This window comes from Heteronotia binoei, chromosome 21, assembly GCF_032191835.1.
Source record: "Heteronotia binoei isolate CCM8104 ecotype False Entrance Well chromosome 21, APGP_CSIRO_Hbin_v1, whole genome shotgun sequence".
NCBI lineage: Eukaryota > Metazoa > Chordata > Lepidosauria > Squamata > Gekkonidae > Heteronotia > Heteronotia binoei.
Genome location: NC_083243.1, coordinates 86,631,219 through 86,775,397, shown reverse-complemented (window position 1 = coordinate 86,775,397; position 144,179 = coordinate 86,631,219). Strand labels below are relative to the sequence as shown.

At 46.8% G+C, this 144,179-nt stretch overlaps 1 protein-coding gene across 1 annotated transcript; it reads left to right on the top strand.

Moving 5' to 3' along the window:
* Positions 1-67,555: 67,555 nt before the first annotated feature.
* TTC9 (tetratricopeptide repeat domain 9) lies at positions 67,556-142,682 on the top strand. The gene is made up of 3 exons (XM_060262840.1): positions 67,556-67,926; positions 105,062-105,244; positions 141,564-142,682. The coding sequence occupies exons 1-3, from the start codon at positions 67,557-67,559 to the stop codon at positions 141,641-141,643; spliced, it is 633 nt and encodes a 210-aa protein (XP_060118823.1). The 5' UTR covers position 67,556; the 3' UTR covers positions 141,644-142,682.
* The last annotated feature ends 1,497 nt before the right edge of the window (positions 142,683-144,179 follow it).

Here is a 144,179-nt window from a genome sequence, read left to right as displayed (position 1 = left end):
CAGGGACTTAGGCTGAAAGCTGGGGAACAGGCTTGCAGCTATTGGCTGGAACATTGCCCTAGCAATGAAAAAGTAACAACATGAGGTTTGCTTAGCAGTAAAACAGGATTGGAGTCTTAGCTGAGGAGTCTTTGAGTTAGGTCTTCAGAGAAGGAGTCTGAAGGGAAGACTGTGGGCTTAGGCCGGTCACTTGGAAAGGCAACTGGACAAGGGGGCTGAGAGCAGCCAGAGAGGCTGGGCTCCTTGTGGGAGACAGAGCTAGGTAGTCTCTGTCTGAAAGAGAGAGTTTTCAGGCAGTTTGAAACTCTCTAAGGGAGATCTGCCAGCACATCAGGCAGTCTCCTGCGTACAAACTAAGATCACCAGAAGACACACTAAAGTGGGAACTGGATTCTGGTGGTCAGCAGGGTTACCCAAGACTCAGACCACAAAACTAGTTAGGGCTGAGACGCACGAGGTGCGAGTCCTGGGAGCTAGTGTGAGAGGGTCTGTGAGGGAGACTATACTGACACGAGTCAGGAGTTCTGTGTGTGTGTGTGGAAGGAGTGATTGTCAGTTTGTTGTTGTTATAATTTTAAGTAGTCAAAGCCAGGGCTAAACAACTGAGCTGTATAGCATTCTGAGTGCCCAGAAGGCAAGGCCTGCCTGAAGAAGCTAGTAGGATTCTGAAGCCTGCCTGTTTGTTATTTTAAAAGATCTTCTATCAGTGATATAATTTTTTTATATTTTACCTCAGCCTGACAAGTCTCTGTATTTAGTATTTGATAATTCTGCCATCCATCTGCTGCCAATGGATTCTTTGTTATTGATTAGTTATAATCAATATTATTTTTGATCCCTCTCCCTTGCCTTTTGTTATCTAATAAATATTTTTGTGGTTTTTGAATTTTAAAATGGTCTGGTGCCTATCATTTTGGGATCTGACAGGATTTCTGTGAGTGTGACCAGGGAGAGATTTAAAGTGGTCATCCTCCCAAGTAGGCTCTGACCGGCTCCCTCACACATGGCAATATGGATAAAATAATACAGAGCAACTTAAGTTTCAAAACCAGACAATAGTGAAATAAGATACAGACTACCAGGGACAAATTGTTTAGCAAACAGTAGAGAAATATTGTTATGGGTTTAATTTGTTTAACTTTTCTTGACTGATTTGGTGTAGTCAACCTAATGTCTTACATGAGCTTTTCTGATGCTTCCATGCATTGCTTTCAATTCACATGACCCTCAGTTGCCAATATTTTACTGGCTTTCTTATGTCCCTTTAACTACAATACATTTGTAGATATTAGCAAGTAATAATGTTATCTTGATGCTATGAAAGACTTTATTTGCTGATCTCTGTGTATTAAGTTGCAATTGAAGGCACAGAAGCAGTCGAGAGCACTTTTTTTTTCTTAAGCAGCAATTCTGACTAGCCTATCCGCAGAAACTGATGAGGATCTCTCTCATCCTTTCTCCCTTCCCTCATCCCATCATAGAATCTTAATGAACACAGGAGGTTAAAAAGTGAAGAGGCAACTGATGAAAACGTGAGGCTACAAATGTGATTCTAAACAATGGTGTTTACCACAAGGGGACAGGCTTGTGCAGTTTCCCTGCTGCTGCTGCTGCAATTGCTGATGCAGCACAACAGCATCATGACTTCTACATGATCATTTTCTACATGAGTATTCTTGCCCCAATCCCCCATCAGTAGTCATTCCCACACCTGCACCTCCAGGGCTTTTCCAGGATTTTTTTTTAATGGCAAGTGAATAATGTATTGTTAGAACCATGTGTATCAAGTTCTCTGAATTCCCAATTATCTGCTTTCATTGCAGGCTTCTATGGCAGCACATCCCTGCTGAGTTCCCTCCCCAAACTCTCCCCTTCCTAGGGTTGCCAAGTCCAATTCAAGAAATATCTGGGGGCTTTGAGGGTGGGGCCATGAGCAAGGTTGGAACAAGTACAATTGAACTCCAAAGGAAGTTCTGGCCATCACATTGAAAGGGACTGCACACCTTTTCAGTGCCTTCCCTCCATTAGAAATAATGAAGGATAGGGGCACCTTTTGGGGGCTCATAGAATTGGCCCCCCTGGTCCAATCCTTTTGAAACTTGGAGGGTGTTTTGAGGAAAGACATTAGATGCTATGCTGCAAATTTGGTGCCTCTACCTCAAAGAACACCCGCCCCCAGACACCTGTGGATCAGTTTCCCATTATTCCCTATGGGAATCGTTCTCCATAGAGAATAATAGAGTGCCCAGTAGACATTTCCCTCCCCACCCCCTGCTTTCTAAAACTTTCTAAAGCGGGCAGAGGGCCTCCAAACCGGGGAATCCCCTGCCCCCACCTGGGGATTGGCAGCCCTCCCCCCCTCTCTCTCTCTCTCATACACTTACTGGGTCTGGTTACTTGCTCTGAAAATGAAAGCAGAACAAACGGAAGCTGCTGCTGATCCTTCCCTGTTTCCCCTTATGAGAGAAAGCTGCTATGGATTGTGCCAATAAATAAAGTTATCTTCAGAAACTGATGAAGAGATGCGGCTAACATTTAATCAACTATTAAAAATACAGGGAGGAAAGGTGGAACTAAAATCGGCTGAAGAATTACAGTATAAATATAATTGGTTTCAACTGCAACAAATTAAGAGTTTGGTGGAACAGGACATTAAAAATAAAGGTATAAGACAGGAGCAAACAAAATTGGAAAGAATGCTGTTGGGCGAAAATGAAAAGTTGATTTCAAGAATTTATAAATTATTATTGAAATGGTCTACAGAAGATGAAATAGTTAAATCTCAAATGATAAAATGGGCAATCAATTTTAACAAAGAAATACGAATGGAATCATGGGAATATTTATGGAAGAACTCTATGAAGATATTGACATGCTACACCATTAAAGAAAATTGCTTTAAAATGCTATATAGATGGTATATGACACCAAAGAAATTGGCAAAAATGAATAATCAGGTGTCAGATGTTGGAAATGCAATTAAACATGAAGGATCTTTCTATCATATGTGGTGGACTTGTGAAAAGGCAAAGACAATTTTGGCAAATGATTCAGAAAGAAATGTCAAAAATTTTAGGTTATGACATTAAGAGGTCTCCAGACCTTTTTCTGTTGGGATTACAAATGGAAAGTTTTCCGAAACAAGATAGAATGATTGTGTGGAATCTGCTTTCAGCTGCAAGGACATTATATGCGCAGTGTGCAACACTGCGCATATTGGGAAAGAGCTTAAGTAAACTGTAAGCAATGAAGTAATATATTCTCTGTAGTCGCAAAGGAAGATCTTGGAATTTGTATGGGCTGGGAAGAAACCAATTATTAAAATGAAAGTTTTAATAGATGCTAAAGAAAGAGGAGGATTCCAATTACCAGATTTAAGCTTATATCATGAAGCAGTTTGTTTAGTGTGGATAAAAAGATTGGGTGATGCTGTTGAATAAAAAACTTTTAATGTTGGAAGGTCATGGAAATAAATTTGGCTGGCACGCTTATATGTATATGGGAAGAAAAAGATTGATAGTTTTTTTCTCACCATTATATAATTTGTTGAATACCTGGATGAAATATAAGAAATATGATGATGAAAGAAAACCATTATGGATAGTGCCAGCAGAAGTGATAAAAATAACAGCTGAGACAGGTGAGGAAAAATGGCTGTCATACTCTCTCTCTCTCTCTCAGCTTGGCTTCGCAAACGAAGATTTAAGAAGGGTGCAATAGTCCACGTCTGCTGCAGGCTCGCTGGTGGCTGACAAGACCAATGCGGGACAGGCAGGTCCGGCTACAGTGGCTGCAGGGAAAAGTCTGATTTAGGGTTGGTGTTGTAGCAGTGCGATTCTTCCTCAATCTCCTTTTGTCCTCAAGACCAGCTATGCGTGCGTTCTCAAAAGAAGAGACAGCCTGGTGGATGGTGTGCCTCCATGCTTTGCGATCTGAGGCTAGGTCAGACCACTGGTGATGGTTGATGCAACAGGTGCCAAGGGATTTCTTCAAGGAGTCCTTGTACCTCTTCTTTGGTGCCCCTCTATTTCGATGGCCGGTGGAGAGTTCGCCATACAGGGCAATCTTGGGAAGGCGGTGGTTTTCCATCCTAGAAATATGCCCTGCCCAGCGAAGCTGCGTCTTCAACAGCAGTGCCTCGATGCTGGTAACCTCCGCCCGCTTGAGAACTTCAGTGTTGGTCACAAAGTCACTCCAGTGGATGTTGAGGATGGTGCGAAGGCAGCGCTGATGAAAGCGCTCAAGGAGTCGCAGGTGATGACGGTATAAAACCCACGATTCGGAGCCGTAGATGAGGGTTGTCATCACAACCGCTTTGTAAACATTGATCTTTGTGCCTTTTTTCAGATGCTTGTTGCTCCACACTCTTTTGTGCAGTCGGCCAAATGCACAGTTTGCCTTTGCCAGCCTGTTGTCAATCTCCTTGCCGATCTTAGCATCTGAGGAGATGATGCACCCCAGGTAGCTGAACTGCTGGACTGTCTTCAGAACTGATTCACCCACAGTGATGCAGGGAGGGTGATAATCTTCCTGGGGTGCAGGCTGGTGGAGAACTTCTGTCTTCTTCAGACTAACTTCTAGGCCGAATAGCTTGGCAGCCTCTGCAAAGCAGGACGTCATATGCTGCAGAGCTGATACCGAGTGGGAGACGAGTGCAGCATCATCAGCAAACAGTAGCTCTCGGAGGAGTTTTTCCATTGTCTTGGAGTGGGCCTTTAGTCGCCTCAGGTTGAACAGGCTGCCATCGGTGCGATAGCGGATGTAGACACCATCGTCATCATCTAGATCTACTGCGGCTCTTTGAAGCATCATGCTAAAGAAGATCGTAAAGAGAGTTGGCGCGAGAACACAGCCTTGCTTTACACCTGTGCCTATTGGGAAGGGCTCCGAGAGGTCGTTGCAGTGTCTGACTTGGCCTCGCTGGTCTTCGTGCAGCTGGATAATCATGCTGAGGAACCTTGGGGGACATCCTAAACATTCCAAGATTAGCCACAGGCCTTTCCTGCTAATGGTATCGAAAGCTTTGGTAAGGTCGACAAAAGTCACATACAGAGCCTTGTTCTGTTCCCTGCATTTCTCTTGGAGCTGCCTGAGAACAAATACCATGTCGGTGGTGCTCCTGTTAGCTCTGAAGCCGCACTGGCTCTCTGGGAGGAGTTCTTCTGCAATGGTGGGCACCAGTCTGTTCAGGAGTATTCTGGCAAGGATTTTGCCTGCGATGGAGAGCAGGGTTATCCCCCGGTAGTTGGAGCAGTCTGACTTTTCCCCTTTGTTCTTGTATAGGGTGATGATGATTGCATCGCGAAAGTCCTGTGGTAATTTGCCTTGTTCCCAGCAGGTGACAAGTACTTTGTGAAGTGAGCTATGTAGTACTGTGCCCCCATGCTTCCAGATCTCTGGTGGAATTCCATCAACTCCTGCTGCCTTGCCACTTTTCAGTTGCTTGATGGCTTTAACAGTCTCTTCTAGAGTGGGGATCTCATCCAACTCTGTTTTCACTGGTTGAAGTGGGGTGAGGTGGATTGCTGAATCTTGAACTACGTGGTTGGCACTGAAGAGAACCTGAAAATACTCCGACCACCGGTTCAATATGGATGCCTTGTCTGTGAGGAGCACTTGGCCGTCTGCACTACGCAAGGGACTCTGAGTCTGATATGATGGACCATATACTGCCTTCAGGGCTTCGTAGAACCCTCTTAAATCACCAGTGTCTGCACACAGCTGGGTTCTCTCAGCAAGCTTGGTCCACCACTCGTTCTGAATGTCTCGAAGCTTGCGCTGGAGGTTGCTACATAAAGCGCGAAAGGTTGCTTTTTTCCCAGGACAGGAGGGCTGAGCAAGATGTGCTTGGTAGGCAGATCTCTTTTTCACCAGTAAATCTTGGATCTCTTGATTGTTCTCATCAAACCAGTCCTTGTTCTTCCTTGTGGAGAACCCGAGGACTTCTTCAGAGATCTGCTGGACGGTAGTTTTTAGGTGTTCCCAGAGTGCTTCTGGAGAAGGGTCTGTGGGGCAACTGGGGTCCTCAATTCTTGACTGGGGTTTTGCCTGGAAGGCAGCTTTAACTTCGGCTGACTGGAGACTGCCAACCTGAAACTTCCTCCGAGGGATACCTCCTCTCCTGGGTGTGAGTTTAAAGTGAAGACGGAGATTGCAGCGTACAAGACGATGATCCGTATGACATTCTGCACTGGGCATTACTCGGCTGTGTAAGACATCTCGAAGGTCTCTCTGGCGCACCAGAATGTAGTCGATAAGGTGCCAGTGCTTGGACCGTGGGTGCATCCAGGTTGTCTTCAGACTGTTCTTCTGCTGGAAGATAGTGTTGGTGATGGTGAGCTGGTGCTCCATGCAGAATTCTAGCAGGAGGCGCCCGTTGTCATTGCAGTTGCCAATGCCGTGTTTGCCAAGTACTCCTTTCCAGGCTTCCGAGTCTTTACCTACTCTGGCATTGAAGTCACCAAGGATGATCACCTTGTCCTCTGTAGGGGTCTTCCGTACGAGGTTGTGTAGATCAGCATAGAACTTGTTCTTTTCTGCAGGATCTGCTTGAAGGGTTGGGGCATACACACTGAAGAGTGTTGCATTCTGCTTGTTTTGAAGTGGGAGGCGCATGGACATGATGCGATCTGAGTGACCTGTTGGCAGGTTTTCGAGTTTGGAGGCAATGGAGTTCCTGACCATGAAGCCAACGCCAGAAAGGCGGCTCTCAGCCTTTGACTTACCTGACCAGTAGAGGGTATAGCCAGCACCATGTTCTTGAAGACTACCTTCCTCAGGGAAATGGACCTCACTGAGAGCTGCTATGTCGATATTCAACCTGAGAAGTTCGTGGGCAACTAGAGCAGAGCGTCGTTCAGGGCGACCACTGTCTACTGTGTCAAGCATGGTTCTGATGTTCCAACACGCAAGCTTTAGTCTTTGCACACTTTGTGAGGCAGGTGCATGCCTTTTCTTTGTTGTTATTTTTTGACCGCAAGTAAGGATGCCCGTTGACCGTGGCTAGCCAACTGGGGTGGAGGAGACGAGCTTTGTTTAGGCCACCTTTTCTAGGCCCCTCTCCATGTGGAGTAAGCAGTACTGTCCTTAGATAAGGCTGCTTGGTCGTTCAGGGTGCTGCCGAAAAATGCTTTCGTCTCCGGGTTAGCATCAGGCGACCAATACCCTGAACCGCCTACATGCAGGATCGGGACTGCGGCTTCCAGTGGCACCTTCCACCTGCCGTTTCGCCCCTTGCCCATCGCTGCAAGACTTGATGCGTTGTGGGTTGTGTATGTGGATATGCCCTTCAGGCCTGCGCAGAGGAATTTTTTAGGTGAAGCCCAGTGTGCGCGGTACTGGCTCCACCCTTTCACCTGGGGGTCATCTGCCATGGCCCAGTAAGCCGGGACGCCGGCAGCGAGTCCTCCAGGTGGTAGGTGTTACATTAACAAGCTCTATCTGCCTGGGTTTAATGTTAGAGTTTTCCTTCTCGTAGGCTGGCGAGGTTGGTGGGCCCAGCCTGCCCATCTGGTTATACCGCCGGACAATTCGGTCGCACCATGACGTAGCAAACTCTGTGAAAAACAGGGGGGACCATCGAGAAGGTGTTGCTACGGATGCAGTAATGCAGGAGAGGCCATTGCAGTGACCATCTGCCAGGCATAGCCAGACAGTGACCACGCGGCGTTCACTACACCGGGAGAGGAGAGGCTATGTATTGCACATACACTTTCCCTGGGGGGGTAGGATACCCAGAGGGAGCCCACCCCCACCCCCGGCTGTCATACAATCAACTATTAAAAATACAAAGCGGCAAAATAGAATTGAAAACTGCTGTGGAGTTGAATAACAAATACGATTGGTTTCAAATGCAACAAATAAAGAGTTTGGTGGAAAATGATATTAAAACTGAGGGAATAAGATGAGAGCAAACAGAAATGGAAAAAGTTCTGCTTGGAGATAATGAAAAATTAATTTCAAAAACTTATAAGTTAATTTTAAAATGGTCTACAGAAGATGAAGTAGTGAAATCTCAAATGATTAAATGGGCAATAAATGTAAATAAAGAAATACAGATGGATACATGGGAGTATTTATGGAAGAACTCTATGAAACTTTCAACATGTCAGAGTATTAAAGAGAACTGTTTTAAAATGATGTATAGATGGTATATGACTCCTAAAAAATTGGCAAAGATGAATAACAAGATGCCAGACAGATGCTGGAAATGTAAAAAACATGAAGGTTCTTTCTACCATATGTGGTGGACTTGTGAAAGAGCGAAAAAGTATTGGCAGATGATCCAACAAGAAATTTCTAGGATCTTGGGATATGAATTCAAGAAAGATGCAGAGACTTTTCTGTTGGGATTACAAATGGAAAAATTTCCAAAAGAAGATAGAACTATAATTTGGTACTTGCTTTCAGCTGCTAGGACACTATATGTGCAGTTATGGAAGCAAGAAAAAATACCAGAAAAATGGGATTGGATTGTAAAAGTTATGACATGGAGTGAGATGGACAAATTAACAAGAACTTTAAGAGACTATGATTTAGAAAATTTTAAAAGGGAGTGGAAAAAAATTAGAAGTTATGTAGAAGTGTGTTTTGTGAGCTACAGCTATTAAAGTTGTGAGCTACTGCATAAATTATTGTGCTCTGGGGCTATTTTTTCTGAGCTAAGGCAAAAATGTGTGAGTTGGAGGCTAAAAATCTATGAGCTAGCTCATGCTAACTCAGCTTAGAGGGAACACTGGTACTGAAGCATCTTCTTTTCTGCAGTTCTTTCCTTTCCTTTGGGGAGGGGCCATGGCCCAGTAGATGAGTATTGGGGGGGGGGGAAGGTAAAGGAGATTCTGCTTCAGGGTCATCAGAAAACAGTGCGGGGGGGGGAGGGAAATGTTCCCCTATGCTTTTCTATATTGCCTTTTACTGTCAAATTTGTGACCATTAGTTTGTCCTATGCACATGATATGTATATTTGCAGATCTTAAAGTGACTATTCTAAAAGTGAATTTCAAAAACAGGATGCAGCAAGAGACCTCTGAGATACCACTAGAACCACTGGCCAACTCCCATCTTTTTCTGGGTTTGGCCCAGTCCATGGGCATTGTTGGGGGGTGCTCCCTAAATTTATGGGGAGGGAGCTTTTCCATAAATTCATAGGTAGTGATAATGGAGGCCCTTCCCTGTGATGTCACTGGCTCCTCCCTATGATGTCACTGGATCAAATGTCTCTGGCTGGGCCCCAACCCCCCCCCCCCCCCCGGGAAATTGAAAAGTCTACGCCCCTGTCTCTTGCTTCCTTCTGCATAACAGCTTGCTTTGCCAGGCTTACTCAATTGCACAGGAGCTACAGAACAAAACCTCTATTTTCTCAATTGGCTGAGGCTCCTCCCATAGGAAGGAAGGAAGGAGGAAGAGCTTGCTTTGCCAGGTTCTCTCAATTGCACTACTGAGACAAGCCTCTCTTCCTTCTATTGGCTGAGGCTCCTTCTTCACCAGTCCTCTTGGGAAGGAAGGAAAGAGCCAGATCTTCCTTTACCCAGTTCCCTGGATCCCACGGGAGAAATATAAAGAAAGCATCTTTAAGATCAATGATTGCTAACATTTTAAGCATGTTTTAAGTTTTTAAAAATATATATATTTGTGTTCTTTATAAAGTTTATATCTCTGCTACCTAATCTTAAATAGGTACACCCATGGCCCAGTCCAACATGGCTCAGCCCAACCTGACATGGTCCAGCCCAACAAGATCTCATTTAAGTCAGATCCAGCCCTCATAACAAATGAGTTCGACACCCCTGGTCTAGTCAGATGCGTCAGGGCTGTTTATTTATTTACACCAACCTTTATTCTTTTTTCTATATTCACTGTGCACCAAACATTTCATTACCCACTTTCTTTTAAGCACTCATAATAACCTATTGTTATTGTTAAACTGCCTGGTTCCTCACATCTCTTCAGTCACGGTTAAAAGGTTTTGCTAAAAAGGAAGATACAGGGGTGGTTCCCTCTAAGCTGCAGAGTCTTGTGAGCAAAAATTCTACTTTGTGAGCTACTGCCATTAAAGTCATGAGCTCCTGCATAAATTAGTTTGCTCTGGGGCCATCCTTCCTGAGCTAAGACAAAAATGTGTGAGCTGGAAGCTAAAAATCTGTGAGCTAGCTCCCGCTAACTCAGCTTAGATGAAACACTGGTGGTTGGGTGCTCTGGGCCCTCCCATACAGACCCTTACCAGAGTGGTGGCAGCCAGTAGAAGGCCCTTCCTGGTCCCCTGTAGTGTGACACACGTTTACTGAAAATGGGGTGGGGGAGGGGTTACAATGCTCTACAGTTGCTGCCTGACAAGTGACAATTCCAGTACCTGTAATGTGTCAAATGAATCAAGGCTTTGTCTGTAAAAGAGGATGCCCTCTGTTGTCTTCTCCTCTTAACACAGAAGCTGCTGGATTGGCTCTGTTCCATGCTGAGAGAGAAGGGCAGGTCTGCAGATGTGCATAATTTCCCCAGAAATATTGCAACACATCCTGAATAAAAATTTACTGCTGTGTCTGGCATGAACCCACTCCATGCTGTGGCATGATATTTCACAGCTCTCTGGAGGTATGTGGAACTGCAAAATGAAAACAGAGGCACTGGAGCTGGTGTCTGCTGTGAAATTTTAACCAAGTCACTGTGGCTTGAAAGTAGAGAATGCCTCTGTGTTTGAATGCTCTCAGTGTTTGGCACTCAACTTTAGTTTATCTGGGAGAGAGACACTTCATAGTGGAGCTGAGAACAAACAGAAGCTGACATGGTTCCTGCTAAAGAATTTTGGGAATACTGGATATAGTTGTCACGATATGAAAGGCCCCAGGGAGGCCTGAGGTGGACAATCCAGATGGCACACCCTCTTGCTAATTAACACAGGGTATGAAGCAAAGGAAGCTGGAGAAGAGTATTTGAGGGGTGTATTCCTCAGAGGATTGTGCTGCATGGGTTAAATTTGTCTTCTGTTGACTTTAATAGTGCTGAAAACCTGCTGCTTCACACCACAGTATCTCATGCTAAGTTCACCTCTGTGAAATGCCAAGGAAGCTAGCAGTTGCCTAGGAATGCTGTGGTTCCGACCACACCATGACCAAGAAGAGGGAGAGGGGTCTGTATAGGTTGCTATAAGCGTCTCTGTAGAAACAGCATGATAGCACCTGTACTGTATAAAGTCTGTTCACTCACCATCTTGGGTTTCTTTTGGGCTGGAAAGATATGATTCATTCCACCTGCCTCATCTGAGACCAGCTACATTCACCGCTGTAGAATAGAATTCTAATGCAGGAAATGAACTTCAGGAGCATTTTTTCACTACTGAAAAACTACTGAAGCCCTTTCTGCCCCTATGCTGCTGTCTCAAGTTGAATCAGGGCCCTATGCACTTGTCAAACATGTTCCCTGACTCCTGCCATCTGACTAAGTCAGGTTGGAGGAATACAGACCCTAGAATTCTAGAATTTAAAAGTTGGAAGGGATGAAAAGGCCATCCAGTCGAATCGCCTGCACTATGCAGGATGACCTAAAGCAGGGGTCCCTAGCACCCGGATTGCGGGCTGGTACTGGTGTGCGGCCTGTTAGCAATGGGGCCATGCAGGGCTGGCCCTAGGGCGCATAGTGGCCCAAGCAGCTTTGCTGCCCTGCTGTTCCCCTCCATGGCACCACGCCACCCCCCCACCCCCCACGGAGCCTCCTCCTCCCTCCGTTCTTCACAATTTTAAGGTCCAGGAAGGGACGGTGAAATAATAATAATAATAACGTTTTATTTATATCCGCTGAGGCAGGCTCAGGGCAGCTAACAACATATCAATACAATAAATTATACAATAGGTATTAAAAACAGCATTTAACCTTAAAACATTCCAGTTTAAAATTAAACATTAAATATTTAATTTCTGGTGCTATTCCATCAGTAGATATGTTGGTGGATCTCACTTAAGGCGAATCCATCAATCGTTCAGTCAGGCAAACGCCATCCTAAAAAGGATGGTCTTGCAGGCCCTGCGGAACTGTTCGAGGCTCCGCAGGGCCCGCACTTCTTCCAGGAGCTGGTTCCATAGATGTGGGGCTGCAATAGAGAAGGCTCGTATACGGGTGTTCTGTACTTTTGCCTCCTTCGGCCCAGGGATAGTCAGTTGGTTCTTCCCCGCTGACCTCAGTGCTCTCTGGGGTTCATATGGGGAAAGACGGTCCCTCAGGTAGGCAGGTCCTCGACCATATAGGGCTTTAAAGGTAATAACCAGCACTTTGTAATGAACCCGGCATGTGACCAGCAGCCAGTGCAGTCCGCGCAGCCCCGGCCGTATGAGCTCCCACTTTGGGAGCCCTAATAGTAGCCTAGCTGCCGCGTTCTGCACCAGCTGCAGCTTCCGGGTTCGGCACAGAGGCAGCCCCATGTAGAGGGCATTACAGTAATCCAGTCTTGAGGTGACCGTTGCATGAATCACTGTTGCTAGGTCCCGACACTCTAGGAAGGGAGCCAACTGCCTTGCCCGCCTCAGATGAAAGAATGCCGACTTGGCAGTGGCTGCTATCTGGGCCTCCGTTGATAGTGAAGGCTCCAGTAGAACTCCCAAGCTCCTGACCCGGTGCGCCGCTTTCAGCGGCACTCTGTAAAAAACCGGGAGAGGAATTTCCTTCCCCAGAGCGTCGCGACCCACGCAAAGGACCTCTGTCTTCGTTGGATTCAGCTTCAGCCCACTCAGCCTGAGCCAACTTGCCCACAATGCCAGGTCCAAATTCCCTGGGACGCAGTCAGGCCGGCCATCCATTAGCAGATAGAGCTGGGTGTCATTTGCATATTGATGACACCCAAGCTCATACCTCTGGGCAATCTGGGCAAGGGGGTGCATGTAGATGTTAAATAACATCGGAGAGAGAACTGCTCCCTGCGGCACCCCACAATCTAGAGTGCGCCTCTGGGATAGCTCACTCCCGGTTGCCACCCTTTGTCCCCGTCCCTTGAGGAAGGAGAAAAGCCATTGTAAGGCTGACCCCCTAACCCCTACATTGGCAAGGCAGTGGGTCAGTAACTGATGGTCGACCATATCAAATGCAGCCGACAGGTCTAACAGCATCAGCACCGCCATGCCATCTCGATCCAGATGCCGCTGGAGGTCATCTACCAACGCGACCAGCACTGTCTCCGTCCCATGACCTGGGCGAAAGCTGGACTGGCAAGGGTCAAGGATGGAAGCGTCATCCAGTACCACATTCCCAGGCTCTTTAAAGGCCAACCCCCCGCCACTGATCAGGTGATCGGTGGGAAAAAACACGCCAAAGGCTGGGCTCCTATGCCACTCTGGTACGCTCACAATCAGTACTAGGGGCAGCAGCAGCGAGCGACCCGCTGAAAAAGTGGCACCGCCCTTGACTGCTCCCCACTTCCTTCCCATGCCCAGGAAGAAAGTGGGGAGGAGGCAAGGGCGGTGCCGCTTTTTCAGCAGGCCACTCTCTGCTGCTGCCCCAGCACTGATTGAGAGAGCGCCAGAGGGGCATAGGAGCCCAGCCTTCGGCATGGTTTTTCCCGCCAATCAGCAAGGGCGGGGTCAGCCTTTAAAGAGCCTGGGAACACAGCACTTCACTGCCTCTTCCCAGGCCTCAAAATTGTGAAGAACAGAGGGAGGAAGAGGCCTTGGAGGCGGGGGGGGGGCGAATTCGGTGCCCCCACCCTGCTGGCCCTGGGGCTGCAGAGTGAGGCAGATACCTTCACCTAGTCCTCATTTAAAGAACCCCATGGGGGGCAGGGATGGGGTGGGAGCAGCTTGGGGCAGCAAAAACCCTAGCATCCCCACTGGTCCATGGAAAAATTGTCTTCCACAAAACCGGTCCCTGGTGCCAAAAAGGTTGGGGGCCACTGACCTAAAGTGTACCTGACAAATAAATGTCCCATATCTGCTTAAATGCCTCTAAAGAGGGAGAATTCAGAACACTCCTGGGCAACTGATTCCACCATTTGACTACCCTTATTGTTAAAAAGGTTTTCCTAATATCCCACTGTAATTGAAACCCATTTTTCTCCCACCTGTTATTTGAACCCATTATTACAAGTCCTATTCTGTACTATCAACTGAAATAGGGGCCCATCTTCCTCTAAATGACTACCCTTCAAATATTTAAAAAGAGTTAACATCCCCCACCACCACCTCCTCTTCTTCAGGCTGAACATTCCCAGTTCCTGCAGCCTTTCTTTGGAAAGCTTAGTCTCTAAACCCCTCATCATCCTTGCCACTTTACTCTGCACCTGTTATATAGTTTCATGTCCTTCCTGTAAAAAGGCCTCCAGAACTAGGCATAGTACTCCAAATGGGGTCAGAACACTGCAGTATGTAGTGGTACTATCACATCTCATGTCCTAGACACTATGCATCTGTTAAAATTCTGCCTCACAGACATGGCCTATTGTCCAAATCCAGCAAGTCTTATAGCACTGGGATGGAATGAAGGGGGGGTTGAATTTGCTTTCTTTGCTGTTGCATCACACTGGCTATTCATACTCAATTTGCAGTCCACCCAGTGGTGTAGGGAGGGGGGGGCGGGTCGCCCCAGGTCTGGAGGGTCTGGGGGGCCCCTTGGCAATGCCAAGGGGCCCCTCAGAAGCCAGCTGCCTGGCGTCCCCGCTGCCGCCACTCACGTTGCTACCGAGATGATCTGTGACTCCTCTCTCCCTGTGAACCGATCGAAACATTAGTCCCCTGCGCACACACACACACACAAACCGTATGCTCGTATTCTCCCTTTCCCTCTCCCAACCCGGTAGTGAAGGAAACCTCCCGGAGGTGTGACTTTAAACCAAACAGATCGCGCTTCTAGCCCTCCTTCCCCCCCCCTTGCCCGCTTCATTAGAAGCCTATTACATGGCTGAGCTTTAGCAGGGGCAACCGAGTGGGGGGCAGGGCACGCCGCCCAGTAGGAAGGGTCAGGCTACCCTTCCCACCGGCTCTTTGAATCTCTTTGATTCATGCCTACCCGGCAGTGACAGGGTCAATTCCCCCTTCACCCCGGACGGGAAAAATGGGGGAAGAGGGAAGCCAAAGAGAGGCTGGAATGGAGTTAGAGGGAAGGGAGGGTCAGCTTTCCCTAGTCACATCAAATGTTCTGGACGGAAGGAAGTCCTGGCCATTGCAAAAAAGGAAGATTGTTTCCCTTTCAAAAAGAACCCAGTACTAGGTCCATTTTTCCCACCTAAGCCAAAGAGTTTTCCCTACTAGAAAAGACTGCACCATTTTGGTCTTTTCAGTTTAGATGTGTGCGTGTGAATGAGAGAGTGAGTGATAGAGAGAGTGAGAGAGACAGATAGATAGATAATGGGACATTGTGTAATGCACTGGAGTGCCACGTTCATGCTGGCGATCATAGGCGAGGAGAGGAGCTGGGCGCCGCCGCCACCTAGCGCCGGAGGCAGCCGGGGCCGAGGCGGGCGGCTGCCGGGGCCATGCTGCGCCGCTCCAACAGGGGGGCTCTCTCCGCCCGCCTGCGAGCCCAAGGGCCTCCCTGCCCTGCGCGCCACGAGGAGGTGCCGCCAGTTGCTAGGGCGAGCTGGTCCTTGCCTCCGGCGAGGCAGCCCGGGGAGCGCGCTGCTGCGCTCCACGCGGCACGCAAGGGGCCTGCGCTGCTGCCGGCCGCCGAGGTCATAGAGTGGGAGCCGGGGCGGGGGTGGCCGTGGCGCTGGTGCCTTCCGACCGCGGAGCTGGTCTCTCTGGCCCCGCCGGCGCAGCCAGCCGGTAGATCTGCCATTGCGCAAGTCTGCCGGGATTTTGGTCTGGAACCTTCATCGTTGCAGGTGTTTAAAACATATATATGATATGTTGGCTCTTTCGCACACATTGCGTGGCTCTTAAAGCCCCCCCCCCATCGGCCAGCTCGTAGAACACATTTAAAGTTGAAGTTGCTTTCTTTCCACCTCCACCTCCATCACTTCCTGTTTCCAGCAGGGCTCCCTCCCAAGTGGTGGCCATCCTGCGGAAGTGACATCACCGGAAGTGACATCATATCCTGTTTCTGGCGGCGTGCACACACATAGGGGGGCCCACATAAATCTTGGGCCCCAGGCCCCCAAAGCCCTAGCTACGCCCCTGAGTCCACCAAAACCCCAAGATCCCGTTAATACATGCTACTACCTAGAACCCCATTGAATACATATGTATAACCTAGGCTTTTTTTGTAGAAAAAGCCCAGCAGAAACTCATTTGCATTTTAGGCCACACACCCCTGATGCCAAACCAGCCAAAACTGCATTCCTGTGCGTTCCTGTTCTAAAAAAAAAAAAAAAAAAGCCCTGTGTATAGCATTTTTACTACCCGGATGCAAAACCTTAGATTTGTTTCTATTAAACCATACATTGTTCACATCTGTCCAATTTTCAAATGTATTCAAATTAAAATTAATCTCTGTCTTCCAGAGTGTTTGCTACCCCACCCAATCTGATGTCATCTGCAAATTCAATGAGTGTTCCCTTCCACCCTCATCTAAATCATTAATAAATATATTAAAAAGCACTGGGCCCAAACCTGAGTCTTGTGGCATCCCACTAAATTCTACCATCCAATCAGACAAGGAGCTATTAACCACCATTCTTTGAGTGCCATTATCCAACCAATTCCTTATCCACCTAACCATCCTAAAATCTAATTTACAGCCCTCCAGCTTGCTGATGGAAAAAAAAAAACATCACAGGGAACCTTATAAAATACCTTACTAAAATCCAAATATACACTATCCATAGCAACCCCACAATATATCAAACATGTCACCTGATCAAAAAAGGAAATGAGATTACTCTGACAGGACCTATTAGGAACAAATCCATGCAGACTACTACTTATCACCAAGTTACCTTATACATATTTACAAATCAGCCCTTTTAAAATGCACTCCAAGGTTTTCTCTGGGACAGAGGTTAAACTAACCAGCCTATAGCTCCTCAGATTTTCCTTCCTCCTCTTTTTAGAAATTGGGACAACATTCACCTTTTCATCTGGTACATCACCCATCCTCCAAGATGCCTTGAAGATGATGGATAATGGCTCTGCCAACTCTCTAGCTAGTTCTTTGAGCATTCTCTCTCGGCTTGGCTTCGCGAACGAAGATTTAAGAAGGGTGCAATAGTCCACGTTTGCTGCAGGCTCGCTGGTGGCTGACAAGACCAATGTGGGACAGGCAGGTCCGGCCACAGCGGCTGCAGGGAAAAGTCTGATTTAGGGTTGGTCCTGTAGCAGTGCGATTCTTCCTCAATCTCCTTTTGTCCTCAAGACCAGCTATGCGTGCGTTCTCAAAGGAAGAGACAGCCTGGTGGATGGTGTGCCTCCATGCTTTGCGATCTGAGGCTAGGTCAGACCACTGGTGATGGTTGATGTGACAGGTGCTAAGGGATTTCTTCAAGGAGTCCTTGTACCTCTTCTTTGGTGCCCCTCTATTTCGATGGCTGGTGGAGAGTTCGCCATACAGGGCAATCTTGGGAAGGCGGTGGTTTTCCATCCTAGAAATATGCCCTGCCCAGCGCAGCTGCGTCTTCAACAGCAGTGCCTCGATGCTGGTAACCTCTGCCCGCTTGAGGACTTCAGTGTTGGTCACAAAGTCACTCCAGTGGATGTTGAGGATGGTGCGAAGGCAGCGCTGATGAAAGCGCTCAAGGAGTCGCAGGTGATGACGGTATAAAACCCACGATTCGGAGCCATAGATGAGGGTTGTCATCACAACCGCTTTGTAAACATTGATCTTTGTGCCTTTTTTCAGATGCTTGTTGCTCCACACTCTTTTGTGCAGTCGGCCAAATGCACGGTTTGCCTTTGCCAGCCTGTTGTCAATCTCCTTGTCGATCTTGGCATCTGAGGAGATGATGCACCCCAGGTAGCTGAACTGCTGGACTGTCTTCAGAACTGATTCACCCACAGTGATGCAGGGAGGGTGATAATCTTCCTGGGGTGCAGGCTGGTGGAGAACTTCTGTCTTCTTCAGACTAACTTCTAGGCCGAATAGCTTGGCAGCCTCTGCAAAGCAGGACGTCATATGCTGCAGAGCTGATACCGAGTGGGAGACGAGTGCAGCATCATCAGCAAACAGTAGCTCTCGGATGAGTTTTTCCATTGTCTTGGAGTGTGCCTTTAGTCGCCTCAGGTTGAACAGGCTGCCATCGGTGCGATAGCGGATGTAGACACCATCGTCCTCATCTAGATCTACTGCGGCTCTTTGAAGCATCATGCTAAAGAAGATCGTAAAGAGAGTTGGCGCGAGAACGCAGCCTTGCTTTACACCTGTGCCTATTGGGAAGGGCTCCGAGAGGTCGTTGCAGTGTCTGACTTGGCCTCGCTGGTCTTCGTGTAGCTGGATGATCATGCTGAGGAACCTTGGGGGACATCCTAAACGTTCCAAGATTTGCCACAGGCCTTTCCTGCTAACGGTATCGAAAGCTTTGGTAAGGTCGACAAAAGTCACATACAGAGCCTTGTTCTGTTCCCTGCATTTCTCTTGGAGCTGCCTGAGAACAAATACCATGTCGGTGGTGCTCCTGTTAGCTCTGAAGCCGCACTGGCTCTCTGGGAGGAGTTCTTCTGCAATGGTGGGCACCAGTCTGTTCAGGAGTATTCTGGCAAGGATTTTGCCTGCGATGGAGAGCAGGGTTATCCCCCGGTAGTTGGAGCAGTCTGACTTTTCCCCTTTGTTCTTGTATAGGGTGATGATGATTGCATCGCGAAAGTCCTGTGGTAATTTGCCTTGTTCCCAGCAGGTGACAAGTACTTTATGAAGTGAGCTATGTAGTACTGTGCCCCCATGCTTCCAGATCTCTTTGAGCATTATCGGATGGACATCAACGTTACAAACATGTAGTTTCATTCTGACAGATAATGACTAGCACAGGGTATTTCCTGAGCAGTTCGGTACAATTTTGGAGTGCTACACAGTGCCTCTGGAACAACCTGGCTCTTGAAAACACTAGGATGAAAACGTAAAAACCGACTGTAAATCTCGGCTGTGAGAGTATTTCAGGCTGGTAGCTACGAGGAGGCCTTTGAGAGCACAGCCCTCCCCCCCCGACTGCTAGGCGGGGCCCCCTGACTTGGGGCCCCTAACTAGCCCCCGGAGCCTCGGCTGCATTCTTCTGCATTCCCCCACCATTAAAATTTCACAGGAGTGGTGGCAGGAAGAGCCCCCACCCTTCCTGTGCTATTTAAAGGGCCCGCCCGTCAGCTGGTCGGTGGGGCCTTTAAATTGCACATAGAGGAGGCTGGGGACTGCTTCTGCCACCGCTCCAGGGATCGACCAGGGAAAAAGTGAGAGAAGCCAACCACAAGGGGTGTCAGGGCTCTCCCGTTGCCACTCTGCCCCCTCCATTGCTGTGCAGGAGCTGAGCAGGACAGTTGCCCCTGCTGGAGATCAGTTGTAAAAGGTGAAGATCTCCAGGCCCCTGCTCCCTCCCAGCAGTGACTTCCTGACCTCGCCGCTGCTCTGCCCTGCTTGTGGTGGCCCCAACCAAGTCCTCCAGCTTCCCGGTTTGGGAAAGCCAGCACCCTCCCCCGTCCGAGGTGCTGGGAAGGATGAGTGGAGTGGGCCCAACTGCAGAGCGGGGGTACTGGTGGAAGGCAGGAGGAGGAGGAAAAGTCCCTCTCTCTCTGCCTGCCTGCAGAAGGGCCCGGGCATCCCAGGGGTTTCCACTGTGACTGACGCTGGCCGAAAGGGCACCTGCAGGGAGAAGCCGTTCTGGCCCTCAAGCAGGGCGGCGGGGGTGGGGAGGAGATGGCTCCATTGCAGGTTTTCTCTGCCAGACAGCCTGACTTGTAGCTCCCGCATGCCTGCCTGCCTGTCTTCACTGGGTTGCTGCTTCTTTTCCTCCCCAGCACCGCTGTGAAACTCCAGCCAGCAGCAAGGCAGCACCATCAATAGGGGAGCCCAGCCCAATAAAATGCTCCACGCTCCTCTCCTCCTGTGCCCCCACCCCTACAGCGCACACCAGAGGAAGAACACAGCCCAGAGCGGGGGGGGGGGGGAGTGCCTGTTGAAAGATTCCCGCGCAGGGCTCATGGGAGTGAAGGTAGTCTTGGGTGCACCCGGAGGCCCTTTCCCTTCCCAGCTCCCCTGTTCAGGAAGGGAAACAGCATATTGGGCGCGAATGGCTGTTACTAGCCGGGCAGCAATTGAAGGGAAAGATGGTGGATAAATAAATGACACACCTCCAATGGCCCGAGAACGCTAGTTGCCAGAGGGGGACGAGGCCACTTTCACAGTGGGAGAAAAGAGCCATGCAACACCGTTTTCCTCCCTGCCTCGAACACAGAATAAAACCGCTGGCCATGCCAGCGCTCTGTTTCTGAGCATCGAGGATCTGGATCGAGGCGGTGCGGCAATACTGATGTTATTAGATTTGTCGGCTGCATTTGATACAGTCGACCATCGGTTGCTGATCCACCGCCTCGCTGACATAGGGGTTGAGGGGCTGGCCTTACAATGGCTTTCCTCCTTCCTCATGGGTCGGGGACAGAGGGTGGCGATTGGGGGTGAGCGATCCCAGAGGCGCTCACTAGACTGTGGGGTGCCCCAGGGAGCAGTTCTCTCCCCGATGTTATTCAACATCTATATGCGCCCCCTCGCCCAGATTGCCCGGAGATTTGGGCTGGGTTGCCATCAATATGCAGATGACACCCAGCTCTATCTACTAATGGACGGCTGGCCCGCCTCCGCCCCGGGGAACCTGGACCGGGCTTTGCAGGCTGTTGGAACGTGGCTTAGACTGAGTGGGCTGAAGTTAAATCCAGCGAAGACAGAGGTTCTCCATGTGGGTCGTGGCACTCTGGGGAAGGAAATATCTCTCCCGGCCTTTGACAGGGCGCCGCTGAAGACGGCGCAGCGGGTAAAGAGCCTGGGCGTCCTACTGGAGCCTTCATTATCAATGGAGGCCCAGATAACAGCCACTGCCAAATCAGCATTCTTCCACCTGAGGCGGGCGAGGCAGTTGGCTCCTTTCCTAGAGCGTCAGGACCTAGCAATGGTGATCCACGCGACGGTCACCTCAAGACTGGACTACTGTAACGCTCTCTACATGGGGCTGCCTCTGTACCGGACCCGGGAGCTGCAGCTAGTGCAGAACGCGGCGGCCAGGCTGTTACTTGGTCTCCCAAGATGGGAGCATATACGGCCGGGGCTGCGCGGACTGCACTGGCTGCCAATTGTATACCGGATCCAGTACAAAGTGCTGGTCATAACCTTTAAAGCCCTATATGGCCAAGGACCGACCTACCTGAGGGACCGTCTCTCCCCATATGAGCCCCAGAGAGCACTGAGGTCAGTGGGGAAAAGCAGACTGAATATCCCTGGGCCAAAAGAAGTCAAACTTCAAAGCACCCGCACTCGGGCCTTTTCCGTTGCGGCCCCACAACTCTGGAACAAACTCCCAGAGGAGGTGCGGGCCCTGCGGAACTTAGATCAGTTCCGCAGGGCCTGCAAGACCGCCCTCTTCAAACAGGCGTTCACCAATAACTGATGTAATGTTTACCGCCAGATTAATAACGGTTACCGCCAGTGCTGATTTAGGAATGTTTTAATTATTGATTGATTTTAATGTGAATTTAATGTTTTTAATACTGTACTGTTTACTTGAAATGTTGTTAGCCGCCCTGAGCCTGCTTCGGCGGGGGAGGGCGGGATATAAATAAAATTTTACATTACATTACATTACAGCATTCCTTCACCCAACATTCCATTAATGAACGTGGTCCCTCCTCCTTCTTCTGCTCCCCTCCCTTCTCTGTCTCAGGGGGGCACACAAAAGCTTCCCTCCCTGCCTTTCCTCCCGTCCCCCCTTCTTTCTCTCCTTCCTTCCTTTCTGCCCCACACCCCTTCGCCGGGCATGATGCTTCTCTCCCTTCCCCTCTTCCTGGTTGTGTGTGCCTTTAAATCTCACTACTGTATTGGCCTGGCAAGCAGACAGAAAGGAGGGAAAATGTTCAGTTGGAGTAAAATTCCACCCCTCTTGAACATAAGAACATAAGAGAAGCCATGTTAGATCAGGCCAATGGCCCATCCAGTCCAACATTCTGTGTCACACAGCGGCCAAATATATATATATATATATATACATATATATATATATACACACACATACACACTGTGGCTAATAGCCACTGATGGACCTCTGCTCCATATTTTTATCTAACCCCCTCTTGAAGGTGGCCATGCTTGTGGCCGCCACCACCTCCTGTGGCAGTGAATTCCACATGTTAATCACCCTTTGGGTGAAGAAGTACTTCCTTTTATCCGTTTTAACCTGTCTGCTCAGCAATTTCATCGAATGCCCACGAGTTCTCGTATTGTGAGAAAGGGAGAAAAGTACTTCTTTCTCTACTTTCTCCATCCCATGCATTATCTTGTAAACCTCTATCATGTCACCCCTCAGTCGACGTTTCTCCAAGCTAAAGAGCCCTAAGCGTTTCAACCTTTGTTCATAGGGAAGGTGTTCCAGCCCTTTAATCATTCTAGTTGCCCTTTTCTGAACTTTCTCCAATGCTATAATATCCTTTTTGAGGTGCGGCGACCAGAACTGCACACAGTACTCCAAATGAGACCGCACCATCGATTTATACAGGGGCATTATGATACTGGCTGATTTGTTTTCAATTCCCTTCCTAATAATTCCCAGCATGGCGTTGGCCTTTTTTATTGCAAACGCACACTGCCTTGACATTTTCAGTGAATTATCTACCACGACCCCAAGATCTCTCTCTTGGTCAGTCTCTGCCAGTTCACTCCCCATCAACTTGTATTTGTAGCTGGGATTCTTGGCCCCAATGTGCATTACTTTGCACTTGGCCACATTGAACCGCATCTGCCACGTTGACGCCCACTCACCCAGCCTCAACAGATCCCTTTGGAGTTCCTCACAATCCTCTCTGGTTCTCACCACCCTGAACAATTTAGTGTCATCCGCAAATTTGGCCACTTCACTGCTCACTCCCAACTCTAAATCATTTATGAACAAGTTAAAGAGCATGGGACCCAGTACCGAGCCCTGCGGCACCCCACTGCTTACCGTCCTCCACTGCGAAGACTGCCCATTTATACTCACTCTCTGCTTCCTATTACTCAGCCAGTTTTTGATCCACAAGAGGACCTGTCCTTTTACTCCATGACTCTCAAGCTTTCTAAGGAGCCTTTGATGAGGAACTTTATCAAAAGCTTTCTGGAAGTCAAGGTAAACAACATGGCTGATCTCTTGGCTGATCTCTGTTTTCCGGAGAAGTTGGTGTAAATAATTCCTGTGAGTAAATTGCCCCAGTGAGATCCACAAATGTGTGGGCTTGCAAACTCTTTATTTTGGCTGTGCTGTGTGTGTGTGTGTGTGTGTGTGAGAGAGAGAGAGAGAGAGCGACCTTGGGGCAACTGTGCGGAGGGGAGAGACTGTAGGGCAGTGATCTGGCAGCTTTCCACCTTGGCGGTGGAGGGACAGAAGGCCATGGGGGTTGAGGCCACTATGTGCCCCCTGAAAAAAATCAGGGCCCCCCAATTCTTCAAATCCTGGCTACGGGGCTGGAGTATTTCCTATTCACTCATATGTGCACATATGTTTTAATTATATCCAGTAACTTCCAAACACATATTTCTTGGTTATCTATAAAGAAATGTTTTGGTCATGGTGTCAGATTTTTTTTTTTAGTCTGTCACAAAAATTAAGCTGTCTAAGCTTACAGTGTCCAAATATCAAAATAAACAATATGCTGAAAAGATACCAAAGGCAAAAAGCTTGGTGCTGTACCAGAAAATAATGAGGACACATTTGGAACACACTCCAGGAGCTGGTACACAGAATGAGAGAATATGTTCATATTTCTCATGTATGCAGCCGAAAGGTATGTCTCTGTACTCCCAAATGAGACGCAGTTTTAAGCAAGGCAGGTGCCCTTCTCAGCGGTGCTCATATAGATAGAAGGTTACCCTTATAAAGACTGAGCGGTCCTTGTTTGTGATATTCTTTTCTAGTAGGAGACATTCTTTTAAATCAAAGGATGTCTGGCAGCCTCCTGCTATTGAACCTTTGAGTTTGCATAGAGGCCATTGAAAAGCTTTTGCCATTTAAAAGTAAATATATCTCTCTCCCTTTGTGGTTTTCCAGCAAAGCAACCATGTTCTGCAGAGTGTGTAAAGAGAATTTTGTTTATTACTTGTTTTTATCCACATAAGAACAATATGGGCTTTTGTAAATACCAGGAGGGGTCATGTGATGTGAGAGTGACATTTCATCTTCCCCTGCATTATATAGAAGGTGGCAGTGGGATGCCAGCCTGCAGCTTTACCATATGCAAAGCTGATAACAATCCAGTTTGAGAGGCCCCTAGGATGCCAGTGGGTGCTTTCCAATCTTCTGTACATACAAAGCCAGTTGCTTAGCATTTGCAGCTTGAATATTTGGGATGAGAATGCCTGTGTGTGAAATTCTTTGGGGTTACAGAATAAAGAAGAGCAATGCCTTCCAAGTAAATAGCTCACCTACTCATATGCAAAGAGCCTAATTTCGTATAATTAAAACTCCACAGTGACACTCTCCTTTGCATACCAATTTAAAGTGTCATCTTTATGAGCACAGCGTAAGAGTTTTGCATCTGGTGAAAAGGAACATTTTTCTAGGAATGCACCAAGGACTGAAGAAAGGGATATGGAAGGATATTATTTATTGATATGAATTTTTCATTTTCTCATTGAAGTTGTATGAAGGAAGTAATAATGCTTACTATCTATATTGCACTGAAGGTATTGTATGTTTCTCAGTGACTTGTGCAACAATTATAGATATTGTGAATTTCACAGTAAAGGTCTTTGGGATTTGAACATAGCTTGTTTGATTAAGTCTCAAGCCAATCAAGGGTGTTTGTTTAGCTCACAGCAAATATCTTGAACAGGTGCCAGATAGTTTGGAATTACCCTGTTCTTCAGAAGCTGATTCTCACCTAAAGCCCTCCCCACACACACCCATACTTGGACTGAGTTATTCTTTCGGGGGGTGGGTTGTGTGTGTGTGGATCACCTGGGACTGAGCTCCAACTTCACTGAGCCACAGGTTTGCTGAGGTTTCTTTTTGGGTGGGGAGGGGGAGATCAATAGCTGAATACTAGCTGATCAAAGTTCAGATTCGAGACAGCTTTTGATTTCCTCCCCCACCCCATTTTCTTGTGTTCCAGGAAGAAAGGGGGAGGAGTGAACAGGCTTCTTCTCTCCTCCTCCCCTGCTGAACTTTTTACTGTATCTCTGCCAGGCTGGGAAGTAGCAAGATCTTCTTCGTCGTCTCTGTACTTCACACTCATGGGATAGAGAGCCTGCGCCGATCCCCGAATCGGTACCTAAAAAGCCTGGGATTTTTCCACACTCGGCACCAACGGGCATGTGCAGGCGTCCCAATGCGCATGCTCGCCGGCGCCAGCATGAGGATCCCGCCAATTCCTTTCTGACTGCTGTGCTGAGAGGATCTCAGTTCGTGTCCCCAGTCGGTAAAGTAGATTGCTTTTTGCCTGTTGTATATAGCCCATTTGTTATTTTCTTAGTGTAGTTAGTTAGTTGTTAGATAGTGTTGTTTAAAAAAAAAAAGTTTGTTGGACTTGCCCTTCGGAGCTCGGTTTCCCCCCCGTGTTTTTCCCCTCAGAGACTTTCCTGGGTGGGGTTTTTTCCTGGGCTTCTATGGAAAGACGTTGGGGTTTTTTTTAAGAGGTGCCGCTCCTGTGGGAAGAAGATTGCGCCCCCCTGACGGCCATTCCCTCTGTCTCCTCTGTCTGGGCGAGGGACATCGCGTCGATTCTTGCACTCACTGTCGGAGTTTCTCCAAGCAAACTCGTAAGAATCGAGCGGCGAGCCTTTCGGTGGCTTTGGTCGAGTCGGCACTTTGTCCTCAAAAGATGGCATTGGGCCCATCGGTACCGATGGGTGAGGCCGCGGCCCCGACGGTCACATCGGCTGAGACTTCACCGATCAGGACTGAGATGCCGGTCGAGCGCGGGCGTTCCACGAAACGGCCTTCTGAAGGGTCAGTGGACACCCCAGCTAAGAAGTGTCGGGATGACTCGGGGAACCAATCATTTGCGCCGAAGAAGGTGAAATCGAAGGAGAAGCGGACGATCCCGCACCCCTTTGTCTTCGCATGAAGCTTCAATATCGACAGCTCCATTGAGGAAGATCTTGGCATCCTCATGTTGTAGCCCTTCAGTGTCGAGAGGCAGTGCTTCACAGCTGCGCCTATCGGCATCGAAGCAAGAGATCGACCCGACTCAGCGCTCCCACTCTTCAGGGTCCAGGCGTCGCAGTGAGAGCGACTCAGTCTTGGAGGTGGAGGTGTTGGCGCCGATGGAGCCTTCGGCACCGATGGATCAGGCGAGAGGCTGGAGAGAGCTGGAACCGACTACAGTAGCTCGTCGCTTCCCACTGCTTCCACCATGGGAGCAGCGCCAATGGCCTCCTTACGCTTATCCCTACCCACCATACCAATGGTACCCTCCTCACGAGTTCGCAGACTGGGACCAGCAGTCCGAGGCATCCCATATGTCCAGGCTGTCTCAACACTCTAGACGGCGTCCTTCGGCATCAATCTCTGTCCTGCCTGACAGATGCGGCGTGGTGGTGGAGGAAGTCCAACCTCGGTTGTCAGTGTTGATCCGGTCGCCCATCAGAGAGTCAACTCCGGTGCTCTCAGAACATTCTCTATGCAGAGAGTCATCGTCGGACTCCGAGGTTGGTACCGACGATCCGAACCGGGCTTTGGAACCTTCACCAGTGTCTCATACGGCTTCCCATCTCACCATCGGAGGATCTGAAGTCGTACGGGGACCTGGTGAAGAGGATGGCACTCTCCCTGTCCCTTCCAGTGACACAGCCGCAACCCGTTGTAGACGATAACGTGTTTGACATCATGCAACGAGATACGTCTACAGCAGTTGCCCTGCCGGTGACGAAGGTCATCCTACAGGCGGTGAAGGAGCCCTGGGCGAAGCCTGCTTCTACACCCGTGTCATCAAGAAGGTTGGACCATATGTACCGTGTCCAAGAGTCCGGGGCTGAGTTCTTCTTTACACACGCAAAGCCAAATTCGGTGGTTGTTTCCTCCTCGTCGAAGGCCCGCAAGATGCACTCCTCTCCACCAGACAAGGAGGGAAAGAAGCTGGATAACGTCGGGAGGAAGTTCTACTCTGCTGGGGCGCTGGGAGTAAAGGTATCTAAATATGCCGCGTGCATGGCTAGGTACCAATAGTCAGTGTGGGAACAACTTACCCCCCTCCTGTCTTCCCTGAGTGAGGAGAAGAGGTCGGCTGCAAAGAAGTTGCAGAAGGAAGGCTTTGCTGTAGCCAAACAACAACTGGCTGCAGCAAAGCACATGGTCGACGTCTCAGCAAGGACCATCACTTCTGCCATCTGCCTCCGCCACCACTCCTGGCTCAGATCCACAGCTCTCCAGCAGGGCCTTTGTTGAAGATCTGCCCTTCGAGGGCGAAGGCCTGTTCAGCTCTACCACCAACAATGCGCTCCAGGAAATGGATAAAAGTATAAAAACTTCCAGGAACCTGGGCGTACCGGCATCTTCCAGAGCTGCAAGTCAGAAACAGTGGCACAAGCCTTGGGCAAAGAAGCCGTACCAAAAGTTCTCCCCGGAACAGCAGTGGAGACCTCGCTCTGCTCAACCTGAGAGTAGGTCCCCATACAGGGGGAACAACAGAAACCGTTGTGCTTCAGCACAGACCACCGGCAAGTCCAAGGGCACTCGCCCTCAAAAGCAGGGCCTTTGACTTTCTGGCAGCACGCGTCACCGTCCCCTCTTCCCCTTTGTCTATCCGCCTCCGCCCATTCCTGTCAGCCTGGGAGTCCATCACTACGAACAGGTGGGCGCTTTCCATCGTAGCGGAAGGCTACAAAATAGATTTTGCTCAGATTCCGAACCAATCTGTGGAAATTACCACTCCCCCTTCCCCACCTTTGCTGGTGGAGGTGAGCAACCTCTTACAGAAACAAGCCATAGAGAGGATTCCGATGGAATCGGAACGGGAGGCTTCTACTCTCGTTACTTTCTGGTTCCCAAGTGGGACGGGGGTCTAAGACCAATCATGGATCATCGGAATCTGAACAAATTTATTTTGTACCAGAAGTTCAGAATGTCCACTCTGCAAACAATTCTGCCCCTCATCAACCAAGGGGATTGGATGGCAACGCTGGACCTCAAGGATGCATACTTCCATGTCAGCATCCATCCTGCTTTCAGACATTTCCTTCAGTTTGCAGTAGGTTCTCAGCACTTCCAGTTCAAGGCTCTTCCGTTCAGTCTGTCCACTGCACCTCGGGTGATGAGCGTTGTGGCTGCCCATCTCCGGCTTCAAGGGATAGCCATCTTTCCATACATCGACGACTGGCTCCTTGTGGCGGAGTCGAAAGAGAGTTTGTCATCCCACATTGCCATCACTCTTCATCTTCTCGACACCCAGGTCAATTTGGAGAAATCGCACCTTACTCCATCACGGACAGTTCAGTTCATAGGGGCTTTGCTGGATACGAACCTTCATCGTGCATTTCTGCCTCAGCAGAGAGCGATGGACATTATCAACCTTGTCAAACTTCTGCAGAGTCGAAAGTGGGGCACAGCGCAGCAGCTGCAGTGGTTGCTGGGGCTGATGGCGGCAACTACAAGCATGCTGCTCTTTGCAAAGCTGAGGATAAGAGGCCTACAGCTTTGGTTTCTTCATCAGTTTCGCCCGTTAAGGGACTCACCTTGGAAGAGGTTTATAATTCCACCTGTGACACTTCAAACAATGGTGGAAGTCAAAGGACAAGATTTGTCAGGGAGCTCCCTTCCATCTACCTGCACCAACTGTGACTATCACAACAGATGCGTCTTTATGGGGTTGGGGGGCCCACATGGACGATCTGTGTGTGTGTGTGTGTGGGGGGGGTCCTTGGCCTTTGAAATTGACTCACTGCCACATAAATTACTTGGAACTGCTGGCAGTTCACTTTGCTCTTTGGTCTTTCCACCCCATGGTGGCGGGGAAGATTGTTGCTCTGCTAACAGACAATACCACTGCCCTGTGTTACATCAACAGACAGGGAGGGACAGTCTCTTGATGGTTTTGTGCGCTAACGCTGGATCTGTGGTCGGAGTGCCTGGACCATGACATCTTTGTGAAGGCAGCGCATCTCCCAGGGGTCCTCAACTTGCAAGCAGACTCCCTCAGCAGGGGTGTGGCTTCTCCGCACGCGTGGGAGTTACAGTGGCGCTTCCTTCAACCCGTGTTTCAGCTCTGGGGGTATCCTCAGGTGGATGTCTTTGCCACAGCCAAAAACCGGAAGTGTCCTCTGTTTTGCTCCAGAGGGGGCTCAGATCCAGAGTCGTTGGGAAACGGTCTGCTGTTCCCATGGGAAGGTCGGTTCCTTTATCTGTTCCCACCTCTGCCACTACTGACAAGGGTGGTCAACAAGATTGCAAGAGAGAGACCATGCTGTATCCTGATGACTCCCTGGTGGCCTCGCCAGAACTTGTTCCCAATCCTGCTCCAACTGGCGAGGGGGGTCTTCTACCAGTTTCCGGCGGAACCAGACCTTCTGTCAGCTCAGGACGGTCATGTACTCCATCACAACGTGCCCCACCTGAAGCTGACAGCGTGGTTCATCGACCCTGTGGGTTCTCTAGCAGAGTCCAACATGTTTTCTTAAACAGCAGGAAACTTTCTACCCGCACTTCCTATGATAGGAAGCGGTGGAGGTTTCTGCAGTTCTTAGTTGATCTCTCAGTTTCACCTCAAAGGGTGGGATTGTTGGCAATTTTTGAGGTTTTGTTATCTCTGGTGGATGCTGGCCTTTTTTTTTCTTCCATCAAGGTTTATTTGGCAGCAATTTCTGCATTCCATGAACCAGTTGAGGGGCACTCTGTTTTTGCACACCCTCATTCTAAGAGGTTTTTGAAGGGTTTGCTTAGGCTTCATCCTCCATCGAGATCACCCCCACAGTTGTGGGATTTGACTTTAGTGTTGGACAGGCTGACTCGACGTCCTTTTGAGCCGATGGCCACATGTTCGTTACAGCTTCTATCTTGGAAGACTGCTTTTTTGGTAGCCATCACATCAGCACGCCGTGCAGGGGAGCTCACGGCTATAGTTTTTCAGGAGGCTGGAGTGTCGTTAGCTCCTGATATTTCTTTTCTCCCCAAGGTGGTTTCTCAGTTCCACCTCAACTTAGAAGTTTGGTTGCCCACTTTTCATCCTACACCTTCCTCGGATGAGGAACGTAGGTTGCATGCTCTAGATGTGAAGCGTGCTTTATTGTTTTATTTAAGTCGCTCCAAGAGTTTTCGTAAGGACCAGTAGCTTTTTGTTTCTTATGCTGCTCTTAAGTTAGGTTCCAGGATCTCGTCTCAGCGGCTTTTGAAATGGCTCATTGAGACTATTAAACTGTGTTATTTGTTGGCAAAGAAGCCGTTACCTGGGCCTATTCGCGGACACTCTACAAGAGCGATGGCGACGTCACTGGCGTTCATGAAAGGCATTTCCCTGACGGATGTTTGCAAGGCTGCCACCTGGTCCTCTCCGCATGCCTTTATGAAGCACTACGCGCTGGATGTGCATGCTCAGCAGAGGACTCGTTTGGGAGCAGCGGTGCTGCAAGCTGTTTCTTCCGGTTGACCGTCTTCCCGCCTCCAGGTATGTCTTGCTTGCTAATCTCCCATGAGTGTGAAGCACAGAGACCACGAAGAAGATAGACAGGTTGCTTACCTGTAACTGAAGATCTTTGAGTGGTCATCTGTGCATTCATGCTACCCGTCCTCCTTCCCCACTGCTGACAGTCTCCCTCTAGTAGGGGCTTCCAACGGTCAGGAAGGAACTGGCGGGATCCTCGTACTGGCGCCGGCGAGCATGCGCATTGGGACGCCTGCGCATGCCCATTGGTGCCAAGCGCGAAAAAATCCTGGGCTTTTTAGGTACCGATTTGGGGATTGGCGCAGGCGCTCTATCCCATAAGTGTGAATGCACAGATGACCACTTGAAGATCTACAGTTACAGTTAAGCAACCTGTCTATGCTTGGCATGTAGAGATGATCTCAGAAGCAGTGGCTTCTGTTCTTCCCCTCAAGCTTTTCCTTGTAACAAACACCTCTCTGTCCCCATTTCACCACTTCCAGAAATATACTATTCACATTTGCGTTATGTCCAAAGACGGAGCCAAGTCATGTCAAATGCTTTTCGTATCCTAAAGTATAAAAAGTTTTGGATAGGAAGTAAGCTTTGGAAATGAGCCAAAGTAACATGACATGCAGAATAGCTTCTGCCTAACACTGACGGTTTGCCTTTCTGCTTGCTCAAAAGAAGACCACTCCCCTTCCATTTCTTTTATATGTTTCACTTTAGGCGCTGCCAGTTTCTTAAAGCAGTGGTTTTAAAAGCCAGCAATTTGCTGATTGACATTTTCTCTGTAGGCCATAAATCAGGGAACTTTTTAGCAAGGAAAGATAGCATCTTCTGTCTGCAATCTGGTATATTTAACCTACAGGAGATCAGGGATCTAAGTAGGAGTCACACATGTGACTGGATATTACACTATTGTCATCATCTGCCTCCCAGTGTTCCCTGTGTGTGATGTGTGGATCAAAGCCTGCAGCTCAGTGTATTCAAGGTGGAACTCCACATGGTGGTGGCAGACTTGTATCTTCAAACTGAAAAGCTGTAGGTGAGAAGGACTGCCCCCCCCCCCCCGCAACTCCCCTACAGATCATCCCCCACACCCAGCTAAGGTCACTTTCTATCTCGGAGGCTGTTGGAAGAAAAGCAGTTTCAGAGTCTAAAGGAAGCAAGTAGATTCAGCAGTCTCATACCTTGCCATGCAGTCCTTGTTTAGAAATCACACTCACATACCTGACACATCCCATTACTTTATTGCTTTTCAGTGGTGGCACATGTACAGTTCCTTGACTGATGAGATAACTTACTATGAACTTACCAAGCACTCTTGAGCAAGCCACTGCCTCTCAGTCTTCAATTTGTAATATGGAGATAATAATTCTAGCTTACTTTAATCAGTTATTGTGCATATTAGTAGAATCAAAATATGTGCAAGATGGCTCAATGTTATTGATATTATCAGGAGTTCCATCTTAAAAAGCTAATTGGAAGAGGGCAGTTTTGCAGGCCCTACGGAACTGGTTAAGATCCTGTAGGGCCCGCGCCTCTTCCGGCAGTTGATTCCACCATTGGGGAGCCTTTGTAGAGAACGCCTGTTCTCTGGTAGTTTTTAATTTGGTTTCTTTTGGCCCAGGGATTTCCAGTAGGTTTTTTGAGTTTGATCGCAGTGCTCTCTGGGGAACATATGGAGAGAGGCGGTCCCTAAGGTAGACAGGTCCTTGACCATATAGGGCTTTAAAGGTAATAAGCAGCACCTTGTAACGAACCCAGTAAACAATTGGCAGCCAGTGCAACTCCCGCAGCCCAGACTGCACATGTTCCCACCGGGGCAGTCCCAATAGCAGCCTGGCTGCTGCATTTTGCACTAGCTGCAGTTTCCAGGTTTGGTACAGGGGCAGCCCCATGTAGAGGGCATTACAGTAGTCTAACCTCGAGGTGACCGTAGCATGGATCAATGTTGCCAGGTCGCCGCGCTCCAGGAAGGGGGCTAACTGCCTCACCAGTCTAAGATGAAAAAAGGCGGACTTGGCAGTAGCTGCTATCTGGGCCTCCATTGTCAGGGAAGACTCCAGTAGAACTCCCAAGCTCTTAACTCTGCGCACTGCTACCAGTTGTGCCCCGTCAAAAACTGGGAGGGAGACCCCGTTCCCTAAACCGCCACGACCCAGGCAAAGGACCTCTGTCTTCGCTGGATTCAATTTCAGCCCACTCAGCTTAATCCAGTCTGCCACGGCTTGCAATGCCTGGTTCAGATTTTCCGGGGCATCGTCAGTCCGGTCGCCCATCAGTAGATAGAGCTGGGTGTCATCAGCATACTGATGACAACCCAGCCCATATCTCCGGGCAATCTGGGCAAGGGGGCGCATAAAGCTTAAAATAACATCGGAGTGTCTCTGGGATAGCTCTCCTCCAGTTGCCACCCTTTGTTCCCGACCCTCAAGGAAAGAGGAAAGCCACTGTAAAGCTAACCCCTGAATCCCTGCGTCGGCGAGGCGGTGGGCCAGCAGCCGATGATCGACCATATCAAACGCAGCCGATAGGTCTAACATCAGCAAAAACGCCTTGCCGCCTCGATCCAGATGTCTCTGGAGATCATCCATGAGAGCGACCAGGACTGTCTCCGTCCCGTGTCCCAGGAGGAAGCCGTACTGGAATGGATCTAAGGTGGAAGCGTCCTCCAGAAAACCCTGCAGCTGCAGCGCAACAGCCCTCTCAATGACTTTGCCCAAAAAGGGCAAATTGGAGACCAGCCGATAGTGCGCCAATTTGATCGGGTCTGATGTAACCTTTTTTAAGAGAGGGCAGACCACTGCCCCCTTCAGAGGGGATGGAAAACGGCCCTCTGAAAGAGATCTATTTATGATGTCCTGTATAGGGCATCTTAGCTCCTCCAGGCAGGCTTTAATTAGCCAGGAGGGGCATGGGTCAAGATCACACGTTGTTGAACGTGCAGCAGAGAGGACTCTGTCAACTTCCTCCAAGCTGAGCGGGTCAAAGTGATCCAGGATCAAACTGGAAGGCAGGCACGGAGCCTTGAGTTTACATACTGAATCCAATATGGCAGGGTAGTCGCGGCGAAGCGATTGGACTTAGGCTGTGAGGCTTTTGCGAAATATTTTGCAGACAATCTCTAATTCCTTAACATTTAGTTTGCCCTGTGGCAATGTAGTGAGTGTTCGAATTATCCTAAATAATTGTGCCAGGCGCGAATTTGTAGACGCAATCTTAGCCGCAAAGTACGTTTTCTTTGTGGCCTTGACTGCCATCTCATAGGATCTCATAAATTTCCTATAAGATGCTCTAATCGCTTCGTCTCGAGTATGCCGCCATTGCCTCTCTAGCCGTCTGAGGCCTTGTTTCAGCTGGCGTAGTTCCGGGGTATACCACGGCACCAGCCTAGTCCGGAGTCGCAGAGGGCGTCAAGGTGCGATCTCTTCGATAGCCCTGAAGAGTTGGCTATGCCAGACCTCAACCAGGGCCTCCAAGGAATTGCCAGAGGGCCAGGGATCCCGCAGAGCCATTTGGAACCGTTCCGGGTCCATTTGGCTCCGCGGGCGAGCCATAATGGGCTCGCCGCCTAAGCAGGTTTGGGGTGGAGCGCTCATACGAGTCTTAAGAGCGCGGTGGTCCGACCATGGCACAGCTTCTATAGTTATATCGTCCACCACAACCCCAGCCACAAAGACCAAGTCTAACATGTGCCCAGCCTGATGCGTGGGGGATGTCACAAATTGAGAGAGTCCTAGTGTCGCCATGGATGACACTAGGTCCGTCACCTGACTAGAGGCTGGGTCATCCGCATGATATTGAAGTCACCCAGGATCACCAGCCTTGGGTGCTCCAACGCCCAGCCTGCCACTGCCTCGAGCAGGGACGGTAAGGCGTTGGCCGGTGTGCTAGGCAAACGGTACACCAGCCAAATTGCTAACCCCCCTCCAGCCGCCCATGTCAGACCGGCACATTCAATACCCTCGATCCTTGGAGCCAGGAGTGCCCTAAAGGAGTAAGCCTCTCGTATGAACAGCACCACTCCTCCCCCCCGCCCGCTAGTCCGCGATTGGTGGAAGACCAAATAGCCCGGGGAGCTGTTTGTGAGAGGGCTACAGTATCACCCTCTCATACCCAGGTTTCGGTCATGCAAGCCAGGTCCATGTCCTGTTCGAGTAAAAACTCTCGAAGGACAGAGGTCTTATTATTAATGGACCTGGCGTTGCATAACACCAATGATGGAGGTGGGTCTAGCCTGACCCTGCTACCTGTCACCCTCGGAATGGGACACAGACTGGAAGGAGGCCGAGCACTAACAGGTCTCCACCCCCTTCCCTTATATTGCTGTCTGTTCCCACCGCCATACCTCCCCCTCCCCAGGAGCACTGGAATCCCTAGGCCAATCATCTCCCGCTGGTGGTGGTAGATGTTAACATAGCTGCCACCACTAGTATCTAAAACACTGCCCTTAATTAGCCCCCCAATTCACTCTGCCCCATCAATCCCGGTTTTGAATCAACCCAATTAAGCCCACCCCATAATTCCCTTATATCAATTGGTAAAATATATATAAAGTTAATCTAATGGTAAAAATTGGATATAATCCCCTAGAGTAGGTCCACTTCTTCAATACAATCCTAGAGTAGGTCCACTTCTTCAATAGTTACTTCCTGCTTTGCTTGCCCTAAGACACGTTCTCATTGGTAACAAAGTCTCATGATAGTTGACGTATTTCCTGTGTTGACTGTAGAAACCGCAGATCTCTGATGATGGTGCTTTCACTCCACGACCGCAGGTAGACAAAACAATAAATTCCTTTCCAATTTTTAACACTGTCTTTAATTTAACAAAGTCCAAAATTCACCCCTTCTCCTCTTCTTCTTCCAAGTTTTCAAACTTTCTCTTTCCCACCTTCTAATGTTATTTTGTTTGCTTTAAAATAGTCCCGGAATGGTAGATAACAATCAGTACCTTTTTCTAAGGTTATCCAGATCAACACTGGTCTCATACAGCATCAGATGTTTAGCAGTCTCAAAGAAGATTAGGATCTTGTCAAGCTTATGTCAAAGAAATGACTCTGTAAGCTTCTGCAGATGATGAATATACAACACTTCTCCGGGGATCCCAAAGGAGCCTCCCCCCCCCCACCCCCGGGACTCCCTTTTAGCCAAGGAAATCACCTCAAAGTTTCCTGTGCATATCTTGGACTAATCTCTCACTGAGAAAAGTAGGCAGAAGGCAAAAATTTGCCCTTTACTACCTCGAACAGAAGCTCCAGTCTGCCCCCCTTAGAGAGGCAGGTCAGCTCAGCATTCTCCAAATCCCGGAAGTCAGAGTTGCGAAAAGATGGCAGGTATCACGCAGAGGTGTCAAACTCATTTTATATGAGTGACAGATCTGACATAAATGTCACTTTGATGGACCGGGCCATGTGTGCCATGTAGCCCTGTAGCCAGAGATTTTTCAGCAGGGGGGCGGGGGTCATGTGCCTCAGCTGTGGCAATGACACTTGGTGGGGTGATGTCACCAAGTGGCCAGTGGACAGACGCAGTGGCACCCGTCATGTCTGTGGTCCCAGGTTTTAAATCACTGCAGGGGTGCCAAGTGAAGCAGCTGGACCAATCAGGAGCCTTCTCAGCTTTTACACTGCCTTCCATCCCATCAAGCCTAGCCAGCCAGCCTCCCTCCACTCCCTCAGCCGAATGGCCAATGGGCAGATGCAGTGGTTACAGCACTGAAGGCTCCTTGGTGCTCTTTCTGTCCTCCTCCCATCCCACCTGCTCCTAGGGAGAAGAAAGCTGCCAGGCTTGCCTGCTGCTCTGCCTGCCTGCTCGAGGTTCTTCTTTAGCACCACAGCTGGTTGTGGTCAGCATGAACTGGCAGGGTAGGAGTAGACCTGCGGGTTAAGGCAGGGCAAAACTGGGAGGGAGTGTTGCCTCATGTTCCCCTGCCTGGCTATGGGCCTGATGCCCTAAAATGTAACATGAGGTACCAGAGATACAACCTTCATATATAAACTTTCATATGTCAAATGGCAATAGCAAGTGAATGACAATATCAGACTTAGTCGGATTAGGTGTCATATACAGAGGGATAGTAGGCGTGGAGATACCAGCCATCCAGGAAGATTCAGTCCAGGGGGATGCAAATAATAAATGGACTTAAGTCTGATATTAGAAACCACAGCATTCAGATGCTGACCTAAGAGTAGTAGTGCTTTTACAAAGGAATTTCAAAGGGAGATTAGAAAGAGAGACTGCTGAATTGCAACTGAGAATCAGGGCTTTTTTTAACAGGAATGCAGTTCTGGCTGGTGGTGTGGCCTAATATCCAAATGAGTTCTTGCTGGGCTTTTTCTGCAAAAAAGCCCTGTGCAGAGCAATGGTGCCATCAGGAAGTGTGACCTAATATGCAAATAAGTTCCTGCTGAGCTTTTCCTACCAGAAAAGCCCTGCTGATATTGAAGCTCAAGACAATGCATCCTCCTGGACTGAGCTAGTATTCCTGTCTCATTACCAATGTGTGCTATTATCATTTGGCATCTGCAATCACTCCACTCTCCAAGATATAAGGACCAAAACAAGGGTTCTAATTCCTAATAAGGGTGTTTCTGAAAGAATATAAAATCCAGATAGGAACTATATATATATATATATATATATTTTTTTTTTCAGAATAAGCCAAAATATACATTGTGTTTGTCAGAAGAATCTATCTACCTACCCACTCTCCCTCCCTTATCCCGAAGAAGTGTGCTTGTACACAAAAGCTTATATCTGGAATAAAACATTGTTGGTCTTGAAGCTGTTTTCTCTCTCTCTTTCTTCCCCCTCCCTTCCTCCCCAAAAGAGAAGGAGCAGCCCCAAAGAAAGAAGCAGAAGCTCTATGTGTGTGCATATGTGTATGCATTTGTGCAAGGGTGGGCTTGTCTTTTTCTCTTTCCTGCGCAAAGCAGGAAGCAGTCATGGAGTGGCTGTGTGTATGTGTGCGTAGGAGAGGGAGGGAGGAAGGGAGGGAGGCAAAAGTTTGGAAGCAGAAAGCAAAGAGCCACTGAGGGAGCTCAAAAGCAAGCTACGGTGTGGCTGCAGTAGCAGCCTTGGAAAAGAAAGCACGAAAATAAAGTTGCTGGGGGACCAGATTTGAGCCCTGTGTGGAGAAGAGGCAGCCCATGGGCCACATGTTGAACACCCCTGACCCAAAGACCCAAAACCAATATAACTACTGTGAAACTTAACTTATTATATTAGTATTCTGTCTTGCTATGCAATCCGGAAGTACTGCACAGCAATTGCTACAGAGGTGACCAGAGGAAGTCCCTGGTCCCTGGTCACTGGATGTAGCGCGCGAAACTACTCCGCCAATTAAGATCTGTGGCGGGAAGTTTAACTGGCCAGGATAGACATGCCAAATGGAGGTGGACTCGGGCTCCTCCATCTCCATAATTTCGGAGGAGACCCTAAGAAAACTGTGCCCCCGTCGCCGGCTCTAATTGAGACTGGCTAATTTTATACTGCGGGACTTTCAGAAAAACCCCGTACACATCTTGGGTTGGGCCACGGTACAAGTAGAGAGACAGAGCTTCAGGGGACCACTGGACATTCTAGTGGTAAAGTGCCAGCTCACCACATTACTGGGACTGGCCTGGTTTCGACCGCTAGGTATTCAATTAGTGGGGGTGCAGCAGATACAAATGACCAACTTCGAGAATGTGTGCCGGGAATTCCCTGAAGTTTTTGATGGGTCCCTGGGGAGTTACAAGGGGCTGCCCATCACCTTACCCTTCAATCCCCTCATTAGACCAATCAGACTGAAGGCCAGGTGAGTTCCGTTCGCTCTAAAACCTAAAATAGAAGCGGAGCTGGACCGACTCATGGCCCAGGGAGTTCTAGAACCAGTGTCCTATGCGGCATGAGAAACACCCATAGTCATGCCAGTGCAGCCGAATGGGGATGTGCGAATATGCGCTGATTACAAGTGCACTATAAATAAGGTGCTCGAGGACAATCCCTACCCAGTTCCAGTGGTCAGCCACGTTCTGGCGGCCTTAGCAGGCTCTAAGATTTTTGGAAAACTGGATCTGGCCCAAGCGTACCAGCAACTTCCGGTAGACACCAACACAGCAGAAGCTCAGACCATTTTGACCCACAGGGGAGCTTTTAGGGTACGGCAGCTGCAATTTGGGGTTAGTGTAGCTCCGGGGATCTTTCAGAGCATAATGGACTCTCTCCTCAAAGGGATCCCCAGAGTGCAATCGTTTTTCAATGACGTTCTGATCGCAGCCCTGGACGTGGAGGAGTTTAGTAGCCGCCTGAGAGAGGTACTCTGCCGCTTCCAGACGGCGAGTCTAAAAGTAAAGAAGGAAAAATGTTCACTAGGGGTGCCGAGGGTGGAGTTCTTGGGCTTTGCGGTAGATGCCGCGGGAATTCACCCGACGGAGGACAAGACCAGGGCGATAGTCCACGCCCCGCCCCCCACGTGCAAGGCGGAGCTACAAAGTTTCTTGGGGTTATTAAATTTTTATCATTTGTTCTTGCCCCACAAAGCGGCCATCGTGGAACCCCTCCACAGGCTGCTTGATAAACAAGCCCCGTGGGTTTGGGGAAAGCAGCAGGCCGCTGCCTTTCAGGCAGTCAAAGACCTCCTTGTTTCCAATGCGGTGCTCCACCATTTCGACGAGGCCCTGCCACTGATTTTGGCTTGCAATGCTTCCCCGTACGGAGTGGGCGCTGTTCTGGGGCACCAACTCCCGGACGGGAGGGAGGTTCCTGTGACCTACTATTCGAGAACCCTGACCCCCCACAGAGTGCAACTACGCTCAGATCGACAAGGAGGCTTTGGCAATCGTGGCGGGCGTTCACAAATTCAATGACTGCCTGTATGGTAGTCCTGGGCCTCCTCGCCACAGACCATCAGACCCCGCAAATTTTGTCACAGCGCGTCCTGAGGTGGAACCAGTTTCTGAGCTCATACACATACACCCTGGTGCACTGCCCAGGCAAAGCCATGGGGCACGCTGATGCCCTTAGTTGGTTTCCTCGACGGACCCAGATCCCGCCCCTGCTTACCATGTGATGCTTCTGGAGTCTTTGCCCGAGCGACCCTCCACGCCGCTGAGGTGGCTCGTGCCACAGGCAAGGACCGTATACTCACACGAGTTTTGGACTGGGTGGGAAGGGGGTGGCCTACAGGCAAACTGGACACTGAATTCAGGGCGTTCGCATTGCGCAGAGACAAGGTGTCCACATACAAGAGGTGCATACTCTTGGGTAGCAGGGTGGTGGTTCCCCCCCCCCCCCAATGTGGAAGCAAGTGTTAGAAGCTTTACACGAAACACACCCGGGGATAGTGAGGATGAAAGCCCTGGCACACAGTTACGTATGGTGGCCGGGTATGGACGACGAGATAGAGGGGTGGGTGAGAAGGTGCCAACCCTGCCAGGAATCTTGGCCCGATCCGCCGAGCACCCCCGTCCACCACTGGGAGTCCAACCGGAGGCCGTGGTTCCGGCTCCACTTAGATTTTGCAGGGCCAAATATTCTTTATCCTGGTCGATGCATATACTAAGTGGTTAGAGGTAATCCCCGTAGCTTCCACCTCCACAGCAGCAGCGGTCAGAGCCTTGCGGAGGGCCTTTTGCACGGACTTCCATTTGTTGCAAATGTTAAGGCGTTTATTTGATATCTCAAGGTTCTGGACAAGGGAGCATTGGAACTGATATCATTTGGCGGGAAAGGCACAGCTTTAAACCGTTTACATCAAAGGTTTTCTAAACAATATACATTCTCACACTTCTGAACTACATGTAACACCTTCCCTGCCCCTTATCGCTTGTGGTTCCTCTTCTCACGGAGGAGCCCTGCTGGCTCTCCTTGAGGCATGCTATCTTCAAAGAACTGTTGCTTTTGTTAGTACTATGCAAAGGAATTCACAGCAGGGATTAGTAACATCTCTAGAGCTACTTTGATATGCAAGGTCTCTGTTTCATGGTTAGTAGCAAATGCTCAAAATGGAGTTAGTTATGTCAAGATACATATTGCTTTTTAATCATATTTATCATAACACAATAATAAGATTCTCCAGTGTCTGACAGATACCCTGGTCACAGACAATGGGGCCGCTTTCACCTCCCGGGAATTCTGGAAGTTTGTTAATAGGTACCTCACCCAGCACATTCGGTCCGCCCCCTTCCATCCGACCACCAACGGCCAGGCAGAGCGCATGGTGCGCACTACCAAAGAGGCCCTGGGCCGCATTGTACAGGGGGACTGGGACCACCGCCTGACAGCCTTCTTATTTCATAACAGAATTACCCCCAACACCGTCACCGGGTCAAGCCTCGCCAAACTACTAATGGGGAGGAAATTGATCACGAGGTTAGACAGGCTACATCCAGACAGGGCCACCGACGTCCGCAGTTCCCCCGAAGTCAGGGAAGCAGCGCGGGGATTCTTTCCGGGGGACCCGGTCTATGCAAAGAATTTCGCAAGCGGCCCGGAGTGGGTTGCCAGCCGGGTGCTTCGAGTGATGGGGTCCAGTTCCTACGAGGTCTCGTCCAAGGGGGGTCAGATCCTAAGGAGGCACGTAGACCAGCTGCGCCACCGCACCTTGCCAGAAAAACCAACAGCGAGTAGGGAAGCGGCGAGCGAGGGAGAGCTAGCAACAAACCCCCCCGGAAGCGGCCCCGCAGGCGCCAATCCTACCGACGACGTGAGCGGAAGAGCAAACCAGTGGGGGGCACGACCCACCCAGACTGGCGGTTCTGGAATCGCAACTAGAATCAGACAGCCATCCGCGGGTGTCACGTCCCCGAGAAGAAACCCCCCCCACGGCGGCCGCCCCAACGCCCCAAATAACCCCGAGGAGGTCAACCCGGGAACGCAGGGTGCCAGCCTACTTGAAGGACTATGTGTCTTGAACTAGGGGGGGAGGAGTGTTGTGTCTTGCTATGCAATCCGGAAGTACTGCACAGCGAACGCTACAGAGGTGACCAGAGGAAGTCCCTGGTCACTGGATGTAGCGCGCAAAACTACTCCGCCAATTAAGATCTGTGGTGGGAAGTTTAACTGGCCAGGAGTGGACCAAGATTGGACCTGGCCAGTCCGAGGGTTGTTCCGGGCTTTGTATATAAAGCGGGACCCAGCCCGCGTTTCGCCTTCTTGTGATGTACCAGCTAATAAAGTATGTTGCCTTCAACACGTCTCGTCACTGAGTACATTACAATTAGTTAAGTTACATGGTAGTTATATTGGTTTTGGATGTTGCATATCTGTGATACTCCCTTTCTGGTGTTATCATCTAAAGATCCAATGCTGTTATGATGTAGTTCCTAATGGCCCACACCCAAGGACATACTATAGCATCTTTTTTGGTATGTATTAATAGAAAGCAAATTCATTAAAAATCATGAGGCAAGCCACAAAAGAGAGCAACTCATACCTTGTGATTTTTGTCTTCAGACGACCCAAAATCTTGTGCCTGCCAGTTTTTCAACCTCTAGCTTGAAAGTGTGCAATGTGCCATATTGCCATGTAGGGAGGAATACGAAGGCAGTGGAGTTCTATTCCTTGCCCAGAGAAAACAAGTCCTGCAGGTGAGTCAAGCAGGGGCCAAAGACAGACGGTAGTGGATATAAGAAACAATAAGTATTCTTAGCGTGTAAATTATTTGCAGCAGTTGGGTATTGTCCATTGACAGGCCTTCATGACTCACAGAGATGAAGTAAGGTGCAGAGTGAAATATCGATCAGCTCCTGGTTTTTGAATATCTAACTAGAAGCTGCCATTTTCCTTCTTTTTCCACCAGAGATACTAAAGGAGCAACTCGATGCCACCTCCACCCATCACCACTGAATCTATTCAAGTCTACAGGCATTCTACCAGGATGCAGACAAAAGGCATTTAAACAAGGGCTGGAAACTTCTTAGGAATGTCACTGCCACTTCTTAGGAATGTCTTTGCTCCTTGCTTTATATATTTAATTATTAATTAGATTTTTAAAGTTGCCACTCACCCAAAGGGTCTCACGGTGACTTATAACATTAAAACCATATAGCAAGGTAAAAACAACATAAAATATAAAATAATATCATTAAAATATTAAAGTATGTAGATAGTACCATTCCACTAATAAAAACAACCCAGCCATGAGAGTTATCCTCCAGAGGCCAACCTAAACAATTTGGCCTTGAATGCTCTGCAGAAACTAAACATTCCACAGCAGAGGGGCCACAACTGAGAAGGTCCTTCCCCTTGGTGACTTAACCAGAACCTTTTTTGAGCAGGAGCAGAGTTCTGGCTGGCTTGGTGCCAGGGTGTGTGGCCTAATATGCAAATGAGTTCCTGCTGGGCTTTTTCAAGAAAGAAAGCACTACAGTTAACCAAACCATCCTGGGGCAGGGCACTGGCAAGAGGCCCCTAGACAGTGACTGAAGGGAGAAACTGAAGGGGTTATAATGGGAGAGCTGGTCCCATAGGTATGAGGGTCCCTGACCATTAAGGACTTGAAAGATTAACATCAACACCTTGAATTGGATCTGGAGATTAATTGGTAGCTGGTGCAGCTGCTGCTGCTGCAGAATTGGAGTAATATGAGCTGACCATGATGTTCCAGTCAGCCACATGACAGCTGCATTCTGGTCCATTTGCACTCTCCAAAGCATTTTCTAGGGTAGTCCTACGTAGAGTGAATTGCAGTAGTAATAAACTAAATGACTGAAAAATTGCTGCCTCACTACTGATAAAGATTAAAACAAAAAGTGCCAAAGGAAAACTACAGCTGAACACCAAAAAGACAGAAGTAACTACTACTGAGGAATTATACGACTGTGAGGTTGATAATTAAGAAACCAGAATTTTCTATTCCTTGGCTCAATAATCAACCAAGAGGGAGACTGCAACCAAGAAATCAAAACAAGATTGAGACTAAGCTGTGAGTGAGAGCCCCCTATTTTTACTTATATACGGACATCGTGATCACTGGTTTGGTTGCCAAGGTGCCTGGAGTTTTAACACACACATCTGTGCTAAGACTTGGGTTTTACCTGCCATTTTCTGCCTGATTTATGTGGATACTAAAGGCCTCATCTTTACAGCAGCACTCGCTATCTCTGAATGAGTGCCAGCCAGAAGTGAAGGCAATCTCCCAGCCTCTCTGTGGGTGCACAATCTCGGCTGTTGCAGTAGAAGAAGTCACGCCACCATGAGCTGTCCAGTCAAGCAGTTTGCAGCTCTTTTCCATGAAAGCCATTTTCCAAGGCTAACATCACCAGCAACCACCTTCCTGCAGTTCCAGACTCCACGAGGGAGAAGCGAGAGTCACACGTATCTAACAGCTGCTTCAAACATCTGCATAAGGTCATCATGCTTATCTTAGGCATGTATCCTGCTGGACTGCCAACCTTTTGTCAAACTGAACATTAGACAAATGATGGTGCCAGCCAGAGGAGTAAAGAGGAAGACCAGGCTTAATCCAGAGCTAGAGCTATTGTGTAAATTGGGTGTCACCTTAGACATCAATTCAGCCCTCTATTGTCATTGTAGATTAGTTTGTGTAGTTTGTGTTAATCCTCTCAATCCATGCCTTGCCCAAACTGTCATTTTGGAGCCTCCCCTCTTCTGAGGTAATGTACCATGTGATGCAGCATCATGACCCATCTGACCCCGTGTCATAGGTCCTTGGACCTCCTACTCCCTCAGGGCTCAAGGTAGCCCTTATAACCCCTGACCCAACGTCCCACAAGTGTGCATCTGACAGTGCCCCTACCCTGCTGTTTAGATACGCCCCCGATACCTGATCAGTTGAGGGCCCCTCCCCCATTTTCCTTTTTTTGTCACCATTGGAGCCTTAATAATAATAATAATAATAATAACTTTATTTTTATATCCCGCCCTCCCCCGCTGAAGCGGGCTCAGGGCGGCTAACAGACATGGAAATCCCATGATTCATATAAAACAATGTAAACAATTTTAATATATCAATTGTATAATAAATTAATTTAAAATAGATAAAATATATAAAATGGGTGCCTTCCTTGAAGACTACGATAGGCAATTATCACCCTGTTTGTGTTTACCTCTGTACATTTTCATGTTTTCCTAGGACTGGATGTTTGTCATATGATTTTATTCCCTTGCATGTGTGTCTTTATTTCATAATAAAATCCTTGATTATTAGACAACATCTCGTTATTGAGTGACTTCCAAAGGAGACATCTTCTGTATACACAGATCCTGATCTTGCTAGAGCCTAGTTGTCCACCAACTAATTCCCCAAACCTAATTTTAGGGCAATTTGGCTTACAAAGCAGCCATGAAGGAGCTAAAAAAGATCCTTAAGTGTAAGAATGTGTCACTGGCAACCAAGATCAACTTAATTCATGTCATAGTATTCTCCCCATTGCTATGTAGGGTTATGAAAGCTGGACAATGAAGAAAACTGACAGGAGAAAAGTAGATTAATTTGAAATGTGATGTGATGTTGGAGGAAAGTTTTATGGATATCATGGATGACCAAAAAGACAAATAAACCAAGCCTGAGCTCTCCCTAGAAGCTGATGCTATAGTACTTTAGTCATATTATGAGAAGACAAGGGTGACTGGGAAAGACAGATCTAGGTGGGTAGCTGTTTTGGTCTGAAACAACAGAACAGCGTTGGAGTCCAATGGCACTTTTAAGACCAACAAAGTTTTATTCAAGGCATGAACTTTTGTGTGCATGCACACTTCCTCAGATACATGGAAATGGAAGATAACCATTCAAATTTAAAAACAGGCTGAACCACAATGTAGCATGTAAGAATTCCCTTACACATTTATCTCCTATTTTGACATATTTATTGCTTCACCGTTGTTCCCCCTTAATTCAATCCATACAACTGTTGACCCTATAAACTTGTTATTCCTGTTTTGTCCCCAAATATCTTAAAATATCTTCATAATCTTACATAACTTTACATCCCCTGGTATCTTAAGTTCTGTCAACAACATGAATTTATGAGCCACTGGGTCACTAAATGAGCTGTACTATCAGTGTTACCACCACAGCCTATGTTGGCCCTATTGCTAGATGCAGAACTGGTAAAAAATGTTTATGATTTAGTCAGTTAGTCTGTTCCAAGATGAACTCATCAGTACTGAAGGAGCATATAGGCAAAAATTAGATGAAACTATACCAGATTTGGAATACCAGATTTCTAGACAACGTTCAGCCTTATATATTCTTTCAAATGATGTAATTGACAAACTATGTTAGATTCATGTCCTAGTTTCTTGTTCTTTTAACTGTACTTTAACTATTTTAAAAATTGTATCTAAAACGAAACTTTTCCTAGAGGACAACCCAGTACATATGGACACTCCAATCTCCAAAGCATATCTATAGATATAGTTTAAACCATTTCTTGCAATAAACTTTATGCTTTCTGTGCAACTATGGCAACTTGAAAGATGTCTTGCATTTAGACAGAAGATAAATTATTTTTGACTTAATGATTAGAATCAGTCAATCCATCTAGCAATGGCTCAGTGAATTGCCTTCTGGGCTCAGTATAAAAATCACAATAGAATCTATAATGAAGTATATTCTTTATCATTGTAATTGCAGAAATAAAAAGCCATAGAACTGGAGGGATCATTTGATTGTCCCTCAAGGCATCGGGCGGGCATAGACTGGAATCTCAGTGCAAAGAAGGGCTTCCACAAAGCAAAAGATGTAATGCAAATGTAATGGAAAACAAATGGATCTTCTTCGTGGTCTCTGTGCATCACACTGATGGGAGTAAGGCGCCTGCGCCGATCTCGATCGGTAAACTCAAAAGCTGCGGATTTCCGCGCCGACGTCTCAGTGCGCATGCCCGGAAGCCCCACCGCGCATGCTCACTGCGACGGGCGCGGACATCCCGCCAGTTCTCTTCTGACCGCCGCGCTGATCCGTCGATCTTTCGTGCTTCGGTCGGTGAACTTTTTTCCTCTTGTATTTGTAGTTTGTAGTTAGTTGTAGATAGTTATTACATATTACAGTATAGGATTTAGCTGCTTGTTTTGGGGGCGCGCATGGGTTGGAACGTGTAATTCCTGTTCCCCCCCCTCCCCTGTCTTCCCGCCTTCTCGGCGTATGGAAAGGCGGTGGGGATTTTTTTGGAGGTGCTCCAAGTGCGGGAGCAAGATAGCTCCACCCGACGGGCACTCGCTTTGTTTACTGTGCCTCGGGGAGCGGCATCGCCCTGACTCTTGCACACATTGTGCGAAATTCTCACGACAGACCCGGAAGAATAGGGCGGCAAGGCTCGCAGCAGCCCTCATGGAGCAGACCTTGTCTCCGGGCCGCGTGGCACCTGAAAGGGTCGATCAACCCATCGCTACCGATCTGCCATCGACGTCATCCGTGGTCGATACCGAGCGCCCTATTTCCGACGCCGAGCGCCATACAAAACGCGCTGCCTCGGCTGCCTTGTCGGAATCCTCTGTGCCTGTTAAGCGGTCTAAAGAGGATAAGGGCTTTCAGGGTGAGAAGAAGAAGAAGGCGATAAGACTGGATAAGCCTAAACTTAAATCCCTGTCTTCCACTGCTCCTGCCTCCCCTTCGGACCCGACGGCTCCGATCATTCCGCCGTTGAAGCTGTTCGCTTCTCCGACTCGCCCGATCGCCTCGATGTCGACGGAGCTCGTCATCTCCTCCGATTCCGACCGAGAGATCGAGTCCGCACAACGTTCCCGTACCGAACGGAGCCCACCGGCTCGACTCCAACCCCGTCGATCCCGTAGCCCACACTCTCGGGACCGAGAGAGAGGACCCAGGGACCGATCGTCCAGGAGCCCATCGCCTCGATGCCGGGATATCGATCCCCAGCGCCCTCCTGCGCAGATCCCTTGGGATCAGAGGCAATGGCAATACTTGTATGGGGCCTACCCCATGCAGCCATCCTTTCCGTGGCTCCCGCCTCGTCAGGTGGATTGGGATCAATCCTCTGATGCCTCCTACCGGTCCAGAACGTCATATCGTCCACCGCGCTGTCCACCTTCTGCTTCGGCATCAAAAGCCCCCGAGGTCGAGGACACGAGGAAAGCGGCCCAGCATAGAGCCCCACCAGAAAAACCTAAGCCTAAGCTCAAGCGTCAGGTATTGCCACCGGAACCACACATCTCCGACCAGTCAGATTCACCGGTTGGATCCCCTAGATCGCAGGACGGGTTGTCTGCTGAGGAACAGGAGGCGTCTTCACCTGGGGAACCCTCACCTCCACAGAAGACGTCTGAGAAACAGCCTATTTCCCCGTCTGAGGACTTGAAATCTTATGGGGACCTTATCAAACGGATGGCCCAGTCGCTGTTGCTTACTACTGTGCAACCCCAGCCTGTCATTACCAACAGTGTGTTCGACATTGTTCAGATGGACACTTCCACTGCGGTGGCTTTGCCTTTGACTAATGTCATGTTGCATACAGCTAAGACTTCTTGGGATAAGCAGGTGTCGACGCCTGTATCATCTAGGCGCCTGGATCATATGTACCGTATCCAGGAATCGGGTGCGGAGTTCTTGTACAATCACCCGCGACCGAACTCAGTTGTGGTTTCGTCATCCTCAAAGGCCAAAAAGACTCATTCTACCCCTCCCGATAAGGAAGGGAAGAAATTAGACAGCATGGGCAGAAGGTTATACTCTGCAGGGTCCTTGGGCGTGAAAATTGCCAATTATGCGGCCTGTATGGGCCGATACCAATACGCCCTGTGGGACCAGGTTTCGACGCTTCTTCCCAGCCTCCCAGAGCAGAGCAAGGTCGCCCTTCGTAAACTTCAGAAGGAAGGCATGCTGCTGGCTAAGCAGCAACTGAACTCTTCCAAGCACTCAGGCGATACCTGTGCGAAGACTTTAACCACCGCAATTGCCTTACGTCACCACTCCTGGCTCCAATCCATGGCTCTCCAACATGATACTCAGGCCTATATGGAGGCCCTTCGATGGTTCTGGTCTGTTTAGTGCAACTATCGATTCGGTATTGCAAGAAATGGACAAGAGCATAAAAACATCTAGGAACCTGGGGGTCTCCACTTCACGACCTCAGTCCAAGCGTCAGTGGCCAAAACCTTGGAGCAGGAAGCTGTTCCAGAAGTCACCAAACCAACCATGGCGCCCTAAGTCCGCGTCGCCATTTTCTAAGCAGCCATACACTCCAAAGACGAAGTATTCTCCAGCTTCCCAGTCGTCCAGACAGAAGGGGTCCAAGCAACCCAAGCAGGGCCTTTGACTGCCTTTTGGCCCTTTCCCCTTGCCCTTCTTCTTCGTCGGACCACCCCCACCTCTTCCCTTTCCTGAAGGCATGGTCAGCCATCACCACCGACAAATGGGTCCTCAGCATAATTCGGAGGGGTTACGTTATAGAGTTTTTTCAGAACCCTCCCACCCCCACCTTCGTCACCACCAACCCCACGGACGCGCTGAGAGAAGAAGTCATCTCTCTTCTTCAAAAAGATGCCATCGAGCGTGTTCTGTCAGATCAAAGCAGGCCTGGGTTTTATTCCCGTTATTTTATAGTTCCAAAACGGGACGGAGGCCTGCGACCCATTATGGACCTCCGGGCTTTGAATTTATTCATCAGCTACCACAAGTTCCGGATGACATCTCTGCTGAGCATCCTTCCTCTCTTAAACCGTGGGTCTTCAGGTGAACCACAAGAAGTCTTGGCTGCAACCCTCGCAAAGGGTCCAGTTTATTGGGGCCATCCTGGATTCCCGGGCCTGCAGAGCGTTCCTGCCATCCAATCGGGCGGACGACATAATTCAGTCTGTACAGTCTCTCCAGCGCTGTCCTTCGGGCACGGCGCGTCAGTTCCAGCGGCTGCTGGGCCTGATGGCCGCCACCACTTCAGTTCTAGTGTTTTCAAGGCTACGCATGCGGACGCTACAGCTCTGGTTTCTGGCGCACTTCAGGTGCGGAAGGGACTCTCCCGAGCGTCGGCTGACTCTCCCATCAGAGATCTTGGCATCTCTCGACTGGTGGGCACGGAGAACCCACCTGATGGAAGGAGCACCCTTTCACAGAGAACCTCCGTCCCTCACGATCACCACGGACGCCTCTCTGTGGGGTTGGGGGGCGCATATGGAGGGGCTCTGTGTAGGAGACCGATGGCCTCAGTCCCTGGCACACCACCATATCAACTTCCTAGAGTTGTTAGCCATATTCCATGCAGTCTGGTCCTTCTACAGGTTCCTCAGGAACAGAACAGTGGCAGTTCTGACGGACAATACCACGGCTATGGCGTATGTGAACCGGCAGGGAGGCACGGTTTCCCACAGACTTTGTGGACTGGCTCTAGCACTATGGGAACTGTGTATTGCTTTGAGGGTGTCACTGGTAGCCACTCACCTCCCGGGAGACTTGAACACCCAGGCGGACTTCCTCAGTCGAGGGGGTGCTTCCATACACGAATGGGAAAAACAGGTTTCCTACCTGTAACTGATGATCTTCGAGTGGTCATCTGTGCAGTCACACCAATGGGAGAGGCGCCGGCGCCGATCACGATCGGTAACTTCAAAGCCGCGGATTTCCGCGCCCCCGCCCCGGTGCGCATGCGCAGGCACCCCTCCCCTGCGCATGCCCAACGGGGCAGGAGCGGACATCCCGCCAGTTCCTTCTGACCGCTGCAGGAGCCCTAGACGGACCCGCAGCAGTGGGGAAGGTGGGCGGGTAGTGTGACTGCACAGATGACCACTCGAAGATCATCAGTTACAGGTAGGAAACCTGTTTATCTTCTTCGTGGTCTCTGTGCATCACACCAATGGGAGAATAGCAAGCTCACCACATACCTGGAGGAGGGTTGCGTGGTCCGTCAATAGGCGAGCGACTGCAGAACTGCACTGCCCACCGACGAGCTCTGTCTCCACTGAAGGTCCAGCGCATAGTGTTTGATGAACGTATGCGGGGAGGACCAAGTAGCTGCTTTGCAAATGTCTGGCAAAGGCACCCCCTTCATGAACGCAGCTGAGGTAGCCATTGCCCTAGTGGAGTGAGCTCTGATAGGCCCTGGCAGAGGCCGCTTACGTAGCAAGTAGCACAGCTTAATTGTCTCTGTCAACCACTTGGATAGTCTCTGTGAGGAGATTCTCTGCCCCATAGAGGCCGTGGCATACGAGACGAAGAGCCTAGAGTCCTTGCGCACAGGTCTGGTCCTATGCAAATAAAAGGAGAGTGCACGCTTCACGTCTAGGGCGTGAAAACGTCTTTCCGAAGCCGAAGTAGGGTTCGGGAAGTAGACCGGCAAGTAAATTTCTTTGTTTAAATGGAAGGCAGACACTACCTTCGGTAGGAAAGTCACATCTGGTCGCAAGCGTACTCCTTCCGTGCTGAACTGCAGATAAGGGTGGTCGCATCGCAAAGCTGCCAGTTCTCCCACCCGGCGTGCTGAGGTAATGGCCACCAGGAATGCTGCTTTCCATGAAAGGAGCTGCAAGGAGCACGTGGCCATAGGCTCAAAGGGTTTTCCCATAAGAGCCTCCAAGACCCCGGGTAGGTCCCAGGAAGGCATAGGAGCCCTGACAGAGGGGTACAGCTGCACCAGCCCCTTCAAGAAACTCTTAGTGGTAGGGTGAGTGAACACCGACCGGCCCTCAACCTGCTCATGATTGGCTGAGATGGCCGCCAAGTACACTCTGATGGAAGAGACCGTCAGTCCTCTGTCTAACAGGGAGACCAAAAAGTCAAGGACGCTAGGAAGGCCCGCCCTCCTTGCGTCACTGCCCCTTTGAGAGGCAAACTTAACGAATTGAGTCCATTTGTAGGCATAGGACTTTCTCGTCGACTCCTTCCTACAATTAAGGATGACGTGTTGCACCCTCTCTGACAGGTCGCTCAGCCGAGCTTCCATGCCGTCAATTTCAGATGCGGGACGTCATGGTGAACTATCCTGCCCTGCTGGGAGGAAAGTAGATCCGGCTCCCCTGGGAAATGGTGAAACCTGCCCTTGGACAACTGCAGCACAGGGGCGAACCAGTGTTGCCTGGGCCACCAGGGGGTGATCAGGATGCCCCTCGGGCGCTCTGAGTATAGTTTCTGCACCACCCGTGTGATGAGCGGGATCGGGGGAAACAGATAGAGGTGGAGGCGGTACCAACGAAGCAGAAGACCGTCCCCCAGCGACAAGGGATCTCTCCCTCCCCGGCAACAAAAGTTCTCGCACTTTCTGTTGTCCCGAGTGGCGAAGACGTCTATCTCCGGAGTCCCCCACTCCTGGAAGACCGGTTGTAGGAAGGTCCAGTTCAATTCCCACTCGTGCAGGGATGCTCCTCCCCTGCTGAGAAAGTCCACACATACATTTTGCTCGCCCGGGAGATGAGCTGCGAAGAGGTAAGTGTTCATCTCCATGCAAATCTGCCATACCTGCAATGCTAGAAAACACAACTTGCGAGACACCGTGCCGCCCTGCCTGTTTATATAGGCCAGCGCTGTGGTGTTGTCTGTCAGTATTGCTACAGTCCGGTTCGCCAGCAGTGGCCTGAAGGAGAGGATAGCGTGATGAATCGCCAGAAGTTCTAGGAAGTTGATATGATATTGCAGGTGGTCCCTGGGCCACCTGTTGCCCACACAAAGACCGTTGACATGTGCACCCCATCCCCATAGGGATGCGTCTGAGGTCAGAGTCACTGTCGGCTGCGGCCTGTGGAACGGTGCCCCTCGAAGCAAGTTTTCCTTGTGACACCACCACGTCAGAGACGCCAGGATCTCCTGTGGAACGGAAAACCTGCGTAGTGGAGGGTCTATCCCACAACGGAATCGTCTCAGGAACCACAACTGAAGACTTCTCATGTGCAGCCTCGCGAACGTTAGCACCGCCGTAGTGGCTGCCATTAATCCCAGCAATCGCAGAATCTGGAGAGCAGTTACAGTTCGGTTTGACTGGAAGATGTGTATTAAGTCCATAATGTCCTTTGCTCTTTTCTCCGGCAGAAACGCCTTGCACTGTTGCGTGTCTAAAATCGCCCCAATGAACTGGATCCTTTGGGATGGATGGAGGAAGGACTTCTTCATGTTCACTCGTAATCCCAACTGTTGAAGGAGGTTCAGGGTGGTGGAGATATGCTTCAGGAGGTCGAGTTCGGATCCGGCCACCAGAAGCCAATCGTCGATGTACGGGTATACTGCTATGCCCTGCAATCTGAGGTGAGCCGCCACCACTACCATAGTCTTCGTGAACACCCTTGGGGCTGTTGACAATCCAAAGGGGAGCGCACGGTATTGGAAATGCGAAGACCCAATGGCGAACCTTAGAAATTTTCTGTGAGCTGGATGAATGCTTATATGAAAATAAGCATCCTGGAGGTCCAATGTAGCCATCCAGTCTCCAGGGTTTAGCAAAGGAAGTATGTTGAACAGGGACGTCATACGAAACTTTTGGTGTGGTATAAAGTCGTTGAGTCCCCGAAGGTCCATTATGGGCCGCAGGCCCCCATCCCGCTTGGGGACGGTAAAATAGCGGGAGTAGAATCCCGTCCGTACTTGGTCTGGTGGAACGGGTTCTATGGCCCTCTTCTCGAGCAAAGTCCTCACCTCCTCTCGGAGGGTGGAAGACGGGGTGGTGTAGACGAATGTTGGAGCCTTCGGCTCCTGTAGAAATTTGATTAGATAGCCCTGCCGGACTATCGACAGCACCCAGTGGTCTGTTGTTATGGATGACCATGCTTGTAAAAAGGGCCACAGGCGGGGGTGGTCTGAGGAATTGGTGGGGATGTGGTAAAGGAAGGGGGGGGAGTCAAAGGCCCTGTTTGGCCGGCCTGTTCCCCTTCTGCCTGGAAGACTGGGAGGAGGTAGGCGAGTATTTGGCCTTAGCTCCGTACTGGGACTTGCTGAAGGAGCCCGAGGTCTTGGGCCGCCATTGCTGGTCCCCAGATTGCTTCTGGAAGGGTTTCTTGTTCCATGTCTTGGACCATGGACGCTTGGTTTGCTGCCTGGATAACGCCGGTACCCCCAGGTTTCTGGAGGTACGGATGCTTTTGTCCATGTCTTGGAGCACCGTATCGGTGGTGCCACTGAATAGTCCCTTTCCGTCGAAAGGTAAGTCCTCGACGTAGGCCTGGGTGTCGGCCTGTAAGGCTGTGGATCTCAGCCATGAGTGTCTCCGAAGAGTCACAGCCGAAGTAAGGGTCTTGGCGCCTATGTCCCCAGCATGTTTAGCGGAGTTTAACTGCTGCTTGGCCAATGCCATGCCTTCGCTCTGGATTTTCCTAAGGGCATTTTTGGAGTGTTCTGGAAGCCCTGGGAGTAGCGTGGATACACGGTCCCATAGGGCGTATTGATAACGCCCCATGCAGGCAGCGTAATTGGCGACTTTGAGGCCCAATGCTCCTGCCGTGTAAAACCTTCGCCCCAGACCATCTAGCTTCTTACCCTCCTTGTCTGGAGGGGTGGCGTGGGTCTTCCTGGCCTTGGAGGATGAAGCCACTACTATTGAATTGGGTCAGGGGTGATTGAAGAGAAATTCCGCTGAGGGTTCTTGAATACGGTACATGTGATCAAGCCTGCGCGATGTAATAGGGGTGGAAGCAGGCTTGTCCCATGAAGCTTTCGCAGTGTGTAACATCACCGTTGTCAATGGAAGCGCTACAGCCGTCGATGTATCCATCTGAACGATGTCGAATACACTATCGGTAACGACGGGCGCAGGCTGAATGGTCGACAAAGATATGGACTGAGCCATTCTCTTTATCAGTTCTCCATAGGATTTTAAATCCTCCGAAGGGGAGATGGGCTGGTCTTCTCCGACCTTGTTTGGGGGAGACAGCTCCTCCAAGGACAGCTGCTCCTCTTGGATAGAGCCCTCGGAGGATCTCGGTGAGTCCGGGGACTCCGACTGGTCTGACGGAGTGGGTCGATCGCGAGTCGGTTCTGGGGCCCCAGTCTCTTCAGTGGGAGGAGACTTCTTCCTCTTTGCCGGTTCCTTGGCCGGAGGCTTCGACATCGATGCCGACGCTTTGCGCGTCGGGGGGCGGTACGATGTCCTAGAATGGTAAGACGCTTCCGAACGTTGGTCCCATTCAGACTGGCGAGGAGGAAACCAGGGAAACATGGATGGCATCGGGCAGGACCCGTAGAGGTATTGCCATTGCCTTTGGTCCCATGAGAGCGGTGGCGGTGTTCGCAGTCGTGGGGAAGCTTCTCGGTGCCTCCTAGGAGATCGATCCTCCGGAGATCTCTCCTTCGATGACCGACGATCCCGTCGATACTGAGGACTCCGGGATCGGTCCTGTTGGGATGTCTTAAGCTGGTCTGGATGTGGCACTCGTTTCAGTGTTAGAGGGGAGACTCTCTGCGCACTGCGGGATCGATCCCGACGAGCCGTCTCCGATCGATCTCGAGAGCTGTCCTTCTCCTCCTGAGTGAGGTCTGAATGGCTGTCATCGCTCACCAGACGTTGCGCCGATTCCAGGTCTCGGTCGGAGTCGGAAGAGATCGCTATCTGCGTCGACATCGATTCGAGCGGCGCATTCGGCCGATGCCGGGCCGGGGAGGCCAGCAATTTCAAAGGCGGTAAGACTGGAGCTGTTAGATCGGGCGGCGATGTCGGTGACGAAGTCGCGGGGACCTTATGCTTCTGCTTGTCGGACTTTTTCTTCGACCCCGCAGAAGCTCCTTTATCCTCCTTAGACCTCTTCGCTGGCGTTGAGGTCTCCGATAACGAAACCGAGCCCGCTCTTTTCAGGGGGCGATCGGCATTGAGGGAGGATTTGTCGGTATCGACCACCGACGTCGAGGATTTTGGCGCGCTTTCTGATGACGCCATATTCCTCGGAGACAGCGCCTGTCCGACCAAGGCTGCAGCGAGACGAGCCGCTCGGTTTTTGCAGGTTTGTCTGGAGAACCTCGCGCAATGGGTGCAGGAGTCCGGTTTATGTGTTTCTCCTAAACACAACAAGCAAAGGGTATGGCCGTCCGGAGGGGCGATTTTACTGCCACACCGCCTGCACCGCTTGAAAAAGCCCCAGCGCTTTTCCATACGCGAAAGCGTGGGGAGGGTGAGGGGGGGAAGAGGGAAGGGAAGGGAAACTAGAGTCAAGGAAAAATAACAAAAATAACACTCCACCCCACTCACGAAACGAAGGAAAGCGATAACGCTAGAAGAGTCCGCACTGGAAGAACCAGCAAGGCTGAAGTAAGTAATCCACCGACCGTAGGAAAGATCGACTGATCTCAACGGCGGTCAGAAGAGAACTGGCGGGATGTCCGCTCCTGCCCCGTTGGGCATGCGCAGGGGAGGGGTGCCTGCGCATGCGCACCGGGGCGGGGGCGCGGAAATCCGCAGCTTTGAAGTTACCGATCGTGATCGGCGCCGGCGCCTCTCCCATTGGTGTGATGCACAGAGACCACAAAGAAGATCTCAATTGGACATTCCTGCGCCCTGTCTTTCTTCTGTGGGGAACACCCGAGCTCGATGTGTTTGCCACCAGGGCGAACAGGAGGTGCGCTCTTTTCTGCTGCAGGGGAGGGGCGGACCCATTGTCCCTCGGGGACGGGCTCCTCATACCTTGGACTCGACACAGGGTGTACCTCTTTCCACCCATTCCCCTGATCACCAGGGTAGTCCAGAAGATCATCAGGGAACGACCGGAGGGCATTCTCGTGACGCCCTGGTGGCCCAGGCAACATTGGTTTCCGCTGCTCCTTCACCTGGCCGGCGGGGTGTTCCATCACTTCCCTCAGGCCCCAGACCTTCTGTTGCTGCATGGGGGGCGGGTGGTGCATCACGACGTCCCACAGCTGAAGTTGACAGCCTGGAGCCTCCAGTAGAACCCCTGTCTGACAGGGCTCAGTTTGTGCTGCTGACTAGCAGGAAGCCTTCCACTCGCAGGGTGTACTCCTACAAGTGGGGGGTGTTCGTCCAATTCTCCTCGTCTCGAACTAGCGATCCATTGATGGCGGGCCTGCCTATCATATTTGACTTCCTACTGTCCCTTCTGGACAAGGGGCTCTCAGTGTCCTCGGTCCGCATGTATCTCGCAGCCATTTCAGCGTATCATTCGCAGTTGGAGGGGCGTACCGTTTTTGCCCACCCAGATACCAAGCGATTCCTGAGAGGTGTTGCTAGACTATACCCAGCAGTGCGGCAGCTGGCTCCAGCTTGGGATCTGACTCTGGTTCTTCAAGCCCTTTTGGGGAGACCCTTTGAGCCCATGGCTACATGCTCTCTCCAGTTGCTGGCCTGGAAGATGGCTTTCCTTGTAGCCATTACTTCGGCAAGGCGAGTAGGGGAGTTGGCGGCTCTGCGGTGCAACCCCCCTTATCTCCGTTTCTCCAAGGACGGAGTGCTTCTGCGGCCCGACATCACCTTCCTTCCTAAGGTGGTTTCGGCGTTCCATCTCAACCTGGAAACATGCTTACCGGTCTTTTTCCCTAATCCGACTACCGATGATGAGCGTAGATTGCACGCCCTGGACGTGAAGCGGGCGCTGGCATTTTGCCTGCATCGCATGCAGTCATTTAGGAAGGACTCCAGGCTTTTTGTGTCCTATGTCCAGCCTTCTCTTGGGCGAAGGATTTCGGCCCAGAGGTTGTCCAAATGGATAACGGAGACTATCAAACTTTGTTACCTATTGAGCAAGAGACCCTTGCCCGGGCCCATCAGAGCGCATTCCACTCGAGCGATGGCGACGTCGGCTGCCTTCATGAAGGGCATCCCGCTGCAGGACATCTGTAGAGCCGCTACTTGGTCTTCCGGGCACACCTTCGTGCGCCACTATGCGCTGGACTTGCGAGGGCGCAGTGAATCTGCCGTGGGCTGAGCGGTGTTGCAGTCTGCTTCCCGTTGATGGACCGTTGCTCCCGCCTCCAGGTATGGCCTTGGCTTGCTAGTCTCCCATCAGTGTGATGCACAGAGACCACGAAGAAGATAAACAGGTTTCCTACCTGTAACTGATGATCTTCGAGTGGTCATCTGTGCAGTCACACTCCCCGCCCTCCTTCCCCGCTGTGGCCGGTCCATCTCTGGGCTGACGTGGCGGTCAGAAGGAACTGGCGGGATGTCCACGCTCGTCGCAGTGAGCATGCGTGGTGGGGCTTCCAGGCATGCGCACTGAGACGTCGGCGTGGAAATCCGCAGCTTTTGAGTTTACCGATCGAGATCGGCGCAGGCGCCTTACTCCCATCAGTGTGACTGCACAGATGACCACTCGAAGATCATCAGTTACAGGTAGGAAACCTGTTTTTATAGGGATTGAATGGCATGGAAGTGGGTAGAGAGAAGGTGTATGGCAGGCCCATGATGGGAGAAGCTGAGCTACTCTACATACAAAACATACGTTGGCCACCCTGACTCCAATCCTATATGGATATAATGGTCCATAATAACCTTTTATAATGGAACTGGAATTGACTATAGCAAAACACACATGAACATGGGAAGATGCTTTATACTGGATAAGACAATGGATCTGTCAAGGTTAGTCTTGTCTACTCTGACAGGAAGTTGCTCTCCAGGGTCTAAGACTCTGAGATTCAGAGTGAAGGGCAGGATATAAATCCAATTTCTTCTTCTAGCAGTCCAACAAGAAGACTGGGGGAGAGGTTACATTTGCTCTCAACAGCTTGGTCCTCTCACAACTTCTGAAGCTGCACTCTACTTGCCTCACCACACTAAATGCGCACAAGCCAGCCGTGGCCACACAGTACTGTGTCTCAGGCATAGGGGTACTGGGGAGGGTGGAAATGTCCTGTCCCTTGAATAAAGGTTTAATGTGTAGAAATGGGCAGCAGAATCTTTTCGTGGCATGAATTCAGACAGCATCATCTGATAATTGCTTGCAGATTAAATGGTACTAAAGGGATAACCAAAGGAGCTGTAGGAGGCTATGTGCTGAGGTGAACAGTTGCCGCCATCGGCTGTTAATTGTGTTACATTCGGCTTCTCCTTGCAAAATTGGGGTATACGCTTTTGCCTCAAGGCCCTGTCCTTAGGACACTTCCACTTGTCAGCTGCTGACAAGATAGAAAAAGATAGAATCTTTTTGCAAGCAGGATAGATTCTGTATTTTCAATGTCTTATTTGCAAAAGCTATGTGAATGCTGTCAGGACTGCAGCAGCAGTAGAAATCTGGAATTAGTGGGGCTGACAAATAACTTAACAAGCAAACAAAAAATATCAGTATAGTGGGACTTCTCAGTTATCAACATCTGGCTCAAGCAGTCTGGATAGAAGCCATTTCTCCCAATTAAATTGGAAGTGGCCTTTGTCAGTTTTGTAGTCTAGTATGGTGTATTTCAAGACCAGTCAACTAAAATGCAGTTACTTGATTTGCAAAAGTTACAGCTAAACTCTTATTGGTTATCTATTGAGCAACTCTAAAACACACTTCTGACATTTACTAAAGAAACTTCCATTCTAAAACAGGCACGCCCAGGTTCATCCAGACAGCCAGGCATTTCTAGACACCCAGGCAAACACACCCAAAGGGAATTCAGGCAGACAGGCACAGCCTGAGCACCATAAAGAACAGGAAAACATGTTTGTCCAGACAGAAAGAGACAAAAGCTCAAAATTTAAAAACACATTGAAACAAATAGATACAGTGACTGTCTATACTGAATAATCTTCCACTGATGAAGACTATTGATCATTACAGAACTTTCCCCTGAAACACTTGTCCCATTAAAAAAGAATTGGCTTTTCAGTCCTATGAAGTAACTTACTACAATAGCTGTAGAAATGGCAGCCTGTGAGATGTACCACCAAGACATTTTTTCTCATCAAAGGCTGGACAATTCTTGACAAGAAACAGCTAGGACTGACCAAAAGCCAAAGGTTTTAAGCTTTGTTTGCAGTTTAAGTTACCTTAAAGCTGTGACCTTCAGTTTAAAAGTTCTATGGTTCTCAGTAGATAAAGCCTTATAGTGCAATCTAAAGCTACATCCTTCTAAACACATGGATTTAGAAGGGCGTAACTCTGCTTAGAGCTGTACTCTCAAGCTGAAGACCAAGGGAGCAGACTTCAAATCCCCACTAAGCCATGAAGCCCAGTTTGAGACAGTCATTGTCTTATTGCCTCACTTATTTTGCATGGCTGTTGTGATGATAATATGAGGAAAAGCCATGCAAACCACCCTTAGAAGACGGCTTGCTTAATCCCAGTGATGGAAGTGCTACTGGTGAGCAGAAGGTCTGAACTGGGATTTAAGGAGTCACCTATTCTGCATGTGGTTGTACTCCCCTTGAAGCAACAGGTCTAGGAGTGCTCTTGGGCCCATACTACCGCTGGATAAGCAGCTGTGTCTAGAAGTGTCTTTTATCTCCTTTGACTGTTTAGCAGACTGTGGTCTTTCCTTGGCAGAAAAGAGTTTACTACTGTTGTGCATGCCCTGGTTACATCTAGATTAAATTACTGCAATGTTCTGTACATGTGGCTGCCCTTGAGAAGTGTTGGAAACTTCAGTTGGTGAAGAATGCTGTCACCAGGATGCTGTCTGAAGTGGGTTGTAGGGACCATATGATTTCATTCCCATTTTGTTTCCAGCTACGTTTCAGGATGCTAGGCTTGACCTTTAAAGCCCTGGATGGTTTGGGTTCAACATACCTGAATGATTTGGGACCACCTACTCCCTTATGAACATACTTGACCATATTCTGAGGCCCTGCTTTATGTGGTGTTTTTCAAAAAAAGGTTTTAAGAGGTGATTTTACGATTTATTATTTCATTTGTTATCCACTTTGGTGGCCTTTGAGCCTGCTTTGGCGGGGAGGGCGGGATATAAATAAAATCAAATAAAAATAAATAAATAAATTTGTGAGGGCAGAAAGGCAGGATATAAATTTTGTAGAACAAACAAATAAGATTATTACATTCAAATTCCTATTAAAAAAAATTCCCTTAGCCAGTGGGACAATGCAACGATGGCATTCCTCTCAGCAGTTCCTGCTTCTGCTGCCTTGCTGCACTGCAACTGCTCATTTCCATGCAGGTTGCATCACTGCTGCCAGTTCTGTGAGCATGGCCACCGGAGTCCATGGCTGAGCTGGAGTTTGGAGCCCAGGTCTCAGGTGCCAGCTCAAGAGGCTATCCACTGCATCAGATTGCCTCACCTGCTGTAAAAAATACAAGAGGCTTGACTGGCAAAACTGCTGTTCTCCAGGAGCTCTGTGGATTTATTAGCTGTCTTACATAGCCTGGAGGCAGTAGATTATAACAACACTCTTGGGTCACTGGAGGGTTCTGTAGAAAATGTAGCATTTTGGTTAAGAACATGGTTGATCTTCAAGCCAGTCTTGCTGTCTATAATGTATAATGCCGGTGGCTTAAAGACTGCATCTGTTGTATCTTGGCTCCCCCCCCCCCCTTTTATTTTATCTCCAGCTCCAGCCTTGGTCTCTCTAGCTTTTTCACACTAATAAATCCTGCCACCTTTGACAAAATATGTCCTGCCCTGCTTCTTCCCCTCGAGCTCTGCAGGAACTGGTTGCTTTCAGTGGTGGGGGTGGCAGCATCAGGTGAGGGTGACAATTTTCGCAAGGAAGGTCTCCTTGGCTGCTTTATGGCAATTTCCTTGTTTGTTGTCAACCAAAATAACATTATAAAATCCAGCTTTTGTGGAATTTTTCAGAATGCTGCTAATGAACATTTGTCTACAAAGAGATTGATGGAGTCATTTATACCTGAATGGGATATTGTTGCCAGAGGGTGACTGAATGAGAGGCCAAGTGGGAGTTTTGGATCCTTAACTTCTCTGAGTCACCCATGCATTCATGCTGTAATATATATTATTACAGCTCATACATCATACCTCTAGTTTCTGCCACAAACACCCTGTCTTATGTTGCATAAATTCCCCTCCCCCGAGTCTTTTGTTTCTTTTAGTCACACCTATAACTGCATATCCCTCTCAAGGATCGCTGCCTTTATGTGGCAAGAGGGCTTGAGCGGTTCAGTGAGGCTGTGGGCTGTGCCATGCTGGGCCACCCAAGATGGACAGGCCACAGCTGAGAACCCAGAAAAAATGTGATCCACTGGAGAAGGAAATGGCAAACCACTCCAGTATCCTTGCCAAGAAAACCCCATGGACAGTAACAAAAGGCTAAAAGATATGGCACTGGAAGATGAGCCCCTCAGGTCAGAAGGAGCCCAATATGCTACTGGGAAAGAGTGGAGGGCAAGTCCAAGTAACCACAGAAAGAGTGAAGAGGCTGGGCCAAAGCCGAAAGGACACTCAGCTGTGGATGTGTCTGATGGTAAAAGAACAGTTCAATGCTGCAAAGAACCATACTGCATTGGAACGTGGAACGTAAGATCTATGAATCAAGGTAAGCTGGATGCAGTCAAACAAGAGATGGCAAGACTGAACATTGATATCTTGGGAATCAGCAAACTAAAATGGACGGGAATGGGTGGATTTAGCTCAGAGGATCACTACATCTATTATTGTGGCCAAGAGTCCCGTAGAAGAAATGGTGTGGCCTTTATAGTTAACAAGAGATTGAGGAAGGCAGTAATGGGATACAAACTCAAAAATGACAGAATGATCTCGGTCCATATCCAAGGCAAACCATTCAATATCACAGTAACCCAAGTCTATTCCCCAACCACTTATGCAGAATAGGCTGAAGTGGACCAGTTCTATGAAGATCTACAACACTTTCTAGAATTAACACCAAAAAAAGATGTCGTCCTCATCATAGGGGACAGGAATGCCAAAGTAGGAGGTCAAAAGGTAACTGGAACAATGGACAAGTTTGGCCTTGGAGAACAAAATGAAGCTAGGCAAAAGCTAGTAGAATTTTGTCAAGAGAACAAGCTGGTCACAGCAAACACCCTCTTCCAACAACCTAAAAGGCAACTTTACGCGTGGACATCACCTGATGGGCAACACAGAAATCAGATTGATTATATACTCTGCAGTCAAAGATGGAGAAGCTCCTTACAATCAGCAAAAACAAGACCTGGAGCTGACTGCAGCTCAGATCATGAGCTACTCATTGCAAAATTCAGACTTAAACGGAAGAAAACTGGGGAAGCCATTAGGCCATTCAGGTTTGACCTTGATCACATCCCTTATGAATATACAGTGGAGGTGAAGAATAGGTTTAAGGAACTAGAGTTGATAGAGTGCCTGAAAAACTATGGATGGAGGTTCATGACATTGTACAGAAGGCAGCAATCAGCACTATCCCAAAGAAAAAGAAATGCAAGAAAGCAAAGTGGCTGTCTGATGAGGCTTTACAAATAGCTGAGGAAAGAAGGAAAGTGAAAGGCAAAGGTGAAAAGGAAAAATTCACCTAACTGAATGCAGATTTTCAGAGAACAGCAAGGAGAGATAAGGAGACCTTCCTAAAGGAACAATGCAAAGCAATAGAGGAAAACAATAGAATGGGAAGGACAAGAGATCTCTTCAAGAAAATTGGAGAAATCAAGGGAGTGTTTCGTGCAAAGATGGCCATTATAAGGGACAAAAATGATAGGGACCTAGCAGAAGCAGAAGAGATCAGGAAGAGGTGGCAAGAATATACAGAAGAATTATACAAGAAGGATCTCAATGTCCTTGACAACCATGACGATGAAATCACTGACATCGAGCCAGACATCCTGGAGTGTGAAGTCAAATGGGCCTTAGAAAACATTACTAACAACAAAGCAAGTGGAGATGACGGTATCCCAGTTGAGCTATTCAATGTCCTAAAAGATGATGCTGTTAAAGTGATGCACACATTATGTCAACAAATTTGGAAAACGCAACAGTGGCCACAAGGATTGGAAAAGATCAGTTTATATTCCAATCTCAAAGAAGGGTAGTACCAAGGAATGTTCAAACTATCGCACCATTGCACTCATTTCACATGCCAGCCAGGTCATGATAAAGATCCTACAAGCTAGGCTTCAGCAGTATGTCGATCGGGAACTACCAGAAGTTCAAGCTGGATTTCGGAGAGGTAGAGGAACTAGAGATCAAATTGCCAACATTCAATGGATTATGGAGAAATCACGGGAGTACCAGAAAAACATCTATTTCTACACTAAAGCCTTTGATTGTGTGGATCACAACAAACTGTGGCAAGTCCTTAAAGAGATGGGAGTACCAGACCACCTCACATGTCTCCTGAGAAACCTGTATAAGGGTCAAGAAGCAACTGTCGGAACAGGATATGGGAAAACTGATTGGTTTAGAATAGGAAAAGGAGTTTGACAAGAATGTATATTGTCACGCTGCTTATTTAATTTATATGCAGAGTACATCATGCGGAATGCTGGCCTGGATGAAGCAGAAGCCGGAATTAAGATTGGTGGGAAAAATATCAACAACCTCAGATATGCAGATGACACCACTCTAATGGCAGAAAGTGAGGAGCACCTAAAGAACCTCTTGTTGAGGATGAAAGAGGAGAGTACAAAAGTAGGCTTGAAACTCAACATCAAAAAAACTAAGATCATGGCATCCGGCCTCATCACACCTTGGCAAACAGAAGGGGAGGACATGAAAGTAGTGACAGACTTCACATTCCTGGGATCCAAGATCACTGCAGATGGTGACTATAGTCATGAAATTAAAAGATGTTTGCTCCTTGGGGGGACAACTATGGCAAACCTAGGCAGTATAATAAAAAGTAGAGACATCACCCTGCCAACAAAAGTCCATATAGTCAAAGCGATGGTATTCCCAGTAGTGTTGTATGGCTGTGAGAGTTGGACCATAAGAAAGGCTGAGTGCAGAAGAATAGATGCTTTTGAGCTGTGGTGCTGGAGAAGAATCTTGAGAGTCCCTTGGACTGCAAGAAGATCAAATCAGTCAGTCCTAAGGGAAATCAACCCAGACTGTTCCCTGGAAGGTCAGATGCTGAAGCTGAAATACTTTGGCCACCAAATGAGAAGGGAGCACTCCCTGGAGAAGATCCTGATGCTGGGAAAGACAGAAGGCAAAAGAAGAAGGGGACGGCAAAAGATGAGATGGTTGGACAGCGTTACTGATGTAACAAACATGAATTTGAGTAGACTTCGGAGGATGGTGGAAGACAGGAGGGCCTGGCGTTCATGGGGTCGCAAAGAGTTGGACTTGACTGTGTGACTGAACAACAACAACAAATAACTGTATTTGCAAATAGTCTAATTCACATGTTCATGTATACACACAGAACATCCTGTATGATTTCTGGATCAGGCCTAGCCAGTTAAGCTTTACCTGTTTATGTGGAACATTTTGATCCCACCCTTCCTCCAAGGAACTTAGGTTAGTGTGTATCTGTTTCCCTTTTACCCTCACAACAACCCTGTGAGTTCGTTTAGGCTGAAAGAACACGACTGGGCCAAGGTCACCCAGAAAACTTCATGGAAGAATGGAGGTTTGAACCTGGATGTCCCAGATCTTAGTCCTACACTTGAACTACAACACCAAACTGCATCATAACAGCAAAAAGCAAACCATGGGAATAGGGTTGCATTAACTTTAACAAGGGCCCTGCCAGAAAACACTGGAGACCAGGCTATGTCTTGGGATAATAACTTCAGGGGACAAGAACATAGAGTCCAGTGGCAACAGTTTTATTCAAGGTATGAGCTTTGGTTCGCACAGACACTTCAGGTACAGATATGGCCATAAGGAGGAAATGCTAATCTGGAAGAGAATGGTGCACAGCTGCTAGAGAGGGTTCTTCTGTAGAGCTGGTGGGTTTTTGCAAGGTGGCTGACTTGCACATATCAAATGGGCTTATGTAAAATCTATTTAATATCCAGTCTCTTATGCTTGCTTTGCTTTCAAAACTTACTGGTTATAACATGAATTAGTACAGGGCTCAGTCCATATGGAAGTTGTCATGTGCAGCTATATTGAAATGCCCAGGACTTCCACAACAGCACAGTAATTTCAGTGGATCAGAGGACAATTTCCCATTAAGGGTGTTTCTGAAATGCATCACTTCACAGTGGAACCACCAGAGTCGCTCTCTGTGATCTTTATTGGTGTCGGCACTTGTGCTTTTGCACAGTGCTTTCTGATTGTGATGGGATAGAGCAATCAGCATGATGCTCTATGCCCACCTCACATTTCTCTTGCCTGCAGGCTGGGCTTAGGTTTAGGGCAGGAGATTGTGATGGGAGCAGTCCAGAGAAATGGCTGGATACACTTGTGGCATGCTGGGCAAGTCCTGATTGGATAGCAACCCACTCACCCCCTGGCCACCAAAATGGAAACAAGACCGATGTGCCTCCCAATGGAGGATAGGACTCAGGGAACCGGGCAGATAGGAGCATATGGATTCTTGGGGAATAGGAGAGTTATGTGGCTACCTTCTGAAATAGCCAGGTTGGTAGAAATAGGAGGCTGGAGTAGGACCAGCAAGGGAGTGGGGATGTAGGTAACTTTAGTTATAAGGAGGATTTAAACATTCTAGTTTGGAACACATATGAAATCTTTTGATGTCAGAATTTCATATTGTGAGCTTAAGTATCATTCCTGAATGTACTGCACTGTCATGGGCTGGAATGAGAAACACCCAAAGGGTGATTAACATGTGGAATTCACTGCTGCAAGAGGTGATGGCAGCTACAAGCATAGCCAGCTTGAAGAGGGGTTTGGATAAAAATATGGAGCAGAGGTCCATCAGTGGCTATTAGCCACAGTGTATTATTGGAACTGTCTGGGGCAGTGATGCTCGGTATTCTTGGTGCTTGGGAGGGGGGGGGGCAAAGTGGAAGGGCTTCTAGCCCCACTTGTGAACCTCCTTTCTTTTTTTGACCACTGTGTGACAGAGTGTTGGACTAGATGGGCCATTGGCCTGATCCAATGTGGCGTCTCTTATGTTCTTACCATCCCTGTTTTAGAAATGTGAGGCCTCCCCGGGTAATGGGGAAAAGCAGGCTAGCAGGACAACCTCCTCCCCCTCAAAAAAGTATTTCTTGGAGATGCTCAGGGGGAGAACAAAGGAACCAAACTGTGGACACCCGCCTTCAATCCTGGCCCCAGCCAAACAATTCCAAGCAGCAGCTTTCCAGAAGGCACCTCACATCATGAGTTGGTGTCTGTAGCCACAGCGCACAGGCATTATTTACATAGCACTCACTTCCCTGTTAAGAGCCTCCTGGCAGAGTGTTAAAGCTGCAGTACTGCAGTTCTAAGCTCTGCTCACCACCTGAGTTCAATCCCTGGTGGAAGCTGGGTTTTCAGGTAGTGGGCTTGAGGTTGACTCAGCCTTCCATCCTTCTGAGGTTGGTAAAATAAGTACCCAGCTTGCTGGGGGGAAAGTGCAGATGACTGGGGAAGGCAATGGCAAACCACCCCGTAAAAAGTCTGCCGTGAAAACGTTGTGAAAGCAACCTCACCCCAGAGTTGGGAACGACTGGTGCTTGCACAGGGAACCTTTCCTTTTCCACTCCCTTGTATCTGTGAGGCAGCACACGCAAGATAGGCATGGTATGGACCCATCTTCAATGTTCCCCTCATCCCCTCAGCTGTCTAGAAAAAGAAGCCCGGCCCTTTAAAAGTACCTTGCTGTAAACATCAAGAAGGTGCGTGTGCGGCTGGGTTGGTTTTGGGGTGTGTGTGTGGGTTTTTTTTCTTTTTTGCCTACGTCACCTAGTAGATTTCCCTCCCCCCAGAAACCCAGGCTGGGGGCTTCCCGCCTCGCCTGGCCTCACCGTCCCCGCCCGCCCCTGTGCAGGCAGCAGCAGCAGCTTCTTCCGGGTTTGTAATAATTGCCCCCATCTTCACCCAGCAGGGGAGCCAGCCAGACGCCCTGCAGGTTACGGGAGGCGGCGGCAGCACTCCTCTATCAGCCGGAGCATGGGAGCCAGCAGCCCAGCCGAGCCAAGGGGTGGCACAAGCCCCATCAAGCCAGGAGGCTGCGCCGCCTTTTGAGTCCTCTCGCAAGGAAGGCAACAGAGGGAAGGGAGGGAGGAAGGAGGAGGCTTGGCGTTGCCCGCTGGATCCGACGACCCCGCTGCCGCCGTGCTGTGCGAGGCAGGAGGAGCGAAGGAGAGCCAGGCGGGCATGGAGAGGAAGAGCTCAGCTGGCGCGGGGAAGCTGAATCCCAGCAGCCGGGCGGCAGGCGACGGGCACTGCGCCCTGGGCGGCGGCGGTGGCAACCAGGCGGCTGGCGCTGCGGAGCCGGACGAGCTCATTCGGCGAGCGCTGGACTTCAAGAGCCAAGGGGCTCAGTGCTACAAGGAGAAGAAATGCCGCGAAGCCATCGGCAAGTACCACCGGGCGCTGCTGGAGCTGAAGGGGCTGCTGCTGGCCCAGGAGGAGCGCCGCGACGAGGCCCCCTCTGCCGCCTCCGCCAGCAGCGCCGCCAGGCTCACCGACGAGCAGAGGCGGCTGCTGGAGAGCATCGAGGTCGACTGCTACAACAGCCTGGCAGGTCGGTGGCGGCCGCGGCGGGGCTCTGCGCTGGCCCCCGGGGGGGGGGGGGGGTGGCGCGTCTTCCCGCCGCTGGTTGCGGGCATGCAGGGGGTGCGACAACGAGACGGATGGGAAGCGGCTGCAACAGCGGCAGGCAGAGGGCATTCCTCCCCCCCGCGCCGCCGCCCGGTGGCTTAGAATCCCGCCGGGAGAGATTAGCCACGGTTTCCAGGGGGTCGGGATTGATTTGTTCGAGGCACTTCGGCCAGGCACCAGCAGACATGTACTGTTTATTTCGGAGGGCAGGGAATTCTCAGAGGTCTCCTTTGCACCTTGGTGTTGTGTTCTGCTGGTAAACACATTTACCAAAGATGTACACTGATCTTCACCAATCAAAACGAGAGGTCTCTACCCCAGAGGGCTTACAGGCGAAATTTTAACAAGCAGGAGAACAACACAAAGAAGGAAAGGAGTCACAAGGACAAGGGCAGTAGCAGGAAAACATTGAACTCTTAGGGTACCAGCTGATGATTTGGTGGACTAGAGTCCATTTTATCAAATGTGTGAAGGTGTATCCTAGTTGCAGGACCGGATCTACATGTTTTTTGAGGGGGGGGGCAAAATTAAAAAATGATGCCCCCTTATGGGCCATTATATCTTATGGTCCCAAAGAATACAATGGACTCCATACCCAACCCACCTTGGTTGGGGCCCGGGCAAGCACCCCCTTCTGCCCCCCCCCCCCCCCCGATCCAGCCCTGCCTAGTTGGCAGAGATGCACATGACTCTGTCTATCTGTGCATCTACCTGCTGGCCTCCCAATGGGGACTGACACATCAGAAGAAGTGGCCTTGTTCCATGAAATCTTATGGGATAAGATTCCATAAGAAATCTATAATCATTTGGGTGGCAGAAGAGGCTTTGATATTTTTATTGCCTAATGTTTAATTTGTCACTAGATGAAAAATATGGGTGAATGCAGGTGTATCATTTTTGGCTTTGTTTCTATTGGGAGTGAGGGCTAAATATTTAAGCCAGTTTGGTGTAGTGGTTAAGTGTGCGGACTCTTATCTGGGAGAACCGGGTTTGATTCCCCACTCCTCCACTTGCACCTGCTAGCATGGCCTTGGGTCAGCCATAGCTCTGGCAGAGGTTGTCCTTGAAAGGGCAGCTGCTGTGAGAGCCCTCTCCAGCCCCACCCACCTCACAGGGTGTCTGTTGTGGGGGAGGAAGGTAAAGGAGATTGTGAGCCGCTCTGAGACTCTTCGGAGTGGAGGGCGGGATATAAATCCAATATCTTCTTCTTCTTCTCTATCAGAGGCTTCACAGAAAAGATGGGTGTTGAGGAAAGATCTGAAAGTACACTTACATTAAAAAGTAAATACTTCCATAACTGGTGATGGAGTGTAATTCAGTGTATATACTTTGAGATATATCCCAAGATACCTAGCAAAATTCTGCCTCTTTCAAAGTTCATTGGGATTAATAAGAAGAGTGACAGCAGATATATCATGCATTAGGTCAGGTATGCAGTTTCCTTAGTCTTACAAGCAGTATTCAAACACTAACTTGCAGTACTGTATGACAGTGAATACAATCATAGTGGCAACTTTGAAGTTATGTATCCTCCAAAGATTACACCTCATCTACACTTTTTGAGGCTAGTCTTCATTTTTTAAAACTGCTCTCAGTGCTTTGAGCTTCTATACCAGCCTTTTCCTCTGCTTGTTTTTGAAGCTGTTTTACTGCAGCTTCAGCTCAGTACTTTGTAATTAGGAATATGAGAGAGAGAGAGAGAGAGAGAGAGAGAGAGTTGTCCTCTGAATGAGAATTATCTTGGGAACATGCAGCCAGGGAGATGTATCAGTGATCACAAAAAATCACACATTTCAAAGAAAATATAGTTATAAAAGAAGAAAATCCAATTCATGCTAGCTGTGAGATACCACCCTGGACATTATGAATATCCATTTTGTTCAGATCAAGGTCTGTGACAAAGAGCTGTGTGCCATTTGGGAGTTCTTAGGAGCCTCCCCGAATGAAACAGCTAGAAGCCCTTAGAGATTTGATAAATGCACAGATAGGCTCATGTGCCCCAGGGTATAAGATTTCGAGAGTCAAAGCTCCTTTAGTCAGATACCAATTCCAGACTTTTGACAGCTTACATCCCAAACATCTTGTTGGTCTCAGACTCTAAGGTGCTACTGGGCTCCAGTCTAGCTGTTCTGCTGCAGACAAATGTAGCTGTTCTACAGCTGCCCTCAAAACCATCCCCAAATGAAAAGCTCCCATTATCAAATGGCAGCTAAAAGCTTTGGTCGAATGACTGTACTTCATGGTCTGTTCCTGGTATTGTCATTCAAACATTAGGCCAACATTATTCAAACGTTAGGCCCAAAAACCCAGCTGCTGTTTGGAATCAGAACTGGACTTGGCTTGTGTGTGTATTGATAACTGTGATATAATAGGGGAGGTAACTGCTTAAGTTATAATGCATCCAAGTTTCTCTTCCTTCTCAAGCTTTTAATGACTCATTTTATTACTGATGTGTTATCAATGCATAAGAATCACAGAGCATGAAAGCCCTATGGAGATTATGGTTGCTGTATATTTACAAATGTATCTGTTCTTTAAAAGGATGAAGAAATTATGAGGGTGCTGTGGTATGACACAAGCTGAGTTTCTTAGAAGCACTTTGCAGAGTTATACAAAGACAAAGGGGGGATTCTATCAAGAGAGTCCATTTAAAGAAGGTGTTTCTGGTCTAGTCCCATGAACTGCCATTCTGAGATTCAGCTTACCAGTTCTGGCATGTAAATTCTGCATTGAGATGAAAAGGCCATTCATCAGCTCTTGCTGGCTCTATGATCCAGCTCACCCGCCCCCCCATCATACAGTTGTGCTGCTGTGCCAGTTCTGCCTTCCAGTGTGCCCTAACAATGATGAGAAGGGGCATGCCATAATACCCTCTCAGCCTTTTTCTGCCTATAAGAACAATGCCTCCTAGACCACTTAACTGCTTTGCAAGCATGGCAGTTATAGGACAGAAGTGTGTGAGAGAAGCTGCTCTATTGCAGTTTGCTGGTTAATGTTTAATTCTTCAGATAGATCTCATCTCAGGACTGCATCACGCATACATGTACATAAGATGATACCTCATCATTCTGTGACTCACAGCTCAACCCATGAATAACATCTCTTGAGAAGGATGAGCATTGTCAAATGACATGAAAACCCCATCTGTGGTGCTGGAGCTGTGATAGGGAGGGGGTGTGGCTTAGTGATAAAGCACAGGCTTTGCATGCAGAAGGTTCCAAGTTTGATTCCTGGCACAGCTTGGTAAGGGTATGAAATATCTTTTCTGTCAGAGACCCTGAAATCTGCTGCCCATTAGAGTAGAGCAGGCAGAGCTAGGTTAAATAGACCAGTACTCTGACTTGGTATAGCACAGCTTCATACGATTGCATTTGAGAGATTAAATTATCAGTTAATGGAGCAGTCACTGAGTGATCAGTGTGTATGTGTGAATGTCTTCTCAAACAATACTGAGTTGCTCCTGTTATAAGTGCACAAACACAAGCAGCCTCTACTGATACATTATTTTTTTAAAAATATTTTTATTAACCGATTCTGATACATCATTTTAAAATCAGCACATCTTCTTTGATCCAGTATAAATGATTTAAAGAAAATATAAACTATTGAACAGAGATAGAATCTTAATAACATTGTTCTTTCTTATTCTTAAGTGTCATATGCAGATAGAAATGTATGTATTTCATTCCTGGAATCCTCTGCTAAGTATAATTCTGTTTGTAAAAAGAAAAAGGCAAGCTCAACACACTTTGCTTGCTCCCAGCTCCCATTGCATTTCATGCTTGCAACTACTGTATGGATTGTCAGTGCTATGGCATCAATAATTCAGTAAATGCTGTAGTGCTCCCTAGTTTTGAAAAATAGATAATGCTAATTGGAAATATATCTGCATTGGGAGTATAGAGATACTACCCCAATAGAGACTGGAGAGGTGAATAAGTTTGGGAGAAGTAGGTGGCATCATGGCTGCTCTGGGAATCTTTCTGCTGAGCATCTCCAGCTCCCTTGTTGAAAATGGATACCTTGGTGTGCCAAAGTGTTTTACATAACAGTAGCAGCTTATGTTCTGATGTATTAGTTCTGATTTCCTGTTTTGCTTTGTTATGCTCTCAATTTTTGATGTTACTAAATCGAGTCAGAACATCAAATGGCGTACACATTTCTTACAATTTCCCCAGACGTTTCTATGTAGCTTTATGCCTGCGACTTGCAGTAGTAGTGCATGAAGTGCATTCAGCAGCATTATTAGCACACTGTTTTGTGCAAGACAAATGAGAGATGTTTGCATTTCTTGCTAAACTGCCTTTCACTGCTTATCACATTCTAATACTTTACTAGTGTACATTGGGAGCATTCATCTCTGTAGACGCAGATGATTCCATAATGATAAGAATGCTTTTGAAATTGTGCCTGCCCACTCTTTCTATGTCCATCTGATCCACCTCTACCCATTTCTGTGCCATGGTACACCTTTGTAGATCTGCCATTAGTTACTGAACTGTGCTTTTGCACTAAGTTCCTCCCCAGCACCAGTGTGTTGTCCCAGGTCAGCTTTCAATGTCAGTGCAACACGTTGGATGATTATCAGCTAGTACTATGGTTGTTGAATCTCATCCTCTGTATATAATTTGCTATTACAGTGTGTGTTAGAATCAGCCTATTCAAGCACAACATAATTAACCTTAGTATCAAGGACAGCCTGATCCACACCTCAGTGATGTATGGGTATATGTTGAGGACTACTGCATCTAAATTGGTTTATATCCAAACAATCTGGCATACATAATTTGTGAGTCAAAATGAAGGCATTTTTGCCTTCTGATTCTATCAGAGTCCACAGCAGCACAAAGATCTTTGAAACATTTTTGTCTTCAACAGCATTACGTACACAAGAGCTGAACTACACCTTGACTTCAACACAGTGTTTTAAAATGAAGGGCATTAGAAAGGCGTAAATCTGGATAGGATTGCACTGTGAGAGTTTGAATGTGTGGCATCTTAAAATGAGTTGTTTAAGGAAGACTGACTGGCCTATCAGTATGGAGAACCACTCCTCAAGCTAGAAGCTAAGGGGTTCTGTTAGTTCCATTGGGTGATTTGCACCAGATTTTTTTGTTTGTTTGTTTCATTGATGTCTGGCAGAAGGGCAGAAGAATGAGGAAACTCATGAAGGAGCGCTCTAATACTTCAGATTTTTCTAAGGATATTAAGGCAGGAATACTTTGCACATATCCCTAGAATCAGAGTAAGACAGTTTATACCTACACACTCTTCAGGAAAAAGGCTCTTTCCACTGACTGCTTGAAACTGTAGGCAGGTAGAAAACAATCCACTACAGCTTCAGTTTTCTCCATCTCCAGACTATAATAATTGCTAACCCACCACTAACATTCATGCTAGACTTGGCTGTTAAAGCAGCTGTGGTGGCTCACATCACTCAGAGGTTACAAAAAGGCAGTTTGGTCTGGCTCCTGCCTTTTATCTGTTGCCAACCCTTGCGTTTCTCTCCCTTTGGTTTGGCAACCTTTTCTTCCTCTTTGCTGCAGGGGAGGGAAGGGCATTAGTAGGATAAATTCATACTCTTTCAGTAAAGGCATACTAAAAGAATCTTGAGGGTTTTTAAAGAAACCTCAATGGTTTCAGCTCTAGTTGAGTGACTTAAAGGGGCTGTGACATGACCACAAGAAGACAACGACATTGGATTTATATCCCGCCTTCCACTCTGAGTCTCAGAGCAGCTCACAATCTCCTTTATCTTCCTCCCCGACAACAGACACCCTGCGAGGTGGGTGGGACTGAGAGAGCTCTGTCAGAAGCTGCCCTTTCAAGGGCAACCTCTGCCAGAGCTATGGCTGACCCAAGGTCATTCCAGCAGGTGCAAGTGGTGGAGTGGGGAATCAAACCTGGTTCTCCCGGATAAGAGTGCGCACACTTAACCACTACACCAAACTGGCTATATCTATTCTGTATCTATTCCCTATCTATTCTGTGCTAAAGAGATGTTGGCACAGAAATTCTGAAGAGGGGAGGGAGAGATTCTGCATTTCAATGGCATGTGTGCCAATCAAGCAGGCTGTATTTTGCACAATATAGCTCATGTATATTACTTTGACACTCCTAACCAATGGAGAGCTGCTTTTTCATTTGCAATTGGATAAGCCGTTTTTGCTCATTGTCATTTTGGTGGTCTTCCCTCACATACCAGGAGATAATGATCCTCTTGATATGCATGGTTGCCATTTTGTGTAAAGAAAACATATTTTCCAGCTTGAATACATGCCAACAGAAATCCCAATCACTGAGAGTACATGCTTGATGTAAAATGTGCATTGTCCTATTCACACAAAAATGGTGAATGTGTGTATTGATAGGATCAGGTATAGCACATTCTCGTATGACAGGTAGTTGAAAAATGTCCTCTTATCTACAGCATTAGTTGAAAAATGTCTGCTTATCTACATGCAAAGCAGGCCTGTAGCCATGGGGAAGGGGAGTGGGGGAGCACAGCCTCCCACCCAACCCCCCTTAGACTTTCATGACTCCTCCTTTCCCTGGCCCCCGTCCTCTCCACTGGCACTTTTCTGGCAGCCCCGATCTTTGCGCTGCTCTGGCGGCCCCCACCCCACAGTGCGGGCACCTCCCCCTCCCTCCCAACTCACTCACCAACCCAGCAAAACAGTGAAGAGCGGGCTCCTGGGGCTGTTTCAAGGCACCCCCACTAAGCCATTCCAACACTGGAGGTTCCTACTTAGAACTTGAATCTAGACCTCCCTGTAGGCCACGCAAGCCCTGTAGGCTTTCTGGCACACTCAGCAAGTTCAGCGCTGGGGACGTCCTGAGTGGCACGCGCCGGAAAGCTGGCTTAGGAACCACCAGCCTCTGACTGGCTTTCCCCACCGATCACGTGATCAGTGGGGGGGGGGCGCGTTGAAAGAGCCCCAAGAGCCTGCTCTTCACTGTTTTGCTGGGTTGGTGAGTGAGCTGGGAGGGAGGGGCAGGCAGTGGGGCCTTGAAATGAGACCAAGGGGTAAAAGGATTACTGAAGGAGGATAGGGAAATGGCTGAGAAGCTGAATGCATTTTTTGCCTCCGTCTTCACTGTGGAAGAGGAGAAGTGTTTGCCCGCTCCAGAACCACTAATTTTGGAAGGGGTATTGAAAGACCTGAGTAAGATTGAGGTGACAAGAGAGGAGGTCCTACAACTGATAGACGAATTAAAAACTAATAAGTCACCAGGTCCGGATGGCATACATCCAAGAGTTCTGAAAGAACTCAAAGTTGAACGTGTGGATCTTCTGACAAAAATATGTAATCTTTCATTGAAATCTGCCTCCGTTCCTGAGGAATGGAAGGTAGAAAATGTCACCCCCATCTTTAAAAAGGGTGCCAGAGGAGATCCGGGAAATTACAGGCCAGTCAGTCTGAATTCAATACCGGGAAAGTTGGCAGAAACCATTATCAAGGACAGAATGAGTAGCCACATTGATGAACACAGGTTATTGAGGAAGACTCAGCATGGGTTCTCTAAGGGAAGATCTTGCCTCACTAACCTGTTACAGTTCTTTGAGGGGGTGAACAAACGTATGGACAAAGGAGACCCAATAGATGTTGTTTACCTTGACTTCCAGAAAGCTTTTGATAAAGTTCCTCATCAAAGACTCCTTAGAAAGCTCGAGAGTCATGGAGTAAAAGGACAGGTCCTTTTGTGGATCAAAAACTAGCTAATTAATAGGAAGTAGAGAGTGAGTATAAATGGGCAGTCTTTGCAGTGGAGGGCGGTAAGCAGTGGGGTGCCGCAGGGCTTGGTACTGGGTCCCATGCTCTTTAACTTGTTCATAAATGAGTTGGGAGTGAACAGTGAAGTGGCCAAGTTTGCAGATGATACTAAATTGTTCAGGGTGGTGAGAACCAGAGAGGATTGTGAGGAACTCCAAAGGAATCTGTTGAGGCTGGGTGAGTGGGCGTCAACGTGGCAGATGAGGTTCAATGTGGCCAAGTGCAAAGTAATGCACATTGGGGCCAAAAATCCCAGATACAAATACAAGTTGATGGGGTGTGAAGTGGCAGAGACTGACCAAGAGAGAGATCTTGGAGTCGTGGTAGATAACTCACTTAAAATGTCAAGACAGTGTGTGATTGCAATAAAAAAGGCCAACTCCATGCTGGGAATTATTAGGAAGGGAATTAAAAACAAATCAGCCAGTATCATAATGCCCCTGTATAAATCGATGGTGCGGTCTCATTTGGAATACTGTGTGCAATTCTGGTCACCGCACCTCAAAAAAGATATAGCATTGGAAAAAGTTCAGAAATGGGCAACTAGAATGATTAAAGGTTTGGAACACTTTCCCTATGAAGAAAGGTTAAAACGCTTGGGGCTCTTTAGCTTGGAGAAACATCGACTGCAGGGTGACATGATAGAGGTTTACAAGATTATGCATGGGATAGAGAAGGTAGAGAAAGAAGTCCTTTTCTCCCTTTCTCACAATACAAGAACTCGTGGGCATTCAATGAAATTGCTGAGCAGTCGGGTTAGAACGGATAAAAGGAAGTACTTCTTCACCCAAAGGGTGATTAACATGTGGAATTCACTGCCACAGGAGGTGGTGGCGGCTACAAGCATAGACAGCTTCAAGAGGGGGTTAGATTAAAATTTGGAGCAGAGGTCCATCAGTGGCTATTAGCCACAGTGTGTGTATATAATTTTTTTGGTCACTGTGTGACACAGAGTATTGGACTGGATGGACCATTGGCCTGATCCAACATGGCTTCTCTTATGCTTTATGTTCTTATGAGAGGAGCCGCACGGATGGGGTGAGGCCGCCAGAGTGGCACAGAGATCGGGCCACCAGAAAAGTAACTGCAGAGAGAGGTGGGGTCACCAGAGGGGGGGCTCCTCCACACACAAAAAATTTCCGTGGGCCTCTGTTCTATGAAAGAAGCTCTGTTCTATGAAAGGGCTGCCTGCATGGCGTACGGGGAGGTCTAGTTGACTGGATTTCTGTTTCAGTCCTGGGCAGGATGCTTTCTCTCAGCCTGGGCTTCCCTGTTAGTTAGTTTATTTGATTTATATCCCGCCCTCCCCACCGAAGCAGGCTCAAGGTGGCTTACAAACACAATAGGATAACAATAAAAACAGTTAAATTAAACAGTAAAATAAACAATTTAAAACATTTTATATAATTTGGTGCTAATTCCATAGGATTTAGGATGGCATTTAATGTTATTAAGCATCCAATTGGATCTGATATCGTAGTGGTGGTTGTCAGTCAGATAAAGGTGAGTTGAAATAATACTGTCTTGCAAGCCTTGCGGAACTGGGCAAGGTCTCGCAAGGCTTTGACCTCCTCAGGCAGTTGGTTCCATCAGTGGGGAACAGCGATGGAGAAGCCTCTTTCTCTAGTTGTTTTCAGTCTTGCCTCCCTCGGCCTGCGGATCAATAATAGATTTTGTGTTCCTGACCTAAGTACCCTCTGGGAAATGTGGAGATAGATGGTCCCTAAGGTAAGCAGGTCCTTGTCCATATAGGGTTTTAAAGGTAATAACCAGCACCTTGTAGCGAATCCAGTATACCACCGACAGCCAGTGCAGTATCCACAGCCCAGGCTGTATGTGCTCCGGCATGGAGAGTCCCAGTAGCAGCCTGGCTGCAGCATTCTGCACCAGCTGCAGTTTCCAGATTCGGGACAGGGGCAGCCCCGTGTAGAGGGCATTACAGTAGTCCATTCTTGAGGTGACCATAGCATGGATCACAGTTGCCAGGTTGCTGCGCTCGAGGAAGGGAACCAACTGCCGTACTCACCTAAGATGGTAAAAGGCGGATTTGGCAGTGGCTGCTATCTGGGCCTCCATTGTCAGGGACCTTAGTGTCCTCTTGCCCCATTCTGCCAGGAATGGATGAGATCTGGAAATGGTACATGTCCTGAGCCTTAAGGATAAGCAGGTTGCACATCTAAACAGTCAGTGCACTTGCATCCCTTTTGGCTCCTGCATTCTTCAGCTGCACCACAGCAGAGGCCATCAGGTGGTGAAACCCGACTTGCCGTATTCTGCCAGGGCTTGCCAAAATAGCAGTTTCTCTCAGTAACCTTTTTGATCAGCAGAAACCAAAGTAGCTGCTTCCTGAAGCTGTAGAGTAGGCAACATGAAACTTTAGTCTCTTGTATGACGCAAAGTCGCGTCATTTCAGCATATGATTACAAGGCAAACAGAACTTCAAGCAACCATTTAGCTATGACTCACTGCCTGCCTATGACTTTGAGCAAGGAAAGGCCTTGACCTTCTTTGGCTGAAATTATGAAAATAGGGTGCAGATTACTACAGCATCTTGATAGTGCAGTGTAGCTTCAGTTGCTGGGTCAGTAGGATAGGTTTTAATTAGTTCTTTGGCTATAGGTAGCCTGCATCCCTATAGTTTGTGTATAGTATGTGTATGGTTTGAGCTATTTCTATAAATCTAAATAAATTCTAATTCTAAAAAATATACATACACGCACACATTCATGTAGCTGTTGTTTCCTCTGACCTTTCTCCATGTGATATAAATGCATTTTCCAGTAAATGTACAGAACAGTAGGCATTGCTTGAATATCAGGCAGTGACAGGCCAGCAGTTATTAGAAGGTCTTCAATTTATTCCATGTTTTCATAGATGGTATACCTGTCCAACAATTAAAGGATCCAGAGGAAAAGAATAATCTCTCTTGTCATTTTATAAATCCCCTCCCATAGTCCTGATTAAGATAACACAAATGAAGTTTCTTTGTATTGTCTTTGTCCATAACAAATATCAGGATTATAAAATATAAAACAGCTGCAGTATAAACAAAATTGCACATTCACATAAGGAGGTGCAGAAGAATGATGTTCTCAAACTGAATAACTTAACTATTAGCTTCAGATGTCAAACTTGCTGCATAATGTGTGGGTAGCTAAGAATTCCAAGGAGAGTTAACAGCTGCCAAAACAAAAGCAGCTACCTTTAGCATAACCTATTTGTCAACAGATATTTCAGCATTTGCACAAAAAAACTAATAGCTCTGAAGAAAACCTCTGGCTTAGATTTTCTGTGATTGGACACAGACATGAGCCATGGCAGATATTTAATATGTATGGAAATGTTTTTATATATTTAATTTTAATATGTTTGCAAATTGCTAATGTTTTTAAACTGTTGTTAGCCACCCTGAGCCTGTCGGGGGAGGGTGGGATAAAAATCTGATAAATAAATAAATATAATCTATGGGTTGGATCCAGCACAAATTTTTACTTGCTCTACAGCTCTTGTGCAAGCAGAAACACAAGAAAAAGACTGTTGTAGTCACTTGTGCTGTCCAACTTGTATCCCCACTTGTGTTTCTACTTGTGCTACTGATTTCTGGGGACTATAATAGATAGACCCTCACCTGGATGGTCCAAGCTTGCCTGGTCTCAGCAGATCTCAGAAGCAAAGCTGGGTCAGCTCTAGTTCATCGTCGTCATCATTGTCGTCTGGTGTTATATGTAGAATAGTGAAGAGATCCTGAGATTGTCTGGCAGCTGCAAGTCCTAGCTCTTAACATTTTGCACCACTAGGATGCAAGAGCTGTGATTGGCCCAAGGTCACCCAGCTGGTTTCATGTGAAGGGGGGGAATCAAACCCATTTCTCCAGATTAGAGTCCACCACTCTTAACCACCACACCAAACTGGCTCTCTTGCTGTGGTTAGTAGTTGGGTGAGAGGCTACCAAGGAAGTCCAGTGTTGCTATGAAGAGTCAGGCAATGGCAGACCCCCTGTGTTCATCTCTTGCCTTGAAAACTCTCCAGGGTCACCATAAATCAGTTGCACTTGACAATATTTCCCATCACCACCATAATATAAAGGGGGGAAGGTGCTAGGTGTAGCACAAAATATTGCATACGCTGAACTGCACTAAGCCCATCTATATTTCCACTTGGTCATCACTGGATCCAAACCTCCATGCTATGTCACCATTGCCACATAGGCAAACAAGGCAGGTTATAATGATTTCATAACCAGTAAAAATTTCCAGTGCATTATAAGAACACCATACAACATAATATTTTAGATATAGAAAAAATGGTCCCTCTATTATAAGGGCAAAAAAATGTAACTCAGCAGAACAGGGTTGCATAGAGCTTTGTTCTGTGGAAGAATGCAACAGCCAATTGTGTGTCAATTTTCCTAGGCACCAACAAGAGTTGGAGAAGAGAACAAAGTTGTTAACTGTTGGGATAAAGAACTAACAGGGCAACCCTAAGAGCACTTTCCTGAGAGTGAGCCCCCTTGACTAGGCCTCCGTAGAATTCGGAATAGACCTGCTTCAGAGTGCTTTCCAAGTGGTTTAACAAGTGATTTAGTTTTGAACTCCGCTGGAAACTTATTTTGTGGTCCTGAGCAGCACTACCTCAAGATGATAATGAAGCATGCCATCTCACAGTGGGGGGTGGGGGTGGTAGTAATTAGTTGCATCAATTTCAGTTTTAAATTTTAATTAACAAAACAAATGTTTGTTTCTTACTCTGTGGTTATGAAGTCCTCTTTGTTAGTCATTCCAGTTGGAAGGTACAGTCTAACTGAAGGTCTTATGAGGTGGGGGGGAGAGAATGGCTTAAATAAGCAAATGACCAAAATTAGTCATCCTTGAAAGATATGGCATAGATATTTTTATCATCAGATCTTCATTGCCCCAAGAATGGAGGCAGGGCGGAACTGAAATGTAATTACAATCAGACTATTTTTTGCAGTATATCACCAGTGGGAGGAGGGGTGTGATTAATTTGCATATATATGTATATATGTGGGGGGGCATTGCCAGGTAATAGCTGGTACATATATATTATACTTCTTCAATCTCCAAGGAACATGTTTTTTCACTCTGTAATATGAGTGATCCTTCATTGTTAAGCACTTTCTCACCATCTATACATTGCAGGAAACTGGGGTAACTGTACTGACCTCAAATATTCAGTGATAGATTTTTTTTTTAAATGATTCAGTTACATTTAATCTTACCTTTCCTTCCAAGAGCACAGAGCATTGTGTGTGGTTCTCTCCTTTCCACTCTTTAGCATGACACACAAAGATAGATTTAAGCAGAGAGAGAGAGAGGAACTGCCCTAATGTGAGCTTTATGGCAAATCTGGGATTTCTAGTGGACCAACATGCTAACTTTTGGCACCTCAGAACTGGTGGCTGAACTTAAGCAATGGGTGCAATCTGGGAATAGCTGAGCATCCTTAAAGTGGTTGTCTCTGGTCAGCAAAAACTGCATCCTGGAGGGCTGGGCTACTGTTGCAAAGAAACAGCTATGAGTAGCTCCCAAGCACTGTCCTGTGTTTACACAGAGCTTGCTTGGTGAAGTGGCTAAGTGCACAGACTCTAATCTGGGAGAACCCGGTTTGATTCCCCACTCCTCTACATGCACCTGCTGGGTGACCCTGGATCAGTCACAGTTCTTGAAAGAGCTGCTTTCTCAAGAGCAGTTCTCAAAAGAGCTCTCTTGGCCCCACCTACCTCACAGGGTGTCTGTTGTGGGGAGGAGAAGGGAAAGGAGATTGTTAAGCACTCTGAGTGAAGGACGGGGTATAAATCTCAAAAGAGCTCTCTTGGCCCTCCTCCCCCCCTCATCTAGCTCCTTACTTTTTTCTCGTGTTAGAGCAACACTACACAAGATTTTAATGAGCTGGGTTCCTCATACGCCGTAGCGTATTGTTGGAATTCTCTGTCTGGGGCAGTGATGCTCTTTATTCTTGGTGCTTGGGGGGGGGGGAGTGGAAGGGCTTCTAGCCCCATTTGTAAACCTCCGTTCTTTTTTGGCCACTGTGTGACACAGAGTGTTGGACTGGATGAGCCATTGGGCTGATCCAACATGGCTTCTCTTATGTTCTCATAGATATATGGCAGTTATGGGGCCTACATTTTAAAAGTCTGTGGTGCAGTGGAAGGTATTTCCCAGCCTAGAGCCAGCAACCCTATCCATAAGCTCCCGCAGCCATAGCTCTGCATCTCGAAGGCAGAACAGGGCATAGTTGTGCCATGAAAACAAAGAACTGGGGTACAATCAGCTTCCTGAGTTCACTTGTAGCTGCTCATATGGGACAGGGAAAATATGGATAGGGGCTTATTGTTCTGAACATGTTTTTAAATGCACACTTTACCCATTTGTTCCTGGCTCAAATCCCAAGCTGCCGGCTCTCCTTAAATGACTTTCAAAATACAGTTTCTCAAGTCTGTGTCATGTGCACGTTCTCTGGGGAAGACAGAGTAACACAACAACCGCAGTCATCCTGGAGCCATGACTGGAGAGCTGCATCTCTCTGAGTGTAAACAAACCACTCCAACCTGCTGCAGCGTTAAAGGAGCTTCATCTCCTTGGTGTAGTCCTATGGTCTAGCCACATCAGGAGCTGCTAAATTTAGAGGTAGTAGGAGGAAAGGAAAGTTTATTTGATAGAACGAAAAGGAGGAAGAAGATAGGTGATAAATTATCAACCTTTATGGGGCCCAGTAGGGTATGGGAGAAGTGGAAAAAAGAACTCGCTCCGGAGATATCATCTATTACTAAAATGTGGTACTATGATAAATTTGCTCCATTAAGGGGATCACTGTCAAAGGAAGTAGGAGATAAACTGAAGAGGATTACGATTCGAGAATTGAAAGATGTTTGGGGTACTGATGGGGTGAAGAAAGAGGAGTATAATATTTTGAATAATATTAATTGATTGTTAAAAAGTCAAATCTCCTCATTGCTGAAGGAGGAAGAACTTAAAAATATTGGTAAAAGAATTAATACTCCCTTTGAAAAATTGGTGAAAGAGTATAGAGAAGATAAGTCAAAAATAGTTTCAAAATTGTATAAGATTTTATTAGTTACAGGGAAATCCCTGAGAGAATTTTTGAAGGAACATTGGGAAACAGATATTGGAGATGAAATTTTAGATGAAGATTGGGAGAGGATGTTTAGATTACCTCCCTTTGTTACAACATCTAGGTTAGTCCAGGAGCAGGGATTGAAGATGATACAGAAATGGTATTATACACCCATTAAGATGTATTATATTTCTAAATCAGGGAGTAAAAATTGTTGGAGGAAATGTGGAGAAATTGGAACTTTCAGTCACATGTGGTGGGATTGTCCCTTAGTGAAAAAATTCTGGTTGCAGGTTGGCATAGAGATGACAAAGATTATGGGATGGAAAATAAGTATATCTAAAGCAATGGCAATTATTAATTTGGATGGTGTGGGATTAAGATCAAAAGAGGATAATAAATGGATTAATTTGATGTTAGTAGCAGCAAGACAAGTGATAGCAAGGAATTGGAAAGAAGCTGAGGAACTGACAATTAATCACTGGAGGGATAAAATGAATAATATAATTATTTTGGAGTATTTAACAATGAAGATACGAAGAATGAACGGATTAAAGGTTAGGGAACAGGAGGAGGGGTGGTTTAGGAAGATGGTGAGATATTTGGAAAAGTTTAAACAATTTAAGACGACTGGTTGGTTAATAAGAAAATGAATGGATAAGATGTTTAAATAGAGTGATGGAGTTGTATTTGGATGGAATGTTAATAGTTATAAATTTATGGAATATTATAATGTATCTATGGCCTGGGACTCTCACAGAGGTGGAGTGGTGATGGAATATATAACAATAAAATTTTATAAAAATTAAAAAAAAATCAGGAGCTGCTATAGCAGCACTTGTAGCAATGTAACACAACACTGCATAACATAATTCTATGCTTTCCCAGCATCTAAGTCTAAAGCACAAAAATCCCATGAGAGACAAATGTCACAAAACTAAGAGTCACTCCCACAGCAATCCTGGCAACTCTGCCACCATCCATCAATCACAATGATGTTCACTGATGATAGCTCCCACAAGCACTGATCAGCACATGGCAATGTCAGAGCCACCATGATGACATTATAGAACCCAGTATGTATCACCTCTTATAAGAATGCATTCAGGAAGAGAACCCAAGTAACAGGTGTACCATGGCTTGCTCCTCTTTTATTGTAGCACAGATTTTACGTACATAATACACAGAACACATCATATTTGCATTGGTGTGAAGGGAACAATCTAACAGCAAGAGGGGCATATGGACAGGATCAAGACACACTACAACTTGTAGGTGGCACCGTTGTCCTCAGGTTAGTAGCTCACTGGGAAAAAGCCATGAAATGGAAGGACGGGAAGAGAGTGGGTTAAGTCTTATTTCCAGAAATGGAAATGTGACACCTACAGTGGAAAACCCTTTTTTGCATCCTGTCAGCAACAATAATTTTACTGGCAGACAGGTACAGCAGCAGTAGATATCCCTTCCCCCAATACACAAAATATTCCAGAATACACTACTGTGAACACATACATGGGTGTAGACTCTGCACTACCTTAAGGAATCTCAAAGTGACTTACAGTCACCTTCCCTTCCTCTTCCCCCCAGCAGTCACCTTGTGAGGTAGGTGGGGCTCAGAGAACAAACTGTGACTGGGCTCCAAGGTCACCCAGCAGGCTTCTTATGGAGAACTGGGGAATCAAACTGAGTTCTCCAGATTAGAGTGTGCCACTAGAGTTAACCATTACACCAGGGATGTCAGACATGCAGCCCAGGGGCCAGATCAGGCCCCCAAAGGGTTGTTGTCATGGAAGACAATGGCTGGGCAAAAGAGAAAGAACCCAGAGACAGGAATGAATTAGATAATCACTGTCATTGGTTCATGTACAAGTCACTCTGATTGGTCAGGGATGCACTTCCTCAGAGGTAAGCATCCCCTGTCCCAGCCCTGTCTACTGGGAGACTATAGTCATGGACCATGCCCCAGACCTCTTTACAGCAGTCTTATGCTGTTCCACTGAAGTGCAGCTCCACAGCACACACACACACACACCATCCTTGCAGTACTAGTTGGTCTGTCTTCATTTCCATCATCACGAAACAGCCTTACCTTGCTGCTGCTGTCATGTGTATTTATTTATTATTTATTTAGCTGTCTAGGCTGCCCTTCCTTGCATGCAGAGCTCAGGGTAGCTTACATCAAGAGAAAATCCTAAAACAACATATAATCTAAACCAATATTAAATAACATGAAAAACCAAGTTCTAGTTAAAACAATGGTGAATAAATGAAATGTCACCACTCCCAGCTTCTGAGGGTAGGCAAGTGGGGCTGGGAAAGCTGAGAGCACCAGATAGTTGCTGTCCTCAACCAACCAATGGAATATTTCATGGCCATTAATACCAGAAAGTGGAGCACAGTGTTTGGTGTTCACTAACAAAAGTGGCGACGTTCCCCATTTCCTTCTCTAGATCTGCGAGTTTGTGACCAGCAGGGCCTTCCTTTCTGCAAATTGTGTACCTACCCTGTGTTGTGCTTGAGGGAGAAACCCATGGAGAAAGGCAGGGTTGTTTAGCCAGTACATTCCCCATATTCCAGAATGGAAGGGAAGTCACACTATGGCCAAGGGTTTTCAAGTGCCTCATGTGGAGTATGTTCAGGAGTCAGCACTTTAAAGCATAGGCTCCCTGACCAGTCCCCTCACCTTTACTTAGCTGAATTGGGCACCTTGCCACCCAATTGCAGTCACGGAGCTGAGAACAACTGGTGGGTCTTAGGTCCTGAAGTCCAGATGCAGAGTAGCTGTAAGGATTTGGAAAATACAGCTATTATCTGTCTGAATTTCCTATTTTGTTGATAGCCTTGGTGGGGGTTTTGTTGTTGTTATTTTCCAAGTATGCTTTATCTGAAGTTCTCCATCACTACATAACCATTTGTATGCCTGTAGATATGGGGGCTGAGCCCCAACCCACATATCTTAATATATTAGCTGGATTCACTTGTTGAGGCTTATATTGTACATAGCTCATGCTGTGTCGTGACTGGCCACTGCATTAGTCAGAATCCACTGATGTACCAGGGGCGGGATGTGGGGAGGCAGGAGGCAGTTTGGGCCTTCCACTGATTTCAATGGAAATATTTTTCATAGGGCAGAAGAAACAGGAATAGTCTTCAGGTGATTTAATCCCACTCCTTCCTGCTACAGTCTGACCTGCCTGGTTTTTTCATTTGTATTGGCAATCTGTGATTGGGATAAGGGATAAAGCTGACTGTAGAATATTGCCAGTACAGCAGTATCATTATACTGGCATGGATTTACTGCACAGGAACAGGATAGCATTCTGCTCTGTTAATGGAAAGCGGATTAATAGATTATGGCTGCAATCCTAAAGACACTTTCCAGTGAGTAAGCCCCATTGTGTTTTTGTCTCATTGGCAATGTAATACACAGGTAGGATTACACAGTAAAAGAATTAAATGATGAAGGAGAGCAAAAAGGAACACCTTATTAAACACAGCACATAATTTTGTAAGTGCTTCTTGCCAAAAGTCATCACTGACTGCATAAATTTAAAGGAATTGTGAAAGCATAGGGATCATTAAATCATCAGTGTGATTAATGATAGAGAATACTATTATTTTAAAAAGAATTGATAGAAATGTACATTTTCTGATCCTTAAAGAAAACTAGCAACAAATTTTGGGCACAGTCAACTTGGGTAAGCCCAATAAACTGCACTGAAATGATCAGTCGCTTTGCAAGACATTGTAGCCTTAAACTGGTTAGACAGACAGAATACAAATTCAGAAGACGAGTTTAATCCATTGTGTAGGCTCTTTTGTAATCCCCAAGTAGTGGAATTGCTGTGAAGGGAGTTCTCATCTAGAACATATGAACGTATGAAGCTGCCTTCTATTGAATCAGACCTTCGGTCCATCAAAGTCAGTATTGTCTACTCAGACTGGCAGCGGCTCTCCAGGGTTTCAAGCTGAGGTTTTTCACACCTACTTGCCTGGACCCTTTTTAGTTGGAGATGCCAGGGATTGAACCTGGGACCTTCTGCTTACCAAGCAGATGCTCTACCACTGAGCCACCATCCCTCCCCTAGGGTTACCAGATTTCCTGCTGTGGTGGGAAATGTCCCACAAGCAACCTTAGTTGCTTCTTCCCACAAGCAACCTTAGTGAGAGTCAGTTTGGTGTAGTGGTTAAGTGTGCGGACTCTTATCTGGGAGAACCGGGTTTGATTCCCCACTCCTCCACTTGCACCTGCTGGAATGGCCTTGGGTCAGCCATAGCTCTGGCAGAGGTTGTCCTTGAAAGGGCAGCTGCTGTGAGAGCCCTCTCCAGCCCCACCCACCTCACAGGGTGTCTGTTGTGGGGGAGGAAGGTAAAGGAGATTGTGAGCCGCTCTGAGACTCTTCGGAGTGGAGGGCGGGATATAAATCCAATATCTTCATCTTCTTCCAGTACAGGTGGTGGCAGAAGATAATTTTTTTAAAAATGCTAGCATTGTACCCAGCATGACATTACACCTGGGGAATTGCTGGGAACTCTATGGTTTCTAGAGCAATACAATGTTTTCTTAATGGGGATGTCATGGCGCACCCCCCAATTGCACCCTCCATGTCCCTGTCCCCCTTGCTCTTGCCAGTTGCCAGGCCACCCCAACCAATGATGGTTTTCATAGCTGCTGCACATATGCGAACAACATCACTACAGCTTCTCCAAAATATGGTGACCATGGAGTGCTTGACATCTTGGACACGTTTGGGGAAATGAGTCGCATCATGTAGTGGGGCATAATCTGGCCATATATATATATATATATATATTAATGCATGTTCATGGATTTCTTTATGTCTAAAAGCAGACAGATTGCTTAAAAGGACAAATCTGATAAAGTGATGTAACTGCTCAGCAACTATACTGGACAACAGATTGCTGCAAATAATGGGTCTCTCTCCCTTAACCTCATACACTAGAAAGTTTCAAACAGTTTTTTCACTTGAAATGTCCTTCAGAAAAACGAGCACTATAGTCATGTGATGACTCTGTGAAAATCTATTTATATGCATTTCTGTGTTTGGAAAGCGGCATTCATTACAGCCACAGTAGTACTATTCCCAAGACAATCACTGTGGGTCCCTGGAGTCAAACAAGCAAAGAACACACCAGAATGTTTCTGCTAAGCACCTACTTCTAAGCCATTGTAAATCTCTTCTGAGGCTCTTATTTACAGTAACTATTCTTGATTCCTGTACATCCTATCAGAATGGTCAGTGACCAATTGAGGCTTCCTTGCTTTAGTGAGATGGTCAGTTTTCTTGACATTCTTCCTATAATTGCTGAGGCCCACTTAGGTGTCTGAGAAGTAATTCCTTTCCACAGGGGTGGTATGAGGTTAGGGTTTCCAGCTCTTGTTTTGGGAAATACCTGGAGATTCTTAGGGTGGAGACTGGGGAAAGCAGAGTTGGGGTAGGGGCCCTAACAGGGTATAATGCCACAGAGTCCACCCTTTATTTTCTCCAGGGGAATTAAACTTGGTCATCTAGAGATGAAATTGTAATAGCAGGAGATCTCCAGGTGTCACTTGGAGGGTGGCAGAACTGTGAGAGCAGGTCCTGACTAGTGCTGCAGCACTCTCTAGAGTTCTGCTCTCCTGAGAGAGGCAGCCTCAGTGCAGGCAGAGCCAGTTTGAGGGAAGAGTTTCAGTCACTCCCATTTACCCTCTTTTGGCTCTCTTCCTGGCTAGCGTCTCTTAGCTGACAGAGACTATCCAGCCATTCACCTTCTCAGCTGTTTGATCTTCATGAATGAGGGGTCCACTTCTCCACCAGAGTCATCCCAGCCCAAAGAGAGGGGCAGGCATGAGCCAGAGGCATGAGGATGGAGAGCTTACTGTGGTGAGGCTCAGTGTCACCCGGCCTCATTGGGTCAAGGTAGGGTTGCCAAATCCAATTCAAGAAATATCTGGGGACTTTGGGGGTGGAGCCAGGAGACATTAAGGGGTGGAGCCAAGATCAAGGCTGTGACAAGCATAATTGAACTCCAAAGGGAGTTCTGGCCATCACATTTAAAGGAACAGCACACCTTTTCAATTCCTTCCTTCCATAGGAAATAATGAAGGATAGGGGCACCTTATTTGGGGGCTCATAGAATTGGACCCCCTGGTCCAATTCTTTTGCAACTTGGGTATTTTGGGGAGAGGCACTAGATGCTGTACTGAAAATATGGTGCCTCTACCCCAAAAAACAGCCCTCCCAGAGCCCCAGATACCTATGGATCAATTCTCCATGATTTTCTATGGGAATAAATCGCCATAGGGAATAATAGAGTTCCCAGAAGACATTTCCCTCCCCTCCCCCTGCTTTCTGACGACCCTGAAATGGGGGGAGGGCCTCCAAACCGGTGGATCCCCTGCCTCCACCTGGGGATTGGCAACCCTAGGTCAGGGATGGGGCAGGCTTGCCCAGCCTTGCCATGGCTGTAGACAGGATGGATCCATCTTGCCCATCAAGGGATAGGCCCATTGGCCTCACCCTGCCTGGCAACTGGGTACCTCCTGCTTGGGGCTAACTGGACAGGCTCTTCTTCCCTCCTTTGGAGTGGTGGAGTCATTTTTCCAGGGCTGTTTCTCTACTCAGTCTACCCCTATTCCCACTATTCTAGCAATAGCAACCACGGCTAGGGTTTATTCTAGGAATGTGAGTGTCAAACTTCTCACATCCAGGAGTGTGCGAGTAAGCTGGTATAGCCTGGGATGGAGTACCAGTGAGAAAGTGACCAAAATGGTATTTATGCCCTCCACAATTCCAGTAGGAAGCTTGTAGAGTAAGCCTCGAGCAATTTTACTGTAGAACTGCTTAAATAAAATTCACACCTATTTAAATGGCTTGCATTGCATCATTTTTTTTAAAAAAAATATCTGCCTTAAAATCTTAATGACTGTCATTCCACTGATGGGGGAGGGGGAATCTTAGCACTCTAGACATACTTAAGAAACTACATGGGGGTCATATAATATTGAAGTTTAGTCTTCTTTGATAGTTGTCCTTTGTTGTCACAAATTAAAAATGGCCCAGCTGTTTTAAATTATCTGTTTTTGGAAGACTTAAAACACAGTCCTATAAGCAGGGCTGTGTACATTCTTTGCTGAAAGATAACAGTGATTTTACAACATATCAGAGGAAGAAAACCTGAATTCAGTGCCATCATTAAATAGCATTAATTCAGCCAAGGGCATGTTATAGATGAGAAAAATAAGCCAACAGCAGGCCCGCAGGGCCATTTCAAGACAAGAAAATGATATCAGTACAATTTAGGGTCCTATGTTCCTGGTATTAAAAATATCCGAATGCTCCATGTCTCAGTACATAGAACTCCAAGTGTCTCATTTGTGTTGGTCCTATTCACTAAATAGAACTTTTTGAAAATGTACTTTGACTGCCTGGACCATTAAGGGAAATTATGACTTTTTAAAAATTGGATACTGTGTAATGGAACCCTGTGATTCTCCACTGCAGTAAGAGTGCAAACAGAGAGGACTGGTTTTCTAGGGCATCTATGTGGCTTACCTCCCTTCACAGCTTTGTTGTTGTGGGTGAATACAGCAAGGACTACATTCTTTTTAAAGCATTTATAAAACTCAACTACCACATCAAAGTGTTTTTCAAGACTGCCCAAATGAGATTATTTCAACAATACCCTCAGGGTGCTTCACAGCATTTCCAAAGTCAGACAGACAGACAGACAGAAACATCCTTTCCTTAAGGGTCCCTTTTCATTGCATAGCATAATTTACTAGGAAATTTATTGGGAGAACTTACTGCAAACAACTGTGGCAGTTTCAAATAAGTGCCCACATCTATAACCACTACTTCTGTATTGTACTGTACTGTAGTACGGAACTTGCTAAACAGACTCGAAGTACTCAAACAGTTGAACTACACAACAACAAAAATCAGCAAGCAGAACATGAGCTGAACCATCATGGTCTTCAAGCATCCCTGCCTCTGTGGGACTTCAGGGCACCTGGAATTTGTCCTGTCATGCCTTGTATATGATACTGGTAACCAATGCTCCCTCTAAGCTATGGAGTTTTGAGAGCAAAAATTCTACTTTCTGAACTACTTGTATTAAAGTTGTGAGCTACTGCATAAATTAGTTTGCTCTGAGACCATTTTTCCTGAGCTAAGACAAAAATGTGTGAGCCAGAGGCTAAAAAACTATGAGCTAACTCACACTAACTCAACTTAGAGAGAACACTGCTGGTAACAAACTCTCAATCCTTCTGTAGGAGTCACTGAACTTGTACCGTGTAAATCAATTTTTCATTATTCAGCAGCATTAATCAGTTATCATCCAAAAATAAACATCAAAAATATTGCATCACATTTCCCATCTCCCTCCCCCTTTCTGTGACTTCCCCGGTGCATTCTACTTAAAGTATAAAAAAAAAAAGGTAATATTAACCTTTTAAGAACCTATTTAAAAAAACCCCTTATAACTAAAATAAAATACAAATAAGGTTACTTATTACTATTATTATCTATCGATTAATAGTCATTTATAGTATTAATATGTTTAATTCTTAGTGTTATCTATCTTAATTATAGTCCATTAAACCCAGTCCTTATAAGCAAAGACACTATATATTTCCATAATTCCGCTTTACCTATAGTCCGTATTAAAATAATAATAATTTGGTAACACTTTACATTAAAAAAAAATTAACCATTGTTAAAAATCACCAAATATCCTTTTACCTTCCACTGTTTTTCAACATACTTTTGAAATTTCTCCCATTCCTTATTATACTTATCTATGTCAAGTTCTTTTAATGTTGTAATAAGCTTGTCCATTTCACACCAATGCATCATTTTCATAATCCAATCCCATTTTTCTGGTATTTTATTTTGCTTCCACAATTGCACATATAATGTCCATGCAGCTGAAAGCATGTACCAAAGTAATGCTCTATCTTGTTTCGGAAAATTTTCCATTTGTAATCCCAACAAAAAGATTTCTGGTGCCTTCTTTATATTGTAACCCAAAATCTTTCAAATTTCTTGCTGAATCATTTGCCAAAATTGTATAGCCTTTTCACAAGTCCACCACATGTGATAGAAAGATCCTTCATGTTTTTTACATTTCCAACATTGATCAGACATCTGGTTATTTATTTTTGAAAGTTTCTTAGGAGTCATATACCATCTATATAACATTTTAAAACAATTTTCTTTAATATTATTACATGTCGATATTTTCATAGAGTTCTTCCATAAATATTCCCATTGTTCCATCTGAATGTCTTTATTTATGTTAATTGCCCACTTTATAATTTGAGATTTAATCACTTCTTCCTCTGTAGACCACTTCAAGAGTCACTGAACTTTTAAAAGCAAGAGCCTGTTTCATCTAATGAGGCTTGGCTTGCCTCGCCCAACATTTGGTGACTGGCTCCAAATGTTGGCAGTAATCTTATGATTGACCCTGCCTCCCCCCACCACTCTCCCCCTTGTCCAAATGCCAAAAGTGCCCACACAGGCCCCACCAGACTGGAGACTCTAGAGCCTGGAGAACCCTTTTTTGCAGTCAAGTCAGCCTGTCATGGCGTGGCAGGGTGGCACTGGCACAGTAGAACATACCCTCACCTCGTGAGTCGAGTTGCACCCCTCTCTGGCCCCTGGTACTGCTACTACGGAATTTTAACCAGCCAGTCCAGTTGCAGCTTCCCACACTGTCAGGCTTCTTCTGGTCTGACGCATCTCTTTCTACTGAGTCCTTCTGGTATGCAGGAGCCCGCCCCAGAGCCCGCTCGGGCAAGATGCTGCTATGGCAGCTGCCTACATTGCCTACTGGGTTGCACTGACCCTGCCCAGAAGGTGATTGCTCTACTCATAGATCTTCTCTCTGATTTACACTGATCCAGTCTTTAATATTATATTGCAAAGCAAATCCTACCCCCATCCCCCACCAGTGTCCACTTCATTAGATGAAACAGGCTCTTGCTTTTAAAAGTTCAGTGATTCCTACAGAAGGATTGAGAGTTTGTTACCAGCAGTGTTCTCTCTAAGCTGAGTTAGTGTGAGCTAGTTCATAGTTTTTTAGCCTCGGGCTCACACATTTTTGTCTTAGTTCAGGAAAAATGGCCTCAGAGCAAACTAATTTATGCAGTAGCTCACAACTTTAATGCAAGTAGCTCAGAAAGTAGAATTTTTGCTCTCAAAACTCCATAGCTTAGAGGGAGCATTGGATACCAGTATGTGGTCGCTGTATTCACCAAGACCTGAGGTGTACTAAGTCACTCCCCAGTTTCACTGGAATTCATTCCCAGACAGACATGCATAGTAGAAAAGGTACCAATCACTCAAAACCTGTTCCATTTGAAGAGAGGAGAGGCCAATGGTTTGGGCAGTAAAAGGACCCTTTTTGTCCTTTTCTTTTGTTCCCTATTATCCATCACCCTCATTCCTCCCAACAAAAGGTACAGCTACTAGGGGGACTCTTCCGACCAAGATATAAGGGTTGAAGGATCTTCATACTATTTGTACCTGACCAAGTGAGCTTTGACTAACCAAAGTTCATGTCTTGGAAAAACTTGTTGGGCTTCAGAGGTACCATTGGACTTCAGCTGTGTTCTTCTTGGTCACAGTGATAATTTTTTCTACTAACATGAGGCTGCTTTGCTCTTTTGCTGAGTTTTGAGCTCTGTTTAGAAATGGTGAGTTTTAGCACTGTGTACGACAAAGGGATGGCAGACTAGTGAGAAGAAAATAATTAAAAAGATATGGTGTGCTATGTGCCTATACATCAGTTGTTATTTACTCTTGGTATCAGCTTTACAATCTGCCTTTTCTTTTCTTCTTTTTATATCTGCCAGTTACTTTGTGGTGGTTTTGTTAAAGTCTGAAATGCCGTCTTTTGCTTTTCAAATTTCTGTTTTGGAAAGAGTACAAAACCACCTGTATCTCTCTTGCTGAACATGCCATATTTAAAGGTTGTTTAATCTTTTGAAGTGTTAACTTTTTTTGCTAAAGAAAACAGGAATGTTTTTAAAAACCCTGGTTAATGATACTTAGGGTGGCCAGACCGTCCCGGGCGCCCGGGAATGTCCTGGTTCTGGCCCCCTATTCCTGCCTCCCGGGCTGGCTATACCGGGACCATTTAGAGGTCCCGGTTTAGCCAGCCCCGGAGGCGGTGGGCTGCGGGCGCCGGCAGGGAAGGCGGCGAGTGAGGGAGGGAGCGTCCCTGCGCGTGCGCAGGGACGCTCCCTCCCTCACTCGCCGCCTTCCCCGCCCACGCGCGGGGCCCGGCGGCGGTGGCGGAGGCCTCTCCGCGGCCTCCGCTGGTCGCTGGAAGCCCTCCAGAGACTCTGGAGGGCCTCCAGCGACCAGCGGAGGCCGCGGAGAGGCCGCGTAGCAGCCGGCGCTGGTCCCTGGAGGCCTCCAGAGGCCAGCACCGGCAGTGGAGAGGCCCCCGCGGGTCCCTGGAGGGCCTCCAGAGGCCCGCGGAAGCCGCGGAGAGGCCCCCGCGGGTCCCTGGAGGCCCTCCAGAGGCCCGCGGAGGCTGCGAAGCAGCCGGCGCTGGTCCCTGGAGGCCTCCAGAGGCCAGCGCCGGCAGTGGAGAGGCCCCCGCGGGTCCCTGGAGGCCCTCCAGAGGCCCGCGGAGGCCGTGGAGAGGCCCCCGCGGGTCCCTGGAGGCCCTCCAGAGGCCCGCGGAGGCCGCGGAGCAGCCGGCGCTGGTCCCTGGAGGCCTCCAGAGGCCAGCGCCGGCAGTGGAGAGGCCCCCGCGGGTCCCTGGAGGGCCTCCAGAGGCCCGCGGAGGCCGCGGAGCAGCCGGCGCTGGTCCCTGGAGGCCTCCAGAGGCCAGCGCCGGCAGTGGAGAGGCCCCCGCGGGTCTCTGGAGGTCCTCCAGAAGCCCACGGAGGCCGCGGAGCAGCCGGCGCTGGTCCCTGAAGGCCTCCAGAGGCCAGCGCCAGCAGTGGAGAGGCCCCCGCGGGTCCCTGGAGGGCCTCCAGAGGCCCGCGGAGAGGCCGGCGCTGGTCCCTGGAGGCCTCCAGAGGCCAGCGCCGGCAGTGGAGAGGCCCCCGCGGGTCCCTGGAGGGCCTCCAGAGGCCCGTGGAGGCCGCGGAGAGGCCCCCGCAGGTCCCTGGAGGCCCTCCAGAGGCCCACGGAGGCCACGGAGAGGCCGGCGCTGGTCCCTGGAGGCCTCCAGAGGCCAGCGCCGGCAGTGGAGAGGCCCCCGCGGGTCCCTGGAGGGCCTCCAGAGGCCCGCGGAGGCTGCGGATAGGCCCCCGCGGGTCCCTGGAGGCCCTCCAGAGGCCCGCGGAGGCCGCAGAGAGGCCCGCGCAGGTCCCTGGAGGCCTCCAGAGGCCAGCGCCGGAAGCGGAGAGGCCGCCGCTGGTCCCTGGAGGGCCTCCAGAGGCCAGCGGAGGCCTCTCCGCCGCCTTCCCGGCCTCCGCAGCCGCCGCCAGCCCCGCCAGCAGCCCGGAGGAGAGGCCGCCACCGCCCTGGATCAAGGTAAGCCAAAAGCGGGGGGGGGGTGGCTGGCGGGGGGGGCGGCTGGCGGAGGGGGGGCGGCTGGCCTTCCTTCTTTCCTTCCCTCCCTCCTTCCCTCCTTCCTCCCTCCCTCCTTCCTTCCTCCCTCCCTCCTCCCTTCCTTCCTTCCTTCCTTCCTTCCTTCCTTCCTTCCTTCCTTCCTTCCTTCCTTCCTTCCTTCCTTCCCTCCTTCCTTCCTCCCTTCCTTCCCTCCCTCCTCCCTTCCTTCCTTTCTTCCTTCCCTCCCTCCCTCCTCCCTTCCTTTCTTCCTTCCCTCCCTCCCTCCCTTCCCTCCCTCCTCCCTTCCTTCCTTTCTTCCTTCCCTCCCTCCTCCCTTCCTTCCTTTCTTTCTTCCTTCCTTCCTTCCCTCCCTCCCTTCCCTCCCTCCCTCCTCCCTTCCTGACTGAATGGGCCACTGGCCTGATCCAACAGGGCTTCACTTATGTTCTTATGTGACACAGAGTGTTGGACTGGATGGGCCACTGGCCTGATCCAACAGGGCTTCTCTTATGTTCTTATGTGACAATACTGACTTTGGTGGACCCAAGCACTGATTCAGTGTAAGGGAGCTTTGTGTTTGTGACTGGAGTGGACAATACTGACTTTGGTGGACCCAAGCACTGATTCAGTGTAAGGGAGCTTTGTGTTTGTGACTGGAGTGGACAATACTGACTTTGGTGGACCCAAGCACTGATTCAGTGTAAGGGAGCTTTGTGTTTGTGAGTGGAGTAGACAATACTGACTTTGGTGGACCCAAGCACTGATTCAGTGTAAGGGAGCTTTGTGTTTGTGTCTTCTGGTGCAATTTTGTTCTCAGATCCTGTATTTACTTCATCAGTATATGGGATAAGGCACTTTCTCAACTGTGCTGCATAATGCAGCCTATTTATTTTGTCCTGTTTGCTCTGTTGGCTCTATCTGCGCCACCTTCATCACTTTCGGGGTGTGGATCCCCCAGTGGGGTGGTCTCCCGACTCCCTCCGCCGGCTGTTTCTGATAGCCCCGCGCCCCCTCTTTCATTTGATATGTGTCCCGTGCGGGTGCCACCCTCCCGCCAGGAGATGCCGCAAAATGAGCCCCCTTGAGGCTTATGTCGGCAGGGCTCGGGGGAAGCGAGCTAGACTGCTGTTCTTTTGAGGGGTTATAGAGTGTTTTGAGCCCGTCCCTGTGGCATCGAAACACTCTATAACCCCTCAAAAGAACAGCAGTCTAGCTCGCTTCCCCCGAGCCCTGCCGCCATAAGCCTCAAGGGGGCTCATTTTGCGGCATCTCCTGGCGGGAGGGTGGCACCCGCACGGGACACATATCAAATGAAAGAGGGGGTGCAGGGCTATCAGAAACAGCCGGCGGAGGGAGTCGGGAGACCACCCCACTGGGGGATCCACACCCCGAAAGTGATGAAGGTGGCGCAGATAGAGCCAACAGAGCAAACAGGACAAAATAAATAGGCTGCATTATGCAGCACAGTTGAGAAAGTGCCTTATCCCATATACTGATGAAGTATATACAGGATTTGAGAACAAAATTGTTTCCGGCGGTGATATTTGGGGGATTTTTGGGGACGTCACAGGAAGTGCTGTGAAGTCACTTCCTGTTTCCGGCAGTGGCATTTGGGGGAAATGATGTCATTTGGGGAAGTGATGTCACAGGAAGTGATGTCACTTCCCGTTTCCGGCAGGTGACGCGGGGAAATGATGTCACAGGAAGTGGTGTCACTTCCTGTTTCCGGCGGTGGCATGACGTCACCGGAAGTGACGTCACTTCCTGTTTCCGGCGGCGCGCACACTTTGCGCACACGCACCCCTACCTTCCCCCCCCCAAGGTGTCCCTGGCTGGCCTTCAGACATTATGGTCACCCTAATGATACTCTGTGTGTGTGTGAATCCTAGCAATGTTTGGCTTTTCTGTTATGTACAGTCCAGTGCTGTTATCTCCTTTCTCATGGTATTCTATAGGAACCTAACAAAGCTCTCTGATCTACATTAGGTGACCTAATGTAGATCAGAGAGCTTTGTTAGGTTCCTATGGCCAGAGTTTGTTAATTCCAAGAAATGGCTTAGAAACATCACAGCAGCAGAAAAAAACAAAAACAAAACAGGGATCTTGCAAGGTAATGCATAAGTTAGGAAAGAGACTTCCTACCCATACCACCTGGGCTATGGAATGCAATCTGACCCTTCCCCTACCCCAGATCAATTTCAGTCCTCTGTCTGCCATCTGTCTTGTCAAGACCATTCCTGCACACAAATATGCACTCAGATTTATGATGCTGGAGGATATCCAGTGAGCTAGAATGTCCCCCACCAAGTGCACAACAGTTTTCCCATAAGGGAAAGCATGGCTTTGTTGATGTACAATCACATGATTTCCATAGCTCTTCTAGCATGCAAATCAGTTTACAAAAGTTTCTAAGCCATCTTTACAACAACGTATAAGATAGATCATTCTCCTGTGAGCTGATGTGGAGCAACCACAAGCCACCTAGTGAGACGATGGAGTGGGGTGAGCTGAGGGCTAAATTCATAACTCTCAATATGACACCTGAGTTACTAGATTGCATGGCCTCAGAAGTAGACAGATATTTTAGCCATTGTTTCCACACTCCTGGAGACAAATGCCCATTTGGGCAAAGGCAGGCTAGTGCCCCAGCAGCCTCCCAAGGCCGGACTCTGCAGGACTTGAGCCCAGGGCTGGCTGGGGGGGGAGGGAGGGCAGGTGCACTGAGGAGTGTTTGGCTGGGGGGGGTGGGGTGCAAATAGGTAGTCTGACCCAGGGCACCAAAAAGCCTGGCACCAGTCCTGCCAATGGGGGTTTGTAATAAGGAAAAGAAGGAAGACAAAAACTCTTTTTCTGGGAAAGAATCATAGGGAAGGCAAAGTTGAGGAATTCTGGGCTAAGAAACTTGCTTTGTTAATGAAAGAACTTGCAAAAAGGAAAAGGCAGCTCAGGAATGCAAAAAGCAGAACTTCAGGCCTGACAAAATGTATTGATTTTGAAAGATAAAAGCTAGGTCAGAGATTACTGGGATAATTTAAAAAAATAGGCAGAGAGAAGAGGATAGTCTCCAGAGCATTTAACCTGCTAGATCAACAACAACAAAAATTAAAAACTGAACAAAAACAAATAGAAGAAAGAGGAAGAAGTTGGATGGAGGAGATAGTCATCAAACTGGCATTAGCTGGATATTGGAAAATGCTGATCTACCACTGATTTAATCACTGATTTATTTGTGCGTTATAGCTTTTAAAAATGTGGCATATATCCAAATCAAAAATAAAACTTGGTTTAAAAACAGCAAGCTGAAACTATGAGCAGCCAGCTCTGTACATGGCCAAGATGAAGACCTGTGCATCTTGCCTGTGAAGCTGTGTTTGGACCCCTTGTTTTCTTCTCAGATAATGCCTCCACCTCTGCTTTCCTGCCTGTCTATAATTCTATACCCCTTTAACTGGATACCACCAGAAATTATCCTTGCACCTCTAATTGTGTTTCATTTGAGGAGCTTGTAAGACTGTGAGAAGATAATGTTTTTGGTCAAATGGCAGGAACAAGATATTTCTCTTCATTAGGAGCCAGTCAGATACCATTAGAGAAATCCAGTAAATCATTAAGGACATTTAATACACCATTTGGTAGGTATTCTTTTTACAAGGTTGCCATTTTGCTCTGGACTCCAGAAATTTCTCCTTAAAAAGTATGGCAGATAGTTGAGGATGAAGAAAGCACAATATTATGTTGAGATAACATATTTTAATTTGGGACACAACTTCAGAGGAGTATGATCCATGACTGAAAAAAGAGTTAAGACTGAATAAAAGAAATTATAAGTTTATAGGCTGAATGTTTAATTTTGAGGGGAAAGCATTCTTAATTTGGCACAGAAAACCAAGACATCCAAGTCTCACTTTTTCTATTGCTGTTCTTAAATCACTTTAATGGGATCCTATCAAAAATCATCCTACAATCTCTTTAGCATTTCTGTTTGTTTCACTTGGTAAGGGGAAGATGGGTCATTGCAAAACCAACATGAGAAGGAGAGGACCCCCCGCCCCTAAAGTCAGAGGCATGATGTGAGAACTGAAGAAGGTCATCAAAAGTGAGTGCAGGCAAGGGCTGAACAGCTAGTGCAGATGCAGGCAGCCACCTGAATTGTGTTAAATAGACATTGAGCCAACTTGGGCTGATCATGTCCATGTCAACAATACACACTAAATTTACCTTAGATTAACTTCTGGCACTCTCTTGCAAATGCTTGAAAAGCTAAGCTTGAGGTAAGCACTTCATTTAGAATGTAGTATTGGCAAGGAGGTACATGATAGGCTCAGTCTGTGACAAAACAACTAGAAATTAGCACACATTGATAAAGAACCATGCCTGGAAAGGTCATGCAAATATGTATTCAGCATCCTCCTGCTGTAGGGGATTAGGAACAAGTGACTAGCAGAGCTGGCCTGACATCAGATCATGTAATAGTGCAGAAAACAGACTGTCCATGGGGAGGGAGACTTGAACAAAAGGTGCCAGAATCTTAGAGGATTTATAATGCTGTTGTAGCATTAATTGATTCCAGCCTGAATCCCCAAGCTCATACCATCGTACTGCATTTTATGCCACATCATATTCACATTGAAGGGTTTATCTAACATAGTTTTAATAAACAGGAAAATTATATGAAATAATCTGCTAATTGGATAGTAGCACATATTTTAAAAAGTTCCCCATTTATCACAGTAAAACTGCTGAGCTGAAGCATAGTAAATCCGATCAAAGTAATGCTTCCCATGATCAAGGAGGTTATAAGTAAGGTCCATAAGATGCTCCAGACCATAGGACGCACCTTCCTCCTGGGGGGCGATCCGCTGCCTCCGCCTCCGATCCCGACGCTTCCCCCGTGCCTGCCTGCCTGGCTCCAGCTCTGCTTCCAGCAAGCGCTGGGATCGCTCCATGCTGTCCCCACTGCAAACCCAGCGCTTCGCGAGCGCCGGGTGCGGAGGGGGCAGCGCGCTTCCTCCGTGCCTGTCTGCCTGGCTCCAGCTCTGATGCTTACAGCAAGCGCCAGGATCGCTCCCTCCGCCCTCCAATCCCGGCGCTTGCTTTAATCCTCTTTGGTTGCATGTACATGCAGATGAAAAACCTCTTAGATGCTCTGGGGCACCTTCCCTTCTCAATAATTTTGATAAGTCCTGAATACAAAGGATATTTCTATTGAACACTTAGGTAAGCAATGAAATAGAGAGGCCTGTAGGCTTGGAGTGAGGGTAGTGTAGTTTTCACATAGGCATGGGAAAACAGCCTTGTTCTAGAATCATTTCATTTCTTGCACTTAGGAGCTCTCCAAGTAATTTCTTCAAGATGCCACCTCAGTTCCCAAGCCAAGATTTTAAAATTTTCAGATGTAGAGACCCAAGCCAAAGGACAAAAGAGAAAGGAATCTACCACATTCTGGGCAGAAACTTAACAAGGCAGCTAAGCCCCTGTGCAGAAAGTGTTTTCCCCCATGTTCATACCTTTTGTACATTTGCTTCCTACATTACTCCAACGCACTGTTTTGAAAACATCCTAAGCAGAGGGATGAATCTAGACTATGAACAATAGTGGGGAAGCCCTTTGGGCAATTTAGGGGCAGCTGCTGCTACCACCATTCCTTTTAAAGAACATGTAAATATAGAACAGCAGTCTGAAGAGCTGTCAAGGGCTCCAGCATGAAAATCACACTTCAGATGGAAAAAAGAGAAAGAATATCTAGGCACATTCATTTCAAGGTCCATTAGAATCAGAAAAAGGAAATCAACATTGGATAAACTGGAGAGAATGATACTGAACAGAGGAATTTTTTTTTTTTAGCAGAATGCTTGGAAATGTTTTGCAAATAGCTGCTGGTTGGTTGCTTTTGAAATCCGCAGTGTTATTTTCTGAAGACACCATCTACTTCTATAGGTTTCATTTCCCTCCCCCATTTCATGGAGTTATTTCTTTGCCTAGCTCATTTCTCTGAGATTTGACTAGTCTAGACAGCAGCTTCTTAACTGGTTTCAGTAAACTGAAAATGCAAAAGAAGTCCTTGCGAGAGTCCTTTCAAAACTGCACAAGAAGTTTGCTGAACAATTTCTTGCCAATCTTTCATTTGGTCTGTGTCACTCCTCAGGACTGGATCTACGTGTTTTTTGAGGGGGGGGGGCAAAATTAAAAAATGGCACCCCCTTATGGGCCATTCTATCTTATGGTCCATAGAATACAATGGACTCCATACCCAATTTGGTGCCCCCCTCCGTCAGCGCCCCCCTCAGCCCCCCCTAAATCCAGCCCTGTCACTCCTCTTTGTTCCCACTGCACCCCATTTTATTGTTTAGAGAGGTGGGAATTTTCCCACTAGTGGTCATTTTGTAGAAAAATAGGTGATGGAGCTCATCCAGGGATTGTTATGCAGTTGCACCTACTATTCAATGGACAAGGAGGTGGAACTCTGAAGGAGGAGGTGGAACTCTCAGAAAGGTTCAGGAGCTGTGCTCCTGTGAGCTCGCACTGAATCCAGGACCTGCGTCTTACCAATAGTCTGTACTGCTTGTAGGCCAGAAATGGGTTCAATTAGTTAAAAAAGATAGTCCCTTGTGCAAGCACCAGTCATTTCCGACTCTGGGGTGACGTTGCTTTCACAATGTTTTCAAGGCAGACTTTTTACGGGGTGGTTTGCCATTGTCTTCCCCAGTCATCTACACTTTCCCCCCAGCAAGCTGGGTACTCATTTTACCGACCTCGGAAGGATGGAAGGCTGAGTCAACCTGAGCCGGCTACCTGAAACCAGCTTCTCCCAGGATCGAACTCAGGTCATGAGCAGAGAGTTCAGACTGCAGTACTGCAGCTTTACCACTCTGCGCCACGAGGTTCTCTTTTAATTTCAATTAGTTACCTGACAGCTAAAATATCCTTTGTCTCAAAGCAGATTTTGAAGCTACACCAAGCAAGGTAAATGCTGTGCACTAGTCAGTCAGCCCTTAAACAGAGTTGTGGCGGTGTTGTTGTGGTTCCCAGTGTGAAAGATTAGAAATCTCATTTGACCAAGGAAATAAGATCTGGCCCTCAAGGAAACTGGTGAATCCCTGCACTGCTGAGATGCAGTGACATTCCCTGGGAGATACCTGAAATTCACTTTCTGATATCCAGTCCGGGTAGCTTCACCTTGTAGAGCTGAGATGCAGTGAAGTTTTGAAGAGAAGAATCAGAAGCCCACTGCCAGCTGATTGGGAGGATCAGCTGAGACTTGGCTACCAATACACACACACACACCCATCTTTGCTGTGTCCCAGCCTTGGGCGAACATCAGAGCAGCCCACTGATATGTCATGTCCCTGTGACTGGCGAGTAGAACATGAGCTCAAACACAGGAGTCAAGCATCCATATACTCAACACACATGTGAACTGGACACCAGGAGTTGTATTTGCATTGTCTGTCATACTGTTGGGAAGACAGGTAAATATTTCCCCTAGAAAACAGCAGGAAGAGAAATCCAGAATTACCTTTCTACTTAGATGCTGTGCTTGGGCTGCACTGGTCTCCTTTGCTGTTATCCCCCTTTCCATTCTTTCCACTGTTGAAGATGATTGCTGTCTATTTGCCATATTTTTAACAGAATGGAGCTTGTGATGTTCTGTTGCATATGCATATTATTTGTATGGTTTTTCTGAGATACTTTTTTCCAATTCTGTAGCTTCAGTGTGTGTGTGGGGGGGGAAGGGGCAATTTTCCCCAAGACATTTAAAAAAATGGGATGTGGAAAGGCAAAATCCATTGCCATGTATTCCCATAGTGAGGGCATGCCTATAAAATCTGAAAATAGCCTTTCTGTCATGAAGTGACCAGTTTAGGTACAGAACTGGCTTTGTTTCTATTTTAACATTGGTTAAAGAGGTCAAGTTGCATCAGCAGGCTAGATGTATGTGACACAGGAGATCTGCAGTTGGATCTTCTGCATTTATTACTTCAATGTAACCAACAAATTGGGGAGGCAGGGCAGAGTCTGAGAAATGATCAGTTTCCCCATGTGTCTTTTCACTGATCTAAATTATCCCCCCAAAAAAATATTTCCCAAGGCCTGGGACTATCAGCCCATGAGGGAGGGGGAATATAAGCACCACAAGGGGAATTTGTGTGTGTGTGTGTGTATGAATAACAGGAAGAACACTTGATTAAGGGACTTCTATTGGGAAAACTGTGGAGAGAAGGATTAACCCCTCACATAGCCCTTACCTCATGGTTGCACATGCACACTTGTGGTCACTCAATTAAATTGCTGAGCAGTTGGGTAAGAATGGATAAAAAGGAAGTACTTCATCCAAAAAGTTAATAACACTTGGAATTCACTGCCATAGGAGGTGGCAGCAGCTACAAGCATAGATGCCTTCAAGAGGGGATTGGATAAACATTTGGAGCAAAGGTCCATCAGTAGCTATTAGCCACAACTATAGATGGAACTCTCTGTCTGGGACAAGTGATGCTCTGTATTCTTGGTGCTTGGGGGGCAACAGTGGGAGGGCTTCTAGTGTCCTGGCCCCACTGGTGGACCTCCTGGTGGCACCTGGGTTGTGCAATTCTTTTGGCCACTGTGTGACAGAGCATTGGACTGGATGAGCCATTGACCTGATCCAACATGGCTTCTCTTATGCTCTTATGAGATTCAGGACCGAGAGTGCCATCCTAAGCAGAATTACACTGTTCTAAGTCCATTGAAATCAATAGACCTAGAAGGATGCAACTGTTTGGATAGCACTGTGGGTATCCCATGCCCTGTTTAGCTTAGCTGGGAACTTCCTGATTCATATTTCTGTCTCTCCAATGAACTTACCAAGTGTCTTCAGGCAACATGCTGTCTGACTCCCTAATCTCTGTATTTGCAAGACAGGGATAATAATCATGACCTGACAACTTATAAAGTATTTATAAATATCACTGAGAAAACATATATGATTCCTTAGAATGTGGCATATTAATATTAAAGGACTAGAGAGTTGGGTGAATGAGGAGCACAGGCGCCACATAACAACACGCCATATGTTTGCCATGCAATCAGCTTCAGTGTAGGTAAGGCCTGTGTGGCTGTGTTGGTTTCAGAGGATTCTTTTTCACTGCAACAGGAGAAAGCAGATTTGATAATGTATGATGCATGCAAGTGTTCTGGCAACGAGCAGAATTAAAAGGACACCATCAAAAGAGAAATCTGTACAAGTCAGATATAATGCATGTCTTTTACATTCAGTAATCTTATATTATTAAAAGGCATTTTAAATAAAAAAAGTAATCCTGTTCTTTGGATGTGCTTTGAAGCTGCCTATCAGTTCAGCATTCTGCTTATGTTCAGTTTCCTTTGTTGGTTTAAAGCCATCTGTCTGTTATTAGAATTTTTGTTTCCCTGGCCACAAAGAAAAACTCACATTCTTGTCCCACCTGCAAAACAAATGCATGCCTACCAATGTGTCTTTGCTGAAATTTCTAAATATAGCCCATTTCTATTGTGAGTAGAGAATGAAAAGCAGGATTTGACACTCGTGCTAGAGGATGGTGCCGTTTTCTGAGTCATCACCTCACCTGGCTCTCAATCTTTCTCTCACCAGTAGTGGAAGTGGGGGAAGGGAGCAATTCTCTAAAGAGGTCCTTTCTTGTTTCTCTTACAGCTTGTCTACTTCAAGCTGAGCTGGTGAATTATGAGCGAGTCAAAGAATATTGCCTGAAAGTACTGAAGAAAGAAGGAGAGAACTTCAAGGCACTGTATCGGTCAGGTGTAGCATTCTACCACCTTGGAGACTACAACAAAGCACTTTACTACTTGAAAGAAGCAAGGTCTCGGCAGCCAGCAGGTACTGGGAGTAAGGAAAAGCCATTCCAAGGTGGCTTTGATAACTCTTCCTTTAAAAAAATGTTTCCATGAGAGACAGACTCCCTTTTCCTTTTCTTCCTGTATTTTTGTTTTATATTTTTACTCCTCAGAGTTCACACAAAGTGCAGAACTTGAATGTTCTATCTGACTTAGATGTTCCATCTGGTATGTAAAAGGGCATTCCCACATCAAGTTCTCCCCCATGCATGTACATGTTTACACTCTCAGTGCAATACTAAGCAAAGGTATACCCTCCTAAGTCCACAGATTTCAATGGACTTAGGTAGGATTGCATTGCACACTTTCCTTTTTTGAGAAATGACCACAATGCAAATATGTCTGCCTAACTGGGGAGGACAACTCTAAATGGGGCTGCCATTTTAGGTAGCACAAGGATTACTTACTTCAAAATGTAGCACAATGATTACTTACTAGGAAGCAATCGCACATAGCCATTTTTAGAGCTGGATGGGAAGATTCACAAATAGAGCTGGGGCAGAGTAGATTTCTGCCTGGCTTTATGACACATGTTTTTTCATAGGCTAATCCAAAGAGGCAGAAATTTATTTCTCATAAATTCCATCACTTAGAATGTCACCAGTTTCTGAGACTTGCATGTCAGGTAATAAACAGTTACCTTTAAAAAATCATAAAATAGCATTTATGAAGGTTAAAAAAATCTATTTAAACCATATATAACTACACAAACAACCACCCACAATACACCTTTCCCCATTATTAATCCCTGCATTATTAATGGACATTTTTTACATTGGTTTTGGAAGAAGATATTGAGAGGGAGCCAATGGAGGAGGGGGCTTCAGAGCTGAGAGTCAGGAATTCTTCATGGCAATTTTACTGTCCATTGGCAGTCACTCTCCAGAATCCACTCCTAGCCAATGAAATCACCCAGGCTTCAGAGCAGGTGTGTCTAAAAATACACAGAGTCCTTCCATTTATATAATCAAAATGATAGTTAGAAGTGCTAGATTTAGCAGCCCCAGTCATCCCTTGTAGTAGGGACTGAATCCCAAGATCCTTTCTCCAGGGTATAAGAAACTTTGGGGAATCATAAGACTGGCAGAGGAATGAGTGGTGCTCTTCTGGTTATAGGGAGCCATGTATAATAGTACTGATGTATAGTTAGTTTGAGGTTAAGGTCCACTTCAGTAGCAGATACACAAGAAGCATACTGTTCCATTCTATAAGGTGATGCACGTGGGAACAAACAATCCCACCTTCAAGTAAAGGCTAATAGTATAGGTGTCAAACTCATTTGTTACAGATCTGACCAAGGCTTTTTTTGTAGCAGGAACTCCTTTGCATATTAGGCCACACACCCCTGATGTAGCCAATTCTCCAAGAGTTTACAGGGCTCTTCTTACAAGGCATACTGTAAGCTCTTGGAGCATTGGCTACATCAGGGGTGTGTGGCCTAAAATGTAAAGGAGTTCCTGCTACAAAAAAAAAGCCCTGGATCTGACATAAATGTCACTTTGTTGGGCTGGGCCACGAGTGCCGTAAAATGTAACACAAGGTGATTTCAGTGTCAAATGGCAATAGCAGGTGAATGGCAATGCCAGGACTGATTGGATTAGGTGTGATATGCAGTGGGGTCGTAGGCATGGAGATACCAGCATTGGTAATGAGACAGGAAACCTAGGTCTCAGTTCCATCCAGGAGGATGCAAAGAATAAATGGACATGTCTGACATTAGAAACCACAATATTCAATTGACCTAAGAGTAGCAGTGCTCTTATAAAGGAATCTCAGAGGGTGATTAGAAAGAGAGACTGTTGAATTGCAACTGATAATGAAGCTCAAGACAGTGCATCCTTCTGGGCTGGAATGAGAGCTAGTTTTCCTGTCTCTTTTCCAAAGTGTGCTATTATCATTTGGCATCTGAAATCACTCCACTTTCTGAGTCCAAGATATAAGGACCAACCCAAGGGTTATAATCAGGGTCTTTTTTGAAAGAAAATAAATTCAGGAACAGATAAATCTAGTCCTTTCAGAATAAGTCAAGATAATTTCCTCACTGTACATTGTGCTTGTCAGAAGAATACATTCATCCACCCAAAAGGGAACCTCCACATTTAGAGGCAGTAAATATCTGATTACCAGTGCCAGGAGGTAACTGAGGGGGAGGTCTTGGTCTCTATGCCCTGTGTTGGACCTGCAGAGGAAATGACTGGTCACTGTGTGAAACAGGATGCTAGACTATATGGACCACTGGTTTGATCCAGCAAGGCTCTTCTTGTGTTCTTAATTTACACAGGAAATGCAATGAATTTAGGCTTCTTTTGACCTCCGTTTCCCCCCTGCTGTACCCAAGTATATGCTGCCAGTTGAGAACAAACTGATAAAGTGAGTTCTAGCAATATGATTCCTTTTTGGTTTGGCCATAACAGACCAATACAGCTTGGAATCTGACCTCTTAGCAACCCAGGAGGCTTTCTGCTTCCATCTGTCATATTTGGGCAGCAATTTGCCTGAAGCTACTTCATTTGGCTGGAACAGCTGTGCAGCCAACGGGCTTCTATACCCTTTCAGTCTTAGCCTAGCTTGATTAGAGTCTGTCATCCCTGTTTCCGTCTCAGTTATAGGAAATGCATAGCCTTATATATAAACCAATGTTATTGTTTTGCAATATATTGAAAAATATTCATCAAACCTATACAAAGGTATTAACCAATACACTACAAAATTCTCTCCTCCCCACCTCCTCTTTTTCATGACCTCCGCCGGTGTTCAAAACAATTAAAAAGAAAATAAAGATAAAATTCACAATTATAGAATCTTCACTGAAAATTGCAGTTACCTTAACACAAAATGAACCAAGACTATGTAATAATTATTATTATAATTAACCCTCTATTTATCTCAAAATCTAACCTTCTACTAAATTACATAATAAAACAAGAGTCAATATTGGCAGCTTTATCTTCTCAGTAAAAAATTCAGTTAATGTTATCAAACATCACTAAGTGTCTCTTCACTTTCCATTGTTTTTCAATATATTTTTGAAATTTCTCCTAGTCATCTTTAAATTTTTCTGAATTACAGTCTTTTAAGATTCTAGTAAGCTTATCCATTTCACTCCAGTGTAGTACTTTTAAGATCCAGTCCCATTTCTCTGGTATTTTATCTTGCTTCCACATTTGTGCATACAATGTTCTATCTCACTTCGGAAAACTTTTTATTTGTAATCCCACCAGAAAGATCTCTGGTGCTCTCTTGATGTTATAACCCAAAATTTTCGAAATCTCTTGTTAAATCATTTGCCAAAATTGCTTCGCTTTTTTGCATGTCCACCACATATGGTAGAAAGAACCTTCATGTTTTTTGCACTTCCAACACCTGTCTGATACTTGGTTATTCATTTTTGCTAATTTCTTAGGTGTCATATACCACCTATACAGCATTTTCAAACAATTCTCTTTTATATTGTAACACGTCGATATTTTCATAGAGTTCTTCCATAGGTGTTCCCATGTCTCCATTTGTATTTCTTTATTCATATTTATTGCCCATTTTATCATTTGAGGTTTCACTACTTCATCTTCTGTAGACCATTTCAATAGTAACCTATACAACCTCAAAATCAATTTTTCATCCTCGCCCAACAGCATTTTTTCCAGTTCTGTTTGATCGTGCCTTATCCCTGTAGTTCTAATATCATGCTCCACCAAGCTTTTAATTTGTCAGAATTGATACCAATTAAATTTATCCTGCAATTCTTCCATTGGTTTTAGTTTCACCTTGCCTCCCTGTATTTTTAGCAGTTGTTGATATGATAACCATTTATCTTCCTGTGGATCTGAAGACAACTTTATAACTTCTGTTGGCACAATCCATAATGTTTTTCTCTCGTCACCATATTTGTTATATTTTTTCCAAGTATTCAACAAGTTTCTTCTTATATAATGATGTGAGAAAAATTCATCCATCTTCTTCTTTCCATAATATATATATATAGGCATGCCAACCAAAAATATTTCCATGGCCTTCTAATGCCAGTAATTTTTTATTAAGCAAAGTTATCCATTCCTTAATCCAAACTAAACAAACTGCATCATGATATAACTTAAAGTCAGGCAATTGGAAACCACTCCTTTCTTTCGCATCTGTCAGAATTTTCATTTTGATTCTTGGTTTTTTACCTGCCCATACAAGCCCATTTAGGCGGCGAGTGTATTTTAGCTCGCCCACGGAGCCAGATGGACCCGGAATGGTTTCAGACAGCTCTACGGGATCCTTGGCCTCCTGGCGATTCCTTGGATGACCTGGTGGAGTCTTGGAATGACAGACTCTCCAGAGCCATCGATGAAATCGCACATAGGCGTCCTCTGCGCCCTCATCCAAAGCCGACACCTTGGTACAACCAAAAGTTGTGGCAATTAAAGCGAAGACTCAGACAACTAGAGAGGCAATGGCGGCGTACTCGAGACGAAGCGACTAGAACATCTTATAGAGAGTTTATGAAGTCCTATGAGATGGCAGTCAAAGCCGCAAAGAAAACATACTTTGCGGCTAAGATTGCGTCTAAGGAATTGGAGATTGGCTGTGAGGCTTTTGTGAATTTCTTTGCAGATAAGATCGCATTGCTCCGCCGTGACCTCCCCACCACATTGGAGACAGTATGCGAACCCGAGGCTCTGTGCCTGTCTTCAGATCATGTTCTGGACTGTTTCAACGTTCTCAGCCTGGAGGAAGTTGACAGGATCCTCTTGTCTGCATGCCCTACAACTTGTGATCTGGACTCTTGCCCCTCCTGGCTTATTAAAGCTTGCCAGAGGAGCTCAGATATCCTGTACGGTATATCACGAATAGATCCCTGATGGAAGGGCATTTTCCAGCACCTCTTAAAGAGGCAGTGGTCCGCCCTCTCCTGAAAAAATCAACGCTAGATCCGGTCGAATTGGCACACTATCAGCTGGTCTCGAATTTACCCTTTTGGGTAAACTCATTGAGAGGACAGTGGCGTTGCAGTTACAGAGTTTTCTGGAGGATGCTTCCGTTCTCGATCCCCATCAGTCAGGCTTTTGCCCAGGTCACGGGATGAAGACAGTGCTGGTTGCTCTGGTGGATGACCTTCAGTGGCATCTAGACTGAGGCAGCTCGGCGGTACTGATGTTGTTAGACCTATCACCAGCGTTCGATACGGTTGACCATCGGTTGGTGACTTGCTGTCTCGCCGACGTGGGGATTCAGGGGCTGGCCTTACAATGGCTTTCCTCTTTCCTCAATGGTCAGATGGAGATGAGAGAAGACCTTTATGGATAGTGCCAGCTGAAGTGATAAAGATAACGGCTAAAACAGCCGAAGAAAAACGGCTATCATATAATCAGCTATTAAAAATACAAAGTGGAAAAATAGAACTGAAAACTGCTGAGTTACAAATATGACTGGTTTCAAATGCAACAAATAAAAAGTTTGGTGGAGAATGATATTAAAACTGAAGGAATAAGGAAAGAACAAACAGAAATGGAAAGAGTTCTGCTCGGAGATAATGCGAAATTAATTTCAAAAGTATACAAATTACTTTTACAATGGTCTACAGAAGATGAAGTAGTGAAATCTCAAATGATAAAATGGGCAATTAATGTAAATAAAGAAATAAAGATGGAATCTTGGGAATATTTGTGGAAGAACTCTATGAAACTCGCAACATGTCAAAGTATTAAAGAAAACTGTTTTAAGATGATGTATAGATGGTATATGACTCCAAAAAAATTAGCAAAGATGAACAACAAGATGCCGGACAGGTGTTGGAAATGTAAAAAACATGAAGGTTCTTTCTACCATATGTGGTGGACTTGTGAAGAGCTAAAATGTTTTGGCAAATGATTCAGCAAGAGATTTCTAAGATTTTGGGATATGAATTCAATAAAGTTGCGGAGACTTTTCTGCTGGGATTACAAATGGAAAAATTTCCAAAAGAAGATAGAACTTTAATATGGTACTTGCTCTCAACTGCTAGGACATTGTATGCGCAGCTGTGGAAGCAAGAAAAAATACCAGAGAAATGGGATTGAATTATAAAAGTTATGTAATGGAGTGAAATGGCCAAATTAACAAGAAAATTAAGAGACTATGATTTGGAGCTCTTTAAGTTGGAGTGGAAGAAGTTCAGAAGATACGTAGAAAAAGAGTGGAAAATAAAAGGACATTGGACAATCTTTGATAATGATTAAGTTTTTAAAACAAGAATATAACTTTTGGGGTTTTTTAATAGTTAAGGGTACCTTTAATATTTGTTTCTTTTCAGTAAATAACACTGGCGGGGGTCAAGTAACGGGGGGAGGAGTGGGGGAAAAGTAAGATATGGGGTAGAAAAAATTTTCTTTTAAAAAGTTTTTATAAGATGTAGATATAGTTTCGCTGCCATATGTTACTAATAAAATTGTTTATCACTCAATGGTCAGGGACAAAGGGTGGAGATTGGGGGTGAACTGTCCCGGAGGCACACGCTTGATTGCGGGGTGCCTCAGGGGGCGGGGCTTTCCCTGACGTTGTTCAACATCTACATGTGCCCCCTTGCCCAGATTGCCCAGAGGTATGGATTGAGTTGTCACCAATATGCTGATGACACCCAGCTCTATCTACTCATGGACGGACGGCCTGACTGTGTCCCAGAAAATTTAGATCTGCCGTTACAAGCCGTGGCTAGATGGCTCAGGCTGAGTAGATTGAAACTAAATCCAGCGAAGACAGAGGTCCTTTGCTTGGGTCGACGTGGTCCGGGAAGGGAAATTCCCCTACCAGCCTTTGACCATGTGCCACTGACAATGGCACACAGGCATTATTGGAGCATTGGGGGCATTATTGGAGCTTGCCCTGACAATGGAGGCCCAAATAGCAGCCACTGCTAAGTCCGCATTCTTTCATCTTAGGCAGGCAAGGCAGCTGGCCCCTTTCCTGGAACAAGATGATCAGGCAACAGTGATCCATGCAATGATCACCTCAAGGCTGGACTACTGTAATGCCCTCTACATGGGGCTGCCCCTTTGCCGAACCCAGAAGTTGCAGCTAGTGCAGAATGCCGCCGCCCGGCTGTTATTAGGGCTCCCCAGTGGGAGCACATTCAGCCGGGGCTCCGGGGACTGCACTGGCTGCCAATAATATACCGGGTTCGGTACAAGGTGCTGATTATTACCTTTAAAGCACTATATGGACTAGGACCTGCTTACCTTAGGGACCGTCTCTCCCCACATGTTCCCCAGAGAGTGCTTAGATCTGGTTCTCAAAATCTACTAACAATCCTCGGGCCGAAGGAGGCCTGTCTGAAGTCAAGCAGGGACAGGGCCTTTTCGATTATAGCCCCTTGCTGGTGGAACCAGCTACCGGAAGAGGTGAGGGCCCTGCGGGACCTTGGGCAGTTCCGCAGGGCCTGTAAGACAGTCCTCTTCCGGTTGGAATATAACTGACCGGTACCTGAAAAACCCCAAAGAAAGGTTGTAGGATAGCACATTGATAGATCATTTTCTTGTTTTCTTGTTTTAACTGCTGTAAACTATTTAATGTATTTTAATATTCATTAATCTTATTGTTAGAATTTTATGTTGTGAGCCGCCTCTGTGGGGAGGGCGGGATATAAATCGAATAAAATGAAATGAAATGAAATTCTGAGATCTTTTTCTGCCAAAAATTAAATTGTTTATTGTCTTTCACTATTGGAATTATTTGGAAAAGAAATATCATTCTTGGTAGAACATTCATTTTGATTGCAGAGATCCTACCCAGCATAGACATATTCAGTTTGTTCCATTTTAACATATCATCTTCAATTTTACGCCAAAGCTCTTCGTAGTTATTTTTATACAAGTCAATATTTCTCATCGTAACCTCTACACCTAGATATTTTATTTTTGATGTAACTTCACATCAAGTTAAGCTTTTTAATTCTTTCTGCTTGCTCAATGACAGATTCTTACTTAAAATTTTTGATTTTTCTTTATTAATATGAAAGCCCGCCAACTCTCCATACTCTTTAATTTTATTTAACAGCAAGGGTGTCACTTGTAGTGGATTTTCATTAATATACATCACTTCGCCTGCAAAAGCCCTATATTTGTAAGAAAAACCTTTCAATTTCAGTCCCTCTATTTCTTTGTCCTCTTTGATTTGCATTAGCAAAATCTCTGATGTCATTATAAATAACAACGGAGATAGAGGGCAACCTTGTCTTGTTCTTTGCTAATTGTCATTTGTTCTGTCAAGTCTGCATTTACACAAAGTTTAGCTTGTTGTTCTGTATAAATTGTCTTGACCATTCTTATAGAATCATCTCTCAATTTCAGTGTCTCCATCACTGCAGACATAAAATCCCAATTCAGATTATCAAAAGCTTTCTCTGCATTGGCAAAAAATAATGCAACCTCTTTTTCCAGAAGCTTTTCATAGTATTCTACAATATATTACTATTCTGATATTGTAGATAGATAGATAATTTTATTTATATCCCGCCCTCCCCGCCGGAGCAGGCTCAGGGCGGCTAACAACATCATTCAGTTATACAAAAAACAAAGTTACATTTAACATTAAAATTCTGATAAGTTTAAAATTAATTAATTAATTAAGTGATAAAAGTGCTAATGCTATTTGTTCTTTTATGATGGCGGTAATCATTAGCAATTACTTTCTTCGTCAGCGAAAGCCAGTCGGAAGAGGAAGGTCTTGCAGGCCCTGCGGAACTGTTCAAGGTCCCACAGGGCCCGCATTTCTTCTGGAAGTTGGTTCCATAGGTTCGGGGCTACAGAGGAGAAGGCCCGATTGCGGGTGCATTGCAGCTTCACCTCTCTTGGTCCGGGGATGGTCAACAAGTTTTTTCCAGCTGACCTCAGTGCTCTCTGGGGTTCATATGGGGAAAGACGGTCCCTAAGGTAGACAGGTCCTCGACCATATAGGGCTTTAAAGGTAATGACCAGCACTTTGTAACGAACCCGGTATATAACTGGCAGCCAGTGCAGCTCGCGCAGTCCAGGCTGTATGTGCTCCCATTTAGGGAGCCCCAGCAACAGTCTGGCCGCTGTGTTCTGCACCAGCTGCAGCTTCCGGGTTCGGTACAGAGGCAGCCCCATGTAGAGGGCATTACAGTAATCCAGTCTCGAGGTGACCGTTGCGTGAAGTACCGTTGCCAGATCTTGGTGCTTTAGGAAGGGAGCCAGCTGCCTTGCCCGCCTCAGGTAGAAAAAGGCTGACTTGGCAGTGGCTGCAATCTGGGCCTCCATTGATAATGAAGGCTCCAGTAAAACTCCCAGACTCCTAACCCAGTGCGCCGCTTTCAGTGGCGCACCGTCGAAGACTGGAAGAGGTATTTCCCCTTCCCGGGCGCCCTGACCCAGGCAAAGGACTTCTGTCTTTGCTGGATTCAGTTTCAGCCCGCTCCCCCTCAACCACGTTGCCATATCCTGCAAGGCCCGGTCTAAATTCTCAGGGACGCAGTCAGGCCGGCCGTCCATCAGCAGATAGAGTTGGGTGTCATCTGCATATTGATGGCACCCAAGTCCATATCTCCTGGCAATCTGGGCAAGAGGGCGCATATAGATATTGAATAACATTGGTGAGAGAACTGCCCCCTGAGGCACTCCACAATCCAGTGTGCGCCTCCGGGACCGCTCGCCACCAATTGCCACCCTTTGTCCCCGATCCTCGAGGAAGGAGGAGAGCCATTGTAAGGCAGACCCCCTCACCCCTATATCGGCGAGGCGGCGGGTCAGTAGCCGATGGTCGACCGTGTTGAATGCGGCCGACAGATCTAACAACATCAGCACCACCACACCGCCCCGATCCAGGTGCCGTTGGAGATCATCTACCAGGGCGACCAGTACTGTCTCCGTCCCATAACCCGGGCGAAAGCCGGACTGGCAAGGGTCTAGGATGGAAGTGTCATCCAGAAAGCTCTACAACTGCGACGCCACTGCCCTCTCTATTATTTTACCTAAAAACGGTAAATTAGAGACCGGTCGGTAGTTTGCCAATTCGGCCGGATCTGCTGTACTTTTTTTCAAGAGGGGTCAGACCAAGGCCTCTTTCAGGGGTGATGGAAAGCGCCCCTCCGAGAGGGATCTATTTATAATGTCCCGTAGAGGACATTCAAGCTCCCTCAGGCAGGATTTAATTAGCCAGGAGGGGCATGGGTCCAGGTCGCAAGTTGTAGGGCGCGCAGAGGAGAGAATTCCGTCAACTTCCTCCAGGCTGAGCGGGTCGAAATGATCCAGAGTTAAATCAGAAGACAGGCATAGGGCCTCGGGCTCATGTACTGTATAATAATAATAATAATAATAATAAATTTTATTTCTATCCCGCCCTCCCCACCTTAGCGGGCTCAGGGCGGCTAACAGCATATTACAAAACATACAGTGATATTATAAAAACATTTAAATCCAACAATATAAAACATCAACAATGAAACTACTAACATTAAAAACCAGTTCAATGATATAATTATTCTGCTGTGTGAACCTTCAGACCGCATTGGCGGCTCCTTAATTCTTGATCTTCCTAACAGTCCGGATGTGCCAGTTTAAAAAGGACGGTCTTGCAGGCCCTGCGGAACTGCTCAAGGTTCCGCAGGGCCCGCACCTCCTCGGGGAGTCGGTTCCACAGAGTAGGAGCCGCACTCGAGAATGCCCGTACTCTGGTGCTCTGATGTTTAATCTCCTTCGGCCCGGGGATGGTCATCAGATTTTTCCCGACTGACCTCAGTGCTCTCTGGGGTTCGTATCTAAGGTGATGGGCAGGTCCTGGCGGGGCGACGTGATTTTGTCTGCAAAAAATTTCGCAAAAGCCTCACAGCCTATTTCTAATTCTCTAACGTTTGGTCTGCCCTGGGGCAGTGTAGTTAAATGTCCAATTATTTTAAACAATTGTGCCGGGCGCGAATTTGCAGACGCAATCTTGGCCGCGAAGTACTTCTTCTTCGCGGCCTTGACTGCCATCTCATACGACCTCATAAACGTTCTGTAGGATGTTCTCGCCGCTTCGCCACGAGTGCGCCGCCACTGCCTCTCTAGTCGTCGGAGTCCTTGTTTCAACCGGCGTAGCTCCAGGGTATACCAAGGAGCCAGCCTTGAACGAGGGCGCAGAGGACGTCGGGGTGCGATCTCATTGATTGCCCCAGATAGCCGGTCTTGCCAGGCATCAACCAGGGCATCAAGGGAATCGCAAGGGGGCCAAGGATCCCAAAGAGCCGTTTGGAACCGTTCCGGGTCCATCAGGCTCCGCGGGCGAGCCAAAATAGGCTCTCCGCCCTTACAGGGTTGTGGTATTGTCTCTTATTTGCCTTCTAGGGAGGAAACCTGCTTGCTCCTCTTGTATAAAAATATTCAAATGCTGTTTGAATCGTTCTGCTAGTATCCTAGTATATATTTTATAGTCATTGTTAAGTAGCGAAATCGGTCTATAATTCTTAACATTCATGGCATCTCTATCTTCTTTTGGTATCAATGAAATAACTGCTTCTTTCCATGTATTTGGCACTTTCCCAACTTGTCTGATACTATTCATCAATTTTTGAAGTTTGCATACTAATGTATCTACCAGAACTTTATAAAATTTTGCTGAAAAACCATCAGGACCCGGTGCTTTGCCTAATTTCATTGAACTTATTGCTGCTTCAATTTCAACTTTTTCAATTGGTTCATTTAAAGTTTTTCCCATGCTTTCTGTTAAGGACTTTACTTTTATTCTCTGCAAATACGCTTCTACTTTCTTTTTGTCTACTTGTTGACCTTTAAATAGTTTAGCATAGTATTTGTAAAATTCCCTTTTAATTCCAGCTTGATCCACAATTTCTTTACCTTCCAATAAAATTCGGTTTATAAATTTATTCTCCCTTTTTTTGTCATTTGCCACACCAAATATTTCCCAGGTTTATTAGCACCCTCAAAGGATTTCTGCTGCGGTCTTTTTAAGTTCCATTCCACCTCCTTATTCAATAAATGAATCAATTGACCCTGTAATATTGTAATTTCCTACAAAATTTTCTTTTTTCCTCGGTCTTTTTTTCAGTTCCTTTTCTTTTTTACCTATTTCTTTTTGTAAGTCCACCATTTGTTTTTCTTTGTCTCTTTTATCTTTATTGTTCAATGTAATTAATATTCCTCTCATCACAGCTTTATACACGTCCCACACGGTTTGAAATTGAACGTCTTGATTTTCATTTATTTGGAAAAAAGCTTTAGTTTCTTTTTCAAGAGATGCCGCTACTTCCACTTTTTGCAATAAATTTTCATTCATCTCCTCACCTTTTTCCTATCTTTTGCCAACCACATTAATGGATTATGGTCTGCACCTATTTTTGGAAGAATCTCTATTTTATTTGTAATAAGTCTTTAGTAAGTGATAACATGCCAGTTCTTGAGAAGGAGTATGCCTTGCTGAAAAGAAAGTATAATCACGCGTATTAGGATTGAACTTTCTCCATACATCTTCCAAACTTTCTTGTTTAATTAGTTCAAAAAATGACTTTGGCAGTTTGCCATCTTTATTTTTTTTTTCCCAGATCCATCCAAAGAATTGTTGATAGTTCCATTAAAATCTCCCATTATCATTATCTGGTCATATGTCACTTGATCTAGTTGTTGCGTAACATCTTAAAAAAAAAAAAACCATTCTTTGCCCCGTTTTTTTTTCTCATTCATCAACACCTCCACTGCAACATATCTACCTTCACTGTCTTTAAAAATCAACTTTGGCTCCAATTCTTTTTTAATATAAAAAAATCACTCCTTTTTTTTTCCTTAGCCAATGAAAAAAATTCTTCACCCAAAGATTTATTCCCTAAAAATGTCTAATCCATTTGTTTGATATGTACTTCTTGTAAACAAACTATATTATATTTTTGTTTTTTAATCCAATGAAACGTTGCTTTTCTTTTTTGTGGTGAATTTAGTCCATTTACATTCCAAGAAATTAATTTGTAATCCATAGTGATTCTTCAATTATTCTGTGTCTCCAAATTCTTTATTGTCCGCAAAAAACCTTTCCATGCCTTTAGTATTTATTATTGTAATTCTCCAGTCTTTTATACGCAAAGCTAAGACCTTCTGGTAAGATCCATCTATATCTTATTTCCTTCTCTCTTAGCTTGTCAGTCAATTACTTGAACTGCCTTCTGTCACTTATAACCTTCCTTGGCAGTTCCTTCATTATTCTTACTCTGCTTTCATCCACTACCATTGCTTTTTCAAATTGTTGACTTAATGCCCTTCCCACCATATCTCTTGTAGTAAATTTTACTACCACATCCCTTGGTAGCTTACACTTTCTAGCAAATTCTGAGTTGACCCTATAAACATAATCATACAAGTGTCTCATCTCCTCAGGGTCATCTCCCAAAAACTCAGCAATGATTGTTGAAATGTACTTCTTTAAGTCATCTTGTTCTTTTTCAGGCACACCTCTTAAACGAATCATTTTTCCATTAACTTGCAATCTTTTAATATTGCTTTCTCCTGCATCTTCTTTATAGTGGCATCTTGATCTTTAACTCTAACTTCTTTCTCCTGTGTCTTCTGTGCTGTTGCTTGTGACTCTTTCCTGAGATCCTTAATCTCTTTTTTAATCTCTCTCTTGACTTCTTCAGCACTAGAATTTATTTCTTTAGTTAATTGTTTCTAGGTATCAGTTATTAATTCTTTCATCACCTTCACCAATCTTGCCTCCATAGCATCCAGTTGTTCTTGAACTTGTTTGGCCATTTTTCCTTTCCCCAAAGAACTTGCTCTCAAACATGTAAGCCTTGGTCCTAGCTTTTGGTCAGACATCACTGTCCTCCTATTGCACAAAATGGGCTCTGAAGTTGACTTCACCAATCAGCAAACCAATAACAGAGTTCTGTAGATCAGAGCATGCCCTTTTCAACAAACCCAAAATCGCCGTCCTCCGAGCTTCCTAGCTCGAGATATTAATTTTTAAAGTTCTTATTATTTCAAAAATGGCGGCCGTGACTTTTCCAAGCTCCTTTTTAAAAAAGGTTTCCTTTTTCCTATAGCCCTTAAATTTTAATTTCAAACATATAGTCCAAAATATTTCACCTTTTGGGGATGATTCCTGCCGGTTTTATAAATTTTTAAAGTCCCGTTCTATTTTTAAAAGTTTAAAACCTTTGACCCTTCTTTAATGGCCACCGCTGTTTCTCTGTGGTTTTTGATTGTAGAGATGGCCAAGAGGCTTAAAGACTTCCCTTCTTTCAATATTCACTTCCTGACTTTCTGGCCGTGAAGTCTTGTTCTCAATGGTTGGTAATCCCACGATAGTTTTAAAACGTCACTTCCTGTGTCCTCATAAAGATCAGCAGCTATGTTATGTCAGGGGTTTTTTTCCCCCAAGCCACAGGTATTTCAAACATTAGCTATTTTTCTGCACTTTCCTGCTTAGCTTAATTTCCAAAAATTACAAATTTACCCCCTTCTTTTTCTTAACTTTATGCTCTTACAGTTAGTTCCAGATCTTAATCTTTTTATTTTAAAAGTCTTATTTTAGTCCCAGAGTCATAGATAAAGATCTTTTACCTTAACGAAAGTCTATTCTTCTGTACACCATTCCATTCACAATCAGATGTTGTTATAATCCATAGAAAGTTGGAGTCTTGATGAATTTAAGCCAATGTAATGACCCTGGAGACCCTTTGTAGACGATGGAATGCAATTCTTCATTGGGGACTCTTCAAAGCCGAAAAAGAACCCTGCTGGGATTCCTCGCCAGCCAAAGTAAATCCCCTCGAAATTCTTCAAGTACGTCTTAGACAGTTCCCTTTTTGGAAAATGTAGGCAGCAGGCATTAGGATCGCCTTTTATGCCCAAAACAAAGGCTCCGGTCTGCTCCTCCTAAAAGAAGCGGGTCAATTCGCCATCTTCCAACTCCGGAAGTCAGGAAATGCATAGCCTTATGAAAAGGAAAGCCAATTAGAAGAACGAACGAATTATCCTCATTTCCCCCCCTAAAGTCCAGTTTAGATTGAGGTCCTAGTCAACATTTCCAGCTACTGCATATTTATAGAAACTGAAACATCTACTGATGCTTTTATTTAATACTACGGAACCTGATTTGCATCACCTTCAGAGTTACCATTTACTATTGAAAGACCCAACTTATCAATCAATCGATTAAAAAACCGACCATGTCTGTTCACAACAAGGTCTTTCGACTGCCTCTTACCATAGTAAAATTCGCTATTAAGCCCAGTGCCAATACAAGCATTAAAATCACCAAGCAAAATTAATTGTGCATCAGGGTAAATAGCTTCAAGATCGCATATATAGTCTTCCAGGTCTGACCAACAATTCATATCATAATGGGGAGACGAGTAAGGTGGAATATAAACATTGACTGCCAGAACAGTCCATTTCTTAAATTTCAAAAGGCAGGCCATAGCTAGGGGGGACAGCAAAGGAAGAGATATCACCTCACAAATCAAAGCAGTTGAAACCAGACAAACCAAACCCCCACTAGGTCGCCCTTTGGCGGGGGGGGGAGATAGGGCATTTAACGAGTAGGTAAGAAACCCATTTAACATCAATTTTGACTCTAGCCAGGACTCTTGAATAAAAATTATGTCATACCCAGTTATAAATTGCAAAAACATGGGGTCACAGATTTTGTTAAACCAGCCTGACACGTTCCAGGAAATACACTTAATATTATACTCACTCTGATTTGCATATTGTGAATCTGACTTCTCTATTTTATCCAATTCCTTTGAATCAACTAATATTGACCCATTCCTATATGTATAAGCAGGAACTAAATTGGGGCTCTCAACAGAGCCAGCAGGGAGAGGACCAGTTGTACCAATCTCATGCTCCTCTAAAAAACGGTTAAAATATTCCCCAATTACAAGGTCAGATTTAATTTGGTGTTGGGGTGGGGTATAATCTGCATCTAGAATTAACAGATCACTACTCAGTGGGACGTCCGGTGGTTTACCAGGCCCTACTTCTAGCTGCATTTGATGCATTTCTTCCATACCAACCAACTTAACGATTGGGGGGGCAGGAACTGGCTTCTGGGGGAGGTCATCTAGGACCACTAGTGTATTCCTCAAGCACTCAAGCCTATCCGTCTCCTCTTTCCCCCGGTGAGCTTGATGGACTTCCTCCAACCTTTTATATACACCCCCCAGTCTAGTGAGTATGACAGTTTAATCCCTTTCTGGGAGATATGCAAAGTCCTGTAGGAGTGTTTTTTCCTCCGGAATCTCAAACCAGCCATTTTCTTCTTCGCAACGAGTTTCCAGGCCACTCTGGCAAGTTGGAGTAATAAAATCTTCCGTAGACTGACCCAATAAAGGGCCCTCAGTCTCCATTCTCATATCAAGATGTTCATTCCCAGCTTGCTTGCCTGTGAGTGGAACACCAGCAGATGGTAAGTTCCTTTGGCCTAAATTTAAGGAGCTATCAAAGCTCCCAATCTCAGATCTAATTTTTAAGTGGGAACCACCACAGGGTCTCCAGGAATATAGATCTCGCACTATGATGTCTTTGAATACGCGCACTGGAAAAACTCCTCTTGCACTCGTCATTTTTTGTCTGATAAACAGAGAGGGGGCCCTGGCGGAAAAGAAGGAGAGTAAGACTTTCAGCGTTTGGGTCTGATGATTCAGCGGCTCTATCACAGCAAGATCAATCACAGCTGGATTAATCCCCAAAAGTTCACTGAGTCGTCTCTTAGCCATATACTTGTTTCCCCAGCTTGGATATGCTCCTCTATATTTGCATATCATCAAACAGATTTTACATGATTGAAGAATCAGTTGCTGGCAGTTCTCACCTTTCTCACTCTGCAACTTAGACTGCCCAAACCTCCGGGAGTTGCTGTAGACATGGGTGGATGCCGGTTTAATAGCCCGAAGTTGACTGGTATTCTCTGGGAGAGAGAGCCCAGCAGTTGCTTCCGTAAGAGCTTTGAGTTTTGTTGTGATCTCTCCCACGCCTTTAAAGATGCAGTCAACAGTTCTTGCAACTAAATCAAGCAGGCTACAGCTTGTGAGAGGAGACTTTGCCTTCTCTGCTATTTTCAGGTTGAGCGGCTGCCACGCCCCGGCACCATCCACAGCCATTGCTGAATAGGCGAAACACACTCCCCCTCACCTGGGAAATCCAAATCCTCCGCAAGAGGAGAAAAGCGGTTTGATGTCTTAATACTATATTCCACAGAATGCCCAGATTGCTTTGGCTGTGAGGAAAAAAGGTTCTTGATTTTCTTCTGCTTGGACTTTGGCGAAATGCCAGAATCGTCAACGTCTCTGGGTCTCTTTGCTGCCATTTGGTGAGGTTTAAGTTCCAAAATGTAACTATCCTCCCACAGCCTGGTGTAAATCAGCCACAAAGCCTTGCCCTGGGTCGAGGCCAAAGATAAGAACTGCAGCGGATAAAAGAACAACGGCTGCTATTTCAATATCAGTTCTGAGTACTGGAGTTATCAGCAGTCCTCCAAAACCTCAGATACATGGCAAACTGCCCAGCTGTTCGGCCATTCCTCATTTAGTTGTATGGGGGCCAGTGTGATTGACTATTCATTAATTTCTCCATCTCTTTGGAGTAAGTTGGTTCACTTCGAAGTTGGATCGCTCCCAAAGAGTGACCACCAACCTCTCTCCTATTTTCCTTTTTGTCTCGAGACCCAATGTGTCCCCCTGGGGTAGAGTCTCCTGGAATTGAGATTGCGACCACTATACGCTTGAGATGGTCGGAGGTGCTCCAAAATGAATTACAGCAAGTGCTTGATAGCGATCCACTTATGGAAATCAAAAGGAAAATTTTGGCTAAGAAGATGGGGAGGCTATCCTGTCACTTTATGAAGATTAACTGAGTTTTTAAAACCTTACCTGGTAAAGAAAGGCAAACCATTAATTGGAAGTCAACATATTAATAACAAATGGTTTGATAGAGAGTGTACTGATATGAAGAAACAGCTTAGGTGTGCCATCAGAACCTATAAACAAAAGGAGGTAATTTTTTTACCTAAATCTTTTTTCGAGCTTCGTAGTAGTTATAAGTCTTTAATTAGGAAGAAAAAAGCAAAGTCAATAAGAGAATCTTGGCAAGAACTTGTCCTGGCTCTGAACCAGAGAGATATGTCAAAGTTTTGGAGAATTCTAGCAGCCTTAGAAGGGAGGGCTCGGTGCGACTCAGATTCTTATATTTCCAAGCAACAATGGGAGCATTATTTTGTAAATCTGTTTAATGACCAGCTCGAGGATAACACAACAACAAATTGTGTATCCTCCTCCCTGACAACTGGTTTGCCTGAGTGGCCACCTGTAACTCTGTGTGAAATTAGATCTCTTATCTCCTCTAGGAGGAGTAATAAAGCCCCAGGTGAAAATTTCATCCCGCCAGATATGTTTAAGGTTTTTCAATCTTGGTGGGCGCCTGTACTAGTCACTCTCTTCACTACTATTGATAAGACTGGAAGATTTCCTAGGGAATGGTCCTCCTCTATTGTGGTCCCAATCTATAAGAAGGATGACCGTTCCAACCCTGCAAATTATAGGCTAATAAGCTTGTTAGATGTTGCTGGAAAATTGTATGCTAGACATCCTTTATCCAAATTGGAATCATGGGTCTTTGATTACGAATTGTTAGCACCATATCAAGCAGGATTTAGACAGGGTCATTCCACCCTGGACCATTGTATATTGCTACAACACCTGGTTAACAAATACACAACTCGCCCCTTTAAAAAATTGTTTGTGGCATTTGTTGACCTTAAAGCGGCGTTTGATTCGATCTCGAGAACCTGCCTATGGGCAAAGCTAAGTAAATTGTGCATTGACCCAAGGCTTCTTGCACGGATAATAGGCCTGTATTCCAACACAAGCCTGAGGATCCGATTTGGCCCGTATGGCCAATTGTCCAGCCCAGTTAAAACAACAAAAGGTGCTCGCCAAGAGTGTATTTTGGCTCCCATTCTTTTTAATTTATATTTGAATGACATAGTACATTTTCTGGCAGGTCCCCACTTTTTTCGAGTCAAAGTTGGTGAGAAATTCATTTCTACTCTGCTATATGCAGATGACACCCTCTTAATTTCTCGTACCCAACTTGGTCTGAGAAGATTATTGGCTCGCTTTAGCCAGTATTGCAAGGATAACCTATTACACGTAAATTATGATAAAACCAAGATTATGGTCTTTGCTTGAAGACCTAAATACTATAATTGGAAGATGGATGGGATACCACTTGAACAGGTTCCCTCTTTTAAATACCTAGGTGTCCTGTTCCACCACTCAGGCTCTTTGGCCCCTCATATTGATTCTGCTAACCATAATATTGAAAAGGCGATGATGGGGTTACTGAGATTTTATAGAAGAAGAGGTGGATGCCTGGTTCGCCCAACTGTTGAGATATATCAAAGGAAATTATTACCGCAGCTGCTATATGGAGCGCCAGTGTGGGCCCCTAGTAATCTCCACCCTCTTGAAGTTTCCCAGAATAAATTTACACATAGGCTTCTTGCGGTTCTCCCTTCAACATCTTCGCCAATGACTAGACTGGAGCTATCTCTACCTCAGATAACTACTTTAGTTTATAAAATAACTATCAACTTTTGGTTGAAGATCATTTTTCATATGGCTCCAGAACTGTTAACCTTGGCGTATGGGGAAATGAAGGATAGGTCTTGGTGCAGTTTTGTTCTGAATATAGTGGCCAAGCTTGGGTTTTCAGTTGATTTTTTGGGTTCGACATGGCTAAAGCTTTGGTCAAGCAAAGATTGTTAGATCAATCTATTCAAGCTGACATGGGAACTATAGGTGAATTGAAAACAGCTGTGATTTATAATCACTTATCTTTATCGTATCCGATATTGTCTTCATATTTTGTTACTTTAGCGAATCCCAAGCTTCGGAAAGCATTTACGAGGGCTCGCTTTGATTTATTACCTTTATTGGCTAATGAAGGTCGCTTTAGGCAGATACCTTACCGGAAAAGAGTTTGTATTTGTGACCAAACCTCTATTGAGGACCTTTCTCATGCCATGTTTTATTGCCCTGATTTTAACTCTGAACGGAATAGGTTTTGGGGTCTTATTCTGTTGTCTCTTCTTGGGAAGTCAAATCAGGAGAAACTAGTTTTTTTTTTTTATTATCTGATAGAGATAAATACACTACTTTTCAAGGTGCAAGGTTTGCGGCTGTCGTCATGGAAAAGAAAATGAAGACCGCCCCTCATTGATCGCTCCCTATACTCTCAGTTCTTTTCTAGTGTAGTCCTGGTTAAATTTTGTTGATGTTTTAAATTTTAAATTTAGATTGTTAAGGTTCTAAAAGTTTAGAATGTATATATTTTTAGGTTTTAAAATTTTTATTGACATTTTATTCTAGATATTTTAGGATTGTATGATTTTTTATCGTAGTATGGAATGAGGTACTGGATGCTGCCTTGTGTTTTCTCTTCGTTCCCTTTCATCTTATTGCTGTATTTGGTTGGTTGCTATGGCAATACTTTTGCTAATGCAATAAAGATATTGATTGATTGATTTTCATCATTTATAATATGCATAGGAATTTTTAAAAACAATTGTTTCAAATATCAGATTTTTCAGCAAAATATTTAGGCTTTATAAACAAGTACAACTTTATGATGGAATAACTAAGATACCTTAACTGGGATTGATAAGCCATCAGAAAAATATATCCTACTTGTATGTGTATGTGGGCGTTTTCGCACTTACTTAAGCCGGAGCGACGTCCCTCTTCACCGCGCAGCGTCTGCACGGTTTTCACACTAATTGCTGCGGAGCACCTGGAACAGTTTTTGGCGGTTTACATTTGCGCCGCAAAAGCCGGGGGACTTTGCGGCTCTTCCAGGTGCTCCGCAGCAATTAGTGTGAAAACCGTGCAGATGCTGCGCGGTGAAGAGGGACGTCGCTCCGGCTTAAGGTAAGTGCGAAAACGCCCTGTGTGTATGTGCGTGTGCATGCACAACTGAAAGTCATGGCAACCTCTGGTGACTGACCCCTACTGGGAGGCACAGAGGATATTCAGGAAGGTGACTGGATAAGGCCTGCCCCAGCCTCCCAGCTACTGGTATTCCAAGAAGGTCTCTCATTCAAGTTTTTGCCAGAGTTGGCCCTGCTTAGCTTCTGAGAATTGATGAGATTGGGCTTACCTGGGCCCCTTAGGTCAGGGCAGCCCCCCTGGGTTTTTAAACAGCTGCTTTTTTTTTACTTTAATAGTAAAAGCTAAGGGAGGGAAGGCAGCATACTATAACCTCATCTCATCAGATCTCAGAAGCTAAGCAGGATCGGTACTTGGAAGGGAGGCTACTAAGGAAGGCTCTGCAGAAGAAGGCAATGGCAAACCAACTCTGCTTCTTCCTTGCCTTGGAAGCCCCTTGCTGGGATTGCCATAAATTGGCTGCACTTGACAGTATTTTATACACACAGGAAAAATGAGAGATTTGGACAGATTACTAAAACATAGAGTAAAAGTTATTAGCACTTTTAATACCTGAACTCCATAGTTCACACATATAAGTAGGTCACTGGGTTAAGCCCTAATGTGCCATTTAAGGTTGCTTCCACAGGGAGGTTTTGCTCTGCTTTGTCATCCAGGGTCTACAACACAACAGTGTTGATAGGTTAAATCAGTGGGCTTGAATCCCAGTTTACTTACACAGGCCTTGGAAACAGCATCTATTGAGTTGTTATCACAGTGTAGGCTATTCTGGTCTATGCCTCAAGTTCTGTGCAGTGGAGGGAGTCCGTTTTGTTCCTGAGGCTGATTCCCAGTTCTGCCTTATCTGGACCAGCCTTAGCTATGCAAAAACTGCTTCTTCTTCTTCTATGGGTTGGTCTTTTAGGCTTTGTTCAGTATGTCATTAATTGTCACTCACTGCAACAGAACACCCAATAGAAGAAGAAAAAGAAGACTGCAGATTTATATCCCGCCCTTCTCTTTGAATCAGACTCAGAGCAGCTTATAATCTCCTACACCAGGGGTGGCCAACAGTAGCTCTCCAGATGTTTTTTGCCTACAACTCCCATCAGCCCCAGCCATTGGCCATGCTGGCTGGGGTTGATGGGAGTTGTAGGCAAAAAACATCTGGAGAGCTACCATTGGCCACCCCTGTACCTTCTCCCCCCACAACAGACACCCTGTGAGGTGGGTGGAGCTGAGAGCTCTCTCCCAGAAGCTGCCCTTTCAAGGACGACAACTGCGAGAGCTATGGCTGACCCAAGGCCATTCCAGCAGCTGCAAGTGGAGGAGTAGAATTTCCTGGGACTCCTGCTGGTGTTCCCTCTAAGCTGTGCTTATGAGCGGCTGTTCATTAACACAGGAAGCCCTACTCAGAAGCAATCTGGAGCTGTGCAGAGTCTTGCCCTTTTAAAGATTACAGCAGTTATATTCTGCTCTGGATGTGAACTCCTCCACTGGGGGGGATTAGAGGGAGCACTGCACGGTACCAGAACATTTTAAACCAAATATTGGTCCTGTTATCTACAGCACATATTTTTTATGAATTCTGAGGACAGACTGAAAGAAAAACAATTATAGGTTTTTAAAAAGCAGGCAACTGAGTATTGAGATAAGGCTTTCTGAAGGGCAACATAAATGCTAAGCAGGCTGGTTCTGACAACACTCATAATTTCCTTTGCCTCAGTTCTCCCTTCTGTCAAATGGTAGCATTTATTCTCTTTTGCTGTTTTGTGAGCTCTCAAGCTTAAAATATTATCAGCCTGCACTCTCATATGTACAAATTAAGGAGGATACTTTAGGACAAGCCATTACAAAAATTACTTTTCTGAACAATGGAATTTCTTAAGTGGCCAGCAGGAATTTACTTCACAGAAAGCCTCTCTGTTCTGAAACTCTCCTGCTGGGAAAGCAAATCTCTTAAAGCTATTTATTTTTCTGCCAAAGACTAACAGAGCTGAAACTAACCTGCCTAAATTGCTTTCCCTTGCCCTTCCACCTCAATACCAGCTGAGAGAAATTTGAAATAATTGTGCAGCTCCCTTATTAAGGAGGCAATTTAGGGAAAGGACACCGAGCTTTTAAAAAGTTGAGACAATTTTTGGTGAACTGTACTGGCTCACTACTAACTTGATTGTTAGTGTGGCTGTAATAGCAGCAAAAAGGGAAGATGTCTTAGCATCCCCTTATTTAGGGGGGCTCAGTTTTATCACTGCACAGTTCCTCTGTCAACAGTATCTCTGTAGGAATAAGCCTGTCCTTCAGACTCTCACTTGGCTGGATAGTTAAGTAATGAAATATTTGCTTGCATTTTTCCTTCCCAAACATGTTGCTTATTGCATGAGCAACTTCTCTATATGATAATCCCCTTCATCCACTGGCCCTGCTCTCAGAAGGCAGGTGCATGGCCCAGAGCTTTCCAGGGTATTGTGGGAAGAGATGAGGATTCCTTCAAGAAAGCAGTGGCCTAACCAGCATAACTTAGTGAGCTTGTGACTGAAGTATGATTTGAAGCAGAAGCTACAGCACTGTGGCATGTATTGCTTTTATTATACTGATGGCAATGAGAAACCTTCTTTGATCTGTGCATGTGCCTCTTTTTTATATGCATGCACGCATGCACACCTGTAAGCTAAGTTGAAAACTAAAAGCACAACAAATGCAAAGCAATAGACATATACTAAATGTTTGAAATACTTGCCCCTCAGCTAATTATATGGTCCAGTTTTATTGTTTAAACTGCTTGTGTCAAACTCTATTAATCTTAACTTTGACTTGCGGATGATTTTTGTTCCCCATATTTTAATTTGGTTCCTACTTATTTACATGTTGTCTCTTTGCTTACATTTAAGTAATAACCTCATGAAGCTGCCTTGTATGAAGTCAGACTATTGAACTATCAAATTCATTATTGTCCTCTGTGAAAGCAAATCTCTCCCCTTTCTTGTCTCTCTTTGTCCTTCTGATATCATCAGCATTCCCTTCCAAATGTCATCACCAGAATTTTTTTCTATTACTTTCTCTCCCTAATATTATATGTCCCTCCCATAACATGTGCTGAATCCTAGTTCAGGCACTAACATTACATACTTCCAAACCCACTGTTCAGGTTTAAAATGCCCATATTTAGGGTTCCCCTGGCCACCAGCAGGTGTGTGGTAGGGTTGCCGGGACTAGATCAAAAAACTCCTGGAGACATGGGGATGGAGCCTGGGAGGAGGACAGAGGCCTCAGTGGGGTACAGTGCCATAGAGTCCACTTTGCAAATTATCCATTTTCTCTAGGGGAACCAATTTCTGTAGTCTGAAGATGATATCTAACTCCACAGGAAGCCCAGCCCCCGCCCAGAGGCTGGCGTTCTGATTTGGTTTATGGCAGTAATGCAAATAGAAATATTTGACATCCCACAAGCAATGGTCTCTCCTGGGACACATGGGGGAAAATGGTTTTCTAAGGAAAGTAAACCCAACAGTGGTTTCATGGGACTGAGTATGAAACAGTGAGGGAAGCTTAGACTCTGTTAAAAGAAAGAAAAATATGAGGGAGAGAGGAAACTGGTCCTGAGGCTGGTGCCAGCCCTGAGAACTTAAAAGAATCCTGGAGAGGACACTTGGGCAAATTGCTTATTCTCCCCTTCCTTGCAGAGCCCCATCTTGTACAACAGAATGCCAAAAGGGGACCTGAATTAGGGTTGCCCACCTCCAGGTGGTATCACAATCAAGATAAAGTATGGTGTAAAGGTTGCAACAAGCAACCCTGTGGTGCAGAATGGTAAAGCTGCAGTACTGCAGTCCAAGCTCTCTACTCATGACCTGAGTTCGATCCCAGTGGAAGTTGGGTTCAGGTAGCCAACTCAAAGTTGACTCAGCCTTCCATCCTTCAGAGGTCGGTAAAATGAGTATCCAGCTTGCTGAGGGGAAAGTGTAGATGACTGAGGAAGGCAATGACAAACTATTCTGTAAAAAGTCTGCCGTGAAAACGTCGTGATGCGACATCACCCCGAGTCGGAAATGATTGGTGCTTGCACAAGGAACTATCTTTACCTTTAAAGGTTGCAATAACTAGAACAACCTCACCATTAATCTTAAAGACAAAGCTTTTCCAATTCAGTAAAAAAAAGTTGAAGGCTTTGTTCCTCTCTTATACAGTAGAGTGGTGATTCTCTATTTTGAAATTTGGATTAATAAGACCTTGAAATGGTGCATGTACCCTCTTAATGTTATGGCTGATTGTAGTGACACAGGCACTGATCATACACCAACTTGTTATGAGAACAGAAGAAGGTTCATTTTGAAAAGGGAAGGACACCAGGCAACTGTTTTCAACTTATCAAGTCAATGTTATTGGACTTTATATGTTTCAATTATGATATTTGGCTAATCACTTATATCTGGATATACCTGTGAAATTTGTAACTGGATAGAAAGTGTGTTGCAGTTTTTGTATATTGCTTAGAATACTACATGCATTGATATTTAAATATATTATTTTTATTAATTTGAAAAATCATAACGGGTACAAGAATGGTCTTCTAAGATTCACAGTGATGTCCTAGTTGTTGCAGTCTTCAGATGGTGGCTGAAGATCTCCTGGGATTACATTCATCTCCAGGTGACAGAGATCAGTTCATCTGGAGAAAATGACCACTTTGGAAGGTGGACTCTCTGGCATCGTGCTCCATTGAAGTCCCTCCCCTCCCCAAACCCTGCCTTCCTCAGGCTCCACCCCCCCCCAAAAAAAATTTCCAGGACAGCTGGCAGTTCTAGCTTGTGTGCCTACATGCAGTCATATAGCTTGAGTGGATCTTGTTGTTGCCATCAGCAGCACTGACCATTGCTATCAACTGCTGTGTGTTATTTCTTTGCAGCAATTTAGACCAGCAAACACTCTTGTGTAGTCATACCCACATTCAGGTACTTTACTGGAAGCTCTGTGTAACATTGTATAGTAGTCCTGAAAAACTAACATGCAGAAGAGGAACGAAGTGATGGGTCTTGTGTCATAGCATTATAGATTTCAGTGGAATGCCAAACAAATTGTACAAAGCTATAAGAGGAGATAAGAAATAAAATATGTTGCCAAGGGAGATTGCAGAACCTGCATCAACTAATAGAGCTGCAAAAGTGTTGCCTAAAGAGATGTCAGGAACTGTTTCAGCTGGAGAATTTCTTGCCTAGAGATTGGGCTGTAGGGAGTGGGGGAATAAATGGCTCCTGAGCTATTGACTGATTTGATCTATAACTGATGAGTGCATTTCTGATAAAGTCTAAGAGGCTGTGTTAAGACTTGTCTGAGAAATTTCTAGGTAAGCGCTGAAACTGTCTCCTGACATAAACTTGACTTTATCCTGTTCTGCCCCCCAGTTCTTGAAGCAGGAGTGCATTTGAGAAATTATTCATGTGAATAAATCTGCACACTGGGTCAATGGCTCCTGTTCTCCCTGTACAGATGAGAAATCTCATCTCCCATGGGCAAATGATGTACGGAACTGTAATCCCACACACATTGTCACACCCCTTTGCTCTCCATTTTAGGTATCCAGTCACTACAAGTTTGAGCATGTGTGATTTCCTAGCACATCTATAATTATCACTTACTACATTTACTGGGCACCTATTCAAATGTGTGCCATGAGGAAGCTCACATACAGCATATGGAAGAAAGGGGTGCCCTTTTCATGAAGGCATAAGAGGAGTTGATTTAACAGAGTTAAATGCCTAAGCAGGAGAAGGGCAGTGTTGCAGGAATGATATGTATGTCACCCAAATTGCAGATCCATATGTTTGGAACTGGAGCTACAGATTCAGCTTTGTGTCCTTAAAACACAGGCTGATTTCGCACTTACCTTTTACTGGCGCGACCACCCTCCTCACGCCGGCGGATCTGCAGGGATTTCGCACCAGAAGCGCCGGCGCAGCCAAAAGAGCCGGCAACTTCCGTCGCGGAGCCAGCTCAAACGGAAACCGCCAAGAAGCAGGAAAACGTTTGAGCTGGCTCCGCGACGGAAGTTGCCGGCTCTTTTGGCTGCGCCGGCGCTTCTGGTGCGAAATCCCTGCAGATCCGCCGGCGTGAGGAGGGTGGTCGCGCCAGTAAAAGGTAAGTGCGAAATCAGCCACAGAGAAAATGTGGTAAATGGCGTCAATAAACCACATAGCTTGTGATGTTTACTGTTATAGGGCAAGTTTTCCTCCCTGCATTGCATATTATTTTTTTGCCACTAGGGGGCACTGAATAAATTGAAGGAGTGGTTGAGAGCTTTCAGACTGAGGGCTAAAGTAGCTGCGAGGGCATCCCTGTAGCTGCCTAGAGCAGGGGTGGCCAATGGTAGCTCTCCAGGAGTTTTTTGCCTACAACTCCCATCAGCCCCAGCTAGCATGGCCAATGACTGGGGCTGATGGGAGTTGTAGGCAAAAAACATCTGGAGAGCTACCATTGGCCAACCCTGGCCTAGAGGAAGCGCTGCCATTTTAAAGTAATTTAAAAATGCTGAGAGGGCTTGATCCTGGTTAGGCCTCCTTTACTGCGCTCTTGTCCCCCCTTCATGGTTTCAGGTGCTGAAACAGCCACATACAAAGGGGGACTGTGGACACTGGGTCATTCGATAAGGCCTGGGGAGAGGGGAGAGAACGTCTCTGTTAGGCTTGCCAAGTTCCTGCAAGGGTCAGGGTTTCCCCCGATTTCAAGGCCTCCAACCCGCCACCCCATAATGGGCTGGTGGGGGGGGAGCCCTGCTCCCGAAGAGTTTTGGCATGCTGTGACATGCTTGGTGCAATGATGTCACCCAGAAGTGACATCGCATGGGCACATCGCATGTATGACGCTCTAGCAAACAAGGGAAAAACTCTATGATGCCATAGAATTTTTACCCAATTGCTAGAGCATCATTGCATGTGATGTGGCTGGCATGATAACGGCACTTCCGGATGATGTCATTGTGTCACGCACACAATGAAAATCCCCCACCCGGAGCCAGGTAAGACTTGGCAACCCTAACCTCTGCCTGCTGCACTTCAAGCTTGATTCTGTTAGAGCCCTCATGGCATTTTAAAATTAATTTTAAAATTATGGTAGCGATGAGCAGTGTTCCCTCTAAGCTGAGTTAGTGTGAGTTTTTTAACCTCTGGAAGCTGACAGTAGTCTTGGGTTGCCAGGTCTGTGTTGGAAAATACCTGGAGGCTTTGGGGTGGATCCGAAGGGTGTGGTTTAGGAAGGGGCCTCAGCATGGTACAATGCCATAGAGTCCCTTCAAAGCAGCCATTTTATCCAAGGGAGCTGATCTCTGCCAGCTGGAGATAAGTTAAGAACATAAGAGAAGTCATGTTGGATCAGGCCAATGGCCCATCCAGTCCGTCACACAGAAACCAAAAAAATCAAGTGCCATCAGGAGGTCCAGGACACTAGAAACCCTCCCACTGTGCCCCCCCCCCAAGCACCAAGAATACAGAGCATCACTGCCCCAGACAGAGTTCCAACAATAAGCTGTGGCTAATAGCCACTGATGGACCTCTGTTCCATATGTTTATCCAATCCCCTCTTGAAGCTATCTATGCTTGTAGTAAGTTGTAAAAGTGGGAGATCTCCAGGCCCCACCTGGAGGCTGGAAACCCTAGTAGTCACCCACAGAGTGTGGGAAGTGGAATACTGTACTCTAGCAATTGTGGAATAGAAGAATTAAACTTCCTCCCCCTCCCCCCATACTGCCTCAGTTCGAATCAGGGCCCCATACAGCTGCAATTTTTAAATTCAGAAATACTGGGAAGACTCAAATCACAAATCTCCCAGCAGTTCCATGAAGTACCCCTTGTTAAATGTCAAAGAATGCTCGGGTGGACTTCTTGGATCATGCATGGCTGGCACTTTTGACTGCAAAAAGGCTTTTGTATGAAGAATTTGATTAGTCTCTCTACAGCAAAATTCTCCATGGATCACTAATAGAATATCAGTTTTCATATTTCTGAGCAAATGGATCCTCTCATACTTGGCTTCAGTAACAAAAACTACCCCTCCTCTTTCTGCATATTATGTTAGAGGGCACAGTATCCTGCCTTGTCATTTATATAACATTGTAACTGATGAGACATTTCATAATTACCTAGCAAGGTTGTTGGATTAAAGAGGTTTACTAATGTAACATATTGAGATAAAACAAAAACATGGGGGAGGGGAATGCACCAGGTCATCTCCAAGAAGACAAGAATGTAATTTTACAGGTAGGCTTCCCAACCCTCCTGCCCTGGCGGGGGACCCCAGGATTTCCACCCTCTTCCCCCGCTCCCCCAAAAAACGGAAGCGGGGGGAGGGGGTGGAAACGGCGCCGGGGAGCATGGCCAGCCGCCGCATCCTGGAACCGGCGAGGCCGCCGCGCCGCTGCTGCCCCCTCCCACTGCAGCTGCTCCTCCGAGATGGGCCAGGCTGAGCCCATCTCAGAGGAGCAGCCAAGAGGACCCGGACTCACGGCTCGCCACGCCCCCGGCCCGCCTCCACCCCCCCTCCGCTTCCACCCCAGAGGCGGAGCGGGCAAGGCGGCAGCGGCGAGGCGGCAGCGGCGGCCTCTTCTCTGCTCGCCATGGCTGCTCCTCCGAGATGGGCTCAGGGTGAGCCCATCTCGGAGGAGCAGCCACAGCGAGCGGAGAAGAGGCCGCCGCGCCGCTGCCGCCTCTTCTCTGCTCACCATGGCTGCTCCTCTGAGATGGGCTCAGCCTGAGCCCATCTCGGAGGAGCAGCCACGGCGAGCAGAGAAGAGGCGTCAGCTGCGCAGTGGTGTCACACGCTCCGAGACGGGACGGCTCGCCGTTTCCCCCCCTCCCCCCTAGCTCCACCCCAGTGTCTCCTAGCTCCACCCCCAAAGTCTCCTGGCTCCACCCCTAAAGTCCCCAGATATTTTTGGGGTTGGACTTGGGAACCCTATTTACAGGCCATGGACCTATCTAGTCCAGTCTCCTGCTTCCAACAATGGCCAGCCAGATGCTTCCTGAAAGGTCTGCTTCCTGAAACGCCATCCTTGCTGAGCAGCAGCAGCCCTGAAGGCCCTCCAACGGAGGGCCCTACAGGGGGAAGGGGGGTTTTAATAGAGAGGCCCCCCACCCCGTGGTTACGGGCCTGATGCAAAGCCTTCTAAAGGCACCATGCTGCAAATGGGTAAGACTAACAGCTGCCCATCCCCCCCCCCCGTTCTTTGCTGTGGCTCCCACTTTGTAGAATGGGGCCACCTGAGGAGGTCAAGAAGGCTTCTGCACTTCTTTTCATTCTGCAGAATGTGTAAAATAGGATTGTTCAAGAGGGCATTTTTATGAAGTCAGTAATGTTGTTGTTAATACCAGTGTTAATACCAATCAAAGGCAGTCTTCTTTGATTATATAATGAAGAAGATTGCAGATTTATACCCCGCCCTTCTCCCTGAATCAGAGACGCAGAGCGGCTTACAATCTCCTATATCTTCTCCTCCCACAACAGACACCCTGTGAGGTGGGTGGGGCTGAGAGGGCTCTCACAGCAGCTGCCCTTTCAAGGACAACCTCTGCCAGAGCTATGGCTGACCCAAGGTCATTCCAGCAGCTGCAAGAGGAGGAGTGGGGAATCTGTTAAACTGCCCTGAGCCCGTTAGGGGAGGGTGGTATATAAATGTAATAAAATAATAAACACACACACGCTCACACATGTAATTGGGCCTGTTTGGACCTTTGAGAGAAGACTCACTGGAGCCAGGCCTGACTAGAGTTGCTGCTTCAGGTTTGGTAATTTCTGGAGATTTTGGGGTGGAGTCTGAGGAGGGCAGGGTTTGGGGAGGGGCCTCAGCTGGATATAATGCCATAGAGCCCACCCTCCAAAGCAGCCATTTTTCCCCATAGAGGAACAGATTTCTGTCATCTGGAGGTCAGTTGTAGTTCTGGGGAACCTCTGGGTCTCACCTGGAGGTTGGCACCTAGGTCTGGCAGCAGTCATTGGGTGACTTGATACCACCTAATTTGCATGACTCTTAGGCCTAGCTGCTCTATGAAAGTCAGTGTGGTGTAGTGGTTAGAGCTTCAGAGCAATGTATGGGAGACCTAGGTTTGAATCTTCTTATGGGAAGTCACTGTGTGATTTTAGATGGGTAGCTGTGTTGGTCTGAAGCAGTAGTCAAGTTAGTCATGCATTACTTTAAGTTAGTCATGTACTTTCAGCCTAATCTATCTCACAGTGTTGTTTTGATGATTAGAAAAGAGGAGAAGGGCATAATGTAGGCTTCTATGGTCTCTGCTGTGGAGAAAGGTGGGGTATAAATGAAGCAGAATATAGTGGGTTCTATACATTAATGAGGTAAGGTGGTAGTGAACATAGCTCTTTTATTGAATACAGCATGGTATAGCGCTGCCTACGAAGACTGAAAACTAGGGCCAAAGGGCCCCCTATATATACACACCCAAAGTTCCTGCACTGCCTGTGACTGGACTATTCAAACCAGTCGGGGGCTTTTGATTGGAGCAGGGCAGCAGGATTTGGATCCTGCTGCCTATTGTTCCTGAGTCCCCAAGCTCTGTCTTGCAGACCCCAGTGAGTCAGGCAAGAACTCCAGCTTATAGATACAATTCTAAGCACATATACAACATCCCTCCCCCCTTAGTTTGCAAGCCTAGCTGACGTAGTCATTGAGGTAGGCTGGCTTGCGATGCTCTCTGGTGGATTGCCTGAGCCCTGGGGGGGGGGGGCGAACGCAGTTGCAGCGGCGGTGAGTGGAGGGGCTGCTGCTGTATCACTTTCAGCCGGCAGTTGCCGGGCCTCCGTGACTGCTGGCTCCGCCTGAAGGGCAGGGCTCTGGGCCCTTGCCTCTGCTGCAGAAAGAGTGGAGGTGGCAGTCTGGTTGTCAGAACTGTAATCCTCGACTTCTACCTCGGGGCTCTCACAGGACCTCAGCTGGTCGATGTGCCTCCTTATGGTGGAACCCCCCCTGTTGTAACCTCGTACATTATGGACCCCAACCCTTGCCAGAATCCAAGTGGCCCCCCCCAAAGTTCTTAGTCATAACCCGGTCCCCTGTATCTAGCCCCGAGGTGCCCGGATCGTCTCTGGAACCTCTTGCAGGTTGAGGACTCTGTCTGGGTGCAATCGGTTTAGTAGTGTGGCTACCCGGCGGCCCATGAGGAGTTCGGCAGGGCTGCGTTTTGTGGCTGAGGAGGGAATACTGTGCTGTGATAGTAAGAATTCTGCAAGGCGGCCCTCCCAGTCCCCCTGGATGATGCGGTGAAGCAATTCTTTAGTCGTCTGCACCATCCTTTTGGCCTGACCATGGGGCTGACCTGATGTGCCTAATGAGGTTGCAGGTGCAGAAGTCCTGGAATTCTCCCAACATGAAGGCTGTCCTGTTATCCAAGACCAGCGTGTCCAGGAGGCTATGTGTGGCGCACACCCAGCGGAGGCCACCGATGGCGGCTCAGGAGGAGGTAGATGCCACCAGGAGCACCTCCAGCCATTTCGAGTATGAGTCCACAATTAAGAAAAACGTTTGTCCCTGGAAGGGCCCCACAAAGTCCAGGTGCAACCAGGACCAGGGGTTTCGTGTGGATTCCCAGTGCTGCACTGGAGCCTGGGAAGCTGCCAGCCGGGTCTCCTGGCAGGGCTGGCATCGAGCGACCCAAGACTCGATCGCATTGTTCATCCCGGGCCACCATACATAACTGCAGGTGAGTGCCTTCATGCACACGATTCCCGGGTGAGTTTCAAGCAGCCGTGAGGACTCGGTGTCTCAGAACCGGGGACACCACCACCCTGTTCCCCCAGAGCAAACACCCCTTATGGACAGAGAGCTCATCCCTGCAGGATGCGAATGCCCCAAACTCCGGTCCCACCCAGCCCGTGGGCCATCCCTCCATACCCAGTACAGAACTCGGGAGAGTATTTTGTCCTTGGCCGAGCAGCATGTAATGTCTTTCGCGTACACTGGGTGGTCCAGGAGGGACTCTAGAAGTAGGATCTGGTGTGCTGGAGCCGGAGCCGGATCTTCTGCCTGTACTGAAGACCATACTGGTAACCTGCCAAGAAAGTGGACCACCGTAGTAACCTGGGTGACAACATTTGGGGCGTTTGTCGGTTGGGGGTGAAGAGGCCAAGTAAGGGCTTGTGGTCCATATGGATGGTGAAGGGCTGGCCGTATAAGTAATCATGGAATTTTTTTACTCCCGCCACAATTGCCAGGCCCTCCTTGTCTATTTGCGTGTAGTTGCACTTCAGTTTCTGCAGTGTTCTGGAGTAATAGGCCACCGGGACCTCCCTGCTGTCTGGCAACACATGGGCCAGGACAGCACCCACCCCGTAAGGGAAGGCATCACAGGCCAAAACGACGGGCATCCTCTCGTCGAAGTGCGCCAGCAAACTGTTGGATGTCAGGAGGTCTTTAACAGCCTGGAAGGCAGTGGCTTGCCGGCGGCCCTAAACCCAAGGAGCCCTTTTGTCTAAGAGCCTATGCAAGGGTTCCACTACCAGCGCCTTGTGGGGGAGGAAGGTGTGGTAAAAGTTGAGGACGCCGAGGAATGATTGCAATTCGGCTTCGTTAGTGGGGGCTGGCGTGTTGGAAATGGCTGTGATTTCGTCCTTGGATGGGTGGATCCCATTCGCATCCACCGTGTACCCCAAAAAGTCTATTGTAGGGACCTCCAACAGACATTTTTCCCTCTTTACCTTGAGCCCTGCCTCAGTGAAACGCTGTAGTACGGTGCGGAGGCAGCTGGCGAATTCCTCTTCCGTTGCTGTGGCAATCAGCACATCGTCAAAGAATGGCTGGACCCCGGGAATCCCTTTTAAGAGAGAATCCATTAAGCTCTGAAAAATCCCTGGGTCCACGCTGACCCCGAACTGGAGGCGCTTTATCCAGAAAGCACCCCAATGTGTGACTATGGTTTGGGCCTCGGTCGTGGCGACGTCCACCGGCAATTGCTGGTACGCTTGGGCCAGATCCAGCTTCCCAAAAATTTTGGCGCCTGCTAGGGATGCTAACACATGGCTGACCACCGGGACCGGGTAGGTGTGGTCCTGCAGCACTTTATTGATCGTGCATTTGTAGCCTGCACAGATGCGGACGCTCCCGTTTGAATTGACTGGGGTGACGATTGAAGTTCTCCATTGTGCGTTGGCGACTGGATCCAGGACCCCTTGTGCCACTAGGTGATCTAGCTCCTCCTATCTTGGGTTTCAAGGCAAAGGGTACCCGCCAGGCCTTTAGCCATACAGGCAGCATGTTGGGGTTTATTTGTAATGACACGGGAGAACCTGTGTATGTTCCTAGTGTCCCATCAAAAACTGCCGGGAACTCCCCAAAGATGTCCTGGAAATTCATGCCAGCGGAGGCATGATGGATTCCCTCTACTCAGATCCCCAAGGGTGCAAACCAAGCCCGGCCCAACAGTCTACTCTGGTCCCCTTCTGCCACCAGCAAGGGAAGGTCTCTTGAAAATTTCCCGTATTGCACCTTGACTACCCCGGCCCCTTTGATGCTAATTGCCCTTTTCTGGAAGTTTCGTACAAGCACGGGGGACGGGTATAGCTTAGGTCCCCCCTTGGGGCAAAGTTTCTTTAGGGTCTGGGTGGAGATGATGGTGTGTGTGGCCCCTGAGTCAACCTCCATTTGATAGGGGGTGCCCGCAATAAACACTGTTGTTTTGAGTTTATCTGGGAGCATGGGGATGTCACATACCTGTCCGACTGACACGGTGATGGTGTTGATATCCTCTACGATGGCAACCTTGTGGCGGCGACCATTTTTTCTGCTCTTCCAGCGGGGGGCACTCTCTTAGTTTGGTGTTGTTTTCAAGCGGCAGACCCTGGTGAGGTGACTCGTCTTCCCACATTGGTGGCAGACGGTGTTCCGAAATCGGCGGGAGCGGCGCTCGTGGTTTTCCCCACAACTTGCACACTCTCAAGCTGGTGCGTTTTCAGTCGCATGTGGCGGCTGGTGCTTTGCAATGGCATGGTGGAGCTTGATAGCGTCGTCTCCCCCTGAGTCACTTCCAAGGAGGATGAGGCAGCTTGGTGAGCCGCCGCCATGTGCTCTCCCCATGATTTCTCATAGGCGGTAGCCACTTTGATCGCCTTGGGGAGATCCATCTCATCTTTCCCAAGCAGCTTCTTCCTCAGCGGCTCGTCCCGCAGCCCGAAAATAAACCGGTCCCTCAGTCTTTCCTCCAATCAGTGAAACTCACAGCAGAGTGACAGCTGGTGGAGGGCCGCAATGTAGTCAACAGCAGACTTGTTGGGCCACTGCCTGCACTTGGAAAAGTCGAAGCAACGGGTCAGAATTGACGTCTGTGGTGTGAAATGGGTCATCAGGGCGGCGGTGATGTCTGTGTAGGAGGCATCCTTGAGGAGGGTGGGCGCCATTAGCTCCTGGGTGTTCATCTCACATGAACTGAGGAATAGTGATCTCTTTTTATCCCCCACAACTCCATGGTAGTGGATGAAGTTCTCCAGTTGATCCAACCAGGTTTCCCATCGCGCTGGGCTGGTCACATAGAACTCGGGAGTCGTTCCTGGCGTAGCGGCCATTGTCAGCGCTGGTGGTGCGTGCGTGCGTGATGCGGAACAGCCGTAGCTTCTGGCCTCGCTTACCAGGATCCCATCCTTGTCGCCACTATACTATAGTGAGTTCTATACATTAATGAGGCGAGGTGGTAGTGAACATAGCTCTTTTATTGAATACAGCATGGTATAGCACTGCCTACAAAGACTGAAAACTAGGGCCGCAGGGCCCCCTATATATACACACCCAAAGTTCCTGCACTGCCTGTGACTGGACCATTCGAACCAGTCGGCTTTTGATTGGAGCAGGGCAGCAGGATTTGGATCCTGCTGCCTCTTGTTCCCGAGTCCCCCAAGCTCTGTCCTTCAGGCCCTAGTGAGCCAGACAAGAACTCCAGCTTATAGATACAATTCTAAGCACATATACAACAAGAACTTAAGGTGGGAGGCAGATAAAAGGTAGGTTGGTGAATGGCTGAAAAGGAAGCAGGGAATGGGGAGAGGATATGGGGGTTACCAGAAGGAAGGAAAGAGAAAATAGTGTGGGAAGGAGATACAGGGGAAATGAAGTATCCCTTCACAAGTTTTTGAGCGTTCTCTACCATGTAAGTGGGCCTGACCCAGGAGCCCGCACCATGCAACTGATCCATAGTTTTCCAAGGCAGAGGCTGCTGGGAGGGTGGGAGAGGGAAAGCGGAAGACAAAAGGGCAGATAAATGAAGACTGGCTGTTGGATGGGAAGGAGAGAAGGAAGCAGGAAAAGGGGGAGAGGCTATGAGGGTTTTCAGGAAAGGCAAAGAGAAAGTAGTTGGAGAACACGAGATGAAATGCATTCCTTGAGGGTTTCTACTTTTTCACGCCTACTTTCATTCTCTTTCCCCTGCAGATACCAATGTTGTACGGTACATCCAACTGACAGAGATGAAACTTAGCAGATGTTCCCAGAAGGAGAAAGAAGCTTTGTGAGAGAAAACCCAGATTCATGACACTCCTTGACTGGACACATCCTCCCTTAAAATGCCCATTGGGTGGATTTTGCCCATTTTCTCTACGTTAGCTGACAGTTTCTCTGCCTTCTTCTTTCCTTTTGATCTGAGCTCAAACATTTTTTGTTGTTGTTTCTGGAAGAAGAAACATCACCTTTGGATCTGGCTTTGGCTGTTTGCTGGCATCGTGTTAAAATCCCAGCCCTCTCAGCACAATTGCTGCAGTCAGTCAGGTTCTGGGGCTTAGTTTGACGGGATTAGTGATTAGTGAAAGGGATGCATTTAGCCTACAGCTGACTGTTTGCTGTGAGACCATCTTTCTGAAACCACACTATCATGCTGCAAACAGGAGATCCACTTTTCCCCTGAGGTGGTGGACAAGAGCCTTCAGCTATGCATGGGAGACAAGAGTCCTCGTTTGGCAGCTTCATGCATCTGCGGACTTCCAGGCTCCAGCAAGAAGCCCTGTTTACAGTCTCATGCCAATGAGACTATTGCAATACAGTCTGTTTAAAGCACATGAAATATGTACTTTAAGCAACAAACTCTTAAGTGCAGAAGGCCTTGGAGGCCATGGTGGAACTTTTCAAAGAATGTGAAAGGACACCATATTGTTTTGGGTACAAAGTTGTAGTGTGATAAAATAATATCAAATATCTATTTGTGGGCAGCAGTCCTACATGTCCTCAGAGCCGCCGTGAGCCCGCCTTGGCGGGGAGGGTGGGATAAAAGTGGAATTAAATAAATCAGTAAATAAATGTTATTTCTAGGAGGTACAGCTCCTAAAGTTACTAGATACATGATCTTGTATCTAGTTGCTTCTCAGAGAGTGGAAACAGGCACACTGAATTATGGCTTTGCCACCAGCCCAGTGGGCAGCCATGGGCAAGTCATGTATCCTCTTTGCCTGATTCTCCATCTGTACATCGGGAGTAGCAGTGTCTCCCTACCTCACAGGGGCTGTTGTGAGGATTTGTTGATGTTTGTACAGTGCTAAATATTATTATTGGTACACTGGACTGAATTTGCAATCCTTCCATCTTGGTTGCCTGCCTGCCTGATTGAATTTACTTTCTTTCATTTATTCTTGGAACTTTGAAAGGGATGCAGTGAACAGACCATAATCCATAAAGTCAAGCTATAGTTCACAAAGAAGCATGGAGCAGGCAGCAACTGTCTAAGATGTCTTCAACACAGGGACAGGATTTGGTGTGGTTGCAGATAAAGCACAGCAGCAATGGGGCCTCCACATGCCAGGTTTCCCCACTTTCCCTGCCCCAATCCCCCAGTAGCAGTTACCTCTCTCTCCAGGGCCACCAAGGCTTTTGTGATTTTTTTCCAAAAATTGTCAGAAGACTTTTGTTATACTTATACACTTTGTGTCTAAGTGTAGCAGGTTCTCAGAATGCAGCTGGTTCTATGGTTGCCAACTTCCAGGTGGTGAGATCTCCTGGGATTACAATCTTCAGGCAAGAAAGATCAATTCACCTGGAGAAAACAGCTGTTTTGGAAGGTGGGCTCATTGATGTTCTTCCCTTCCCCAACTCCCCTCCTCAGGCTCTACCCCCAACATTTCCAGGTATTTCTCAATCCAGAGCTGGCAGCTCTACTGAATTCCCTCCCCCAACCATATCTTTAGTCCTTTCCCTTGTGAAGATATACCTTTTGCCTTGAATCTCCACAAGGGAAGAGATTAGAGACTTACTTTATCAAAAGAAAATAAAAGTTGAGAATTCAGAGACCTTGCTACACCTATTGTTCCAGTAGTGTGTTGATATGACATTCTAGTGCTGATTAAAAATAAGAAGCTCCTGATGGTGGGGCAGAAAATGGCTACCATGGGGACAGGATCAGAGAAAACAGCTGCGATGTGGGCCAGAAAATCTGAATTTACCCACCCATACAAAAGCCATCCAGGCTTTACCTGCAGTCTTCACCAAAACTTCAGAGCAAAGCAGGTTTGAGAAACATTTGAGAAAAGCTGGGGAAACCCTTTTCTGGAGGTGCACAAATCTACCACACTTCCTAATAGCACTGAACTTGGGGCAGATAACCTGTGTGGAAGACCTCTAAACCACTCCTGAATCTCTATGTTGTCCCTTTGGAGAATTTAGAGCATAGTCCAGCCAATTTAAATTTCCATTGATTTCAGTGGGAAAACTAAGCATGTTCTTTTAGTCTCACAAAAAAAAAAAAAGGATTTTGAAACACTAAATTGTGGATAGGATGTACCTTTAGTTTACATATTATTTGCATATTTTAGTGACCTGCCTCATGGCACAAAGTTGCACAAACAGTGGTTCACAAAAACTCAAGTACACCACTCCATGGCCCGTGTTTCTTAGGTTCTTTACTGGCTCACTTGTATTAGGTCAGAGCATAAAGTACATCTAGTCCTGTGCTATCCACTCTGACTGGTGGTAGCTCTCTGAGGGCTACAGGAAGGCTTTCCCAGCCCTCTACAAAAGATTTTTTTAACAAGAGATGAATTGAATATGGGACCTTTTACATGCGGG

Coding starts and splice junctions, on each gene's coding strand:
- TTC9 (XM_060262840.1), top strand. CDS start 67,557: ATGGAGAGGAAGAGCTCAGCTGGCGCGGGGAAGCTGAATCCCAGCAGC. Junction 67,927..105,061: donor CTGCTACAACAGCCTGGCAG/GTCGGTGGCGGC, acceptor TTTCTCTTACAG/CTTGTCTACTTCAAGCTGAG. Junction 105,245..141,563: donor AAGGTCTCGGCAGCCAGCAG/GTACTGGGAGTA, acceptor TTTCCCCTGCAG/ATACCAATGTTGTACGGTAC.